At 46.9% G+C, this 121896-nt stretch overlaps 2 protein-coding genes across 2 annotated transcripts; both read left to right on the forward strand.

Annotated features, from left to right (window-relative positions):
* The first annotated feature begins 10232 nt into the window (after window positions 1–10232).
* On the forward strand, window positions 10233–116099 carry Cnksr3 (CNKSR family member 3). Its single transcript, XM_045158518.1, has 13 exons — window positions 10233–10658; window positions 65291–65454; window positions 74019–74221; window positions 75480–75567; window positions 84566–84607; window positions 87627–87746; window positions 90636–90695; window positions 95745–95813; window positions 96988–97134; window positions 105438–105562; window positions 109160–109368; window positions 109840–109929; window positions 115148–116099. Exons 1-13 carry the CDS (start codon window positions 10607–10609, stop codon window positions 115435–115437), a joined length of 1659 nt encoding a protein of 552 aa, XP_045014453.1. The 5' UTR covers window positions 10233–10606; the 3' UTR covers window positions 115438–116099.
* Window positions 113909–114295, forward strand: LOC101600099 (60S ribosomal protein L36a-like). Its single transcript, XM_004651113.3, has one exon. The coding sequence runs from the start codon at window positions 113934–113936 to the stop codon at window positions 114252–114254; it is 321 nt and encodes a 106-aa protein (XP_004651170.2). The 5' UTR covers window positions 113909–113933; the 3' UTR covers window positions 114255–114295.
* Window positions 116100–121896: the final 5797 nt, after the last annotated feature.

The following is a 121896-nucleotide window of genomic DNA, read 5'->3' on the forward strand; positions in this document are numbered from 1 at the left end:
TGAGCCATCTCCTCGGCCCCTATTATCTATCTTCTATCATCTATCGATCTAATCTACCATCTTCTGCCATTTATCTCTATCTTCTATCTCCGTCACCTATCATCTATCTGCTTACCGACTGTCTTCGCTCATGTGTAATGTGCGAGCAAAATCTATGCAAGGTGTTGACTTCAGACACCAGAGAATGGCAGCGTTTGTGAGGCAAGGGGGCTTATGAGGCTACACATCATGTTCTTTTCTTTTTCTCTTTTTAAAATTTCTTTAAATTACTTATTTATTTGCAAGCAGTCAGCAAAGAGAGAGAGAGAAAGAGCGAGGGAGAGAGAGAGAGACAGGGAGAGAATGGGTGTGCCAAGGCCTCTAGCTGCTGAAAACGAACTTCAGATGCATGTACCACTTTGTGCATCTGGCTTTACGTTGGTCCTGTGTCATCGAACCCAGGTCCTTAAGCTTTGCAGGTAAGCATCTTAACCACTAAGCAATCTTTCCAGCCCCCATTTTCTCTTTAAAATGAATTTTTTTCCTACCAATAATACGATTATTTGAGTACCATCTGTACCTAGCACATGATTTTCAAAATTGCTAACCAAGGCCGAAATGTGGTTGTTATTACAGAAATCCCATCACACCAACTACACACCTCTTCCCTGCTGCCATCTTTTCCAAACTTGAGATGGTCAAACAGCTCTGAACTCTTAACTGCCCTAGATGGCAATAATTCATAAAGAACTTAGGTCATTTCAAAAGTGGTACCCACAAGTAGTATTGCATTACTTTTTAAATTTTTTTTATTTTTTATTTATTTATTTGAGAGCGACAGACACAGAGAGAAAGACAGGTAGAGGGAGAGAGAGAGAATGGGCGCGCCAGGGCTTCCAGCCTCTGCAAACGAACTCCAGACACATGCGCCCCCTTGTGCATCTGGCTAACGTGGGACCTGGGGAACCGAGCCTCGAACCGGGGTCCTTAGGCTTCACAGGCGAGCACTTAACCACTAAGCCATCTCTCCAGCCATAGTATTGCATTATTTTTATTTATATTATGTATTTTACATTTCATTTTTTAGTAGTTTCCTTAAAAACATGTCAGCCAATCTGGTTTTATTCAACCAAACCATACAAGACATGGCATTACCTTTTTTTTTTTTTCCTTCAAAAGGGTTTACCAGTTCGGATTTCCCTGAACTTCCACAGCTCGCATCTCTGAGACGCCATCCAGCCCAGAAACCACATGGGCATTCCTCCAGCCGCTTAGTGTGAGACTAAGGTGAGGGCCTTGTTTACAAAGCCACATTTAAAAAAAATATTTAATTTAAGCCGGGCGTGGTGGCGCACGCCTTTAATCCCAGCACTTGGGAGGCAGAGGTAGGAGGATCGCCGTGAGTTCGAGGCCACCCTGGGACTACATAGTGAATTCCAGGTCAGCCTGAGCCAAAGTGAGACCCTACCTTGAAAAACCAAAAAAAAAAAAAAAAAAAAATTTAATTTAGAAATGATCTGATTTTTCAAAACATAATTTCATTGACACCCTTTGAATGGTAGGAGCTGCTCGTAGCATCCAGTTTTTTTTTTTTTTTTTTTGGGTGGGTAAGCACAGGCTTTTAAAAGTTGCTTTAAACCTGAGTGATAAAACACACCGGCTATTTACTGTTTCTTTGGTGAGTGAAAATAAGGGTGGGGGGGAAGACACAACGTCAGACACAGAGGAAATTATGTTACTTGAATAAAGAATCATTTAGCCGAGGATTCAGTCAAACATGGTGGGAGATAATTAAATTCATTAGATGGGTCTTTAGATAGATGCCCATCAGAGGCTGCTGAGACAAAAGGGGCACACTGTTCAGCCTGCTGCGGCGACACAGGAAGGAACAGCTTCGGGAGCCCAGGAGGCGCAGCGTGCGGGTATCCTGACCCCTCCGAGACTCACAGCTCGGCGCTCATCAAGCTGAGTTCTCCCCGCATTAGCCGACGTCAATAGAGTTATTGTGTCGAGGGGTCTTTTAGTCAGTTTTCCCACAGTCTTTGTGGGTCTGAGGTGTCATGGGATCGTGTGTGTGTGTGTGTGTGTGTGTGTGTGTGTGTGTGTGTGTGTGTGTGTTTGGTCATTGTTGTGGTTTTTGTCTTTCCACAGCACTTTCTGTTTTCATCCTTGGTAATGGGCTAATACAGTAAACTGAAATTAGAGAATTTTATCTTCACGTGGGCCTTTGCAAACCCTTGTCACTGGATAGATTTTAGATACTGTAACAAAGTTATCATACATTGGAGAAGTTATATATATATATAACTTATATATATATATATATATATTTTTTTTTTCTTTTCTTTTTGGAAGCAGGGTCTCACTCTAACTCAGGCTGACCTGGAATTCACTATGGAGTCTCAGGGTGGCCTTGAACTCACAGCGATCCTCCTACCTCTGCCTCCTGAGTGCTGGGATTAAAAACATGCACCACCAGGCCTGGCAGGTTATTCCATTTTTACAATAAGTATTTTTACCATTTAGCCTCTTTGCTTTAGTTTACTACTGATAAAATATTAATCAGAAAGATTTATCTGATACTGTTGTCTTTTATGAATTTTTTAAATATTTTGTTTATTTTTACTTATTTATTTGAGAGTGATAGAGAGATGGGGGGGGAGAGAAAGAGAGAGAGGGAGAGAGAGAGAGAGAGAGGGAGAAAGAGAATGGGCGTGCCAGGGCCTCCAGCCACTGCAAACAAACTCCAGATGCATGCACTACCTTGTGCATCTGGCTAACATGGGTCCTGGGGGATCGAGCCTCAAACCAGGGTCTTTAGGCTTCACAGGCAAGCACTTAACTGCTAAGCCATCTCTCCAGCCCTTTTATGAATTTTTTAAATCATTCATTTATTTGTGAGCAGAGAGCGGTAAGAGAGAGAGACAGAGAGAGGAAGTGGGGAAGGAATGGGCATGCCATTGCAAATGAACTCCAGATGCATTATTAAGTCACATTTATATAAAATGTGACTTATTTTCTGGAATTACATGATCTAGGGGTAAAAATTCCCTCATACTTTGACTTGGCTTATTCCACAATGTAAACATGTTGATTCTCGTAAATTTTTACTTGTCAAATTAATAATAATAAAAACAAAACACTGTGGTTCCCCAGCAAGTGGATTTTGGTGGTATACCTTGTTGTCCGTGGAACCCCATGGAGGTTTTGGCGTTTCCCTGGAGAGACAAGAATAAACTAATACTCACCCCAGATAGGATAGAGTTAACTGACCAAAGTACTGATGATTCCACTGAAGTGTGGCTTAGTGAACCCATGAGTGAGTTGGGACTGCTACAGGAGGCCACCTGCTGACCTGCACCAGGGAATCTCCTCTTCCCAGCCACTGTTACTGCTTCTATAACCTGGGCTGGGGTGGGCGGAGGGGGAGGGTGAGCTTGGGGCTTGTGAATCTTGTAACACTCTGAGCTTCTGTTGTTAAGTTTCATGAGCTTCCTGAACCTTGCCAGCTGCCTTAGCTTCCTGAGTCTTTCCAAGTCTCTCTCCCCTCCCCCCTATCTTGGGAGGGATGTTTCTATTTGTAGGACAGGGTTATACACAAACCCACTTAAGGTGATTGCCTCCTCATGAACACTGCCAAATGGACCAAAAATGTAAAATTGTGGTCTGCTGCACTTTATCTCAGAAATCTGACAGGTTATGATGCATGGTTCTTCACAGGATAGAAATAAGATATAAAAATGTGGGTAAATGAGTAATTCTTGGGCTACCTGGCTGTCATATGTGCCCATTTGACTGGGACAGATGAGACACTCAGCTTTGGTGACCCACATGTGTTGACGGTGACAGGATTTCTGCCCTAGCGAATGGCATGGTAAGCTTGGAGTTTGTCAGGCTCAGCCTGTCTCCACGACTGGTTTTCCCCTTGGGCAGCCGTCCATGGAAGGCATTAGGGAGTCTTTGAAAGTATGGCAGCTGGACTGGAGATTGATGAGAACTTAGCCTCTGGACCTTTGAAAATAATGGGTTCTTCTCAACGACACAAGGCTCTCTTTTCCCAGAAGGGAATGCTTTTAAGCTTCCTGGTGGATTAATTAGTAATTGAAGATAACATCACTTCTTGAATTAGTCCCATTTTTTTTTTTTACAACAAATAACTGCAGATTCAAATGATATAAGTAGAAATGACAACAAAAGTAAAGATAATCAGAGAAATTTTGGATCCTGTCATGTGGAGGTCACAACCTTTCTAGTAGATCCTGCCTTCAATAGAAGAGTCCATTGATGGTGTCACATGCTAAAGAGAAGAGGAGTTTCAATCGCTGTTGTGGGGAGTTCAGTGTCTTGGATATTTGAGACAATTTGAGTTATGAAGTGACAACTTGACTGAAGGGAATGGATGGTCTCTCAGAGTGACATAATTTTTATGTGCAGGACGAAAGAAAATAAAGTGTGCAATGTCTGCTGAATGTAATACACATACACAGGGTTTCTTTTGCATAGAAGGAGGCAAACCTTAGATGTATTTATGTTGATTTTTACACTTGATCTTAGCCAAAAGGCCAAGAAGCGATATATTTATTTTTAAATAGTGGTAAGCAGTGTTGAAACTTAGATTTATGATGTGGAGCTGGAGCTAGGACAAGACTCCATTGATGGTCTGGTTCTGACTTCAAGAGATGAAATGATTTGACGTGTCATATCTTGGTAATGGGATATGAGCAGAACTACCATTTATTCTGCGAGCTGGTTATGGATTTTAACCACCATATTGCTGACTTCTTGGCAGCAAGTGTGCACTCTCCTGTCCAATGACACCCTTGGGGATCCTCTCAGAATCCCGTGGAATCATTTGACTCTTGCAGGAAAACACTGATATTAATTTTCATCTTTTCTCATTTAAAGCCGACTGAATCACTTCCTGCCTTTCTGACATGTGCTTTTGCTTTCTACCTCTCCCCTGCCCAAAACGATTATAAATATTTCCAAATGCAAGGGGTTAATTTGGGAAGCTGAGGGATAGGTCTGCCTACAGGCACATATGTCTGAGGTCCTAGGTGGAAATCTCAGTGTGCCTCGAGTGGAATCTACATGTGTTGATCAGAAGTGGCTGCAGAATTTAAATACTCAGTAGGTTGAATCTAGAAGAAAACTTCCTACTATGAAATTTTAGCTAAGTAATGGAAGAATAAACAACTTTTTAAAAAGTTTTTATTTATTTATTAGATAGAGAGGGAGAGAAAGAGAAGGGGAAAGAGAATGGGTGCACCAGGGCCTCTAACCATTGCAAACAAACTCCAGATATTTGTGCCACCATGTGCATCTGGCTTACATGGGACCTGGAGAATCAAACCTGGGTTCTTGGGCTTCCAAGGCAAGTGCCTTAACCTTTAAGCCATCTCTCTAGCCCATAAACAATTTTTAAACTAAGCTTATTTCATTAAAGCTGCTTCATTATAGATTTTAAACATATGTTATTACTATTTGATTTGAAATGGCATAATAACATAGCTGTTATTCCAAACTCAAATAATAAAAATATAAAATAGTATACAAATAGTTATTTTTATGCCTTTCCTGTTAACACTGTCAAGGATTTAAAAAAAAAAATCATCTCAGGGCTAGAGAGATGGCTTAGCGGTTAAGGCATTTGCCTATGAAGCCTAAGGACCTAGGTTCTATTCCCCAGAATCCATGTAAGCTAGATTTGCATGGTGGCATGTGCGTCTGGAGTTCATTTGCAGTGGTTGGAGGCCCATTCTCTCTCTCTCTCTCTAAACAAATAAATAAATAGAAATAAAAATTTAAAAAGTAAAAGAAAAAGTCCACCAATTTTATTTAAAATCATCTTAGTGTGTTTATGACATTCAAATTGGTGTTTTTTTCTCATGCTGAATGTGGACTTGGAGACTGCATGAACAACCGGTGGGAAAGGCATTCTGTTCTTTTTAGATACTCTGCAACTTGATAGCTGCAACAATAAAGCACATCAATCCGCGGGGGCAGGGTGGGGGGACACAGGGCTGATTGTTCTCTTTGTGTATGCATGTGTTCTATGGCTGGCTGATCCAGCACTGAGGGTGAGAAAGCCCAACTTTACACGGGCATTACTCCATATAACAACTCTTCCAACCAACAGCTAACAATCCTTGAGAATAGGTCTAACCAGTGCCAGTGTTTCTTTACTAGAAAAGTGGAATATACTTTTGCATGTGTGAGTCAGGAAAAAAGTAGAGGCCAGGGGATACAGTTTAGTAGCAGAGCATTTGTCTGGTGTGGGCCAGGCCCTGGGTTCAATCCTTAGCATTGAGAACTAAATAAATAGAAGTAGGTTCTACTGGTGCATGCAGGTAATCAATCCCTCTTACTCCGGAGCCCGAGACAGGAGGATCATAACTGCAAGATTTGGCTGGGCTACAAGTTGAGTTCAAGGCCAGGCTGGGCAACTTCATAAGACCTTATCTCAAAATTTAAAAAGTAAAAACATGGGAGGCAGAGGTAGGAGTATCGAAGCCAGCCTGAGACTCCACAGTGAATTCCAGGTCAGCCTGAGCTAGAGTGAGACCCTACCTCAAAACAATACAAAACACAATAAAAAAGTACAAAGCAGGGCTGGGGATATGGCTCAGTGGCAAAGCATTTGCTTAGCATCTAGGAGAATAGCAAAAATAAATAAACATAAAATAGTAAAAAATAATAAAGCAGATAAGGCAATTGAAGCTTTATGCAGCTGACATGGGTCTTTGGTTTACCGATAAGAACCAGTAAAAGAAAGTCAATTAGCAGTATGGGCTTTCCTAATTTCTGGAGAATGACTTCATTAAGATTTCTGATGATCAAAAGAATTCAAATAAGTAAGGCCACGTTTATTCAACAAAAACAAAATGTTTGAGAACCTCACTACCTTGGTTATCTGATGGGAAACTTGTGTATTCAGGGAGATAACTTCATTACTACAGTGTGAAGAATCCAGAGTAGAACTGAGTGGAAGGCAAGCTCATGGGGCAGTCTGGGTAATTAAATTAACTGATGGCTTTGCAGTGACGTAATGCCATAGATAAGAACGCTTGGCTCTAACCACAGGACGTTTCCCAGGGTGCCATTCACAGAATCTTTTGGTATCTCTCAAAATGAAAAGACATAAATAACATGACACAGTTCTTATGTGAAAAAAATTAAGTAATTCTAAATATTCTGAAAATAATAAAAAAAAATCACCAAGAGAAGGCCCCTAGATTATGTGAAAAAGTTGAATCGAATATTTAGGGCTTTCTTCTCATTACTTTTCTTTTATTCTGGAAAGTGTTGTTTTGAACTGAGGAAGGGAGTCTAGGCTTTCCAGGTCTACTGTGTCTACTCAATAGATATACTAATAACGATCATCCCAAACCATTCCATCCCTACTTCTCAAAACTGCCTGGTTTAGGTTTCCCAGGGTCCTTTCTTCTTATTGAAGATTACAGAAAGTCACAGGATGCCCTTGATTTACAGAAGTCCCTAGCTGCAGGTTTCCGAATCCTCCTCATCATAGTTAGCATAAGTCCTCACTACATAAAAAACAACAACAACAACAAACAAACAAAAACCCCAAAACATCTTTTTAAATTTATTTGCAGAGAGGGTGAGGAGGGACTGGGCTCACCAGGGCCTGTGGCCATTTCAAATGAGCTCTAGAGGCATGTGCCACTTTGTGCATCTGGCTTCAAGTGGGTGAGGAACCCAGGTCCTCAGACTTTGAAGGCAAGCGCCTTAACCTCTGAGTCATCTTTCCAGCCCCCCCGCCCCACCTCACTGTATTTTTATGGACTGAACAATTGACTTAAACGTGCAAGGGGACTCAAAGAGAAAAGCAAGATAGAAACTAGCAGAATAGGTTCCAGTATCAGTTCTTGTCCCGCTCCTTGGTGTGTGGGAGGAGATGTAGTTAAATATCAGGGTGGGAAGGAGGCAGAGTGTTGCTCCTACAGATGTGTCTTGATGATGTGTGCACGCAGTAGACAACATTGTAACTACAGACGCTAGCTGCCAGAGAAGAAAAGACGACCAATTTACGAATGTGCATTTTTTTTGTGTGTGTGTGTTTGTCACATCAAGCTCCAGCACTATGTATCTCAAATCCTATTTGTATTTTATGCCGGCAGTGATTCTCGAAATAAAGTTTGCTTTTCAGACAGGAAGCCCTTCCCTGAAACTTTCACAGGCTGAGAGCTGTAATTAAGGCAGAAGGTCTTATTTAAATAGTAATTAGCCTTCAGGACTTGAAGGGCGAAGGAAACGCTAATTCATTTAGATGGTTAATTGGTCATCCAGGTTGGAGATTTTAGCATGGCCCTCCTCTTTTGTCATTCTGTATTATGTGCATTGATTTGGTGTGATGAAATTCTACAAACTCTTGTTTGACTCCTTAATATTAGCTTTTAACACTGCGCCCAACCCCCAAAAAAGCCGAGAGAGAACAAAAGAGGAAGGCACAGAAATTTGAAAACATGGTGGGAAAAAAAGCAAGTAAAATTCTATAGCCAAATCATTAACATTGACTTGACTTCATTGTTGCAGGGATTATACGGCCTGGCTTATGCTACCCAAGTGTCATAATTGGCTTACCCCCTTTGTCTGCAGCAACGTTTTCGAGATAAATGATGTGCCACCCTAATCATAATCACAGATGACGGGACGTGTAGTGACTGCTGAAACCAACATTGGTTGCAGTTGCCAATCAACAAATGCCAAAGTCCTTCTCCACGCTTCTCCCCATCAAGGCGGTTAATAATACATGCTTCAACGGTCATTTTCCACAAAGAGAATAACTTCACTTCAAGAGGGGATTTCCTCATTGTCTTTGCCAAGTTTCTGGGTTGGTCATTACTTTTCGTCAAAAGCAAACATCACTATCTCTGATAGCGCCACATGTTTGCTGCTGTATGTCCTACGTTGTAATTGCGTGACAGGGTCTGACGGTTTGCTGTCTAGAATAATCTCTTCTGTTTGATTATCCTATCCCATGGACATTTCGGTTCTAACCTTGGTCCTCACATATACCCAAACGGTACCTATCCTAACACGACGGTTATCGAATGAAAACTCTGGCTGGCTCAGAGGAAGAACTCACCGACATTGACTGAATGAATAAGCACCACCAATCACTGCCTTGTGTTAGATGCCAGGAGCTGGTTGGTAGGAAGTGGGCGAGGAGAGATAGATCTGTCATATAATGCCAAGCAGCTTCTGCCATGGATAGGGTTAATGGCCGCCAAGGGGGAAGACGAAATTAATAATTACAACTGTAAAGTAAGTCTCATGGGCTTAGATAGATATAGCCCAGTGGTAGAGCACTCGTCTTGCAAGCTCAGGTCTTATGTTCAAACCCCCCCCCCCCACCCGTACTGAGAAAAAAAAGAACAAAAATAAGACTAAGGGCAAAAGAGCTTCCATGGCTGTGTGGGAGGCAGTATAGGAGGGCTGGAAAGAGACATCAACCCTGGATAGTAGGCTTTTCCTGGGTTCAAGGCTCTGGGCACTGTGAGAGCCTCCCTTCCCTTGTCAGTGTATGAAATGCACATGATTTATTTTTTTCCATTTTTTGGCTGACTTCCACATTTTCCCTCAGGGTTAATGACTAATCCAAACGAGCATTAGTTCACTTTGCAAATATGAATATTACAATATGGCAAAGGAAAATAAAAAAAACTGGAAGAACTGCCATTCTATTATGATTAAGTGGAGGAGCCTGAACATCGCAGTAGCATTAAGAGAGCTGACTTACCCAGGACCTGCAAGATTTTGGTGACACAAAAGCTTTTAAAACAGGTAAACCCTGCAGGTCTTTTTTAGAGGAAATTTTCACTGTATGGTTGCTCACAGGGCGGGAGGTGGGGGGCGGGCAGACTGTTCTGCTCCCGATAGGACGGGGGACTCTCTCTTGCCAACCGGCTCTCCAGGATGCCCGCTCCGCCCCATGAAAAGGAAAGTAGGGCCCGGGACGCCGGCCCAGAGGGAAAGTCACTTGAAACCCGAGCCCGCTGCAGCGCAGGCCACGCCCCTCCGCTCAGACCACGCCCCTCCGCGCAGGCCACGCCCCCCGCCTGGAGTCGCTCCCGGGCTCGGCCCCGCCCCCGCTCTTATTCGGGCCGCGGCGACCGGAGCAGCAAGTTTGCAGCCCGAGCGCGCGCGCTCCGCGCTTCTCCCCGCCAGGCCGGCCCGAGACGGTGGCGCAGGACGTGGGACCCGAGGCGGGAAGGCTCCGGGAGCGCCGGCGCACGGGGAGCGGGGTCCCGGGGACAGCACCGCAGCCGCGAGGAAGAGGAGGAGGTGGAAGAGGAGCAGGGAGCGAGCCGAGGAACGGGCGCTTGGGCCTGGAGAGTCCCGTGCGCGGCTGAGCTCCGGGGGTGTGGGGTCGCCGCGGTTTTGTCCCGTCCGAGCAGCGGCTGTGCGCCTGGGGAAGGAAGAGGTGCCCCGCAGCCGTCCAGCCGTCCCGGGTGCCGCTGTCCGCCTCCCCCGCGATGACCCGCTGACCGCGGCCATGCAGCCGTGACCGGGCGCTCGGGCGCGCAGGGGGACCAGCGGCGGGCGCAGGCGGCAGCACTTTACCGCCGACTCCCCGGCTCAGCGGGGAGCGAGGCCACCTACCATGGAACCTGTGACCAAATGGAGCCCCAAGCAAGTGGTGGACTGGACTAGAGGTGAGTGGCCCTTGGACGGGGGGACCCCTGCGTCCTCCAGCCCCGGGGATGGAGCGGCTCCGAAGCTGGGGCAGGCGTGCGTGCTCGGCCACCGGTGCGCAGAGGGGCGACCCAGCAAACTTCTGCCGAGTGGTCCCGTGCGCCCCTCTCCTAGGCTCTGAACTGTTCCTTTAAGGGGATGCTGCTTGGGACTGGATGAAGGGGGCCACCTGTTTGTAGTCAGACACTCGGGGAGACCTTACGGTGGAGGATGGACGGGTTTGGGGGGGGGCGTTGCCAGACTTCAGGACTTGACGCCGGGGTACCCTCCGTGCCCGGGGGACCGTGCCCGCGACCTGGTTGCCTGTGGCACTAGGCGTCTTTGTGTGGGTGAGTCTCTCCGTTGGACCTCGTAAATGCATCGTGCCCGGAGCGGTCGGCGGGCGTGACGGGGCGGTCGGGCAGGTACGGGGAGACGCTGGCGGCCCGCAGAGCCTGTCTGTTTGGGTTGGAAGCGGACGAGGTGGTGGCCGGCGCCGGAGCCAGCCCCGTGGCTCGTGGGAATCCCATCGCCCGGACTCGTGCCTACCGGGGCGCAGCGCTTTTTCAAGGCTACATTTAAGTCCCGGGAGGGAGCAGCGTGCTTTGGAACCCATGTCCTGAACTGTGCAGTGTTGGGGAGCAGGAAACGTAGTGGGGCGAGCGGGTGGGTGCTTGTGAAGATTAGCTGTCTCCCTTACTTTGCAGCGCTTCTAAGACGGCCAGGGTCAGTTGCTAGAGGCAGCCTAGCTTTCTGTACTCTTTCCAAAGAACACAGTCCGCCGAGAACAACCTGTGGATCCTCAGGGCCGCCCCCTCCCCACTTCAACATCTCTGTCTCAAGTTATTGGTCCCCCTCCCCTTTTCTAAGTCAGCTCTTTAAGGTGAGGAGTGGCGCCCCATTCCCAGCAATAGTAACTAGAATGTAGAGCCTCACCGTTTGCTAAACTAAGCCCAGCCTCTGTTGGTGCCCCTGGTCATTCCAGTAGAGCTGAGAGGTGGACAGTGATGGTAAGCCCAGGTCATCGTTCAAACGGTCCCATGCATGCCTGTGGCTCAGTGGAAGTCCATCATTTCAGTTCTCACTCCATACCTTTCTGTGCCCCCCCACCCCCTTATCCAGGTAAGGTCTCTCACTCTAGCTATCCTCCTACCTCTGCCTCCAGTGTGCTGGGATTAAAGGAGCCCTGTTACACACCTTTCTTAGTCGGCTGCCAGGGGATGTTCCAGGTGTGTGGAAGTGTTCAGGGGATACCTCCGAATCTCTGACCTTTGTGTGGGAAGGAAGGAATACACTTCCTTGAGAAGGGGGTTTGTCCAGTGGCCACAATTTCCTGGACTCATGTCAAGGGAAGATGAGAATAACAAATGTGTGGGTGTTGGGAACTCAGCCTGCGTGAACAGCAAATCCCATTGCGTAGATAGGCCTAGTGTGCAGCAAAGCTAGTGAAAGCTCATTCCCTTGTAAATTTTGCGTGCGTGCGCATGTGCGTGCGTGCATGCGTGTGTATGTGTATGGGGCACATCAGAGTCTCTGGCCACTGCACATGAACACTAGAAACCTGAGCCACTTTTTGCATGTGGTTTACTTGGATGGCTGGGGAGTTGAACCCGGGGCTGGCAGACTTTGCAAGCAGTGACTTTAACTGCTGAGCCGTCTTCCCAGCCCTTCACACCCTTGTTTGACCCGAGACTGAGCTGGTGATCACCTTCCCCTTACGTCCATCTCAGAGGCGTGTTCAGTACCTGTTGACCTGTAGCGCTTTCCTGTCCCGTACTGGAGGTGGTAGCCACGTTGGATCTTGAATCTTGCACATGGTAGTCAGAATTGCCATGGGTGCCAAGCGTGAAATACCAGTGGCATTTGAAGATATGGAGTAATAATGAATAAAATATTAATTTTTCGTATATATATATAAATATATATGTATTATGTACATATTTGAGGCAAGCCAAGAAGACTGGCCTTTTTTTATGCTAAAGAGAAAGAGAGAGAATTGGCATTTCAGGCCCTCCAGCCATGCCACTGAACTCCAGCTGTGTGTGCCACCTTGTGTGCATGTGCGACCTTGTGTGCCTGCATCACCTTGTGCGTCCGGCTTACCTGGGACCTGGAGAGTTCAGCATGGGGTCCTTAGGCTTCGCCGACAAGTGCTTAACCGCTAAGCCATCTCTCCAGCTCTAAAAATATTTATTTATTTGTTTGAGAGAGAGAGAGAGAGATAAAGAGGCAGTGTGAGAGACAGAATAGGCATGCCAGGACCTCTAGCCACTGCAAACAAACTCCAGAGGCATACTCCATCTTGGGCATCTGGCTTACGTGGATACTGGGGAACTGAACCTGGGTCCTTAGGCTTTGCAAACAAGCACCTTAACTGCTGAGCCACCTCTCCAGTCCCTACTTTTACCTTCTTTTTTTTTTTTAAATTTTTATTTATTTATTTGAGAGTGACAGACACAGAGAGAAGGACAGATAGAGGGAGAGAGAGAATGGGCGCGCCAGGGCTTCCAGCCTCTGCAAACGAACTCCAGACGCGTGCGCCCCCTTGTGCATCTGGCTAACGTGGGACCTGGGGAACCGAGCCTCGAACCGGGGTCCTTAGGCTTCACAGGCAAGCGCTTAACCGCTAAGCCACCTCTCCAGTCCCTACTTTTACCTTCTTGATGATGGCCTCTAAGCTCTTGTGGTGGTATGCAGCTCACCCCTGTGGCCTGTGTCCTCTTACTGTTGGTCAGTACTGCTCCAGCATCAGGAATGGTTCACAGCTTATCACTGGCTTTTCTGACCTTGGTACAGTCTGTTGACTAATGTACAACCAGAGGCATGTGTGAGGATGAGGGAGCAAGTTCTTCACACCCTCAAGATTTCTGTTGTTGTTGTTGTTGTTATTATTATTATTATTATTGGCCTCTTTTGGGGATTGGGCCAAGGTGTCAGTTCATATCTCATTATATTTGCTGAGCATTTTAAAAGGAAGAGCAGATTAAGATGTTTTGGAGCGTCCAGTTACCTTGATGTTATGACCCAGTTGAGATTGCTTTCATCTAGGAAACGTTTCCTATTGACCCGAGTGAGTAGTTAGAGGTGGCTCAATACCTTTGACACTTACTAAGTTGCATACCTGTGGCTGGCATTTGGCAGCCTCCCACAAGTGCTTGTGCCCTTTTGGACCCTTAAGTACAGCCTCATAGCAAGACCTGAATACTTTCTATGTTCTAATCTAAAAAACAAAAAGGAGGAGGAAATGCTTGCCTAACTCATAGATAGCAAGAGGCCACCTTCTTCCAGATCACATGAACTACTACCTGAATATTCCTTGAAATATTGATGTATAAGTATTGACTTTAAAAAAAATTATTTACTTATGAGAGAGAGAAAGAATGGGCACATCAGAGCCTTTGGCCCCTGCAAACAAACTCCAGATGCATGCGCCCCCTTGTGTATCTGCTTACGTGGGTCCTGGAGAATTGAACCAGTGTCCTTTGGCTTTGTAGGCAAACGCCTTAACTGCTAAGCCATCTCTCCAGCCCCAGGTATTGACTCTTTAATAAACAATTGACCTATGGGAACTTCTTTCCTTATAGGCCTATTTGTCTTTGCTCATTTTATAACCACACCCCTATGATAAATGGTTCTACATGAAGACATTGCCACTGTTGGTATGGCATGAATATGAGAATGGTGATTATGAGCGTGGTAGAAAGTGCTGTCGGAACCCGCTCATGTCTCCAGCTCAAGCTCATGTCAGTATCCCATAAAGATACACACTCACATTCGAAAAGAATTTGCTGGGGCTGGAGAGATGGCTTAGCGGTTATGGTGCTTGCCTGCAAAGTCCAAGGACCGAGGTTTGATTCCCCAGTACTCACGTAAGCCAGATGCACAAGGTAGCACATGCATCTGGCATTTGTTTGCAGTGGCTAGAGGCCCTGGCATGCCCATTCTCTCTTTCTCAAATAAATAAATAAAATATTTACATAAAAAAGAAAAGAATATCTTTTATTAAAAAATACTGTATGTTGAAGAACTAATTTATATGACTTTTTAAAAGCTTTTATTTTTGTTTATTTATTAGAGAGAGAAGGAGAGAGAGAGAGCAAGAGAGAGTGAGTGAGAATGGGCATACCAGGGCCTGTGGCCATTGCAGATGAACTCCAGATGCATGTGCCACCATGTGCATCTGGCTTATTTGGGACCTGGAGAATCGAACCAGTGTCCTTAGGCTTTACAGGCAAGTGCCTTAACCGCTAAGCCATCTCTCCATGCTTCATCTGGCTTTTACTATGAACTTTTGTCTACATTGTCACTAGGTTTACCATGATATTAATAGTTACTGGTTCAACTGTCAACTCATCTAATATGCATAACTACTCTGAGGTAGGAACTGTGTTTCGCTTTGTAGTTGAGGAAACTGAGGCACAGAGAATTTAAACACCTGGACCTGTGTCACCCAGCTGGGGCATAGCAGCACAGCATCTGATCCCCACATGGTTAGACTCACATCATTCTTTCTTGTCAGGATTTTCTTCCCAAGGTCAAGCCTAGACCACGCTGAAAATCTTCAGCACATTTATGCACAGGCCTTCAGGATTCTCATGATGTAAGTGATTAAAGTCATATGTTGGTGGAGGAGAACCGCATAGCATTACATATGTCTTAGTTTGTCTCTTTGTGTCAGAAAGTTATGTGTGAATCAGATTAATTCCTAGTTCGTGGCACCATTCCAGCTGAGCAACTGTTTTAAAGGGTTTTGCAAATTTTACATGTAACAGAAACCCTGCGCATTAACCAAGTGCAAGCTTCATTTTTTTTCTCTTGTATAAGAATCTGAAGATGAGTGTCCAGGGTTGAATGGGGCCTCTGTCATCCTGGTCTGTAGCTGGTGTATACACGGCAGAGCATGTGGTGTCGATTCTCACACTTGATGCCTCTGCATGATGGCTGCTCTGCCCCAGGTTCCGTTCCTGGGCTAGGCAGGAGAAAAGAGATCTGTAGAAAATCATCACCAGTGACAGCCAAACTCTATCAAATCTCCATCTTAGTTGCTAAGTCCTGTCACATGGCCGTCTCATGCCACAAGGGATGCTGCCCAGAACAGATTTTTGTTTTTTCTTAACTAGGTACATTGTAGTCTTGGAAAAAAAAATGTTGGGTGTCACCAGGCATGGTGGCGCACACCTTTAATGCCAGCACTTGGGAGGCAGAGGTAGGAGGATTGCCATGAGTTTGAGGCCACCCTGAAATGACGTAGTGAATTCCAGGTCAGCCTGAGCTACAGCAAGACCCTACCTTGAAAAACAAAAAAACCCCAAATAGACAAAAAAAAAAAAAAAAAAAAAAAAAAGTTGTGTGTAGTCAGTAAGGGAGATGGAAAGTATATTGATGGACAGCAGGGGTGTCTCCCACACATTACCTGATGTTAATGAACGTGGACTGACTGTCATAGATCTGTTCTAACAAGATGTACCATAAGTATAAATACAGTCCACGGGCCAGCTCTGTCTTAGAAACAGTTAGGTCTTCATTCTTTCTGAGTTTTCTCATATTAGAGCCTCAACATATATGAGGTCTTTTTGTTTTTAACAAGTGATTTTTAAAATAATTTTTTGTTTATTTTTATTTATTTGAGAGTGACAGACAGAGAGAGAAAGAGGGAGAGAGGGAGAGAGAGCGAGAGAGAGAATGGGCATGCAGGGCTCCTAGCCACTGCAAACGAACTCCAGATGCATGTGTCCTGTTGTGCATCTGGCTTATGTGGGTCCTAAGGAACTGAGCTTCGAACCGGGGTCCTTAGGCTTCACAGGCAAGTGCTTAACCGCTAAGCCATCTCTCCAGCCGAGGTCGTCGTCTTCTTTTTTTTTTTTCTTGTCTCTAAGCTTGGTTCAAATGTTGATTTTCAAATAAGCAGCTGCCTCAAGTAGTCTTCCAGTTTCCCACCGCCCGGTAGTGTGTTCGACAGGGAGCGAGACCTGAACCAGCGGCTGTCAGTCCGTGTGATGCTGGACAAGTCCGTTTGGACAACCTCCTCCTGACCAGCCACCAGGGGCCTTTCTAGCCTTGGTCGCTCTGCATCTCCAGCAGAGAAAGCAAAGGGATCTTTCCCCTTCAAAGGCGGAGCAGGTGGTATTCAAGGAAGTTTTCCTTCCTTTCATCGGTCTAGGGGCTGTGCTTTTGCCTGTAATGCTGGTGGACGTAGGTCACGTCTTAAAGTGCCTCACTGTGTGCCTCAGGAGGAGCTGTTGGATTTCCATGTTAGCCGAAGGGACCTGGTCCATTGCAGGTCAATGACAGGGTGCTACTGAGTGCTGTTGGCCCTTCCTGCCAGCGTTCATGGACAGCCCGGGTCTTTCGTGCCGTCCTAATTCCAGCTTGCTGTGTGTGCCTTTCCTTACAGCCTCTGTGGTCACTGGAAAAGGGGAGTCCTTCTAGCGGCGATGGGACCACTTTTCACCAGTTCAGAAAACTTTCTTCTACTCGTAGTGCCCTCTTTCCATCTTACTTGGTTTGCTGGACCTAGACAATAGTTTCCTTTCCTTTCTTTCCTCTCCTCTCCTCTCCTCTCCTCTCCTCTCCTCTCCTCTCCTCTCCTCTCCTCTCCTCTCCTCTCCTCTCCTCTCCTCTCCTCTCCTCTCCCCTCCCCTCCCCTCCCCTCCCCTCCCCTCCCCTCCCCTCCCCTCCCCTCCCCTCCCCTCCCCTCCCCTCCCCTCCCCTCCCCTCCCCTCCCCTCCCCTCCCCTCCCCTCCCCTCCCCTCCCCTCCCCTCCCCTCCCCTCCCCTCCCCTTTTTCTTTTCTCCTTCCCCTCCCTCCCTCCCTTCCTCCTCCTTGCTCGTGTGAAATGTGGCGTGTTTTGTGTCTGTGGTATTTTGTGTCACCGTGTGTACTCACTCACCTGTGGCAGGGGCTGGGTGTGCTCACCTACGGTGGCCAGAGTGGAACATTTGGGTGTCTGGCTCCATTGCTTTTCCATTTCTGCCCGGTCTTTTTATGAGCCAGAGTCTCTTTACTGATTCTGGAGTTTGCAGCACTTTTGACAGTTTCCTGTTTTTTCCCTCCCCTTTGCAGGACTGGGGTCCCGGGTGTGCTTGGAGATCCAAACTCTGGTGGTCTAAGGCCCCTTCACGCCCTCATGCTTGTACAAGGAGCTCACTAACCCCCGAGCCATCTCTCTAGCTCAGTAAAGTTTTCTTCTTCATGATACTGGAAAAAACATGAATTGGAACAAGTATGATGTGGTAGATGCTGTTCTGAGCGCCCGGTTTCAACTCTCTCTTTCATCCTCCCCAGGGAGATGTACTTACATTGTTAGGGATGTGCAGGAAGCAGAGGGCAGGAGGGAGGGTCATGGATTTACGAGCAGTGTGTGCTTTGAAGCCCTCCGCCATCGTTTCATCTCCACAGAGCCTCGCGCCAGGCAGCAGAGCTGGGTGGCTGGTAGCGTGGGCACCCGAGTCAGGTTGGGTTGGCATCCCAGTCCGCCCCTGACTGTGATCTTATGTAAGTGCTCCACAAATTGCTACTCTGTTTTTATTACTTCCTCTCCTTTACCCTATAGCTTCAGGTCACGAGCTGTTGTCTGAAGGATCAACTCTGTCCTAAGTGGGTTCTGACCAGCAAGGACACCGATCTCTGCTGAAGAGACATCTCTGTTAGTTGCCAAACCTGTCAGAGGATCAGGCAATGCCTTCAGCTGGTCAGGAAGGGTCTAGGTCGGCAGTTGATGAAAACCAGGATGAGCCTTCTTTGGGTCAGTCTTTTCAAACCATGCTTTTTCAACTCTCTCTCTCTCTCTCTCTCTCTCTTTTTTTTTGTCATGTGCACGTGCAGCGTTATGGGTGGTATAGTGTGTGATGTGATGTGTGTAGATGTGCACACCCAGTGCTCACGTGTGCCGAGGCCACTTCCTCGAGAAGGGAGTGTTTGAGCTGCTGGCGTGTTTGCTGCGGCTTCGGTCAGCAAATCCCGGCAATTCTCTGTTCCCTGCCCCCGCCCTCCACCCGAAGAACCGGGACTATATTCATTGGTGGCTATGTCCTGCTATTTACAGTGAGGATGGGAAATCTCACTCTGGTAGCTGCAGGCCCTCATGCTTGCATAGCAGGCACTCCTAACTACTGACCCATCTCTCCAGCCCCATTTTATTTGTAAAAAAAGTAAATTTATTTATTAGAAAGATGCAGATATATGTGTGTGTTTATGTATATGTATACACACACACATATATGTGTATATGTACATACATACATATCTATCTATCTATCTATCTATCTATCTATCTGTCTATCTATGAATGAATGAATGAGAGAGAGAAAAGAGAGAGAATGTACATGCCTGGACCTCTAGCCACTGTAGATGAACTTAGATGCATGTACTACCTTGTGCATCAGGCTTATGTGGGCCCTGGGGAATTGAACCTGCATCCTTAGGCTTTGCAGGCAAGTGCCTTTACTGCTAAGCCATCTCTCTAGCCTAGTCTCTCTCTCTCTCTCTCTTTTTGAGGTAGGGTTTCACTCTAGTCCAGGCTGACCTGGAATTCACTATTGTAGTCTCAAGGTGGCCTAGAACTCCCAGTGACCCTCCTACCTCTGCCTCCTGAGTGCTGGGATTAAAGGCGTGCACCACCAGGCCCGGCCCAGTCCCATTTAAATTTTTTTTTTTTATTTTATTTACTTGATGGAAAAAGAGGGAGAGAGAGAGAATGGGCTCAGCAGGGCCTCCAGCCACTGCGAATGAACTCCAGACGTGTGCACCCCCTTGTGCATCTGGCCAGTGTGGGTCATGGGAACTCGAACCTGGGTCCTTTGGCTTTGTAGGCAAATGCCTTACTGGCTAAGCCATCCCTCCAGCCCCCAGTCCCATTTAAACAAATAAACAAACAAACAAACAAACAAACAAACAAACAGTAAGTCAACTTCTAGTGAGCATAACATTAAGATGGCCCTTCTTAGTGCCATCTATTCCCGTGCGGCACCTGGTCCAAATGATGCTCGGTCTGGTCTGCTACATCAGAAGTGGCATTTGAACCAGATCCCCTGGGCGGGTTGCAGATGGAGAAGGAGTGTCGCAGTGCGCACTAGCAAACACACTTGCAGGCTTTGCAGGCGGGTCCTGCCTCCGCCTGATCGGACTCTTGTATTTCACATGCGCTCAGTGCTTAGGTTTGGAGTACTGACCCTTGGTTTGATGCTGCTTGACTTGGCCACTCACTAAAACAGAAAAACAGCCAGAGAGCATACGCAAGGATTTATAAACGACCTGGCAACGTCGCCAGGTAACTGTTGGTGAGGTAATTGAGGCATTTCCCCTGCGAGGCCTTACCCACCTATCCCTTGGGACTTGCAGAGTGCCCAAGCCACTGTCTGTTTTATTTATCATATTTTATTCCTGAAGGTAAGCATTGTGTGTATGTGGGGGGTGTGAGCGGACTGTGACCGCTGTGACTGGCGCGAACTTCCAGTTCCTCACTGGTACTTGGGGGACAAGAAGGGCCTTTGGCCAGTTGTGTCCTATAGGCTGGGATTGCATGGGTTTACCACATACAGCTGATTTTGGTGTGTGTGTGTGTGTGTGTGTGTGTGTCATTGTTGATGGGAAGTGACACTGGATATCATTTCTGGAAAAAGTATCCAATGCAGTTCTCAAAATTTATGGGAAGTGACACTGGATATCATTTCTGGAAAAAGTATCCAAGGCAGTTTTCAAAATTTATGGGGAATTTATGTTGTGCCAAGCTCTGCTGTGAGCCGGGCGTGGTGGCGCACACCTTTAATCCCAGCACTCGGGAGGCAGAGGTAGGAGGATCGCCGTGAGTTCAAGGCCTCCCCGAGACTACAGAGTGAATTCCAGGCCAGCCTGGGCTAGAGTGAGACCCTGCCTCAAAAAACAAAACAAAACAAAGCAACACACACAAAAAACAAAAAACAAAGCAAAAAACAACAAAAAAAAACCCCCAAACAACAAAATCCAAACCAAAACAAAAATAAAACCTCCAGACTCTGCTGTGGCTGACTCTGTATCCATCGTCACAGAGACGGGTCTCTTCCTGTCCAGCTGCCACCATCAGACTTGCTTGTTGGGCTCATGTCATTGGGTGCAGCTGTCACCCTCCACCTTCACCTCTCTGTGCCTGTTTTCCTGCCTCTCTATAGTTAGCGTTTGTGATCCTGCTTTATTTTATTCTCTCTCTCTCTCCTTTCCTCCCTCCTCTCATTCCTGTTCTCTCTGGAGTTCTACCCTGGATTTGGCCATGTTCTGGCTTTGCGCTATCTAGGTGGAGATCTAGTGATGCGAGTTCTGTAGAGCGTTTCCAGACTCCTTCCTTCTTGACTCCTTTTTTCCCAGCCGGAGCTGCCGAGAGCAGACACATCTCCATCACCAGTGCTTTGGAAGTTTGTTGATATGTCCCAGGTCCAGAGGGAAGGAGCTGGTTCCTTTGCCCCACCCAGTCCCTGGTTCCCCTAGACCACGTGGGTCTGAACTTCTGGTTCCTTCCTTCCTAGTGTGCGTGGGAATGAACTTGCAGCTTCCAGGGGTCCCTTTTCCCTTCCTCGTCACTCCATTAGGATTTGCAGTTCTGGAACACATTGCTTTTCTGGTTTGCAGTACGCAGATTAAGCAAAATCTTAGGTCTTATGAACTTACCCTTTTCGCAGTTGGGTCATTAACTACCTACCACTTATTGCAGTAAAGTTTGTCTGTTGTGTTTTTTTTGAAGGAAGCTTGACAATGAAATAGTTTTTCTTTTGACTTGTCTAGTCACATGTGTGTGTATCTACATATACATTAGATGCATGTATAGATATAAATAAATACAAATGTCTTTCCCCTAGCTTAATTTTATTTAATTTTTGTTTTTTTGAGGTAGGGTTTCACTCTAGCCCAGGCTGTCCTGGAATTCACTATGTAGTCTCAGGGTGGCCTTGAACTCACGGTGATCCTCCTACCTCTGCCTCCCTAGTGCTGGGATTAAAGGCGTGCACCACCACGCCCAGCAATTTTTATTTTTGAGTGTCACTTTGGAAGTTTTTGTCTGTGGGATCTAATTGGCACTTCTGTTTGGTAGAATCATGTACACATGCATTTCACATCCTTAAACAACACCTGACCATTTGCTGTTTGTCTCAATCCCCCCAATGTGTTCACTTAGCTGCTTTGGGGGAGAAAGCTGGGGACCCCAGTGACTTCATGGGCTTTGGGATACAACAGAACTGGACTGAAATCCTGTTAGACATCCGGGGGTATAAAAGCTTTGATAAGCCACTTTGCCGTTCCTGTCTTTACAGTTTTCTCATTTGAAGAAAGAGTGTTCTAGTCAGAATTAAAAGAGGTAACAGGGAAAATGCTTTGTGCAATGTATTGCATATAAAGTCACACACTCACTATTAAGGATTAATTTATAACCCCTCTAAGTGACAAAAATCATTGGCCGACATATACTCAGTAGAGACGAAAAAAAAATTTTTTTTTCTTATGTTTTCCATGTGTGGTTGGTTGAATCTGCCAAAGGGAATTTTGTGGCTATGGAGGATGGACAGGGATTTCTGAATTCTAGATACTGTAGGTTCAGGGATCCAGCTGGATGCTAGGATTAGCTTTCTTTTCCCAATGTGTGTATGTAGTTACCATATATGACAAAGAGAAGAGAAGGAATGGGCACTCCAGGGCTTCCTGCCTCAGCCACCTCTAGCTGCGTGTACTACTTTATATGTCTGGTTTTGCGTGGGCACTGGGGAATCAAACCTGGGCCATCAGGCTTCACAAGCGAGCACGTTTAACCGCCGAGCCATCCCTCCAGCCCATTCTAGGCAAAGATTTCCAGTCGCCTTAGCTTGGTGGATGTGGTGGCTGAGGAGCATTGTGGGAGAGAGGAGTGTGGTGGAGACATGCAGAGCAAGAGCGATGGGTGGTGGTAGGTGGAGAAGGAGATGGAGGTGTGAAGGAGAAAGAGGCCAGGTCTGGTGTCACGGACAGACATTGGTGTTTTTCTGCTTGTGACAGAAAGCAGGCTAACAATAACGCCATCAGATCTCGCCCCCCCTCCTTTTTCTTGTACATGTGGTGCGCATGTGTTTGTGTGCATGTGTGTGGGCCGGTATATATGCACATGTATACAAATGTGTATAGAGGTCCAGAAATCAACACTGGGTAGCTTCCTTAGCTGCTTGTCACCTTATTGTTGGAGAGAGGGTCTGTCCCTGAACCTGGAGCTCCCTGCTTTAGCTAGACTAGCTAATCAGCTTTTCCCAGACCCCTCTTGTCTCTGCGTGCCGGCGCTGGGATTACAGTCTTGCGGTGCCACGCTTGGAACCTCTATGGGAGTCTTGGGGATCTGAAGCCAGGTTCTTATGTTTGCACAGCAAGCAGTTTACCCACTGATCCATCTCTCCCCCAGCCTGACATGTCTTTGAAAAGATCGCTCTGGCTTCCTGGGGCTGTACTGAATCTTGAGTCCTGTGGCTGGACATCCTGACGGTGTTCTGTCGATGGAGTTGTCTTGGACTAAGGTATTGGATGTGCTAGCCTCTGAGGATCCAACCTCCATTCTGTTGGTTCATTATCAATCGCTTTAAATCTCAGTGCTTTGACTTTCTAAGTGAACTTGGGATGTCTGTCCATGTCCTTTCCTCCCTTGTCCTGATGGCCTTGTTTCATTGCTCAAGCCAGAGAGCTCCCTTTCCGTTGCCTTCACGTGCTCTGGTCACATCGCTGTTCTTTTCCGGCACATTTTGTTGGACTAACAGTGTCTGAAGGTGCCTAGTCATCTATGAATAGAGTTTCTGTGAAAGTAGACAGCCTAGTTTGTTTTCTTTGATATCAGATGGCAAATTGAACAGTTTTTAACCTGGGACAGAAGGGCCAATGTGATTGTGTTTATCAGAACAGACCAACCCTTTAGGTTACAGATCAGTAGCTGATCGAGGTGAGAATATTTTGTGTATGAATACTTTTAAAGTATTTCAGTACAGGACCTGACAGATCTGACTTAAAATATTTCGCTCTACTGATGGACTGTTCTAATTTTTGCTCATAGAAAAGAGAGCCATTTTGGTTGAATAGATGATATTTTGGGAAATTCTCAGCAAGTAAGAATTGGGCACATTTTTTTTTTTTTTTTAACAACTAATGTATCACTTCTCCATAGGGAGGGGCTTGTGGGGAAGGAATTGAAGGTGAATAATCTTGAAGTTTTTAATCTCACTACAGACCCACCTTCCAGGTCACTTTCAAGGAGATTCAGCCCTATTGGAGGAAACCCCTACGTGTTATCTCTCAGCAAAGGCAGCATGGAGTCATCTGAGTCATGCTTTCCTGAGGAAAATCTTGTAGTGAAAGGAAACATTCTATTTCCTATTTTAGAAGATTTGCAGAGAGGGGAACTTTAGTGCTTTGGGTTCGGGAAGTGTTTGTGTGTGTGCGCGTGCACACACACACACGAACACACACACACACACACACACACACACACACACACACACACACGGTTCCAACTTAAATATGTTACTGAATAGTCTTGCAAGCTCCTAGAGTGATTTCATATCAATGTCTTCAGCAGGGTCGAGTCAGCGAGCAGTAAGTAGCCTAGGCTGCTGTGAGGACCCACTTCTAATCACACCTCTTTGGAGCTGTTGGTGCCCCCTTCACACGGACCCTCACTGGGCTCTGAACTACCCGTGAACAGATGACCCGCTGTGAGCAGCTCTTGTGAAAGTCACCCTGCCTGCTCCACGGCTTAGAATGGTGAACGAGGACCATCACTGACACACACATTCTCTCCTAGTGAGCTGGTGTCCTGGTGGGCATGGGGTGGATGCAGCTTATGAGACTCTTTCCTGGAGTGCCAGGCTCTTGGTACCGTTTTGCAAGATGCGTCTCCCTCAGGCCAGAGGACCGCGTGGTTTAGCAGGCGGTCGGGTATGTGTCTTTATGCGGACCTTGTGTGACCCGCGGAAGAAGTCTGTTCTTGGTTAACTGGATTATGAGAAAGTTCGGGAGGTGGTGTTGTGCTGCAGAACGGGACCCAAGGAAGCCTGGGAGGGGAGGTGTGCGTGGGGGCCAGAGATCAGCTGCAAGGCTGCTGGGGAGCTCTCTCCCTGAGCGTTGCCTCGGTGGGGTCTGGATGTGGGAACTTTGAAGCCAGGGCTCTGTGACCCCGTGTGGCTACAGTGTTTTAGGGAAGTCATCGAAGGCTGTCCCATCTGGGGCAGTGGGCATTTGGATACCGAGTCTGGGTTAATGGGGGTGTGGATACAAGAGGCGGAGGGTGGTGGCCATCGGTGTGTACAGGGCACTTGAGGCTACAGGATGTCTTTAAGTGAGTGAGGGGAGGGAGAGGGGAGGAGGGGCAGGGAAGAAGAGGCTAGGGAAGGCGGGGAATGTGCTGGACAGGACCGTGGGTGGCTTTACGGACTTCTAGTAGTAGTCTGGGAGCTGAGCAAACAGCCCACATTGCTGTGAAGTTTCTCCCCGTAGGTGGGAGGAAAACTAAAGAGCCAGCGGTGTCCTAAAGGCCTGTGAAGAAAAGGGTCCCCCGAAGGAGGCCGTGAGCAGAGGCCCAAATACTGCTATCAGGACAGGAAGAAGATGGAGGATTTCTTAAAATTAAATTTTATTTTTATTGACAACTTCCATAATTGCAAACAATATCCCATGGTAATTCCCTCCTTCCCCCCACTGTTCCCTTTGAAACTCCACTCTCCATCATATCCCCTGCCCCTCTCAATCAGTCTCTCTTTTATTTTGATGTCACGGTCTTTTCCTCCTTTTATGATGGTCTTGTGTAGGTAGCGTCAGGCACTGTGAGGTCATGGATATCCAGGCCATTTCGTGTCTGGAGGAGCACATTGTAAAGAGTCCTGCCCTTCCTTTGGCTTCTTATATTCTTTCCACCACCTCATCCGCAATGGACCCTGAGCCTTGGAGGGTGTGATAGAGATATTTCAGTGCCGAGCACTCCTCTGTCACGTCTTTTCAGCACCATAGCGCCTTCTGAATCATCCCAAGGTCACTGCCAGAAGATGGAGAATTTAATTGTCCTTGGACATGGGAGTGGTAAACTTGATCAGTGGAGGGAAATAGCTGATTACATTCAAGGACAAATAGATGTGGATGGAAGCGGGGTGGGGGGGGGGGCTTGTAACCCCAGGACTCAGGAGGCTCAGGCGGGAGGATTGTGAGCTGCTGGCCATCCAGGGTTCTGCAGTGTGACTGACTCTCATGAAACCAAAGTGTCTTCCTGAGAAAGCACAGGTCTGCTGGATTCTTAGGGTGACCCAAGCGCTGAAGGCATTTTTAAAGAAATTAATTAATTATTTTCGAGGTAGGGTTTCACTTTAGTCCAGGCTGACCTGGAATTCACTCTGTAGTCTCAGGGTGGCCTAGAACTCATGGTGATCCTCCTACCTCTGCCTCTCGAGTGCTGGGATTAAAGAAAGGCGTGCTCCACCACACCCGGCTGGCATTTTTGTTTTGAAACCTATTTCTGTCCTTCTCTTTTCCTCTCTCCCTTCCTTCTTTTCATTCTCCCCCCTCTCTCTCTTTCTTTCTTTTATTTTGGCTTTTCGAGGTAGGGTCTCACTCTAGCCCAGGCTGACCTGGAATTCACTATGGAGTCTCAGGCTGGCCTCGAACTCACGGCGATCCTCCTACCTCTGCCTCCCGAGTGCTGGGATTAAAGGCGTGCGCCACCACTCCCGGCTGGCATTTTTGTTTTGAAACCTATTTCTGTCCTTCTCTTTTCCTGTCTCCCTCCCTTCTTTTCATTTTTCCCCTTCTCTCTCTTTCTTTCTTTTATTTTGGCTTTTCGAGGTAGGGTCTCGCTCTGGCTCAGGCTGACCTGGAATTCACTATGGAGTCTCAGGGTGGCCTCGAACTCATGGCAATCCTCCTACCTCTGCCTCCTGAGTGCTGGGATTAAAGGCGTGCGCCATCACGCCCGGCTTCCCCCCTCTTTCTTTCTCTCTCTCTATTTCTTCCTTCTGTGTGTGTGCGTGCGTGCGTGCGTGTGTGTATGTGTGTGTAGGGTTTATACACATGTGCAAATGCTGTCATAGGCACGTGGAGGCAGGAGGAAGACGTTTGGTGCCCTCGCCCATCACTCATCCTTGCATTTCCTTGAAACCAGGTCTCTCTGAACATGGAGCTCTGGTTTTTGCTGGCCCCACCGATTCTCCAGTCTCAGCTCCGTGGCCAGAGCCCAGCTGTTTGCGTGGGTGCTGGGAATCAAACTGAGATGTCTTGACCCTCTCCGACCCTCAAGCTTGTGTCAGACATTCTTACCCACTGAGCCATCCTGCCAGCCCTCAAACCGGTTTCTTTAAAACCTGTAATCAGCTTTGGTAGTAGATAACTACTGGACCTCTAGATAGTTGATAAACCGGGCCATGTCCCTCCCTGAAGGGTAACGAGTAGTGTGCTGGATAGAGTCTCTTAACTGTAACAAAGCCGTTCATTTAGTTAACGGCTCTTCCCCGCAGCTGACAGAGAGTTACTCAGCAGAAACCATCTTCCTCTCTCCCTCCCTCCCCCCCTTGCCTTAGAAATGAACATTTGGAAGTGAGATGCAAGTAGCCCTTTGCTCAGGATCTGTGTCAATCTACAGCTTGCCTAATTAGGTAGAGAAAACTTGTTACGGTCAGATCCAAACCCTTGGAAGGGTTCCTTGTTGTGGATTGTATGATTTCTGGGGAACACCCAGAATGCTATAAAAGCGCATATAAATAATGTCTGCTATAGTCCATGGGTAGAAACCATTTGGTAGCAGAAACTGAATGCAACTAAAATGACGATTGGGTGTTGTTCATCACCTGTGCATTGAGCACCTGTCCTTGGTAAGCCTGTCCAGGTGCAGTGCCCAGGAAAGGGTCCCCGTTTCTTTGACGCCTTTGACGAGTGAGGTGGAGTGCAGACACGCCAGCTGAGGGCCCTGGGCACCCCGGAAGCACGGAGGAGGGTTGTCCAACTTCGCTTTGAGGGGCCTTCCTGCAGGAAAGACACCCAGATTGAGACCCTCCGGGGAGCCAGAGGTAGCTAGACCTACAGTAGTAGGAGAAGGAATGTTCTTGGCGGCAAACCAGGGAGCAAGAAACAGCACGACATTCCCTAGCGCCTGAGAGAACTCACTTGGGCTGGGTCTATGCTGGGGTGGAGAGTGAAAAGCGGGGAGCATGGAGAGAAGGCGTTAGATCCCCAGGACCCTTTCTGGGTCTCTGAGGTGCTGGAAGCCAGGAAACAACCTTGTATCTAGTGATCTTTCTTGTGGAGGACTCTGTGTGTGTGTGTGTGTGTGTATACAGTGCATATATAGTGTATGTGAATTTATTATGTACTCAAACACATACATGTAAACGTGCATAAATGCACTTATTTCTAGGCCTCTGAAGGTTTTTTGATTCAGAATTCTAACCCGTGAGGTTTGTCACTTATGGAGCATATGACATGTTGGGATTTTAGACCTCAAGAGGACTAGTCACACTTTTGTAGGGGAAACCCTGAATTTTGGGAAAATACCACTTTAAGGGCACTGTGAAAGAGGAACTTGACTTTATAGGTGTTTATTTCCTTTGGTCGGACTGATCTGACCTTAAGCATAAAGAAAAAAAAAAGTCTTTGTTTTACGAAAAGAAGATCTATTGAGTACTGGCTGACGTGAGCTGAGAAGGAGCTAGGCATTTGGGCTGATGGAGGATGGAGGTGAAAATGAAGCCTCTGGGGAGCGGAGGGGGAAGGGAGATGGGCTGGGGGGTGGTTGGAGGGAAGCAGGGAACCCCAGACTAAGTCAGTACTGTGGGGTGTGCTTTGCAGGTCACACCTTTAGCTCAGGGTTCTGTGTGTGTTGTCCTCTGTGATTGGCGGCCTGTGCTGATTAATGATTAATAATGGTTTGGAGCTCAGTAGAATGACATCTTTGTGTGCTTGAGAGCTCACCAAAGCCAGAGCATGGCGTTTGCTTAGGATTTTTGCTCTGCAAGTGGTCAGGAATACGTGCAGGGCTAAGAAAGAACCCCCCCCCCCCCCCCCCCCCCCTCCGCTTCCTCCCTGAGGCTGGGGTGCTCAGGCATACGGGATGAAGAGAAGAGCCCAGTATTTCCAGCTCTACCTTCCTGGCTACCGTGACTGTCGTGACTGTCGTAGACCCGGGCTCTGCTGAATCAGCTCCTGGCTCGTCCCAGTCCACGTGGGTGTCAACCACTTTGGAATTCCCACATCTGCAGAAGCACACAGTTTATACTTAAAACTTGACGGGCCACACACGCCTTTAGTCCCAGCACTCTGGAGGGAGGTAGAGGTAGGAGGATCGCCGAGAGTTTGAGGCCACCCTAAGACGACATAGTGAATTCCAGGTCAGTTTGGGCTAGAGTGAGACCCTACCTCAAAAACCATAAAAAAAGAAAAACAAAAAACAACCAATGGATTCCAGGATTATGGCTGAATTAAAAGGCAGTGTGAGAGCCCCCTCTAAGGTCTTCCTCCGCATTGTTTTTTAGCTTGTGTGCAACTTGATAGCGTCTCCTCATCTTTCTCACGGTTAAGCCTATACTCGATTCCGGGAAGCCTTCCATTCTCAACAGGCCAGAGTTATAATTCAGTGAAATGTGGTTTTAAATACGTTACGGAATAACTTTTTAATAGTTACTGTGTAAAAAAAAAAAACACAAAAAAAGCCCCAATTTTTCTGCTTTTACTCTCTCTTTCCTCTTAATCCCAACATAAGTTTTGACTACATGGTCCCTTGGGGGACGTACGTGGCTTCTATTTTAAATTTCAGTGTAACATCTTTTAGCAGTTTGAAACTTTGTTTTGTAAATTCTTTTTGTATCAGTGGGCTCGCACATGTTCTGAGGGAGTTTTTGTTTCTCCTCCTGTGTCTTAAAAAGTGCCTACAGTGAGCTGGAGGGATTGCTTAGCGGTTAAGGCACTTGTCTGCACAGCCAAAGGACCCAGGTTCAAATCCCTAGGACCCATGTAAGCCAGATGCACAAGGTGGTACATGCGTCTGGGGTTCGTTTACAGTGGCTGAAAGCTCTGGCACACCCATTCTCTCTCTCTCTCTCTCTCTCTCTCTCTCTCTACCTGCCTCTTTCTCTCTCTCAAATAAATAAATGAAAAATAAAATTATACAAAAATAACTTTAGGGCTGGAGAGATGGCTTAGTGGTTAAGGTGCTTGCCTGAGAAGACTAAGGACCCAGATTTGATTCCCCAGGTCTGACATAACCAGATGCGCATATGTCTGGTGTTTGTTTATAGTAGCTGAAGGCCCTGGTATGCCCATTCTCTCTCTCTCAAATAAGTAAATAAAATAGATAAATAAAATGTTAAAAAAGTAACTTTAAAATATGCCACATTATGGCCAAAATATTTTAATTTTAATTTAATTTTTAATGAAAAAACCCAGATACAATTTCTAACTCACACACACAACATGTAGATTAGCACTTTTCCACATTTTCCTGTTTCATTTTATTTGTTTCTTTTTTCAAGGTAGGGTCTCACTCTAACCCAGACTAACCTGAAACTCACTCTGTAATCCCAGGGTAGCCTTGAATTCCCAGAGATTCTCCTCCCTCAGCCTCCTGAGTAACTGGGACCAAAATACTGGCTGCCATTTTTAAATTAACTTGAGATGCTATATAATCTTTCCTCTGCTGTAAAAAAATAAAATAAAATAAAATAAAAATCCTATCTTCTAAAATTATGCTCTCTTGAATCCAGAAGAGGAATATTTTTCTCCAAAGAATAATAACAAAGGAATGAAAAATAAAGGCCTGTACACAACCTTAGGAATTTAGGGAGAAAAATCTGAAAATCTGCCCAGTTAAGAGCAATTGTGGCAGACTTCCTGGAAGTGGTGAATGAGGTGGGATCAGGACTTCATAATGACTTAATTGTCATCAAAAGCTCTCCAAACAATTTTTGTGGTTGAAGGGAGATAATTATCATTCTTGGTGGTAACTGTGTAACTGGTGGTGTTTAAGCACAACCATACTCTTAGTTTTCCTATAAAACCAGGCTGCATAGTATAGGGCTTTTGTTGATTTTGTTTGTTATTTTTTTGTTTATTTTTATTTATTTATTTGAGAGCGGCAGACAGAGAGAGTGAAAGAGGCAGATAGAGAGAGAATGGCTGCACCAGGGCCTCCAGCCACTGCAGATGAACTCCAGACGTGTGCTTCCCCTTGTGCATCTGGCTAACGTGGGTCCTGGGGAATAGAGCCTTGAACCGGGGTCCTTAGGCTTCACAGGCAAGCGCTTAACCAACCACTGAGCTGTCTCTCTAGCCCTTGGTTTTCTTTAGACGTGGAGATCGTGACTTACGGTTGCCACAGGACATCGGGGATAGGATTTTCGTTTTACTTCTTGTTCCGTGTAGTTCACTCCATTTTCCCTTTGAGCAGAAATCACTTTCGTCCAGAATCCAAATGGTAGACAGCATTGCCTTGGGTTCTTGGAGGGTCTAGGCTTAGTTTATCAGACCTTGCAGGGAAGGTCTTTGGTAAACCATGAGAGTCTGTCTGACAAAGTTGGTTTCAAGCTTCTAAAAATAATGGTTGTCCTGGAATTGGGTATGTTTGGGCCCAAGGTAGGAGCAGATGTCTAGTTAATTGCCTAAAATAAAGGAATATTTATGTTACTTTTACAGATTTTGCCTGGAGAGAAAAATGCATTAATGTATTCATTCATTGTCTGTCTTGTCTCCTTCCCTTTCCTTTTTTTTTTTCTCACCATCTCCTCTTCCTCGTCCCGTTCTCCCTCCCTCCTCTTCCCTTCTTTCTCTCCAAGCTTCCTCCCCCATGGTGGCCACTGTGGTATTGCCTAGTGGTCAGCAGCCACGTGCCAGCCCTGTGCAGTTTGAGTTCTTTACTCTCCCATGCACGAAGAAGGGCAGGCTGTACCCGCTGCTCGGGCCTCTAGTCTTGCTGTTATTGAACTGCCCGGGCTCCAGCTGAGAAGGTTGAATGGGTGCCCACTGCATGGGGGTGCTTGATGGAGTGCGCCTCCATGTCTGTTACAAGGACTGCAGGAATCCCCTAGCAGAAAGTCACCTCTCCCAGCAGGACAGCTTCCGTTTCACATCAAACAAGCACACTCCGCCCTGCAGATAGTAAATGACACCTCACTGGGTGCAGAGGAAGAGAGAAAACCGGATCTTATATTGTTTGTGGACGGTGTTGAGGTGGAAGGACATTGGGAAGAGAAGTCAGCTCACTTCATATCCTTCCCCATGTGGTAGGGAATGGACAGTGACTTCTTAAGTGTCCCCCCCAGTTCTGCTGGTGTGAACCCCTCAAGTTGCAGAGGGGATACCCTGCCCACAGCCCTCCGAGGCCATATTTCTCGTTTGATCACAGTCAGTGCCCGAGACTTACTATATCCCTGCCTCACGTTGGCATTTGATAACTGGTGGGTGTGACAGTAGCTTGCGGGTGTGTCCACGGCAGTGTGGTGTGCACATCACTGAGTAATCGCCCTGGCAGAACAGCCCCTCGCAGAAGGCGCTGCGTCTCGCCAAGCCCAATTAAGGAAACCAGCCCAGTTTCTTCTTGGGAGCCAAGAAGTGATTTCGTAAGGTCGGCTCCTCTAAGCACTGTGGGAAGAGCTGTCAGAACGGTGATTACCCCTGCTCCTTAGTCACCCAGTCCCTTCCCTGCGTTTCCAAATCACAGAACAACTTCTCAGGGGACTCCGGGACTTGGGTGGGGAGTGCCAGGGGGAGGTGGACGTTCTTGCGAGTGGCTCCTGCTGTGTCAGAGGCTCCGGTGCCAGGATCCCTGGGGGAGAGGAAGTCGCTGGACCAGGAGAGCATTGAGCATGACCCGTGTACAATTGTCTGTCAGTCAGCGCGCAAGACTCAGGCCTGTGGTTTGTTTTGTGAGGCATGGGGCTAAGTGAACAGCCTAAGTGTTGACCTGATTTTACGTTATCAGTAGCTGCGGTAGACTTTGTGCAAGGCATCTTTGAGTCAAGGGTTCTTAGCTTTTAGCAAGGCCATGGCTTATGGAATAGGACCCCAGAGTGTAGAAAGTTGGCTTAAAACTGGAAAAGTCTGTAAGAGTCAAAGAAGGTCCCTTGCAGCCCTTGAGAAAGTTGGCAGGTAACCTTTTCTAGTCCGGAAAGTCTTATGAAGAAATTATGGTGGGGGGGGAAGAGGCTGGAGAGATGGCTTAGTGGTTAAGGCGTTTGACTGCAAAGCCAAAAGATCCCAGTTCGATTCTCCAGGATCCATGTAAGCCAGATGCACAAGGGGGAGCATGCCTCTGGAATTGTGGCTAAGGCCCTGGCATGTCCATTCTCTCTCTCTCTCTCTCTCTTTCTTTCTCTCTCAAATAAATAAATATGAAAATATTATGGGGCCAGTGGTCTATCCACCGGCAGTAGTTAGCCCATCATGGTTTGTCTCCTGTTGAGTAGTGCACTTTGGCTGGCTACCTGGGATGTACCAGGTTCAGGGCTGGGTTTGGGGCATGCAGTGCTCCTCCATTGTGCTGGGGCATCAGCACTGGTCATGCAGTGGGTGTGTGCTCGGGGCAGGAGCACGACATGAAATGTGCGTGTGTGTGGGCATGCGCACGGCACTTGTGTGTATGTGGCTCAGCAGACAGTTGCTTTTGAGGATGGGTTCAAAGGATTAAAGGACGTTTGCTAGCCAGCTGGCTGGGAACAGGGCATAGGGCTTCCTAGGAAAAGAGTCTTGGAACCCTAAAAACCTCAGCCAGTCTGAGATAGAGCATAAGGCTCAGAAATCAGTCAGACCAACCAAACAGCTGCCCACCCACCAACCAAACCAACAAGCAGTGCTGGGTGAAGTGGGTAGTTGGTGCAGTTACCCAACCAAAAGCAGCGATGGGAGAAGAGTTTATTTGGCTTACAGGCTCCAGGGGAAGCTTCATGATGGCAGGGGAAGACTTGGCGTGAGCAGAGGCTGGGCATCGACCTCTGCCACAGCAAGCAGCAGCAGAGTGAGCTAAGCTAACCCTGGCAAGTTTGGGCTTATAAACAAAAGATGATGACATCAAAATAAAAGAGAGGGCTGGAGAGATGGCTTAGCGGTTAAGCGCTTGCTTGTGAAGCCTAAGGACCCTGGTTCGAGGCTCAATTCCCCAGGACCCGCGTAAGCCAGATGCACAAGGGGGTGCATGCATCTGGAGTTTGTTTGCAGTGGCTGGAGGACCTGGTGGGCCCATTTTCTCTCTCTCTCTCTCTCTGTCTGTCTCTCTTTCTGCCTCTTTCTGTCTCTGTCTGTCGCTCTGAAATAAATAAAAATAAACAAAATTAAAAAAAGAGAGACTGAGAAGGGGAGGGGGAATGATGGAGGGTAGATTTGCAAAGGGCAAAGTGGGGGAGGGTGGGAATTATCATGGTTTATTGTCTGTAACTATGGATGTTGTCAATAAAGAACAAAACCCATCAAGGTGCGCCCATAGCGACACACCTCCCCCAGCAAAGCTCTCCCTCCCAAGCTGCCAACAGCCGGGGACCAGGCATCAGAGCACACGAGTTGATGGGGAGACATCTGCTTCGAACCACCGCAGTGTGTCTCACGGCAGGGCACGGGCGTCATTAGTCACGTTCACCTTCTCTAGACACTGCAGAACAGAAGGCGGTGTCCAAGTTCGCAGCGAGCCTGTAACTGCAGAGTGTTCCGCCGAAGACTTTAGTCCTTTGGCGTGGTGCCTGGTGGTCACCTAGGCCCAGGGTCACGTGCCGGAGCCTCAGTGGCCCAGGTGGAAGGTCGGCACGCTTTGCCTTAGACCCGGAACCCAACGGCAGCGTCCATCCGAGACGTCCAGCCCTTGGTCAGCGATGCCTACGTGGGGGAGGAGAAGACAGCTTTGTTTTGCGTGTCAGCCTCTGGAAGCAGACAGAAACTACCTTTCAGGTTCCAGGGCCGGGGAGGAAGTCGAGGATGAATGATAGGAAACAGCTGCCCATGGCAGGCCGAAGGGCGCTGCACGGAGCAGTTTAGTGATCACAGGGGTATTAGCGGAAACTCCTCTGATTAAACATTTGGGAGCGGTGGAATGTGATTTGTTTTCAGACTCCCCGTTGTGTTTCTGTTGTCTGCGGGTTTTGTTTTTACTTGTAAATAATACGGCAGTGCTTTTTTTTTTTTCTTAAAAAAGAAACTTTTAAAAACTTTATTGACAACTTCCATAATTGTAAACCATATACCGTGATCATAATCACCTCCACCACCCTTCTGTTTCCTCCTCCGAAATCTCCTTATTTCCAACTAGTCTCCAGAAGAGCTTTTTTTTTTTTTTTTTGTTTTTCAAGGTAGGGTCTCACTCTAGCCCAGGCTGACCTGGAATTCACTATGGAGTCTCAGGGTGGCCTCGAACTCATGGCGATCCTCCTGCCTCTGCCTCCCGAGTACTGGGATTAAAGGCGTCCGTCACCACGCCTGGCTCAGAAGAGCTTTTTTTTTTTTTTTTTGTTAGTTTGTTTTGTTTTTCAAGGCAGGGGTTTCACTCTAGTCCAGGCTGACCTGGAATTCACTATGTAATTTGCAATCTCATGGTGCCCTTGAATTTACAGTGATCCTCCTACCTCTGCTTCCTGAGTGCTGGGATTCAGGGTGTACACCACCATGCTTGGTATCAGAAGTCCACCCTGAGACTCCATAGTGAATTTCAGGTCAGCCTGGACTAGAGTGAGACCCTGCCTCGAAAAACAAAACCAAACAAACAAACAAAATTAAACAACATAGCTCCAGCTAGGTTGGCAAAGACAGTCTCCCTCTTCCCTCTGTGCTAAACCATTTCTCAAAGTTAAGTGCCGGCACATTCTAGAACCTTCCCTTAACATTCCTGTACATGTTTATACATACTCATGCTTAATTACTTTCTATTGTATAAATAGACTTGCACATTGTTTCAATCTGACCCATGTTGAACACTGTCATATAGCTCTTTTCATGTTACTATATTTAAAGCATTTTAAAAGTAATTTTTAGGGGCTGGAAAGATGACTTATCAGGTAAGGCATATGCCTACGAAGCTTAAGGACCCAGGTTTGATTCTCCAGGTGTCCCAGCCAAGCCAGATGCACATGGTGGCGCATGCGTCTGGAGTTTGTTTGCAGTGACTAGAGATCCTGGCATGCTTGCTCACTTGCACCTACCTTCCTTCCTTCCTTCCTTCCTTCCTTCCTTCCTTCCTTCCTTCCTTCCTTCTTTTTCTTTCCCTCTCTCTCCCTCTAATAAATAAATAAATAAAAATAAATTTAAAAAGTGTAATTTTTATGTCATCAACTCTTTATCATGTAGGACAGGATCTGTGGCAGTCTGGGTGCCTCTTTAGGAGCTGGTAGGTCCCACAACAGCCACCTATGTTGGTCGGGACAGCAGATCCAGGATGTTTTGTGTCTGGCACTTGGCAAAATGTCTTGGGTCAGCTTGACAGGGGAGAACACATCTGCTCCAAGAGGGCATTACCGTGCCACCCTTTCTGCTTGAAACCAGCAGCAAATCATTTTTTTATGCCAGGTTTATATTGAAAGGTGACTTGGTACTCCAGGATCCTTGAGACCTCTGACAACGAGGCGAAGGAAGAATGTGGGACTTGAGGATTTCTCCGAAGCTCACGATCATTTTGCAAAGCCTTCTGAAGACAGGTGGTTCAGGTTTTGACCTACGGGTCAAGGTAGCGTTCTTCACATCGTAGGGCTGAGATGTGGGACCCAGGCAGGATTGGAAGGGGGAAATAGGACGGGACTTTGTTTCATGACAGTCATGGGTTGGAGACACCATGGGAAACTATCAAGTACACTTGAGTTCTCCAGCAGACCTGGACTTGACGTTCTCGGCCACTCGCTGAAGGATGGCAGCTGTTGCCCTGGGAGCGTCCGTCGCTGTTGGAATGCTGTCTCTGTGACCTCAGTATGTGTGGTTGACACCGAAAGGCAAGATACCGTCTTGGTGTCTCAAGTCACTTGCTGCCATTCTTTCTTCCGGCGTCTGAAGGTGGTCAGCACCTGGTGCTCAGTGTCTTTAACAACAGTGAGACACACACACGCATACATTCATGCTGTGTCGCAGTCAGCTTCACGTTGCAGGGATGAACGTCCAGACCAGGCACAGGCTGTGGGAGGAAGGGATATTTATTGAAGCTCACAGATCCAGGGGAAGCTCCACAATGGTGGAAGAAGCTGCCCCCTTTCACAGGTCCACGCAGAGAGAAGCACCACCAGCAATACCACACACAAGCACGCTACAGGAACCCCAGGCAGAGCTCAGGCAGGTGGAATTCAGATCTGCCCCCCACTACAACGTTGGGGCTAGACCCCAGCATCCATCCACAGGGACACCTGCTCCAGTCAGGGCTGGAGATCTAAACTCTTGAATCTATTGGGGAACATCCATTCAAACTACCACTCAGTGTAAATGGTATAATTATGTAGTAGACAGGCAACATGTGCCTACTATCCTAACCTTCTGTACTCCGCAGCATAGGACTCATATGTTCTATGTCGCTTGGTTCTGCAAAGAGGGACGTTCTTCCAGGGAAGTGACTTGGGATCAATTACTTAGATGTTTTGCAGAACTATCCAATAAGTGTTAAGTGTTGGAAAACCTTCCAAGTTCCTGAAGATGTGGCTTTATAAAGAAACCCTAATCATGACATATCGTGTCACATACGCTGTGAATTATTTCTGTCTTGCTTTCAGGGAAACTAGGGTTCGTGGGAAAGGGGTTAAGAACATGGGAGGGTGGTCTGCCATGTGTGAAATTGCTATTCGCAGTTCACTAGTGTGGACCCGGGCTGTGCCCCACAGTGGCCAGTACAGTTTCTTCAGATACTAAATTTAAATCTGCATTCACTTACTAAGCATTGGCCAGTTTGATTCCATGAAGAACAAGCAAGCAAGATAGCTCCACCCTGCCCCCCAACCTGGGGTCTCTCCTTATGCAGATACAGGAAAGGTCCCAGTCTTTCCTCGGGATGTCCACGCTCCAGGACAGTCTCCTGGACTTGGTGAGTTGTCAGCTTTCCATCGCTTTACCAAAACACTTGAGATCATCAAATTAAAAGGAAGGAAAGGGCTGGAGAGATTGCCTAGTGGTTAGGGTGTTCGGCCAAGCCTAAGGCCCCAGGTTCAGCTCCTTAGGACGCTCGTAAAGCACAAGGTGGTGCATGCATCTGGAGTTTGTTTTCAGTGGCTAAAGGTACTGGTGTGCCCATTCTCTCCACCTGCCCCTCTCTCTCTCTCAAACAAAGAAAATACTTTTTTTTTTTTTAAAAGAAAGAAAAGTCAATTTTCCTTCTATGATATATCTAGCCTATATTTTGGTTGGCCATTGTCCTGGGGCCTGTGTCTGGGCAGGGCCTTGTAGCAGCAGGGTGTCGTGGAGGTAGTCACTGTGGAGGTGGCAACCTTAGGCAGAACTACTCAACTCATGGTTGAGGAGCGAAGGAGCTGGAGCCCCACTGTTTCCTTCAAGGCCACCCCTCCTCCCCCAGTGACCTACATAATTCCTGCTAGGCTCCCCTCCTTAAAAGATCCACCATTTCCCAGTAGTGCCAGGCTGGAGACCGAGCGTTCTGAACGCATGGGCTGTAGGGAACGTGCGCCCTCCAAACTACGGCACCTGGCGTAGGGAGAGGGCAGACAGAGCAGGAAACACTGAGTTGCAGCCTGCTCCTAGCACTTGCTGGGAACAAGGACTGAGCACCCAGAACTCAGAGGACTCTGCTTTCACACCTGCAAAATGGGTACACAAAATGGTATGTGTGGAAATCAGTTCCCCAGGAGAAAGAGTGAGCTTACCACTTAAAATAGAAGATACTTTGTAGGTTGCACTCAACTTTTTTTTTTTTTTTTGTTCATAAACATTTATGAGTGAGAGAGCGAGAAAAGGAGGGACACACACACACACACACACACACACACAGTCACACACGCAGACAGTATGGGTGCATCAGGGCCTCTTGCCACTGCAAATAAACTCCAGACACGTGCACCACTTTGTGCATCTGGCTTTACTGGGTACTGGGGAATCAAACCCAAGTAGTCAAGCTTTGCAAGCCAAGTGCCTTTAACTGCTGGGCCATCTCTCCAGCCCATTGTACTCAACTTTTTTGTTTCTTTCCCAACTTTTCTTTCATTTCCTTTGTTCTGCAGTAAATGGCCCAGCATTGAGACCCCTGGTTCCTGGTCCTCAGCACTGTCCCCAAGGATCACTCTCTGCTGCTCCTAGCCAACAAAGACAAAGTCTGCTTCCCTCAGATGACCCTCTGGGAATTGTGGCTATTCTGTAATTTATCCCCCCACCTGCCCCGCAAGCACCACAGTACAGAGTGTGTCCCAGGGCCCCAGTTAATCCCCACCAAGCTGTGAAGGCTTCTGGGGTGGGGGAAACTGACAAGGCACGGTCACAGTAAGGTAAGTTACAAGAACAGAGTCTCAAGTTACTTTGGCACAAGTTTTTTTTTTTTCCCAGGTGCTTCCTTCGGAGCTCGGGCAGTGAAAAAGTAAAAAATTAAAATCCCATGCAACAGGACATTTTATTTTTCAAAGACACCATTTTGAAATTGGTTAAACACAAACATTTTTCTGGCTGGGATGTCCATCGATGAGTTAGTTCTGTGGCGGCGTGTTCTTGTCATTAATTGGAGTGTGTGTGTGTGTGTGGGGGGGGAATCTTCATTTGAGTGGTAATTTTTGTGAGCCCCTAGGGTGACTCACGCATTCCTGGCTGTCCCAGCGAGGCCTGCGTTTGGGTGGAATATGGCAACCATGCCCGTCGCCCCTCCCCTTTCTTGTTTGAGTTAGGGTGCAGCAGCTGAACGCTCTGCTTTGTTAGTTTTAAGGGTTTCTCACTTTTGGAGCTGGTGCTCGAGAAGGGACAGCTGGCCGCAGGGCTCAGGCCGCCCCCCCCAGAGGTCTGCATAAAAGCACTGTAACCTCCCTCTGAACGGAACCCAGCGCCTCCCCCGGAAACAGGAGGCTCTTGCTCTGCAGCCCTTTGCCCAACACCAATGTGGGAGCTGGGGTAATGGTAAAGGAATCTTAAACGGAGGGAAGATTTACTCTTGCGTCTTTTATTGGAGGGGGGCCGCACATGTCTCCTGTTTTCTTTCTCCCTTCCTCCAATTGCCCATCTGTTTGGGAGAATCAGGGGGCTGGCAAAGGGGCAGGGTTGTTAAAGTCTACAGAGAGAGAAAAAGCAAGCAAAAAAAAAAAAAAAAAAGTATACCTTCCCCCCTTTGGCCAATGTATCCTCTTCTTGGAAAAGAAAAGAAAGCATGATCCTGCAGGATTCATGAGATGTGCTTGGAAAAGTGACCACAGGCTATAGAGGGGAGGACAGGCCGCTGCCCCAGCGTCCACTCATGGCTCAGCAAGCCCCCTGTGACTGTTTTCTTTCTTTCTTCAGCGTCTTGGCTGATAGAGTCTCTTCTGGCCACTCCATGTGCCATGGTGCACGGCTGCATGTCAGGATCGCTTACAGGGGAAGAGAACCCCGAAGGACTTTGAAAAACATTCAACTTGCAGCATGCTGGTTTTTTTTTTTCTTCTTCCTATAAAAGCATAAAAGAGTGTTCATGAGTATGGGCTTTCTTCACAGGCAGGTTTTTTTTTTTTGTTTTGTTTTTTTAAGTGCAGGCTGGCTTTGGAGGAGGAGACGAGACGGCATCTCATGCATTCATAGCTGAGCCCCTCTAGCTGTAGCCGTCCTGAAGCACTCAGGGCTGCAGATGCAGGAGTGCATCGTGGCTCTTTTTGGTGAAGGAGTCAGGCACGTGAGGGCCAGGGCGGCAGGCGGGGGCGGGAAGGGGGGGAGGAAGGAAGGATGAGCCTGCTGGGGAGGAGGTGGGATGTTGGGGTGTGCAGAGGGGGCTTTGTTGAGGAGGGGAAGCCTCAAGGAGGCTGGGAGGTTTTTCTGCAGGGCAGATAGGAGGAGGCAGCTGGGCAGTGCGGGTGGATGGCAGCAGGGAGCTGCAGGAGAAGGAATCCGACCTCAGGGAGGCCGAGAGGAGAGGAGGGAGCCTGGCTCTGCAGGGGGCCGGCTTCTCCTCGTCTCTGGCTTGCTTGTTCCATCCTGGCATTTGGATGCGAGCCCCACGAGAGAAGGGCCGACCTTAGGTGACGACTCCACCAGTGTGTGGTGTTGAGTGATGTTAAGGAGTTTGAGTTTTATTCTTGGGGCAGCTGGGGAGCCACTGAGAGGAAACGGGGGGGCGGGAGTCATACCAGGTTCTTGGGGTGTTGGGAAGAGTGACAGGGAAGCTGATGGCTGGTCGTTCATGGGAATGGAGGCCAGCTCCACGGTGCATGCTGAGCGGCAGGCCACCATGTTAGTATTTCTGCACTCTGGGCTGCTGTGGACGGGCCTGAGCTTATTGACATGGTGAGTTATAGCTAATAGCAGAGGCAGGGTTAGGTACAACTAAGGATGTATATCGACCAAGAATAGAGCAAGGGCCTGGAGAGATGGCTTAGCACTTGCCTGCGAAGCCTAAGGACCCTGGTTCAGCTCCCCAGTAGCCACGTAAGCCAGATGCACAAGGTGGCACATGTGTCTGGAGTTTGTTTGCAGTGGCTGGAGGCCCTGGTGCGCTCATTTTAGAAAGAAAAGAAAAGAAAAAGAATAGAATGAAAACCTTCGATATTAGTTACTAACAAAACTCCACCTCTTTTTGAGACAAGCTCTGTCACTGGCCTGGAGCTCACTGATTAGACTGCATTCGTGGACCAGTGAGTGGGTCTCCCTGTTTTCAGCACCGCAGTGCTGGGATTATGGGCATATGCCACCTTGCCCAGTCAGTTACACCGGTCCTGGGGATTGAACTCAGGTCCTCATACTTGCAACGAAAGCTCTTCACTGTCTTGGCTAGCTCCCCAGCCCCTTGCATGGAAATCTTACTTAAAAATGTTTCCTTTTTAAACCCCCTGTATTCACAGGGCACATTCAGAGTGTTCATGGGATAATAATTTCTTCATTCCATTCCTCATTTGTGAAAGAATGAACTAGTTTCGGTTACTGGACTGTGTAATTCTGCAGCGATAGGGCCTGTTCATACTTGTATGACTGTTTTGCCAAGTGACCACAGGAGGCCATGTTGGTCTTTGGGTGGCAGATGCTCCCATCCCCGCCTCTCTTACCCAACTTGTCCTTCTGGAAGGCTGGAAACAGAAGAACATACTAGTTTCTCAAACACAAGGGAGCAGGCTTTGGGGCCAGGGTCTCTAAGTCACATCTGTGTGGTTTGCTGCGAGTGTAGAAGGAAGACTCACTTCATATTGCTCAGATTTTTCTGACAACGGACTATCCGTATCTGGAAAACGAAAGGATTTCAATCTCATTGCTTCCCTTGGCAGCGCTGTGGGCTTGGCAGAGGGTAAAAAAAGAATTGCCAAGCTCTCATTCTGCGTGCCAGGAGGCTTCTTGGCTCACATGGTGGTTCCAAGGTGGATGAGGTTGAGAGTGCTGGAAGCATGTCCGTTCTGAAGGGATTTTCATCATCTTTGACAACAATGATTATTTATTGGCTATCTATCCTGTGTAAGCTACAGTGAACATCTCATATGATCAGGTAGCTTCTTTCTAAAAAGCTGGCTGGCTAGATGGCTCAGTGGTTAAGGCACTTGCCTGCAAAGCTTAAGGACCCAGGTTTGATTCCCCAGAACTCATGCTAAGTCATTCATCTGGAGTTCGTTTGCACTGGCTAGAGGCCCTGATGCGCCCATTCTCTCTCTCTGTCTCTGTCTTTCTCTTTGTCACTCTCTCTTAAATAAGCAAACAAATAAAATATTTTATGAAAAAGTTGAGTTCTAGTTTGTCTCTCTCTCTGCCTCTTTGCCACACTCTCTTAAATAAATAAATCAATATTTCATGACAAAGTTTAATTCTAGTTTGGAGGGGAAGGTAGTGGACAAGCTAGCCTACAGACTTGAAAATGGGGGGAGTGGCTCAGAGCAGTTCAGCATCTAGACCTCCGTGGCTGAACAAGTGTCCTCCACGATTTCGGATGGACATTTGTTAAGGGTACAGCTTCCAGGGTGACATGCATGGCGCAGAGGAAGGCAGAGGGCCCCCAAAGGTTTCCCCAGCAGGTTTAGTGTCATCTGTTAGTTGGTAGAATGACCTGGGGTGGCCAGATCCCACCCCTGCTTCACAAGTCAGTAGAGTGGGCACAGCAAAGGGCCATGGAGCTGGGGAAAGGGACCTTGGAAACTTCCTGTATGGGAGGAGTTATCACTGACTCTCGTCCGCTGAGGACCACTTCCGGGGTAGAGGTGTTGGGCAGGACTGCCGGGACTGGATGGGATCCAGTGATGTGACTCTGACGTACTCGCTGCCCAGGACAGTGTGTCCCTTCCTGGCTGTTCTGTGTGAGCCTCCCAGGGGAGCCAGTGGCTTCTGCAGTTGGATGGACCTGACCTTGCAGACCAGTTCTGCCACTTCTGATTGTGTCATCTTTAGCACTCTCCTTCTTAGGCCCTCTGCTTCTGTTTCCTCGTGAGTAAAAGGGAGATGGGCTGATCCCAAGGTCTTTTCAGAACAATGGGGGACACTTCTGCTCAGCCTGCTCCTTTGTAGTTGCGTGCGCTCACTCCGCGATGACTTCCTTGGGCCGGTCCCTCCTGGTCCTCACAGGGCTCACCGGTTCCGCCTCTTCTCTGACTCACCTGCCGCTGTCCCCCCCCCCCCCCAGCAGGTACGGGGCCAGGGGAACCTCACTGTCTTCCTATGCTTGTCTCTCTCTTTCTTTCTGTCTGCTTAGGGTTTGAACTTGGCCCAAGCCCTGGGCATCGTGTTCCGTCAACTTTCACTTTCCGTTGATGGTTCTGGCTCAGCGGTCAGCCCATCGCCGTCTCTCACGATGCTGTGTCTGGGCTGGGCTCAGATGTGGGCCACTAAGCAGTGGTTCCGAGGGCATCTCTGTCTTGTACTGCAGCCTGTCACCTTGATCAGTCTTCGGCTGTGGCTGACCTCTGTGTCCCCCATAGTCTTCCGCTTCTGGCTTAACCTTGTCTTCCATTGTTTCAAGCATAGCACTCATAGATAGTTGGGTTTGCTTGTTTATTGATTTATGCCAGGAATGTTCGGAGGAGTTGGTGTTAGCCATTTTGTGGGTAACAGCCCCAGGAGGTAGAGGTAATACCATTACTGCTGTTGTGTAGTGGAAACTCAGGCCCAGGGACAGTTTAGGGTTACACAGCTTGTCAGTGCCTGAACCCAGGCGAAGTGTCCACACACCAACACTGAAGACTGGCCCTGTCCTCACCACCGTGTGAATGCACACGTGCAGAAGACACCCAGTGTGTGCTCATGGATGGCAGGTGGGGGAGGGGTAGGTGCTCTTTGAATGAGAGCGTGGAGCTTGGAGTTCCGTGTTAGTTACTTTTCTCATCTCAGTGTCCAAACCCCAGCCGGAAACAACTGAAGAGAGAAAGGATTAATTCTGGCTCCTGGCTTAAGGGGATTCAGCCCCAGGCAGCTCCGTGGTAGAAGAAGGGTGTGGCCAAGCTTTTTTTTTTTGCCTCCTCACCTCTCTGCAGAGCACAAATTAAGAGAGACCCGGGCCAGAAGTGGGGCTGGGCTGTAAGACTCAAGGCCTGTCCTCCGGTGACCCACATCCTCTCCCTAGGCCCCACCTCCTCAAAAGGTCTTGCAGCCTTCCAAAACAGTGCCACCAGCTGGGTTTGAACAGGATGTTCAAACATGCGCAGGGCATTTCACATTCAAACCAGAACACATGCCAGTCTCAGGCACCTACCAGCTGTCCACTAACTACCTTGTCCAGGTCACGTCTCCTGCGCCCCAGCCTTACCCTGTGCAGCGATGATGGTAGAAGTGACCAGTTAGGCCAGGTGCCTCGGCCCTGTGTAGAGAACTTGGTCAATAAGCATTGGTTCTTTCTAAGTAAGTTTACTGGGAGATCTCCCTGGTGTGTTCAACTTGCCCACTCCTTTAGGTCTGTTTTCTCTCTTGAAGTGCCCTCTGATACTCGGCTGTCTTCAGCCCACCCGGGACTTATTTGTTGATTATGCACTAGCTGTGTGGCTTGGGGTAAGTACTGAGTTTTACAAGCCCAGGCTGACCTGGAACTCACTCTAGTCCCATTCTGGTCTTGAACTCACAGCAATCCCCCTGCCCCTGCCTCCTGAATGCTGGGAGTGAAGGTGTGCGCCACCACGCCTAGCTTGTGGTTCTTTGTGGATTAAGGAAAGACCATGTGGACTATGGTAAGTGCGCTGTGAAGCTTAGTGTTCTTGCCTTCTTTCCCTCGCCGCCATCTGCTCCGCTGGCTGTCAGGCTCTCCATGAAAGCTTAAAGACTCTAGCACCTCACGTAGTGTGTCCGGAAGTTGCCCTGGAGCAAAGCGGGGTTTCCGTTGCACGGACCACACGTGGTTGCAGTCGGCTGTCAGGGACCTCTAGGAAGTCATGCAGTCTTGTTCTGATGCCTGGAAATGTGCTTCGTTGTAGTTCTTAATGTGGCCAAGCCTCATGCTGGCTCTTTGAGTCTCTTTTACTGTTGAGGCCTACTCAAGTCTGGTAACTTATACAGAAAAAAAAAAAAATTGAGCTCATGGTGCTGGAGGCTGGAAAGCCATAGTTGGGTAGTCACACCTGGTTCAAATCTTGAGGTTGCTGGATCATATCATGATGAAAAAAATAATGTAGGGCCACTAGGCCTATGAGGCAGACAAAATACAAGGAGTGTCCTCTTTTGGTAACCAATCCAGTCCCATGAGAACTGCATTAAATTCCTCTTAACAATCTGATCACCTCTTAAGGGCCCCACCTGCCCACCACTACAATGGTGGCCATATCGCACCATGACTTTTGGGAAAAAAAAGTCTATTCAACCCATAGCACTAGCTGGGCCTTAGACAATTCCTGATGAAAGCCTGACATCCTAGGAACTCACTTGCTTCACAAATAATTCTTGAACACCTACCCTGTGTCAATGGTGGTAAAACTAAACGACCTGATTTTTTAGCTGGAGAGATGGCTTAGTGGTTAACGTGCTTGCCTGTGAAGCCTAAGGACCCATGCTTGACTCCAGATCCCACATAAGCCAGACGCACAATGGTGAGACAAACGCAAGGTCCCACATGCCCACTAGGTGGCGCAAGCATCTGGAGTTCGATTGCAGTGGCTGGGGCCCTGATGTGCCACTTTTCTCTCTCTCTCTCTCTTGCTGTCTCTGAAAAAATTAAAAAGAAATTATTGAAGAGAGAGAGAGAATGGCCACACCAGGACCTCTAGCCACTGCATATGAACTCCAGACACATACGCCACCCTGTGCGTCTGGCTTATGTGGGCACAGGAGATTCAAACCTGGGTCCTTAGGCTTCATAGGTATGCACCTTAACCGCTAAGCCATTTCTTCAGCCTGACAACCCCGATTTTTGTCTTCATGGAGCCTGCTGTGTTGGTGAGCTGCATCCAGAGTGAGGTGTATAATGAAGGCAGAGGGGCCCTGGGACTCGCCGGAAGTGAGTTTCAGCATCGAGGGTCAGGGGAATCGTCCCAGTGGAAGGGAGCGGGCTGAGATCTGACGGCTGACTCGGAGCAGGCAGGCAAAGAGGCAGTGGAAACCTTCCCACTTAATAACAGCTCTTTCTCTTTTCATGTAACATGCTGTTTACTATTTTATTGAGCTTGGCTGGTGACAGATGCTAATTAGGTTTCAAATCTTGATGTGCCCAACTGTGCTTGTCCCTGGCTTTGTTTTTTATCTACGTTGTGTGTAAGTAGCATGCACGCCGGGCTGGGTTGAGGGCGGCTGAATTCATTCAAGCACAGCCAACAATGCGTTGTGTCTTCTCTTTAAAATTACACTCGGGGCCAGTTCTGTCAGACAGGCCCATCCAGGCACTTTGTCACCTTATGGATAGCGCTGCCCGGGCTTGCCTGCCAGAGGCAGGTGCTCTTGATTTTCATTCATATTACGTATATTTGCTCTTAAAGTTGTTTCTGTTGAAACTTGAAGAGCCAGGTGCTTGCAGCTGGTCCTTTGGGCAGATGTATTGGAAATTTCCTGAACGAAGTTGGTTAACCCAGACTTGGGGATACCTCTCAACCAAGGGCTACCGGAGCAGGAGGGTGATTTTAGTGTCATCTGGTAAATCTCCAATGGGATGGCCGCTGTAGAACCTATGGGCTCGCCTCTTTCAGGAATCACGCTTCCTTAACGCCAGGGTGGGGCTTTCTCAGGTGAGGAGCTGTGACAGTGTGAGAGGTGATGCTGAAGGGACGGGCAGATGGCTGGACATCACTCCTCACTTAATGATATTGCCTCCTGTCTGTCCAGGCCCACGCGGTCCAGGGAAGACCGGGTTTGTTGCTACCTTTTCTTCACTTGCAAATTTAACACAGAAGCAGGCTTTGTGAGACAGGGACGTTCAGTTACTTTTGCTTTGTTCTACAAGTTTTTTTTTTTTTTTGTATTTTTACTTATTTGTTTTAAAAACATTTGTATATATTTGCAAGTAGGGGAAGAGAGAGGGGGTGGAAGGTAAGCATGGGCACATTAGGGACTCTTCTCTGTGGAAACGTCAGATGCATGTGCACTAGGGACTTGATCCCACCAGGCTTTGCAAACAAGCCCCTTTAACCACTGAGCCATCTCTCTGGCCCTCCAATGTTTATATATGTGATACTGTATATTCATGGCAAATGGTACCAGTTTATAGTAGTGATTTAAAGCTGTTTTAAAGGGCCTGAATGGGCTGGAGAGATGGCTTACTAGTTAAAGCACTTGCCTATAAAGCCAAAGGACCCAGGTTCTGTTCCCCAGGACCCATGGAAGCCAGATGCACAAGGGGGTGCAGGTGTCTGGAGTTTATTCGTAGCAGCTGGAGGCCCTAGCATGCCCATTCTCTCTCTCTCTGTCCCCTGCCTCCTTATCGCTCTCAAATAAATCAAAGTAAAAATAAATAAAATTTAAGCAACCTGGAAAGATGGCTCAGTGGGGAAGAGTGTTTCCTGCACAAGCGTAAGAACCTTGTTTGATCCCTTATGTATCATAAGATTTCCCCTTTTAACACATATTTTATTTATTTGAGAGAGAGAGAGGGGGGTGGGCACAGAGAGGAAGAGAGAGGATGGGGGCACCAGGGCCTCTAGTCACTGCAAATGAGCTCCAGGCACATGTGCCACCTTGTGCATTTGTCTTATGTGGGTCGTGGGGAATCAAACTTAGGCCCTTGGGCTTCTCAGGCAAGCTCTTTAACCGCTAAGCCATCTCCCTGGCCCAAGATTTGCCCCCCTAACGTGCACAGTTCAGTGGTTATTAGCATAGTCACAAACCTGTATCGCCATCGTCCCTCTCCAGTTTGGGAACATTTACCCATTACTAGTCAGTCCTTGCTGACAATCCCTAATATACCTTCCATCTCTGTGGATTTGCCTGTTCTGAACTTTCATACATGAATTAGACACTTTAGACCAGTAAGTGTTATGATAAGTGAATTATATTTTAATGAGAAATATTCGCTAACAAGAGAATATGGTCATAGGAGGATTTTTTTTTTTAAATTTTTTTTAAAATTTATTTGAGAGCGACAGACACAGAGAGAAAGACAGATAGAGGGAGAGCGAGAGAATGGGCGCGCCAGGGCTTCCGGCCTCTGTAAACGAACTCCAGACGCGTGTGCCCCCTTGTGCATCTGGCTAACGTGGGACTTGGGGAACTGAGCCTCGAACCGGGGTCCTTAGGCTTCACAGGCAAGCGCTCAACCGCTAAGCCATCTCTCCAGCCCCATAGGAGGATTTTTTTTAAAAATATTTTATTCATTTGTTTGCAAGGAGAGAGAGAGGGAGGGAGGAAGGGAGAGGATGGGCACACCAAGGCCTCTAGCCTCTGAAAACGAACTCCAGATGCATGTGCCTTGTGCATCTGGCTTCATGTGGGTACTGGGGAATCAACCTGGCTCGTTAGGCTTTGCAGGCAAGCGCCCTTAACTGCTGAGCCATCTCTCCAGCCCATAGGCTGCTCTTTTGGGAGGCCTTGTGTGTCATTGCCCATGGGCTGGGGCTGGTGTCACCGTCTGTCTGTGAGGATAATAATCTCTCGACATGTGCCCGTGGGACACCTTGACCTTAAGAGATGCAACCTTACTACACGCAGACTTACGGAGGTTCTCACCTGTTTTGCAAAGCACAGCCTTGTCTTACCAGTATCACTGAGAGAGCTGAGGGCTATTTGTGTATTGTTATTTATATATAGTAAGTTGGGGGGAGATCTCAGGAAGTTGGGTGATGTGTAGATAGGGACTTGAACCCAGATCTTTACATGGTACTGTTATTTGCAAACAAATTATCACTCAGGTTGCTGGCCAGATGCAAAACAGGTTGATCATGAGACAGCTTATTCTTTTTTTTTTCCAAAGAATTTATTTATTTTATTTATTGGGGGGGGGGGGAGAAGCAGGTAGAGAGAGAATGGGCCTTTAGCCACTGCAAACAAATTCCAGCTACATGAGGCACCCTGTGCATCTATCTGACTTACACGGGTCTTGGGGAATCGAACCTGGGTCCTTTGGATCTCCAGTCAAGTGCCTTAACCTGTAAGCCATCTCTACAGCCCAAGAGAGCTGACTGTTGCTGATGACATACTTGTCTAAGGATTTATTCTGATGAGCCTTTTAAAATATATTTTTAAAAAATTTATTTATTTGACAGAGAAAGAGGGGAAGAGATAGAGAGAGAATGGGTGTGCCAGGGCCTCTAGCCACTGCAAACAAACTCCAGATGTATGCGCCCCCTTGTGCATCTGGCTAACATGGGTCCTGGGGAATCAAACCTGGGTTTGATTCCTGTGGCTTTGCTGGCAATTGCCTTAGCCGCTAAGCCATCCCTCCAGCGCTGATGAACTTTAAAAATTTTTATTTATTATTATTATTTATTTGAGAGAGAGAATGAGGCAGAGAAAGAGAGAGAGAGAGAGAGAGAGAGAGAGAGAGAGAGAGAGAGAGAGAAAGAGAAAGAGAATGGGCACGGCAGGGCCTCCAGTCACTGCGAACAAACTCCAGATGCATGCCCCACCTTGTGCATCTGGCTTACGTGAGTCCTGGGGAATCAAACTGAGGTCCTTTGGTTTTGCAGGCAAGCACCTTAACCACTAAGCCATCTCTCCAACCCGATGAACTTTTTTATTGGTACCACAGTAACGGGTGACTTCAGTAGCAATAATGGAGTATTTTATAGCCTCACAAACACAGCTCTTCACACTGCTTTAGTTTAAACCAGAGGGCAAGGAACACAGGGACGAACTTGAGAGACACAAAGGAAACAAAGATGTTGCACTGGCTCTCCTGCACCCCGCCTGACTCTGCCCACCCTGTTTTTCCTCCGACACCCCGATGGCTTGATGGGAGTGGACCGCTCCATGTCCCCACCTCAGTTGTCACAGACCAAGAACCTCCTGTGAGCGCACACGTGCTCTAGCAGCTGGTGGAGGTGACCCGATAACAAGAGCAGATCTCTGCTCTGCGTCGCTGCTGCCCAAGTGGCTTCAGTGGGAGCAGACCGACAGCCATTATCCTAACACATGGAGCATTTGTGAATGGTGATGGGTGCACAAGAAAAAAATAATTAAAAGCTGGTGTGATAGAAGTGACTTTGATATATAGATGGACCTTTACAGATGAGATGGTCAGTGATTTCCTCTGTGGATTCTTCTATGGTATATGTATATATACTTGTCATTAAATAGAAGATGTACATACTTATATAGTCTATGTAAACAAATAATTTATCATAAAAGTCAAATACAACTTTTTTTATAGTCAACTTTCATTCAAGATGTGTAACTTTCTTTCTTTATTTTATTTTATTTCACTTATTTATTTTCAAGCAGAGAGAGATAGAAGAGAGACAGACAGAGAGAATGGGTGCGCCAGGGCCTCCAGCCTCTACAGACAGACTCCAGATGCATGTGCCGCTTTGCACATCTGGCCTTACGTGGGTACTGGGGAACTGAACTCAGATCGTTACACTCCGAAGGCAAGTGTCTTTACCGCTGAGCCTCCTGTCTAGCTCAGGATGTGTAATTTTCGAAGGCGGAAATCACTTTGAGGGGTAGCCCCTTGGGAAAACCACCCGTGGTATTTGGTTCAGGTGACTTCAAACAGTTACTGTGGTGAGCAGGGAAAGCGCTACTGACATCTTCAGGCCCATCTGCGACCAGGTGTGTTTCTTGAGCATCCCGGTGGTCCCCACGCACTCGGCACAGACTAACCCTGGGCTGTGCGCGGGTGTCTAGTTGAAGCCACATTAACTGGGAATCGACTCTGTGCGGAGGAAAATGTCCTTCTTCCCCGGCCCCTCAGCAGAAAGTGCTTGTTTTGTTGGAAGGGCCCAGACGTCGTGTCCCAAACAGGGAAGAATGGAGGTGACTGATGTCACATATCTGCGAATCCCGGGGGAGTGGAGGGCAAAAGGGAGGTTCACGAAGAGGGTTTCCCTAACTGCTGTTTCCTATAAGGTCTGGGCTTGGGAATGCTTGTCAAGGTTATGGGAAGCCCGCTCTCTGCTGCCTCCCACATCCCTGCCCTGTATGTTCTTAGGGGCAGGAGCTCAGTGTGTCCTCCCCTGCCCCCAGGCCTGCCCCTGAGCCCCAGACCTAGGTGGAGGAGGAGATGGCTGCATGGGCCCGCAGCTCCCCCAGCATGGCGATGCTCCGCCTGCTTTTGTGGGTCCGATGCTGCCTTTGTTTTCGTCTGCGTAGGAGACGCAAGTCTGGACGTGAGCCGGTGAACTGGGAGCCAGCTGGGGAACCCCACACACCAGTATCTGCCTTCTGCGCCCGAGGCTGTGTGATCTGGGCTGACAGCTGCTTGTCAAGTCCTCGTGCTCGTAAGAGTCTCTCTCCCTGCCTCGCCTTCACCAGCACTGCTGACGGCACACGGCCTGACATGTCACGTTCCATTTCGGCCCCCTGAGAGGCTGACGTGAGCCTTTTTATAAGCTGGGCATCTCTGATACGTGTGTGAGTATAGGGATAGAGTTGGGAATTTCACACGTATTTAACCCACAGGCCATCTGGTGTGGGGTGTCTCTCCTCCCTCGGGTCTCCACTGGCCTGCAGGTCCACTCTCCAGAACCATATTCGAAAGTGGAAGGGGCTAGGAAGGAATTCTACCCTGAGTTCCTGGAAACTTTGAGAGAGTCACTGAGAAACTTGGAATGTCCACTCCACAAGCAGAGAGAGAGATAGAGAGAGAGAAGAGAGACAGAGAGAATGGGCACACCAGGGCCTCCAGCCACTGCATACGAACTCCAGATGCATGCTTCTCCTTGAGCATGTGTCTTTGAGCATCTGGTTTTACATGGGTACTGGGGAACTGATCCCAGGGAATTAGGCTTTGTAGGCAAGTGCCTTAACTGCTGAGCCATCCCTCCAGCCCCAGACTGGTTTTTACCTTATTTATTCATTTACTTTTTTTTTTTTTTTTATGAGAGAGTGAAGGAGAAAGAGGAGAAAGAGAGAGAGGAAACTCGGGCACTGTGGCCGCCAGCCATGGCAGTCGAACTCCAGATGTGTGCATGTATGACCTTGCCCATGCGTCACCTTGCATATCTGGCTTACATGGAATCTGGGGAGTTGAACACGGGTCCTTAGGCTTTGCCGGCAAGCGTCCTAACCACTAAGCCATTTCTCCAGCCCCAGACTTGTTTCTGATAACCTTTCCACTGAAAGGATGCTGTTATCTGACTTGTCACTACTTATATGGCCACTAAAATGCCCAGTGGCAGTCCCAGGCAGTAAGTGAGGTCTACTTAAATGACACGTGTTATTTCCTATGCCTGGAACTGCCTTTTCCTTAGCATCACAGGGACACCTGTGATTCTGTGCTGCGGGTCGGAGAGTGACATCTGGCCCAGAGGCATCACCCCCCTCCCCCCCCCCCCCCCGCCTGTGCAAGTCACCCTGCGGGTGCCTCAGCTGGACATCTCCCAAGGGGGATGATTATCATGGACAGTCCTGGGTCCCCAGGGCTGTGGGGAAGATACAAGAAGCTCAGTCAGAAATACAGGGCCGGAGGCGATTTGGGGGCCGTGTCTGCTTTACAGTGCCCTTTAGTTTGGTGAAGTTGCCACATGGCCTCCTCCAGGGCCCTTAGCTAGTCAGAGCTGCAGGCCTGGTCCTTTTCTTGCAAGCATAAAGGTGACAGTGTAAGGAGAGAGGCCACTTGAGATGAACATCACTCAGGTACCAGAGCAGTGGACGTCCGTGGCCCGCAGTGAGGCACAAACTGGAGTTTCCCGACAATGAGAAGGTTTCAGTTATGTCATCCTGGTCAAGGGGATGGACGGAGAGGATTCAGAGTGTTTTTGAGGGGAGGAAAATATTAAAATGCCCTCAAATTATGGTTTTGGTTGCCCAGTTCTGAGCATATTAAAACCTATTGAATCTTGGCACTTTATTACTTGTATTTATTTATGGGGGGGGGGCAGAAGCAGATAGAGAGAATGGGCGTGTCAGGGCCCCCAGCTGCTGCAAACAAACTCCAAGATGCATGCACCCCTTCGTACATCTGGCTTACGTGGTCCTGGGGAATCGAACCTAGGTCCTTTGGCTTTGCCAGCAAGTGCCTTACCCAATGAGCCAACCCAGCAGCCTGAGTCTTGCACTTTTAAAGTAGGAGAGTTGTGTGGTATGGGAGTTACCTCAGGAAAGCAGTTATTAAAAGTTGGGACCTCAGTGCTACCTATGGCGTGTGCTTTGCTGTCTGAGAGAGACAGCTGTCCCCAGTGAGGCAGCTGTTTTGTTCCTCCCCCTCCCCCAGCCCAGCACCCCCTTCTCCCCCAGTACCCGCAGCAGCTGTCAAGAGCATCCATCACCTTCTTGCCGTCAACCCCCCACACGTCCCTGGCCTGCGCTAGCTTTGAGCTGCCCTCCCGTCATCCCAGGTGATGGCTTTAATTTTTTTAAAAAGAAATTTGTTTGTTTATATTTATTTATTTGAGAGTGATAGACACAGAGAGAGAAAGAGACAGATAGAGAGAGAGAATGGGCCCGCCAGGGCCTCCAGCCACTGCAAACGAACTCCAGACTCATGCACCGCCTTGTGCATCTGGCTAACGTGGGTCCTGGGGAATTGAGCCTTGAACTGGTGTCCTTAGGCTTCACAGGCAAGTGCTTAACCGCTAAGCCATCTCTCCAGCTCAGCTTTAAATCTTGGCCTTTCCATGTGACTTGAGGCAAGCTTCTCTACCTTTGCTTCTTCTATTAAAAGCTTTTTTTTTTTTTTTAAAGAAAAACATTATTTATTTATTTGAGAGAGATAAAAAGAGGCAGAAAGAGAGAATGGGCACACCAGGGCCTCTAGCCACTGCAGATGAACTTCAGACACATGCGCCATGTTGTGCTTCTGGCTTACGTGGATCCTGGGTCCTTTGGCTTTGCAGGCAAGCGCCTTAACTGCTAAGCCATCTCTCCAGCCCACCTACTTCTTTTCTTTTTCAAGGTTTGTAAATTTTCACGAACATTTAAGTTATATATAGACTGTGTAGGTGGCACTATTTGTAAGTGACTTGAGAGTATCAACACCCATGCATTGTAACGCGTTTCATCACGCAACTGACCGCGGGAACCTTGGTGCTCTCCCCATGTTGCAGAAGAGAAAAGGTTCGGAGAGGTGAAGTCGCTCACGGAGGGAGGGTCACGACGTTGAATCCAGGCCGGCTGGCCCCAGAGGTCCACGGTCTTTTGTGGCCAGTAAGATAGGTTTAATCGCTCCTTTTCACTTGGTTGTTCGTTGTTTAATTTTCAGTTACTTGACAAGTGCCCTCTGCGTGATGACTCACACCCCAAGTTCACTGAGTCCCTCAGGCCCTGTGTACCCGAGGGAGGCTGCCTTTCTGTCATAGCTTTGCCTTTGAACCGGTGCTCCTCATCAGTGACCCGGGGTAATCACGACCTGCCCAACATCCCCCTGCCCAGGACCACCTCAGGAACCAAGGAGGTGTCACACACACGGTGCCCTGTAAGCCCGCGGGCCCCCCGTCAACACGGGGTTCTAGCTGAACCTGGCCGTTCAGACCTTGAAGCTTGACTTGACCATAGCGGTGGTGAACGTTGTCCCAGGACAGTTTCCCCGTGGCGTTCTGTTGGCGGGTGGTGAATGTGTCACCTGCACAGCGTCTCACCGGGCACGAGGTTCAGGTTCTAGGCTTGCTGCTGTGCCCGCTGGGCTGCTTCTGCGCCCTGGGCTGGTTTTCTGTCCCCAGCGCTGTGAGTGCCAACGTGCTGAGTGTATTGGGGAGAAGGCCAGTATTTCCCCTGATTGTGGCATCAGCAGCCAGCAGCTGTTGTTGGAGCTGATGTTGGGGCTGTAGGATGTAATTTCCAGTGGAGGCGGAATGAGGGGGCAAAGTTCATGCTTTTGGTCTGTTTCACATGTCGCTTGTCTTGCCCTCACCGCCCCCCCCTTTTGTGGTCCAAGGATTACAAAGTTGAATGCAATGGTTTGGTTACAGACTTGCAACAAACAACCATGAAAGGACATATTTCTTTTACCAGAGTTCTGTGGTATGCTTCGAGCTATCTCCACAATTCTGTGCCTGTTGTTGGAAGCTCAAACTCACCTTTTTTTTTTAAAATCTACTACTTAAACTGGGTGTGGTGGCACATGCCTTTAATCCCAGCAGAGGTAGGAGGATCGCTGTGAGTTCAAGGCCACCCTGAGGCTACATAGTGAATTCCAGGTCAGCCTAGGCTAGAGTGAGACCCTACCTCGAAAAATCAAAAACAAACAAACAAACAAAAACCAAAAAAATTCTACTACTGTGAAACATGTTTGTATAGTTACCCCCCTCCACACGTATGCACACGCCTACAGGCCTACTAGTGAATGTTGTGTGTGTTTTTTTCTCCCCTGCCCTCAGCATTCTATTTCAAGTTCATTCTACGTATTTTGGTGGGGAGGTAAGGGGAGAGGGCTCACAGTGGGATACTGCAGACTTCTAGAAGGAGGCTGAATTCTGATCAACTCTGGACCGGTGGAGCTTAGTGGACTAGGAACTGCATGTCAGTTGTGTGTGTGTGTGTGTGGGGGGAAACATGCATGTGCCACGGTACATGTGGAGGTCTGAGACAAGCTCCACGGCTCTGTCCTCCCCTCTCCTCCCACCGTGCCTGAGACAGGGTCGGTCTTGTTAAAGTTTTAACTTTTGGTCCTTTGCTCAGGAACTTGCTAGATTCTCCTGGCTCTGCCTTCCATTGCCAGAAGCCCATTGTGATTACAGACACATGCACTCCTGTGTCTGCCTTCGTGTGGCTTCTGGGGATTCGAACTCTGGTCCTCAGGCTTGCAGAGCAAGCGCTTTTAACCACTGAGTGATCTCCCCAGCACCTCTAGTTTTTCTTTTTTCATATTTTTATTTATTTATTTGAGAGGGGGCCCACATAGAGAGGATGGGCACACCAGGGCCTCTAGCCACGCATTCCAAATGCATGTGCCATGTTGTGCATCTGGCTTACATGGTAGTAGGGAATCGAACCTGGATCCTTAAGCTTTGCAGGCAAGCAACTTAACCACTAAGCCCATCTCTCTAGCCCTTTTTTAAATTTCATTTTATTTTATTTTTTTGTTTTTTGAGGTAGGATCTCATCCTAGCTCAGGCTTATTTGAGCTGTGTAGTCTCAGGGTGGCCTCAAACTCACAGTGATCCACCTACCTCTGCATCCCGAGTTCTGGGTTTAAAGGCGTACGACACCATGCCTGGATGCATGTGTGTATATGCATTTGTGTGTGTGTGTGTGTGTGTGTGTGTGTGTGTATGTATAATTATTTATATTTTTGTTTTTCGAGGTAGGGTCTCACTCTAGCCCAGGCTCTCCTGGAATTCACTATGGAGTCTCAGGGTGGCCTCGAACTCACAGCGATCCTCCTACCTCTGCCTCCTGAGTGCTGGGATTAAAGCCGTGCGCCACCACGCCCGTAATTGTCTCCATCCCCTTCTCACCTCCAGAAGATTTCAGACAATGTCAGCTTCAGTCTTTCCACCGTACCCCACTTTGGGCCGTCTCCTACACCACTGGGCTTTGTCAACACAGGGGGTGCTGAGAGGGGGAGAATGTTAGGTGACAGACAGGGCTGAGGCGTGGCACAGGGTGCTGGCCGTTTGTAGGGGGTCCTCTGGGGGTGGGGCAGGCCGGGCCTGGGAGGCTGCAGCCTTGCGGGCAGCATGCTGGGGCAAAGCATTCAGCTGGGATACATTACTTTTACCAGTCAAGAAACCTCAGCGGAGGGCAGTCCTTGTAACTGTGTTCTGGATGACTGGAATCCTGCGCTAAGACTTTCCTTCTGGTTTTCCTTAAATTATCATGGCGTGAATACTTTTTGCTACTTCCAAGTGTTCTTCATGAGATGCGTCTTCTCACGTAGTGGACCCCAAAATGGGGTTGCTTCTTGGGTGTATCGTCTGATGTATTCAGAGTGACATCAGTCTTAGAGGTCAGGGCTTACCACAGGAAAGCTGACTTTGGGGACACGCAGGTAGCTTGCCTTGCTTTTCATAAGAAATCCAGACTGTAGATTGTTTGCTTTAGTGATGTAACAACCAGCACCAATGTGTCCCAAATGGCTGTCACTCTGAATGTTTGCCTTTTTTTAATTTTTAAATTAAAAAATTTTTTTTGTTTATCTTTATTTATTTATTTGAGAGCAACAGACAGAGAGAGAGAGGAACGTGGGCACGCCAGGGCTTCCAGCCACTGCAAAGGAACTCCAGACGCATGCGCCCCCTTGTCCATCTGGCTAACGTGGGTCCTGGGGAATCGAGCCTTGAACCAGGGTCCTTAGGCTTCACAAGGAAGCGCTTAACCGCTAAGCCATCTCTCCAGACCTGAATGTTTGCCTTTAACACGGCAGGGTTATTTTTTCTTTTTTAAATTTGGCACATTAAAAAGAAGTGTGTTTCTCCACTTCAAAATGTAGTTGCCATCCTGGGCTTGGGTCATCTTGCTTCATACAATTGTTTTTTCTTTTTTTTTCCCAGTTTCATCCATTTTCCTGCAAATTTTATAAGTACATTTTTCTTCACAGCTAAGTAAAACTCCCTGGTGTCAGTACCAGCACATTTCCATCATCCAGCATTAGTTGAGGGACATCTGGTTTACCTCTGCTTCCAAGCTATTCGTCCTTTCTTGTATGTGGACCCTAGCTTCTCATATTCGCCTGTGTAGAAGTAAGAGGATGTGAGATTGCGTACGGGCTGCCGTTCTAGATAGGAGACCCTAGGAAGGGTGACAGGCAGCGGGGGAAAGGACAAAGGAAACATGCAGGTGACAGCAGAGGGGAGGCTAGGTTGGGGAGAGGTCACCAGGAAGGAGGGGAAGGGGAAAGATTGAGGAAGGGAACCGATTATTTGGAAGGCGCGATGGTGTGCGCCTGCAATCCCAGCATTCTGGAGGCAGAGGAAGGAGCATAGTTGTGAGTTGGAGACTGGCCTCGGGCTACAGGGTGAGTTCCAGATCAACTTGGGCTAGAGGGAGGCCCTTGGAAAACAAACAAACAAACAAACAACAAAACAGGAAAAAAAAACCCCACCCAACAGCTTAAATATGAAAACACTAAAAATAAAAAAATATCAGTTGTCCATCCCATAAACAAAAAGAAAGAGGAGGCTTCACTGAGCTTCTAAGACACACGTTGGCTGGGTCTCCAGGATGCGCTTGGCACTGGAGCCGCCTCTCCCCTGGCCTCCCGTCTCCACGCAGCTTGGCCAGGTGCAGAGCCCAGCAGGAATGTGCAACCTTTGACACTGTGACTTGGTGGTGTCATCTACACAGTCCACGCTCAGAGAATCAGGTTAAGCAAGTGACCCCTCCCTCAGAAAAGAGTTAAACCTATAATGTTTTAGGTGAGCTTACGATTTTGTGTTGGGCTTTATTCATAGCCATCCTGGGCCACACATAGCCCATGGGCCATGTGTTTGACACACTTAGTGGAGAGTTTGAATGTGCTTTTTTTTTTTTCTTTCTCAAGACCAAGGGAGTGCATTCATTTGCTGATTATCTTACTGGTTCTGAGGATATTTGGAATTTGGGCTTTTGAGTAGTTTCTTTCTTTTTTTCTTATTTATTTATTTTTCTTGTAGAGGTGGAGTCTCTTTTTAGCTCAGGCTGACCTGGAATTCACTTTGTAGTCTTAGGGTGACCTTGAACTCATGGCGATCCTCCCTACCTCTGCCTCCCCAGTGCTGGGGTTAAAGGCGTGCGCCACGACGCCTGGCTTTAGTTTTCTTTCTTCATGGGATAATATAAGTAAAGGTAAGATACGGAGTTAGAAGCATAGATGCTTATATCTGAAAGAAACCCAGGCGATTTTCAACCCAGTTTCCAGACGTGACGTTTGGTTTCTTCACAGTAAATTGACCAGCAGCGGGGCAGGAGGTCAAGTAGAAGCAGAGCTGTGACTGGGGCTGTGTGAGGGTGTCCATTCCCATGGCGGCAAGCTAAGCCACAGGCGGGGTGCCAGATGCCAGAGTTCACTATCACCTAGGTAACAGTGGATTTCAGCCAGGGTAATAAACCAAGTTCACTGTGATAGGAAGTAAGAAATAAAAAAGAAAAAGGTGAGTTTTATTGGGTGACATAAGTGCCTGCATCATGGGCTGGGAAGATGGATCAAATGCTTCCTGCGCAAGCCTGAGTTTCCTGATGCCTGGAACTCACACGCTGCTTCGGGGGGCGGGGGGGGGGGTTGCTGATCCCTGCACACCTGTGGTGAGAAAGGAGGAGACAGAAGAATCTGCTAGAAGTTTACTGGCCAGCTAGCCAGGCAAGTGGAGTGGTGAATGAGAGACCCTGCCTCCGATGAGGTGGAAGGTGGGGACCAGCACCCCAAGTTACCCTCTGACCTTCGAACATGCTCCGTGATATGCTCATGCCCACGCTCTTGCACATGGGCACACACATGCATCATACACACACCAAAAAAAAAAAAAAAAATGCCATCGTATTTGTAGTGTGCATACACAACTGGTTAAAACTCACTGAACTATAAAACATTGAATATTAGAACTCCATTGTGTATAAATAATTCCTTAACAGAGCTGACTAAAAGAAAATATTCAGTTAGATAAAAAGTTACTAGGGATCGGGCTGGAGAGATGGCTTAGCGGTTAAGCGCTTGCCTGTGAAGCCTAAGGACCCCGGTTCGAGGCTCGGTTCCCCAGGACCCACGTTAGCCAGATGCACAAGGGGGCGCACGCGTCTGGAGTTCGTTTGCAGCGGCTGGAGGCCCTGGCGCGCCCATTCTCTCTCTCTGCCTGCCTCTTTCTCTGTCGCTGTCAACTAACTAAATAAAAATGAACAAAAAAAAATTTTTTTTTTAAAGTTACTAGGTATCTCCCAGAACACATTCCAGTCTTTTATTGGAGAAGTGGGTGATAACAGTTTCTCTGCTTTTAAATTGAGTGTGATTATAGAAAATGATTTCGTTCAGATCTATAAAATGACATGAAAAAGATATTAGGCTCAGCTAATTCCAGACTAGGCTGGTCTGGGCTGTTTTTCTGGCTGGCGGATTTGTCATCACTGTGTGTGTGTGTCAGTGCTAGGAGCTCCGTGGTGGCTTGGTGGTTCTGTAGACCGGTCCTGCCAAGGGCCAGGTGTTGAGAATTTCAGGCTTTGTGGGCTGGGTGGTCCCTGACACACCTCCTCAGGACTGCCGACGACAGACGTGTCAATGGACTTGTCCTGTGTGCTGTACTTGCCCAGCTGTGGGCGACAGCTTTGGCATTGTGGGGGAACGCATCAAAATGGGCATTTGCCCAGCCTCACCAGTAGGGCAGGATAGGAAGTTTGGACTGCAGAGAAGTTTGCAAGAGGGCGAGGGATGCCCTGCTCACCTGAGGGAAGTGAGTCCGTGAAGGACGGGACGGGTTTGCCCGGGCGGAGTTACACGGGAGCCGTTCAGAGGGTGAGGGGCTAACATGACCACCAGTGTCCAGATTATTGTAGAAACCTGGACAAGGAGTGAGCTCGAACTGTGACTATTCGGATGGAGGGGAGGGGCGGTGATGAGAAGGTGTAAGCTTTGTTATGATAACAAAATATCTGCGATAATCAGCTTTCAAAGAGGAAAGGTTTATTTATTTATTTTTTTAAAGTTTATTTATTTATTTCAGAGAGAGGGAAAGAAATAGGCAAGGGGGAAGAGAGAGGGAGAGAGAGAGAAAGAGAGAGAGAGAGAGAGAACCTAGTATCTCCTTCAAGGGCAGCGCCCAAGTGACCTAACTTTCTCCCACTAGATTCGCACTTGGTAGATCTCCCGCCTAGACCTGTAGACAAAGGCCCGTGAAGAACCTCGTCTAAGCCAAAGGAGTCCTGAGGCCTCAGCGTGTGGGGTTCCTTTTGTCTTGTGCTGTGCCCCCTGCCCCACCCCCAGAAATCCTGCTGGGAGTTTTGGCTTCATTGGCAAAGGTCTGTCAATCAGGGCAATTCCTCTAGGTGTTCAAATTATACAGCCCAAAGTCAGCCCACCGGCCAGGGCCAGACACAAATGGATCCTTTGTAGTTGGTTAAAGTGAAGATCCCACAGAGACTGCCTCCCCCAAAAGGGAGCTCTCAGAGCAGTGGGGGCAGGGGAGAGGGAACTTAAGAGGAAAACCCAATGGGACTCCAAGCAACTTGTCATGTGTTCTTCGTGTATTAAAAGTTTCCAACTTAAAAAAAAAACAACAACAACAAAAAACGAAGGCAAAAACAAAAACAAAAACCTTTGTAAACATGAAGAAAGCTGGAGTGACATAAGCAAGTCATTCCAAAGTGATAGCCTTGGGTGACCCTGTCATCTGAGAGGGCACTTGAAGGTCCCACCCATGTGCCACACTTGAGTTTTGGAATGTTCTGGAATCAGCTCTGTTTCCTGCATACTGTCCTCTCGTGAAGCCACACCGTATTGAGGTTCAACTTGCAGCCCGACTTTTTGCTCTTGAAAGGTGTTCCTGTTTGGGAAAAGTTGTCTTCTTGGCCTTGCTAAACATCCCGTTCCTTGAAGAAAGAAATGGCCATAAGTAGATTTGAGAAATAGGCAAACCAGTGGTTAATTGTAAATTCTAAAACTCTTAGATCAGTTTACTAAAAACGGAGGTCTCCCTTCTCTGTGCTCTGTGCAGTAGTTGACGTTAGCCGTTCATGAATGGCTAATTGTATTCTAGACAATAGGGGAGTTGAACAATAAATAGGTCATGGTGTGTTGGGATAACACAACTTGGTGATGCTATTTCTGACTCCTTATATTCAAGATCTGCTTGCCTTGGGGGCAGCTGTAAGCCAGGGTAGATTCTGTATGTAGGCTATGATATGATGTCTCCACTTGATAGTTCTCCAAATTAGGCAACTTCTAGTCAGTTGAGATCACACTGCTTATATTTCCCCTGGAATCCTCAAGGATGTTCTTGCCTGCCCTGTGTCCTTCCACTTTCAACTTCTCATTATTCCAGCTTGTACTCTAGAGCTTTTCCATACTCCATCTCAGCCTTTGCTCCTGTGTTTAGACACTTTCTTCAGACACCAGCGCTACTTCTGCAATCCTGGTTTCTTAGTGATTTTATGTTTGCAAGCTAAAGCGAACTCTGGCCTCACCCTCTTATCTTTCAGGGGTGATGTTTACTGACCATCCAACAGTACAGAGTTGCTTCGTTGTAATTTATTCAGGGCATGCAGACTAACCTGAGCCGGCCACCTTCATGCTTGTATTCTGAGCCCTATGCTTACGTAGCTTGGTAAGCATTCATTTCAGTTCTGTTGGTCCACAGTCCTGGCTTATTTTGTTTGGAAAAACATAGTTTATCACACGTGCCTGAATATGCAATTAAACATCGCTAGGTTTGTATTTATTTGCTAAGGGGATGTCTGACCGAGGTCTCTGAATGGATGGTTTCTTCTGAGGCCTCCTTGGCTTATAGATGATCCTTATTTCCCTGTGTCCTCACATAGTCTGTGTGTCTTCAGCTCCTCTCCCTATAAGGACACTAGTCATATGGGTTGAGACAGTGCTAATGATGATGGCATTTTAACTTGATTACTGCTTTGCAGATTCTCTAACGATATTCTGAGGTCCTGGGGGTTAGGATGCCAGGACATGAATTTTGGATGGATATGGCCTTGGTCATGACAGGATTTAAATGCTTAACATAATTGTCCCAAACTTTTATGACCAGTTAAAACACAAGTCCTCTTTAAAGCTTAGAAGTAGTCTAAGAGAAGACAGCATCTGGAATGGGAGGAGGCTGTAGGGTCTGGAAGATGCCCAGATAAGAATTTCCACAATCCCATGTTACAGCCATGTTCATCAGGTAGAGCGCAGAAGAGCACGGCTTGTGGTCAGCAGACCCAGTGTGAATTTGAATTCTTCTGTGGTCAGTGGAAGGAAAGAACTGAAAACCCTTCTCCTAGTGTCTCGGCACCATGTGGCTGTGGGCTGCTTAGTTACCTGTATTCTAGAAGTCCTAGTTTATTTAACTATGAAACCAAGACCAGGATAGTTAGGAGGCTGTCCTCCCGCCTTGTCCCTTGTCACTGTTTCTCGCTGCAGGCAGATCCTGCCCGTCTGCACAGAGAATTGACCTTGGGTGGCCTGCTGCTGGAATGGCCTTGGGCTGTCAGGTGGGACATTCATCTCAAGACTTGCGATGCTCTGCATGCTCTCGGTCTCCACCCAACCAAAGGCAGCTGATGGGAGGAAAGTTTGTATTTTGGCTTACAGACTTGAGGCGTCACGATGGCAGGGGCAAGCATGGCATGAGCAGAGGCTGGGCACCACCCCTGCCACAGCAGGTGGACAACAGCAGCAGGAGAGCGAGCTGATCTCCAGCAAGGGGGGGGGGGGGCGGGAGGGTGAGGCCTCTAGCGACACAAGTCTTCCAGCAAGGCTCAGCCTCCCAAACTGCCACCAGCTGGGGATGAAGCTTTCAGAATGTTTGACTTTTGGGGAAATCTGATTCAATCCCCCACACCAGCCCGGAGGAATACCCACTCAAGCAACATAGATTTTGCGAGCGTTAAATGAGTTTATTTGTGTGTGCCGAAAGCCTGTGCATCCACCTTTCTCTCTGTCGAATGGAGTGGGGCCGCAGTGTGCTTTCCACATACTTTGATCCTCTTAAATTTGGCATTTCATCCTTCATGCTGAGATTGAGGTTAGATAAATTTAATCTTTGGAAAAACTAAAATGACTTAACTAAGGTCAAATACATAGGCTGATTCAGAGTTTATTCCATTAAAACCATTATAAGAAGTTATCAGAGAGTTTTCTGTATATATAGGAACAAGGATTGGCAAGTTCTGTTTTTCTTTGCCTACTTTAGTCATTATATAAGTGCACTAAAATTTACGACACTGTTGGTGGCCATGGTATTTGGCTGGTAAAATTCACACAGATCAACACAATGTTGTTTTCTTCAGGTACTGGTGGCTGGTATCATCTCTTTTGTTTATTTCTATTTATTTGAGAGCAAGAGAGAGAGAGAGAGAGGGGGGGGGGGAGAGGGAGGGAGGGAGGGAGGGGGAGAGAGAGAGAGAGAGAGAGAGAGAGAGAGAATATGAATGGGTGTGCCAGGCCCTCCAGCCACTTCAGACGAGCTCCAGACGTGTGCACCTCTTTGTGCATCTGGCTAACGTGGGTCCTGGGGAATTAAGCCTCAAACCGGGGTCTTTAGGCTTCACAGGCAAGCTCTTAACCACTAAGCCATCTCTCAAGCCCAGGTGCCATCTCTTTTAAATTCTGTATTCATAAGAACATTACAGTTGCAAAGCTCAACATAAACAAGCTTAAGTTCAATAGAAAATTTGTTTCAATTTAAGTGGGAAATGCTTGGGGTACAAGTATCTCTTACAAGTTGGTCTGGGGCATCTTATCAGAATGTTTTGCTTCTCCTTCAAATGGATTTTTTGTTTTTTTGTTTGTTTTGAGGTAGGGTCTCACTCTAGTCCAGGCTAACCTGGAATTCACTATGTAGTCTCAGGGTGGCCCTGAACTCACAGTGATCCTCTTACCTCTGCCTTCTGAGTGCTGGGGTTAAAAGGCGTGCACCACCACGCTTGGCTCAAATGGATTTGTTCTCAGAAAAGTGACAAGAAAAATGTTTGTGAACATTGCCAGGCTTAGGGCCTTAAGCCTTCTGGTTGGGAAGGAAGAAAGAGTTTTTCCTTCTTGTGTCTGCATGTCAGATATCAAGAAGGTTCTGACTGGTGCTGCTTAAGTCACTTGGCTATCCCTGGCTAATGCCTCAAGTGTGATGGCCAGACTGGTCATGTATCAACCACTGTGACAATCCTCTTGATTGAAAAACCCCACTGGGAGAGAGATGGTATCCCAAAGGAAGGGTTGCTTAGGAAACAGATAACATACATCTGGTACAGATAGCTGGCATTGCAAATTCTCCAGGGATCAATGTTTTTCCTTCTAGTTTACGGGGAATGGGATGGTGCCCATCACAAAATTGTGCTGGGTTCATTTGAGAATTGTGCATTGGGCATGTCCAGCCTGCTTGGGTGGAGAAGATTCCATCAGGGATACCTTATAGGGGTGATCAGGGAGTAGCGGCATTATTTGGTGATGGCTGAGATTGAGTTAAATGTGGAAACATTTGTGGGTAAAGGGACACCATGACAATAATGGACATTTCATGTTTTTTGGTAGGGTTGGATGACTGCCTGCAGCCGTATGTCCACAAGTTTGAGCGGGAGAAGATTGACGGGGAGCAGCTGCTGAGGATCTCCCATCAGGATCTCGAGGAGCTGGGGGTGACACGGATCGGACACCAGGAGCTGGTATTGGAGGCTGTCGACCTTCTCTGTGCCCTGGTTAGTTGAGGACATGGTTCTGTGAAAGACTTTCTTTAGCATTGTGACCTTCTGAATTCTTACTGTGATTCAGCACATCGTCATTTTCTCTTTCTTTCTTTCTCTCTCTTTTTTTAAAAACTATTTATTGATTTGAGAGAGAGGGGGAGGGAGAGACAGAGGGAAGGAGGGAGGGACAGAGAGAGGGAGACAGAAAGGGAAAGGGAGGGAGGGAGGGAGAGAGGAAGAAAGAAAGAGAGAGACAGGGAAGGAGAAGGAGAGAGAGAGAGAATAGGAGAATGGGCATACCAGGGATTCCATCCACTGCAAATGAACTCCAGACGCATGTGCCACCCTGTGCCTCTGGTTTATGTGTATTATGTGGAGTTGAAACCGAGTCCTTAGGCTTTGCAGGCAAGTGCTTTAACGGTTCCAGCCCTGCATCATTTTCTTAATGATCCATTGGAAAAATAAGAAAGCAATAAAAAACAAACAAACAAACAAACCCCCCATGAAGATAGTGTAAGAAGGGAGAAGGGCTGGGGGTGACTCAGGTGTTAAAGTGCTTGCTCTGTAAACTGGGGGAACTGAATTCGATCCCCAGAACCCACATCAGTGCTGCAAGTGGCGGCACATGCCTGTCATCCCAGTCTTGGGGTGGGGGTGGAGACAGGGAGCCCCTGGGTTCATTGGCTGCCTCAAAGGACAAGGTGGAGAGTGACAGAAGAAGACCTCTGGCCTCCACATGCGTGCTCACGCACTGAAGACACACGTGTGCCTCTACACATATAAAGACAAACACATTTATACATGCCGAGAATACACACCTGCAAAGAAAAGGGGGGAGGAGAGGAGAACGAGGTGTTTACTAGAGGAAATGTTGGCAAATGATAATGTTAAAAATGGCCCATGGGCTGGAGAGATGGCTTAGCGGTTAAATGCTTGCCTGTGAAGCCTAAGGACCCCGGTTCGAGGCTCAGTTCCCCAGGTCCCACGTTAGCCAGATGCACAAGGGGGCGCACGCGTCTGGAGTTCGTTTGCAGAGGCTGGAAGCCCTGGCGCGCCCATTCTCTCTCTCTCCCTCTATCTGTCTTTCTCTCTGTGTCTGTCGCTCTCAAATAAATAAATAAAAATTTAAAAAAATGGCCCATTACCTTTTTAAAATAAAGTTCTATTAGCACACAGTATGCATTGTGCTTTAAGGACAGAGTTGAGTTGCAACTGGGACTATGTAGCCCTCCAAAGCCTGAAATATTTACTACCTTGTCCTGCACAAAACAACAGTTGACCTTTAAAAATTATCTGTATTGGCTCTACTGTTTTCTTTCTTTATTTATTTGGGGGTGGGAAGACAGAGAGATAGAGAGAGAGAAAGGAGAGAGAGAGAGAGAGAGAGAGAGAGAGAGAGAGGGAGAGAGAACGGGTGCAAATGAACTCCAGACACATGCACCACTATGTGGTTTATGTGGAAATTGGGGAACTGGACTGGGGCGAGCAGACTTTGCAAGCGTGCACCTTTAACCACTGAGCCATCTAAGATGGAGACAGTGTTGAATGCAAACACCTTCTAACTGGATGAGAAATGCTTAAATATCTTTGTTACTCTAAAAGCATGTGAGTCTCACAGATATTCATACTGTTGAAATAACTGTCTTTGCTTGAAATGATCACCCAGAAGAAATGGCAGGTGGTTGGGAAGAACTGTTCAGGGCCCAGTCCTTGCTTGACACCTGTGGTTTTGGGAGCAGCTTCTTAGACGGGTGCCGAAACACCTGGAAGGGTGTTTGTTTACAAACTGCTCGGCAGTGGGTGGAGTCAGGCACCGGGCTAAGAATGCATTTTAGAATTTGAACACCCGCTTCACATTCAGGCTGGGTTAGTAATGCTCTGAGCCCGAGCCAGGGGTATATACAATGACATCACCCAGAATGCCGGGAACGAAGGCTCTCGGTGATGTCGCCGCGGCTGCTCTATGTTCCGGTGATGACATAACACTCGCCGCTGCCCCTGTTCTTCTTCTTAAAATGGACAGAGCCTTGTCTCCGGGGCAGAGATGCAGTCTTGTTTAGGAAAGGAACGGGGGAAATTATTTGTGGTGGATACATGAGCTGCCACCGGGGAGACGCTGTGGCCAAGTGGCCTGAGGGTTGGCCTGAGAGGCAGGATTCTTGCGTTGCAGCCCTGGCCCCGCGCCACGCTACTTGTCCGTCCCGTGAGCCCTGGGGAAATGGGGCGTCTGTTTTCTCCATCTGTACAGTAACTCTCACCTTCGATGTGGCCGGGCCCCGCACCCCGTGGGCTGTGGCTGGCTCAGGATGGGCCCGAGCGTCCTGTCGATTCTGAAAACCGTCTGCTGTTCTCTTTTCTGGGAAACGTGGCTTTGCGGTCCTTGCTGCTAGATGTTCCGTCTCCTCTGTCCCTTGCAGCCGCACACGGAGGACGAGGGAATTAACTGCGAAGGGCAGAGGACGGAGGCGGAGGGGCCGGGCGGCACGGGCACATCGTGTACGTAGGGGTAAACAGCCGTCATCTCTGCTCATTCGATTTGCTGTTTCCTCTTCCCTACCTCTTAAAATATCAGACCAAAATGAACAAAGCTGGGCAGATGCCAGGACCTCAAGCTGTATTTTATCTCCTACAATTTCCTTCTAATTTCCTCTGCAGACTGATGTCTGACCTCAGACTAGGCAGCAGCATGCTCCCCCACCCCCGACACGGCTCCTGGGGGCCGGGAGCTCTCCTTTGAGGGTTTTGCAAAGTGAGTGTCTTTTCTGGGGGGAGGAGGGAGGGGTTTAAACACAGTTTTTCTAAAATACCTCACCTTCATAAAGCTTTTAAATACTCTTACTGTAATGCATGTTCTGATTATACTAGTCATTTAATCTGATATCATACAGATCTTTGGGGAGGTGTGTATGTGTGTGTGTGTGTGTGTGTGTGTGTGTGTGAGAGAGAGAGAGAGAGAGAGAGAGAGAGAGAGGAGTTGTGGCTTTAAAGAGTTCATTTCCTAGGCACTTCATGTAGGAAGTGTAGTTGTCCCTTGTATCATAAAAATGGTTTCCTCAGTTACCCAAGCTTAGTGATGTGGACTTCAGGGTAGATAGGAAGTGGGGGTAGAGCTAGGAGCAAGGAAGGAAGGAGGGAAAACTGAGCCCCCTGGGAAGGTGTGGAGCAAAGATAAGGGCAGATAGACTAGACAGGGGCCCGAAGGAGAGAGTGGTTGCTGACCGCTGTGCCACAGCTGGTGAGCAATGGCTACACAGAGTTCCAGGAGAGGAAACCATCCCAAGTCCAACTTTCCTTTTTTCTCTGGGACACAGGGTACTTGGCACAGACTCCAGAGTGTTCATTTCCATATGGGATAGTTGACGCCACACATGGCTGCTTCAAGGAGGAGGAGTCGGGATGAAGTAAAAACCTGTTTTCAGTGGTGCCAGCCCCATGGCACGTGCTTGATAGCTGCAGGTGGCTTTCCTGTTGGATTAGGGAGGTCTGTCACACGGCCCTGTTTGGAAGTGTGCGGTGGACAGCAGGAAAGTGTGTGGTTACCTGGGCTTTTTGCAAGTCAGCGAAGCCCTGGTTTCCTGACAGCAGAGGCTTAAGCACAGCTGATTTTTTAAAAAATTTATTTATTTGAGAGAGAGAGAGAAAGAAAGAGGCAGACACACACACACAGAGAATTGGTGAGCCAGGGTCTCTAGCCAGTGCAAACAAGCTCCAGATGTGTGTGCTACCTTGTGCATCTGGCTTTATTGGGTCCTGGGGAATCGAACCTGGGTTCTTTTTATAAGTGTGCCCACATTCACTTACATCTCCCTGTCCTTCCAGTTTCGTGATTGTTTTTTGGCGGGGGAAGGCGATCAGAGTAAATCCAGTATAACATGGAGAGAAACACTTCTAAGATACTACCTTCCCTAATTTTAAAAGTAGTGGGTTTGTTGAGGGAGGTTTAATGTCTTTTGCGACAATAAAAAACATTTAATCCTCCTTGAGATCAAGAAGTACATGCCACGCAGGAACTCAAAGTTCCAAGTAATCTGTGGCGCCGTCGGCTGTAGAAAGCCAGTTCTCTGCTTTTAGTCAATTCTCTTGATGTAAGTTGGCAGGTGGGTTAATTGACTGAGTGAGGGGACCTTTCCCGCTAATGAGAGTCTCAAGCTTTCAAACCAAGCTTCTTGCCCACTCAGTTGTGAGTCCTTGAATCTCAAAAGGCCATGATAAAAATCCATCTTTGACTTTTTGTCTTCTCTGTGGAGAAGAGGGTATTCTATGTTAGCCTTTGGAAAATAATAATGAAAGGGAGAAAAAATGAAATGAGTGAACATAAGATTTAAGTAGGTCATTGATGTGATTACAAGACACATTTATGCTTTGAAGTTTGTATCTTTCAACGTTTGTTTTTAAAAAACAACCTTTTCAGATAATCTGTACTTAACTCCTTTCAGAATGTCTATCTAAAATATATTTTAAAAATTTTTTGGTTTATTTTTATTTATTTATTTGAGAGTGACAAAGAGAGAAAGAGGCAGATAGATAGAGAATGGGTGCATCTGGGCCTCCAGCCACTGCAAACAAACTCCAGACGTGTGCGCCCCCTTGTGCATCTGGCTTACGTGGGTTCTGGGGAATTGATCCTCGAACTGGGGTCCTTAGGCTTCATAGGCAAGTTCTTAACCATGAAGCCATCTCTCCAGTCCCCTCTATTTCACATATTTTAATTGTATGTGTGTGCAGGTGCAGGTGGGCATCCATGTGAAGGCCAGTGGTCAACCTCGGGTGTCATCCTTGGGAATGCCAACCTTCTTTGAGACAGGGTCTCTTGTTGGTCTGGAGCTGACCAGTTAGGCAAGACTGGCTGGCCACTGAGCCCCAGGGGGTCCTCTTGTCTCTGCTTCTCCAGTACTGCTATTATAGGCCTGTGCCACCACGCCTGGCAATTTCATGTATGTACTGTGGGTCAAATTGAGGTCCTCATGCTTGTGAGGCAAGTACATTGTGACTAAGCTATCTTCTAGTCCGTCCATCCAAAGACATTTAAAGATGTTCTTAAAACATCTTTAAAAATGTCTTAAACTTAAATTTACACTTCCAGTAAAATTTGTTTGTTGGAGTGCATTTACTTTTTATTTGTTTATTTATTTATTTGAGAGAGGAGGGCAGGTATGAGCACACCAGGGCTAGCCACTGCAAACAAATTCGAGATGCATGTGCCACCATGTGCATCTGACTTACGTGGGTCCCAGGGAATCGAACCTGGGTCCTTAGGCTTGGCAGGCAAGTGCCTTAACAACGAAGCCATTTCTCCAGCCATAAAATGCTTTGACTAAAGCCGAAGTCTTTTTAGTTTTTGCTTGTGTGTGTTGCGGGCAGGGTATGTACTCGTGTGGGCCATGACACCACCCCATGCACTCGCCTGCTGTGGCCAGGGCAGCACACTGCGTGTTCCACGCTTCCCAGTCTTTCTCCCGCTCTCCATTTGAACCGGAATCTCTTGCTGACCCCAGAGGCTGCTGTTCTTCCTCGAGCGTGAGTGCTTCCCACGTGGTTCCTGCGCCCCCCTCCTGTGGCACCGGGTTACGCATATGGCCGCGTCCATCTGTTTACATGGGACCTGGACATTTGAACTCGGGCCTCCTTCATGTCCTCATGCTTGTGCAGGAAGTGCACTTGACTGCTGAGCCGCCTCTAGCCCAGTCATTGGTTGTTATTAACTGTCACTGTTGGGAACAAGTTTCTGCAAACCTCTGAGAAACTATTGATGCTTTCAGTGTATGGGTGATGCACGTCCTAACCCCTTTCTGTCCCTGAAGACTATGGGGCTGGAGTCAGCTAAGAGGCTCCTAATATATTAGAGGGGTGAACATGCCAGGATAGCATTTTTTACGAATTAAACACCTTCGTTAGTTCATGCTAGATCTGGGGTATCTAGCCACTTTTTCTTATTATTTGTCTATGTATTTATTTATTATTTTGGTTTGTTGGGAGATCCACTCTGTCGTCCAGCTCCTGCCTCAGCCTTCTAACAGTTGGGATAACAGTAATGCACCCCCACGCCTGGCCAACTTTCCTTATCCTCATCTAGTCTCCGTCTTATTTTTTTTTTTAATTTTTATTAACATTTTCCATGATTATAAAATATATCCCATGGTAATTCCCTCCCTCCCCACCCCCACACTTTCCCATTTTCCATCTTATTTTTTAAAAAAATTTTATTTATTTGTTTGAGAGTGACAGACGGAGAGAGAAAGAGGCAGAGAGAGAGAGAGAGAGAGAGAGAGAGAGAGAGAGAGAGGGAGGGAGGGAGAGAGAGAAAGAGAGGGAGAGAAAATGGGCACATCAATGCTTCCAGCCACTGCAAACAAACCCAGACACATGCGCCCCCTTGTGCATCTGGCTAACGTGGGTCCTGTGGACTGAGCCACTAGCCAGGGTCCTCAGGCTTCACAGGCAAGTACTTAACAGCTAAGCCATCTCTCCAGCCCCTCCGTTATTTTTGATGTTGTCTCTTGTCCTTTTCTTGGGCATGGTGTGTGGAGGAGGGGATGTACAGCATACACATGAAAAGCTGGGTGAAGATCCCCCGATTAGAACCCTGGTGCTACTACGAATTAGCTGCCTAGTTTGGTCAGTATTCTTTTTCTGTGTCACCATTTCTTCACCTGTAAACTAGAAATGCAGGTTGAGTGTTCGTAATCTGACAATCTGAAATCTGAAATGCCTCCAAATGTGAAGCATTCTGAGTGTCAACATGAGGTCAGAAGTGAAGAAATCCCCACCTGCCCCTTGGGCGGGTCATCGATAAGATATATATAGCCACTCTAAAACAGGTATACAGTTTCCTTCAGGCTGTATGTATAAGGTGCACAGGCAAGGAAAATGAGTGTCATTTTCATATGTGGGTCCCATCTTCAAGATAGTCATGTATAGGCAAATATCCCCAAATCCAAAATCATCTAGCATCCAAAAAACTTCTGGTCCCAAGCATTTCAGATGAGGGGTACCCAACTTGTGATAACACCTTTCCCTCCACCGTTCTTTTCCTTGAGAAGATAAATGTCAAAACATTTGGCCCCGTTCTTGGCATACAACAAGTGTCTAGTATATTGTGCTCAGTTTTTTTTAAAGATTTTATTTTTATTTATTTATTAGAGATAGAAGGAGGTGGGGAGAGAATGGGTGCACCAGGGCCTCTAGCCACTGCAAACGAACTCCAGATGCATGCGCCACCATGTGCATCTGGTTTACATGGGACCTGGAGAATTGAACTGGGGTCATTAGGCTTCACAGGCATGTGCCTTAGCCTCTAAGCCATCTCTCCAGCTCTGTGCCCAGTTTTTAAGTGGTACCAGATTCATGCTTTGGAATGCCATTGTGACAGTATCACGTAAGCCCAGAGCATTCTCCTTTTTGTTATGGATTGAGGATGCATGTATATCACAGAACACAAAACCCTTACCCCATCTCCACAGCCACTTCAGGCTTACGTGTTGAAATTTATGGGTATGTTTTGAGGTGCTGGGGTTAGAACACAGGACCTTGTTCATTTTAGGCAAGCGCTGTATCACTGGGTGACATCCTCATCCTGAGGTTGGATGTTTTATATTTATTTGTTTGAGAGAGAGAGAGAGGCAGATAGATAAATAGACACAGAGAGAGGGGTAGATAGAGAATGTATATTAGGCCCTCCAGCCAGTGCAGATGAACTCCAGACCGCATGTACCACCTTGTGTGTCTGGCTTCACGTGGGTACTGAGGAATTGAACCTGGGTCCTTTGGCTTCGCAGGCAAGCCTCTTAACCACTAAGCCATCTCTCCAGCCCAAAATTGATAGATGTTTTTACAGTACCCGTTGCTCACAAAGCACACAGGGTAGTAGGTCTAGAGAGGAACGTTCTTTTCGGCAGGGGAGCCAGCGGAGCTGAACTTACTCTCTCTTCGTCACCCTCTGTGGTGGCAGAAGTGGGGAGGGGCCCACCGAGAGCCACGGTCCCGCCGGGGTCGAAGTTGGCAGCGTGTTGGAGAGAGAGCCTCTGGAGGACGCACACTCGCTGCCAGGGAAAGCATGGCGGCAATGAGCGTAGGAGACATTCTTGGTTGCCACGTGTGGGGAGTGAGTTCTTGGTATCTAATGGGTAGAAGTTGGGGTGTGCCATGGTGCACACTATCCCCGCCCCATAATGGTCACTCTGTGCTGTGCAGCAGTGCACTGAGCTTGGAGAAGCCCGGCTCTGGATTGAGTGGCCAGGAATCCTCATACAGAACAGACCATGTGGCCAGGCCCTGGTGATCAGAATGGGCTGTCCATGCCAAGGTCGGTGGGAAAGCCATTGCAGGAAGAGAGACCAGTAGGAACAGATTCCTCAAGGCAGGAGGAAGCTGTTGGAGGGACCGAGAGAAGGCAAACACACAAACTTAGATGGGGTGGACTGTAAGCCCCCCCCACACACAGGATTTCATGTGTGTGTGGGTTGTATGAGGCATTCCAGCATATTCCTGTTATTCAAAGCCTCCTGAACCCAGTATGAGAGCTCTGGACATTGCTGATGGTTTTGAATTTTTTCCTTCTCGTTTGATTTCCCACTTAGAATTATGGCCTTGAAACGGATAACATGAAGAACTTGGTCCTGAAACTGCGGGCCTCCGCCCACAACCTGCAGAACTACGTCAGCAGCCGGCGGAAGAGCCCCGCTTACGATGGGAACGCGTCCCGCAAGCCCCCCAACGAGTTCCTGACGTCCGTGGTGGAGCTCATTGGCGCGGCCAAGGCCTTGCTGGCTTGGCTGGACCGGTAAGACGCTGTGTGCCCATGCGCCTGACACGCTGGGACGCCTGTACGCTTTCTCAGGAAGATAAACCACTGTCCCTTGTGTGTCCTTCCTGTGTCTCAAAAGTCCAGCATCAGAGAGAGATTCTAGGCTTCCTTTGGAAGTTTTTTTTTTTTGTCTTCCAAGGTAGAGTCTAGCTCTACTCCAGGCTGACCTGGAATTACACTGTGTAGTCTCAGGGTGGCCTTGAACTCATGGCAGTCATCTTCTGCCTTCCAAGTGCTGGGATTAAAGACTTACGCCACCACGCCTTGCTCTGGAAGTTATCTTTTTTTTTTTTTTTAACTTTATATTTATTTGCAAGCAGAGAGAGAGAGAGAATGAGAACGAGCCAGTCTCCTGCCTCTGCAAATGAACTCTAGATCCATGGGCCACTCTGTGCATCTGGCTTTATGTGGGTACTGGGGAATCAACACAAGCCATCCGTCTTTGCAAGCAAACACCTTTAACCACTGAACAATCTTCCCCAGTCCTCCTGGAAGTAATCTAAAAGGTCAGCAGTAGGAACACATTAACCCCAGCTCAGAGAAGGAAAAACTGCTAAAGGTTGTGTTTTATCAGATTAAACATTAATGCTTGAGGATGGGGCTGCTCTGAGGCAGTTAATGGACTTCACTTGGTTCATTTTTGAATGCAATTTTGGTCTAGTTGTTTCTCTTTCTTTTTTTTTTTGTTTAAAATTTATTTTTATTTATTTGAGAGAGAGAGAGGGGGAGAGAGAGAATGGGCACACTAGGGCCTCTAGCCACCGCAAATGGAACTCCAGATGCATGTGCTACCTTGTGCGTCTGGTTTAGATTTGTCCTGGGGAATCAAACCTGGGTTCTTTGGCTTTGCAGGAAAGTGCCTTAACTTCTAAGCCATCTCTCCAGCCCATCAATCTTTTTTTTTTTGTCTTGTTTTTGAAATTCAAATTTCTGTTTGATGTGTCATGTGAGAGGAAATCATTATGTAAAAAATAAACTTAAGCTGGGCATGGTGGCGCATGCCTGGGAGGTAGAGGATTGCAGTGAGTTTGAGGCCACCCTGAGACTCCATAGTGAATTCCAGGCCAGCCTGGGCTAGAGTGAGACCCTATCTTGAAAAACAAACAAAACAAAACAAAATAAGCTTAAGCCAACCTGTTACGGAGCTGCGCTTGCCACCATACCTTGCGGGGCAGGTGGATTTGCCATGCCTTCGGCACACCTTCCTTTTACTCACATTTCTGTTACTTTTCAGGGCTCCATTCTCAGGGGTCACCGACTTCTCAGTCATGAAGAACAAAATCATTCAGCTCTGCTTGGACCTGACGACCACAGTGCAGAAGGTCAGGAGCTCACTGTTATCACTTCCTCATGTGGCCTCTCCCCTTTCCCCTTTCTGCTTTGAAGGGTTTTCATACAGGTATGAAGGTCCCTCTTCTCTTCTCCCATCAGAATTTAGGAGAGAGAAAAGGTTTTATACTCGTATCCCCAGTGGGGTTCTAGCAAAACTGGCCAGTGGCTTTGGAATCAGGAATTACTTTTTAGAATAGCTGAGCCAATACACTTTATACCTCCTCTAAAAATCTGGAGTGGTTTTTAAAACAAAAAAATAGAAATGGTCGAGCCAGGCGTGGTGGCACACGTCTTTAATCCCAGCACTCGGGGCAGAGGTAGGAGGAGCGCTGTGAGTTCAAGGCTGCCCTGAGACTACATAGTAAATTCCAGGTCAGCTTGAGCTAGAGTGAGACCCTACCCTGCAAAACAAAAAACAAACAAAAAAAATTGTTGAGGCTGGAGAAATGGCTTAGTGGTTAAGGTGTTTGCCTGCGAAGCCTAAGGACCCAGGTTCAATTCCCCTGTACCCATGTAAGCCAGATATACAAGGTGGCACATATGTCTGGAGTTCCACTGAAGTGGCTGGAGGCCCTGGAAGGTCATCCATGCTCTCTCCCCTTCTCCATCTCTAATAAATATATCATTCTTTTTGTTTTGTTTTTTCGAGGTAGGGTTTCACACTGGCCCAGGCTGACCTGGAATTCACTCTGTAGTCTCAGGATGACCTGGAACTCACGGCGATCCTCCTCCCTCTGCCTCCTGAGTTCTGGGATTAAAGGCATGCGCCACAATGCCTGGCAAATAAAATATTTTAAAGAATAGAAGTCCTGAAATAAGCAGAAACAATGGAAGGGATCATGGGCACTCACTGTCATTGTGGATTCTGAGAACTTGGCTCCACTGCTGATTCCGGCTTTGGGCAGTGAGGAGGGGTAGGCCCCAAGGCATGGCACCCGCTCCTCCTTTCTTTGTACCCAAAGCGCTCCGCCTGGGCATCAGCTCTGATTCTGCTCCCTTCCGGGTCGTGGGCTTGCAGAGTGACCAGTCTCTCGTCTGGGTTGTCCCCTGGCAGAGAGACCAAGAGCCGTGCAGGCTTCCACGTTCTGCTTTAGGGGAGCCTGTCGATCTCCCTCATGCTCAGCAGTCAGACCTGAGTATTTCAGCAGGAGCTCGTGAAGCCTTCCTGTGAATTATGTATTTTTCAACTTTTTAATATGAAAACTTTCAAATCTATATAAAATTTTCACAATTAGGAAAATAAGTGCTCATCTCTAATTCATCACTTGCTAATACCTTTCACAGTGGAATGCTCTCTCTGTATATAAAGATATATACACATATACATCCTATTCATGTACATAAATATATATACATATATATACACATATATATGTATATATATATATACATATATATATGTATATGTATATATGTATATATACACATGAAGTATTTTTTTAGTCACTATGTAATTTATGTATCTTCTGTAACCTTAACTTCAAACAGATTATGAGCACTTAAGACTACCTACTTTTATATCAGTTGGCATATAACAGTTTTGTATTTTTATTTATTTATTTGAATATATATGCTGTAGGGATGTGCCAGGGCCTGTTGCCACTGCAAATGAATGCCAGATACTTACAACACTTTTGTTAATTTATTTATTTATTGACAACTTTCATAAATGCAAACAGTATCCCTTGGTAATTCCCTCCCTTTCCCCTTTGCAACTCCACTCTCCATCATAACCCCTGCCCCTCTCAGCCAGTCTCTTTTATTTTGACGTCATCATCTTTTCCTCCTATTATGATGGTCTTGTGTAATAGTGTCAGGCACTGTGAGATCATGGATATCATAGTGTCAGGCCATTTTGTGTCTGGGGGAGCCCGTACTTACAACACTTTTACATCCAGCTTAAAATGTGGGTGTTATGGGAGTTGAACCTGGGCGTGGCAGTTTCTTCAAGCAAGTGCCTTTAACCTCTGAGTCATCTCCTCAGGCCCCAGAGTGCAGATTCTTATAAATGATTATTTATTTATTTATGAGAGAGATATGGAAATAGGCAGAGAAATAGAAAGAGAGAGAGAGAGAGAGAGAGAGAATGGGTATGCCAGGACCTACAGCCACTGCAAATGAACTCCAGATGTGTGCACTCCCTCGTGCATCTGGCTTACATGGGTCCTGGGGAATCAAACTTGGATCCTTTGGCTTTGCAGACAAGCGCTTTAACTGCTAAGCCATCTCTCCAGCCCATAAATGACTTTTTAAAAAATTAATTAACTTATTTATTTGAAGGGGGAGGGAGTTGAATTTAGTTTCTAAGTGTGAGACAGAGCTTTCCCCCACCTTCACAGCCACTTAGGATTTAAAGTTCTCTGATGTGAATTGATATTTGTTTCCATGGCTCATCTTGCGGAAGTAAAGAATGTTTGCCCCTCCCTCAGTCCTGACCATGCTGTGACAGATGCCCATCTCAGAAGTGGTGCGCTGTCTGTGTGGGGAGCACCAAGTGTGGGGTGTGGCTGGTGTTTGGGAGCCAGTCCCGTGAGGCCGCAGCGCTTAAGGCCCATGGGCTTCAGAAGCAGTGAGCTGGGAAAGGTACTCTGAGGGTTTGCTCATTTTTATGACATGTGAGGTAATTTTGACCCGAGGAGTATGACAGCCACCATCACCCACAAGTCATACAGGGTCAGAGGCCTGGCATTAGATGGTGTTTCCCTGACACCTACCTTCAGCACTTTTTTTTTCTTACTATTTCCTTCTTTCCACAGTACTCTGTCTCCTATTTTGATGTGTGTGTGTGTGTGAATGCCATGGTGCAGGTGTGTGGAGGTCAAAGGGCAAACCTGGATAGTAATCCTAACTTTCTACCTTGTTTGAGGCAGGTTTTTCCCTCCAGTATTTTTAGTTATCTATTTGAGAGAGAGAGAGAGGGGCACGTGCAAAGAGTAAGTACATGTGTACCAGGGTCTCCTGCTGCAAAAGAACTCCAGATGCACACATCATTTTATGCATCTGGCTTTACATAGGAACTCGGGAATTGAACCCCGGGCCACCAGGCTTTGCAAGTAAATATGTTTAACCACTGAGCAATCTCCTCAGCCCCATGAGGCAGATTTCTTGTTTTTCTTTGCTCTGTTTTTCTTTTTCTTTTGTTGTTTTTTGAGGTAAGGTCTCACTCTAGCCCAGGCTAACCTGGAATTCATGATGTAGTCTCAGGATGACATTGAACTCAAGGTGATCCTCCTACCTCTGTCTCCCGAGTGCTGGGATTAAAGGTGTGCACCACCACGCCCGGACAGATTCCTTTCTTGTTTGTGGCTGTAACCTCTGGGCTACCTGGCCAGTGAGTGTTCAAGTCGCTCCTGACTCTGCCGGCCATCTTGCTGTAGGTACTGGGATTACAGACACCTGAGCAACTGCGCCTGGATTATAGAGAGACAGTCATAGGCTCAAATCCTGCCTCTACCAGAGCTGTGGACAAGTCCCTTAGGATTTATAACGCTTCTCCGATTCCTCATCTAGAAAATGGGGATACTAATATATTTACCTTACCAGATGACTTGGTGGGATTCTTGTAAGTTCTTAAGTTTAAAATAAAATTTCTTTATTTGGAGGAAAGAGAGAACAGAAGGAAGGGTAGAGGGGTGGAAAGGGAATCTGGGTGCACCAAGGCCTCTGGCTGTTGTAAACCATTCCAGATGCATGTGTCACTTTGTGCATCTGGCTTTACATGGGTACTGTGAATTGAACACAGGCCAGCAGGCTTTGCTGTGTGTGTTGTTCATGTTTGCTCATATGTGATTCTTTGTGTGTTGTTCATGCATGTTCATATATGATTCTCTGTGTGTTCATGCTTGCTCATATGTGATTCTCTGTGTGTGTGGTTCATGCATGCTCATATGTGATTCTCTGTGTGTGTGGTTCATGCATGCTCATATGTGATTCTCTGTGTGTGTGGTTCATGCATGCTCATATGTGATTCTCTGTGTGTGTGTGGTTCATGCATGCTCATATGTGATTCTCTACGTGTGTGGTTCATGCATGCTCATATGTGATTCTCTGCGTGTGTGGTTCACGCTTGCTCATATGTGATTCTCTGCGTGTGTGGTTCATGCATGCTCATATGTGATTCTCTGTGTGTGTGGTTCATGCATGCTCATATGTGATTCTCTGCGTGTGTGGTTCATGCATGCTCATATGTGATTCTCTGCATGTGTGGTTCACGCTTGCTCATATGTGATTCTCTGCATGTGTGGTTCACGCTTGCTCATATGTGATTCTCTGCGTGTGTGGTTCACGCTTGCTCATATGTGATTCTCTGCGTGTGTTGTTCACGCTTGCTCATATGTGATTCTCTGTGTGTGTGGTTCACGCTTGCTCATATGTGATTCTCTGCGTGTGTTGTTCACGCTTGCTCATCTGTGAGGGGGGTGAGGGCCAGAGGTATGCTTGGAGGGTCATCTCCTTTTGTCACTTCACACCTTCTTTTTAGAGATGGGGTCTGTCTCTGAACCCCGAGCTCACAGTTTGGCTCGTCTAGCTAGCCAGCTTACCCTGGGGATCCACCTGTGTCTGCCTCCCACCCTGGGATTCTAGGCATGCACCGTCACCCTCAGCATTTATGTAGGTCCTGGGGATCCGGACTCAGGTCATCAGGCCTGAGTGGCACTTTGTCGACAAAGCCATCTCCCCAGCTCTTGTTTAATGTGGCTTTCATCATCATGGTTTCTGTGGTGACTGAAGAGCGGAGTGTTAACGGTGTGCGTGGGCGTGTACACACACGTACCAGCTCGAGATGACCAGCGTGAGGAATCAGCTGAATGTCACTTCCGGGGTGCACTGCACTGGCAGCTGCAAAGCCTGTTGCCCTGGGGAGCTGCGCCCTCCCTTATTCCATCCGATCAGGTCTTCTGATCTGTTAATGTTGGCAGGAAAGCTGCTCTTTCATTCATTCCTTTGAATCGGGGAATTGCAAGATAAAAGTTGTACCCCTTTCTTTCCAATGACAAAGAACATATTTTCCTAGTTTTTAAAAAGTTATTTATTTATTTGAGAGAGTGAGAAAGAGAAAGAGGGAGGGAGAGAGAGAGAGAGAGAGAGAAAGAGAAAGGGATGGGTGCGCCAGGGCCTCTAGTCACTGTAAACGAGTTCCAGATGCATGCACCCCCTGTGTATCTGGCTTATGTGGGTCCTGAGAAATCAAACCAGGGTCCTTTGGCTTTGCAGGCAAATGCCTTAACCACTAAGCATCCTTCCAGCCTGTTCCTAGGTTTTGATCTTTATATTCCTGTTTGAAGAGAGACACTGGTGTGTCTTCTTGTTCCTCATTTCTTTTGTGCATACTCTTCACCGTCAGCACCACGTTCTCACTATCCCGTCTTCCAGGAGAGATGAAGGGTACATGTTGTGCTTTTCTCCCCACGCATAGTCCGAGGTCAGTCTCCATCAGGTTTGGAGGCTGTGCTATGAGATAAAGGGGACAGGTGGGGCAGTTCCGTATTTCTCATCTGACCCACTCATGTATTGACATGAAAACGGAAAGGGAGCATTCTGAGAGAATGAAGCGGGGAGAGGGCGCGGCGGGGTACCGGGGCTGTGTCCCTGTGTGGAAGAAACGAAGCAAGCAGTGTGTGAGCCCAAGGAAGAGAGAATGATGGTTGTGGAAGCAGAAGAGGAAAACAACATTTTTAAATTTCATTTTATTTTTGTTGATTTTAAGAAGGGGCAGAAGGGCTGGAGAGATGGCTTAGCGGTTAAGCGCTTGCCTGTGAAGCCTAAGGACCTCGGTTCGAGGCTCGGTTCCCCAGGTCCCACGTTAGCCAGATGCACAAGGGGGCGCACGCGTCTGGAGTTCGTTTGCAGAGGCTGGAGGCCCTGGCGCGTCCATTCTCTCTCCCTCTATCTGTCTTTCTCTCTGTGTCTGTCGCTCTCAAATAAATAATTAATTAAATAAGAAAAAAAAGAAGGGGCAGAAAAGGGAGATATACAATTCTTTTTTTTTTTTAAGATTTTTATTTATTTATTTATTTGCAAGCAGAGAGAGATAGAAGAGAGGCAGACACAGAGAGAATGGGTATTCCAGGGCCTAAAGCCACTGCAAATGAACTCCAGATGCATGTGCCCCTTGTGTATCTGGCTTACTTGGGTCGTGGAGACCCGAACCTGGATCCTTTGGCTTCTCAGGTAAATGCCTTAACCGCTAGACCACCCTTCCAGCCCCCAGATACTATTCTTGACAGGGGAATGTCATCCGAGGGGTGTCCTCAGGCTTGGTGCTGGTGGTCATTTTGGATCTTAAGTGTTTTGAGGATGTTGGCTGTGTGAGCATCGGGTTTTACAGAAAAGGAACAGAGGCAGGCACAGAGAGATCAAACAGGTTGTGCAAGGTGACTTCGTTCCCAAGTAGGTAGACTAAGGAGAGGAGGCGAGAGGGGCGAGCGGGCCGAGGGAGCCGATGCTGCTGGTTATCCTCCATGGCCATGACTACTGGTCCAGGTGACAGAAGGTTGTCATGGAATTCCACCTCCGTGTCTGACTCACGCAGGGGCTGACTTGTCCTGGGAGGTACCTCTTTCTCCATCTCATTGCCTCCATGCTCAACATTATGAAGTCATGCCTGCAGCTGCTTCCTCCAGAGGAGTGAGGTGTGGGAAGCCGAGTTCCTCTTTGTGAGCCAGCCCTGCCACCCTCCTGCTGTGAACAGTTTGGGGTGCAAATGTTTACCTTCCAGCTCAGTCTTCAGAGCAGGGAGTCTGCTTTCCTCAGTGGCTTCTTGGATCCAGCGTAGAATCTGCTTATCAGGAACCATGAGGTAAACACCTCTGCCCTGACCCTGGTGTCTTGCTGTGTCGGACACTGTATTGTTTCTGACTTTTCCGACTCCTGAGTGACAGTGTCCAAGGAGCACGTGCCCATCTGTCATTTCTGTAAAGGTCATAGACACAAATTCGTAGTTACAGTTCTATCATAAGACCACATGACTACACAGCTTGTAGAGTTGATATCTGTGTAGCAGCTCTCAGCCAGACGGTAATAGTGGATGAACGATCACGGGGTTTTATGGTTTAGTCTCTGTCCATGAGGTTGAGATAGAAAAGCACATCTTTGAGCTGTGATTATTCACATTTTTTAAACTGCTCTTGTAGTTTGCATTTGTAACAGAGTCACGTGTATGAAAATGAATATCTAATTTTGTTAAAAAAAATTTTCTCCCTTGTCTCCTTTTTTTTCTTAAGAGCACAGATTTAGAAGCAGTGAAGTAACCATGATTGTGGCCTGCATTTATGTCTCATTAGAGAAAAGGCAAATAGTTTTAAAAAATATTGTGTTTATATATTTGCAAGCAGAGAGAGAGAGTGAATGAATGAATGAATGAATGAATGAATGAATGAATGTGTGAGTGGGTGTGCCAAGGCCTCCAGTCGCTACAAATGAACTCCATATGCATGCATCACTTTGTGCATCTGGCTTTCCATGAGCACTGGGGAATCAAACCTGGATTGTTAGGCTTTGAAGACAAGCACCTTAACCACTGAGCCATCTCTCCAGCCCCCAAATAGTTTTTAAGAAAACAACATTTGGTTATTAAATAATACAGCATAGAAATTGGCAGCTATATTTTCTACTAGCAGTAGGAAAGAAAAGATAACTTTAAGTGAAAGTTTTTACTTGACCATGCACAGACTTGATTAATATTTTTCATGTACCTAAAGTTATTAACATTATTATTGTTGTTGTTGTTGTTTCTTGAGGTAAGGTCTCACTCTAGCCCAGGCTGACCTGGAACTCATGGCAATCCTCCTAACTCTCCCTCCTGAGTGCTGGGATTAAAGGTGTACACCATCACACCTGGCTAATGAACGTTATTTTTTTTTAAAATTTTTTTTTTGTTCATTTTTTTATTTATTTATTTGAGAGCAACAGACATAGAGAGAAAGACAGATGGAGAGAGAGAGAGAGAATGGGCGCGCCAGGGCTTTCAGCCACTGCAAACGAACTCCAGACACGTGCGCCCCCTTGTGCATCTGGCTAACGTGGGACCTGGGGAACCGAGCCTCGAACCAGGGTCCTTAGGCTTCACAGGCAAGCGCTTAACCACTAAGCTATCTCTCCAGCCCTAATGAACGTTATTTTTAAGATGATTTCAGTTTTGGGGTTGTACTTTAATGGTGTGAGCTCAACTCTAAAGGTATCAACTCATCTTGGTTTCCTTTTTCATGCACCCAATCTAGTCATCTAGATTGGAATCCCTGCTGTAGATAGTTCTAGAAGGTTACCTGTGAAAGTTTTGCGTTGGCAGTTTCACTTTGGTGGCTTCTGAACAGGACAATGGTGACTCCTATAATCAGCTAACCCTACTGGCACCATGTTCCAAGTCTTTTGTTCTTTAGTCCAGTAAATAATGCTTTGAATTCCTGCCCTTTATTTAATGTCATCAATAGCATACCTCAGGACCACTTTTTTGGCAGTGTGTTAATGAATGTTTTGTTAAACTTTTTTCATCGACCAGGGACTGAAGTATGTGATTTAATCTCACTGGTGCTTAAAATAAACTTTTGTGGCTGAGTTTACTCAAGGCTTTATTTGAAAGCTATTCTTACAGGCGGGCCTTCAAGCTAAGGACTGCTGGCTTGTTGGCCCAGTGCTAGCTGAGCTTGGGGTCACCTTGGAGCCACAGGCAGGATCCCTAGGCAAGGGCTTTACCACTGAGCTATATTCCCCCAGCTCCAGTTCAGTCTTCTTTTTTTTTTTTTTTTTTGGTGGGTTTTTAAGTTAGAGAGTCACTTGGATTCACTGGGCGATAAGCTCTGTGTGTGGATCTTGATGAGCGAAGCCTTGGGAGTGTCAGGCCCTGCCTGCCCTCCATCCGGGTGTGGGCAGGATTGCTGGGCAGGGAGGCATGTCAGGGACCTTGTGAGATCTCATGTCTAGAAGGTTAAGTCAAATTTTTAAAAGGTTTTTATTCTTACACTTTGTTTTCATCTTCTTTCCTTTCTTTAGGATTGCCTTGTAGCAGAAATGGAGGATAAAGTGTTAAACGTAGTAAGTATATTTTCTAAACGTCATTGTAAAATTCCCTCACAAAGGTAGTGGGAATCACATTATGAACTGTAGCCAATTACCCAAAGATGTACTTTGAAATACTGCCTTTGGAACTTTGAGTCTGTTAATTTATATGAAGGGAAAAAGTAAAGGTTGTTTAATGAGACCAATGATTATGAAAATCCCTGTGTTTAATTGGCTATATTGGGGGTCTCTGTTTCATTTGTATTTTTTTCTTTAAGACCATTGATAAGACCGGTCATCAGGATACCCTTATACACATATTGTTCTCTTAGCCTGCTAATCAGGGTTAAATGTATGCAAATTTCACTTTAGAACTATTCTGATTAAAGAAAATCTTGGCAAAAACTTGATGATGGGGTGGGGGAGTGGACTATGACTGTTTAAAAAGTATTTTGAAACCATTCCTGCATCACTTCCTCCTTTGACACGAGCTGGCCCATGCTCTTTTGATAAGACCTTCCCCCTAGGTAGTTGAGGAATTCTACAAACATATATTCCATAAACAGAGAGGCTGTGCAAATTAGAGGAATGTTAAGAGTGTCACTCCTTGGAAAGAAAAGTCAGTCTTTGGGATTTCCCGCTGCTATTGGTCATTTGGTTTGGACAGGACAGATGATCTAACGGCGGAACTGCCGTGCATCACCGCTGTCCTGTGGCTCCTACATAGAAATGTCTTCACGTGTCTGTCTAGGGCTTTACCTTGTCAGGGTTCAGCCTTCAGAGAAGGTGGGGGAATCACTGAGAGATCATAGGTCTAAACGTGCACAGTGTAAAACTATAACACTTCTAGGCTGTTTGTGGTTAACATCTAGTGGCTGAGATAAAAACACCCGATCACAGGCCAGCCTGGGGAAGGAGAGGGCTTCATTTCACCCCACACTTTGGAGGGGATGCTTTATGATGGTGGCCAAAGCATAATTCGAGCAGACAGCTGGCTCACGTCATCACGTATCGACAAGAGAGATTGAGCTGGCTGGTGGACACCAGGCTAGACTCACGAACCTCAAGGTCCGCCCCCAGTGACACACCTCCCCTAGCAAGGCCCCGCCTCCCAAGTTGACACCAGCTGGGGATTGAGTATTCAGAACTCATGATCCCACGGGGGAAATTTCATTCAAACTATCACATAAGGCTGTATCATGGGGAAATGTAATTGACCTTGGGTTTGGGGATGTGTTTTCAGATAAAGAATCCAATGCAGAACCCATAAGAAGAAAAGTGATAGCAGACATGCCATTAAAATCCAGAGCTCCTGTGAAAGAAACTGTCAGATCAGCTATTAGATTGCAGGCCAGAGAAAGTGTTTTTAAACACATGTCAGGCCAGGCGTGGTGGTGCACACTTTTAATCCCAGCCCTCGGGGGAGGCAGAGGTAGGAGGATCACCCTGAGATTCTATAGTGAATTCCAGGTCATCCTGAGCTAGAGTGAGTTCCTACCTCGAAAAACATAACAAAATAAAAGAAAAACAAACAAACCCACATATCAGATAAAGGACTTGGAGCCAAAATACACAAACAACTCTTTAAGTGGACAATAAAGCCAGACAACAGATATGAATAAAAAGACACTTTACCAAAGAACCCCCCCCCTGAGATGGCAGATAAGCATATCATATGTGTCCAACATCATTTCTAATTAGGGCACTGCAAATTTAAACAACCCAGTACCATAGCACACTTGTTAGAGGGACTAAAATTCAATACTGACAAAACCAAATGCTGCTGAGGCTGTGGCAGCAGCCTCACTTATGGGTGTGGGGAATCGCAGGATTGTGCCACCAGATTAGAGGTCAATTTGGCATTTAGGCACGAAACTAAGCACATTCTAACCAAATCATTTATCTATTTGTTTATTTATTTATTTTGAGATAGGATCTCACTTTACCCTAGGCTGACCTGGAACTCACTCTGTAGCCCAGGCTGGCCTCAAACTCACGAGATCCTCCTACCTCAGTCTCCTGACTGCTGGGATTAGAGATGTGCGCCTCCATGCATGGCATATGTCATACAACTCTAGAGAAAACAAAGCTGTACAGAGAAATCCAGTGCTTTCTAGGGTCTAGGGTGAGCTGGGGGATGAGGGATAGATTATTAGGTAAAGCACAGGAAATATTGAAGAGGATGAAATTCCTCTGTGTGATACTAATGATAAGGTGCGTATAACATTACACATTTGTCAAAACTTACAGTGTACCACAGAAAGTGACTACTAACTTAAATCCTGGACGTAATATGGCTCATAGGTTGTAACTAACGTTTCCTTCATGTAAGATGTTAATGAAGAAGTGTGTGAAAACTCAGTGCACTTATTTGATATATTTTTCCCCCCTGTAAAACTACATACTAAAAAACTGGTTTGGCCCCTCCAAATTTTATCCCCTTGTCAGTATTTGGTTTTCAGAGAATGCAAGTGATCACTCACTCAAAAGCCATTCACATGGCTGGGGGTCAGTGTGTGCCCACTGCTTACGGGGAATTTCTTCTTGCCTTGTGCTTTTCAGTGGTTGCTAAGGAGTGAATACAAAAGCCATGCTTTATTTTATTTTATTTTATTTTTTATTTGAGAGAGAAGGGGCGAGAGAGAGAGAGAGACAGACAGACAGACAGACAGACAGAGAGAACAGAACACACCAGGGCCTCCAGCTACTGCAAATGAATTCCAGATACATGTGCCATCTTGTGTATCTAGCTTACATGGGTCCTGGGGATTTGAACTGAGGTCCTTTGGCTTTGCAGACAAGTGTTTTATCCACTAAGCCTTGTTCTCAGCCCCAAAAGCCATGTGTTTTAAACCATGCTGGAACAATGGCACTTTCATAGGCTGCAAATACAGAGTCCAAATGCCAGGTGTTTATTGGGTAGGACTATCAAAACAATGGCTCACCAGAGCTAAAGAGTATGGGTGAAGCACAGTTTTTTCCCCCTTACAAATCGGCTTGAGATAAACTTGGTTAATGATTGAACTCCCCTGACTATTTGTCTCTCCAATTCCAGGTCAAGGTTTTAAATGGCATTTGTGACAAAACAATCCGCTCAACCACAGATCCTGTTATGAGCCAGTGTGCGTGCCTGGAGGAAGTGCATTTGCCAGATGTTAAACCTGGAGAAGGCCTGGTAAGAATCTTAAACAGCACTTTCTTTACTTTTAAATATCACTATTGACTAAACTTAAAAAAAAATTCCCAGAGCTGGAGAGATTGCTTAGTGGTTAAGGCATTTGCCTGAGAAGCCTAAAGATCCAGGTTTGATTCTCCAGGTCCCACATAAGCCAGATGCACATGGTGGCGCATGCATCTGGAGTTTGTTTGCAGTGGCTAGAGGCCCAGGTGTGCCCATTCTTTTTCTCTTTCTCTCTCTCTAATAAATAAAAATAAATATTAAGGACTGGAGAGATGGCTTAGCGGTTAAGGCATTTGCCTGTAAAGCCAAAGGATCCCGGTTTGATTCTCCAGGACCCACATAAACCAGATGCACAAGGGGGCACATGTGTCTGGAGTTCGTTTGCAGTGGCTGGAGGCCCTGGTGCGCCCATTCTCTCTCTCTCTTTTTCTCTCTTTCTCTTCCTCTCTGCCAAATAAATAAGAAAAATATTTAAAAAAATATTAAAAAAATCTCATTTCTCTCAGCATAATTCGGAATAGTAGGATTAAATTAGCCTGTTATTCATTATATAGCTAGGAATTTGCTACCATAAGTTGTTGATATTTTTTTAACTTTCCAAGTATAAAAATAAATACAATTTGAACACTCATGTACACTCATGTCTTAACAGTTTAATTTTTAAAAAACTTAAATATTTTATTTATTTTGGGAGAGAGAGAAAGATACAAAAATAGGCAGGTAGAGAGAGAGAGAGAATGGGTGTACCAGGGCCTCCAGCCATTGCAAATGAACTCCAGATGCATGCACCCCCTTGTGCACCTGGCTTTCGTGGGTCCTGGGGAATTGAACCTGGGTCCAATTTGCAGGCAAGCATTAACCACTAAGCCATCTCTCCAGCCCAGCAGCTTAATCTTTAGATCATAGCCGTGCAGGGGAAGATAAAACATTGACACAGAGGGGACCTGATCTCTAAGAACAAAAGCAACATCTGTTCTGAAAGTCTCTGTTAGCACTCAGGATGGCTGCGAGAAGAGGCTGGTGGGAGGAAAGGATTCTTCAGAAAACCTCAGAAGCATTTCACAAGTCCCTGATGAGGCATGCCACACCCTTAGAATGCACGGGTTACGCCTCGTAAGTAGCACATGAATCCCAGGGGATGAATTTGCTGAAATTTAAGTGAAGAAACCCGTGAGGCTCATTGAGGAGCGTAGAGGTGTTGAGTTAGAGATTTCAAGTCAGAGTCTTCATAGGGCTGTTGAAAGGATTCAATTAGATGATGACGCTCAGTGCCCAGTGCCGAGAGCAGAGCGTTTGCGCATGGCGATGGCTACCCTTACCGGTGGAGGAGGAAGAGGAAGAGGAAGGAGAAAGCACGCATGTACTTCCGTGTGCGGGGGGGTATACTAAGGTAGTAGTCTGCTCTTAGATGGGATAACAAAAATTATGTCTGCAAGCCCAAATCCTCAGTGCACCAGTCTTTGGTACTTGGCTTCAAGGTAAATGATAGACAGATTAAGTGGAAACAGGGAGGAATTCCTGGAGGTGACTTGATAGTCAAGAACTAAGTCAGATCCGTGCCCGGAGTGCGCAGAAATGGAACTGTTCTTAACGGATGGCGCACTGGGGCTGGAGAGATGGCTCAGTGGTTAAGGCATTTGCCTCTATATAAAGGCTAAGGATCAGGGCTCAATTCCCCAGGACCCACATGCAGCCAGCTGCCCAGAGTGGCACATGCATCTGGAGTTCGTCTGCAGAAGTTGGAAGCCCTGGCGGGCCCTTTCTTTCTGTCTCTCATCTCTCTTTCTCTGCTTGCAAATAAATTTAAAAAAAAATTGTTTTTAAAGATTGTATACTTCTCCTGGGAAGGGATGTATCTCATTATGTGGGAAAGAAGCCCGCTGGGTCTAAGGCGAAAGCCCCAGAACTTGAGAGGAATGACAGGGCCTTGAGGGCCTTGCTGAGGTTCCCTTCAGGGAATGGTGCAGGGTGCTGGGCAGGGCAAGCTCAAGGCCAAAATCACTTCTACCTTCACAATATACCTGTGAGGGTGAGAACCGCTTCTAGCTAAATGGTTCAATTAAAAAATTCTTCATAGGTCTGGGGATGCAGCTCAGTAGACTGCTTGCCTAACCTCCCAAAGGCTCTGGGTTCGATGCCCCGCACTGCAGAAACTGGGCATGGTGGTGCCGCCTGTGGTACCAGCACTCGGGGTGGAGCCGGGAGGGTCAGGTCAAGGTCATCCTCGGCTGTATCACAAGTTTGAGGCCAGGTCGGGCTTCCTGAGACCCTGCCCTAGATTAAGGAAAGCAGCAACAGAAATGCTGTACTTGGGTTGTCGGGGTACGGATGAGTTGGTTTGCCTACAGGTCTCTTTGGGAGAGACCTGCTCATCCACCCCGCGTGTCCCCGTAAAACAGAGCAGCAGCTGTTACTGTTTGTGTTACATTGTTTGACCAGCTTTGTCTGCACACGGTGGTCCAAATAAGCCACCCTGAGTACCACGTTGAACGGACTGTATCATGTCCCTGGGAAAAAGAGATAGCTAGGAAAGAGAGTCCTTGTTTTCAAATGCCTGGCTCATGGAGCAGGTCTGAGAAAATTCCTACATCCTAAAGAGTTGTGTCAAAATTCTGTGTGCCAGGTACACAGATTATATCATCAAAGAGATCCCTTGTGTGATTTCTTTCACTACTATTTCCATTTGTTTTCATTCTCTTTCAACTGCCCTTTGGATCTAGTTTCAGGAGGCTAAAAAAAAAAAAAAAACACACACACACACACACACCCACGAGCCTTATTCTGAAGGGACTGTTTTAATGTTTTATAAGTTCGAGTCTCACTCACTTGTGGCTCCCTCTAACTGTTGGAATATTGAATTAATATATTTGTGACTTTCTCTAGGGCATGTACATCAAATCAACCTATGATGGATTGCATGTGATCACTGGGACCACAGAAAATGTAAGTGTGTCCGTTAAATGTAAAAGCTATTGTGTGTTTAAGTAAATTGGACAGAGCTATGAAGGTTTCATTTAAGAGTGTTTGTGTGTGTGTTTGCATTGTTATCTGTACCCCCAGAGCTGGCTGCGGGGCTTGTTTTTATTTCTGGCGATGGGTTAAATACCCTGAACCACCAGTTGTTGTCAGTTTAGTGTTTAAGTTGTCCTTTACTGCTGTAGTTCACATAACCATGCATACTTTTTTTTTTTCTTTAAGGTAGGGTCTCACTCTGGCCCAGGCTGCTCTGGAATTCACTATGTAGTCTCAGGGTGGCCTCGAACTAATGGCAATCCTCTTACCGCTGCCTCCCAAGTGCTGGGATTAAAGGTGTGCGCCACCACGCCCGGCTTAACCATGCCTACTTTTTTACCTCCGCCCTTGTTTTAATTATTCCTGCTGCTCCGTGGATGTGTTAAGACATAAATGCGGAAAATAATGATCTCGTTGTTGCTGTGAATCACTCTACTAAGAGCTGTGAGTGCTGGCCATATGTGAAAAATACATTCTTTTTGTTTAATAGAATTTTTATGTGTCTCCAAAGTAGCTATTTTGGGATTTCTGCACGACACAGAGTCTTTTCATAGCGTTATGTTTCATAATATTTGGCATGATAATTGCAATTTAGCATTCCACCCCAGTCCCGGGAAGAGAAAGAACAGGTCTGTTTCTACTTGGAGACACTTTTGTGCACCGTTTCCTTCCTTCTGGGAATTCTGATAGATGTAGGATTAGCTGTTATCCCCTGAAACATGGTGAATTTGTAAAAAGTAGGACTGGCCGACTGTATTTTTTTTTTCCTACAGCGTGCGGTATGGCTTGCTTTTGCATGGCACTGACACGAAGCTAGAAATGTTTGGAGAGCTTCCCTGAGCCCGTGTAAAAGAAGCACGTATTTGAGGGATGAAGCTGTTCTATCAATTAAGGGAAAAACTAATTCTAACATGTAGGAAAAGTTTGGCAGCTCTTTTTCTACTGTGGTGAAAATGTGTGTCTGATTTTACGTTTTGATGAAGTGTGGCACGCTAGTTGTTTTTTTTTTTTTTCCTGTGTGTGTGTGTGTGTGTGTGTGTATGGGAGGGTGAGCGTGCACGCGTGTGTGTCTGCGTGTGGAGGCTAGAAGATAAGCTTGGGTGTCACCCTCGGGACTGCGGTCCACCTTTTTAGAAGCAGAATCTCTCACTGCCTTGGAGTTAGCCAGTGAACCTGGGGGAGCCTCTTGTCTCCGTGTTCCTAGTGCTGGAATTCCCCGTGTGGGCCACCACGGCCAGCATTTTTATGTCAGTTCTGGGAATCAAACTCATGTCTTCATGCTTCTGAAGCAAGCACTTTACTGATTGCCATGTGGCATAATCTTTGGTGCATGTTTGTTGTAATCACCTTAATTTTGCAGCAAGAAAATGACATTGCTTAAGGTAATCAGTGAATTATAAATCACTTATATGCTTCCTCTAGACGAGTGGAAGATTGTCATATCTCTAAGTATTCCCTAGTGGGGGAAAAGAAACCAGAATCAATAGCAATTTTTTTTAATTTTTTTTAAATTTATTTGTTTGAGAGTGACAGACACAGAGAGAAAGACAGATAGAGGTGGAGAGAGAGAATGGGCGCTCCAGGGCTTCCAGCTGCTGCTAACGAACTCCAGACGCGTGCGCCCCCTTGTGCATCTGGCTAACGTGGGACCTGGGGAACCAAGCCTTGAACAGGGGCCCTTAGGCTTCACAGGCAAGCGCTTAACCGCTAAGCCATCTCTCCAGCCCTCAATAGCAATTTTTTAAGAAAAAATTTATTTATTTATTTGAGAGCAACAGACAGAGAGAGAAAGAGGCAGATAGAGAGAGAATGGGAGTGCCAGGGCCTCCAGCCACTGCAGATGAATTCCAGACACATGCGCCACCTTGTGCATCTGGCTTACCTGGGTCCTGGGGAATAGAGCCTCGAACTGAGGTCCTTAGGCTTCATAGGCAAGTGCTTAACCTCTAAGCCATCTCTCCAGCACCTCGATAGCAATTTTTAAAATTTATTTTTAAATTACTTTTTTGAGTAATTTTAATGCATTTTAAAATAGTTTTGAGGCTGGAGGGATGGCTTAGTGGTTAAGGTATTTGCCTGCAAAGCCAAGGGACGCAGGTTTGTTTCCCCAGGACCCAGGTTAGCCAGATGCACAAGGGGGTGCACACATCTGGTGTTCTCTCTTTCTCTGTTAAATAAGTAAATAAATAAGTAAAAATAGTTTTGTTTATTTACAAGGAAGGGGGGCAGAGAATAGACAATCCTGGGCTTCTAGCTTCTCTGCAAATGAACTCCAGATGCGTGCGCCACTTTGTGCATCTGGCTTTATGTGGGTACTGGGGAATTGAACCCAGGTTGTTAGGCTTTGCAGGCAAGTTACTGCTGACTCATTTCTCCAGCCCACCAACTTTTTTTTAAAACAGACTCAGCTGATTGGTAATGGTAGCACAGAAGGTTTGGGCTAGGGAGCTGGCTCAGTGGTTAAACGTGGGAAGTAGCCTAGAACTCTTGTCCCAAGGGCTTAATCTGAGTGTTTTACTCTGACCTGGGGACATTTTATACTTGGATGCCAGCAGAAAATGCTAGCTCTAGCTGTCACTGATGGGAACTATAATTCAGCCAGATTGTTTTTATGGGAGCCCATAGGGTGAGTGGTCTTGCAGAAACCACCCACTGTTTTGCTAACTGAATCACATTCACTCTGGATGCCAGGCTAATGCAAGGCCAGCAGGCCATTCTTATGGAGCCACCCGAGAGGGCAGGGGTTGTTCTGTGGTGATTCTCCATCTGACTTCTTCTTTGAGGTTCAGTGAGATCTGATTCAAGAGTCTTAACAACTCTTTCCATTCCCATCCTCCACGCCGAGGTCCCCTGACAACGAATGGGGCCTTTGTTCTTCAGATTGCTACCTGTCCTTGGAGCAAGCATCATTTTTCTGTAGTCCGATGCATGGTGAAGATAGGCAAGAACTCCTGACCTGGGGGACATTTTGGTATTAGGCTCTCTCCTTACCATTGTTCTGCCAAACGCAGTCTGGAATCACTGGGTTGGACATTGAGAAATGAGTATGTGAGGATGCTTCAGAAAGGATGTCACTTGGGGACACCAGCTCCTGAGTTTGCAGATTGTATGTCTATAAACAGGGACTTCCTGGCCTTGAGGGCCACCTCTTACAAAGTGAAGCTTGCTGCCCATGAATCCTCTGCCCAATAAGATTAAGTAGACAGGGTCAGAATTGCCAAAGAAAATCTGACATATGGGTGCAAAAAGGACTATAGATAAATTCTTATTGGGGAAAAAAAAGGGAAAGAGGCTTAAAAGGCATCTCCCTGTGGTACACCGGTTGCTAGGCTCAAGTAAGGCACCCCTGGTTGTTATGAGGATAGGCAAGATTTTTTTTTTTCTTGAGGTAGGGTCTCACTCTGGCCCAGGTTGACCTGGAATTCACTATGTCGTCTCAGGGTGGCCTGGAACTCACTCCGATCCTCCTACCTCTGTCTCCCGAATGCTGGGATTAAAGGCCTGCGCCATCACGACCAGCCCAGGCAAGATGTTTTTGATCATAACTGGCACCATTACTTGAGCTGCAATAAATACCAGGGAGATGTTTCTATGGCTTAATGCTGCCTCTGCCTACTAATTTTTTTGTTGTTTTTGTTGAACCTATCACAGCAGTTAAGTGAGAAAATTCAGCAAGTGTGTCTTGAATTTTATTGCTACTCCTCCCCATGTTCAAAGGTGCTACTTTGTCTTAGGATAGCTGTAAATTATTTGAAGATTCAGCCAGTTAAATAAGTTAGAAAATTAAATGCACTGACCTAGATAATACTAAATTAGAAATCAGCAGCTTATTTTTTTCCCCCACTTTGTCACTTGAGGGATCTTAAACATAAAGAGTCGAGTTCACTTATGTGAACAAGAATATCCCTGGTACCACATTTGAAAAATGAATTATATCCTGTTATGTATTTTTTTTTGTTCATTTTTTATTTATTTATTTGAAAGTGACAGAGAGAGAGGGAGAGAAAGAGACAGATAGAGAGGGAATGGGCGCGCCAGGGCGTCCAGCCACTGCAAACGAACTCCAGACGCATGCGCCCCCTTGTGCATCTGGCTAACATGGGTCCTGTGGAAATGAGCCTCGAACCGGGGTCCTTAGGCTTCACAGGCAAGTGCTTAACCGCTAAGCCATCTCTCCAGCCCCTGTTATGTATTTTTGTTGCTTTACAAAGTAGTGGTAGTGTTTCATTTGGAGAAACAATACAATTTTTTTTTTCTTGATGCCAAGGACTTAGTCATTTTGAATTTAACCTGAAAATTTAAAAAAAATTCCTTAAAGAAATAAATTAAAGTTTCCATTAACTTTCTGCCTTAATAACATTGTGATAATGTGTGAAAACAAAACTTTGGGAAAAATCAGATTTTAGTGGAATGAGGAAAATGGATAAAAGAGTTGCAGAGATGGTCATTACATGTTAAACAGCTCTTCTGCTTTTGCAAGGTGAATTTTCATGTGTACAGCAATATTTTTTTTTCTTTTCGAGGTGGGGTCTCACTCTAGCCCAGGCTGACCTGGAATTCACTATGGAGTCTCAGGGTGGCCTCGAACTCACGGCGATCCTCCTACCTCTGCCTCCCGAGTGCTGGGATTAAAGGCGTGCGCCACCACGCCCGGCTCAATTTTTTTTTTTTTTCAGACGCACTCAGGGCTCTTAGCAGCTCCTCATGTCAATGGTGTGACCACAGTTTTCATGGGTTGCATGAACCCAGCTGTGCCAATGGACAGGTCATCAGTTGTTGACATCAGCCCTATACATAGAAGCATTGTTTTCTTATATCAGGTTCTACTTAATATCAGGAGACTATGTTGTTTTTATTTTATTTTTTTCTTGAGAACGTTTAATTTCTGGTACCAGTTGTCTACAGAAGAAAGAAAGAAGAAGTAGAGGCAGGAAGAGGAGGTTTGACAAGTAAGCTGGGTTTCTTTGTTTCTGTGTACAGTCTCCTGCGGACAGATCTCAGAAGATTCACGCTGGTGACGAGGTCATTCAAGTCAATCGACAGACTGTGGTGAGTTTGTTTCTTGAGATCTAAATTTCCCATTTGGGACATTGTTACCTCGAAATTGTCATTTTTTAAAATGAATTACTTAATTTGTTTTCTAATTTTTAAAAATTTTTTTGAGAACTTAAATAATTGTGGACAATAACCCATGGTAATTCCCTTCCTCCCCCATACTTTCCCCTTTGCAACACCACTCTCTAGCATATCCCCTCCCCATCTCAGTCAGTCTCTCTTTTATTTTGATGTCATGATTTTTTTCCTCCTATTATGATGCTCTTGTAGGTAGTGTCAGACACTGCGAGGTCATGGATATCCAGGTCGCTTTGTGTCTGGTCGAAATTGTCACTTTTAAAAATTGTTTATTTATTTGCAAACAGAGAGAGAGAGAGAGAGAGAGAGAGAGAGAGAGGGCGAATACGGGCACATCAGGGCTTCTTGCTGTTGCATGTGAACTCTAGATGCATGTGCCCCTTCGTGCTTCTAGTTTTTTATGGGTACTGGGGAATCAAACCCAGGCTAACAGGCTTTGCAAGCAAACCCACTGAGCCATCTCACCAGCCCCAAACCATTTCCTTCTTTGTTTTTTTGAGGTAGGGTCTCATTCTTATCCCAGGCTGACCTGGAATTCACTATGTAGTTTCAGAGTGGTCTCAAATTCACAGCAACCTTGGCCTCCCAGATGCTGGAATCAAAGGTGTGCACCATGGGGCCAGAGAGATGGCTTAGCGGTTAAGCGCTTGCCTGTGAAGCCTAAGGACCCTAGTTCGAGGCTCCATTCCCCAGGACCCTCTTAAGCCAGATGCACAAGGGGGTGTAAGCATCTGGAGTTTGTTTGCAGTGGCTGGAGGCCCTGGAGTGCCCATTCTCTCTCTCTCTCTCTCTGCCTCTTTCTCTCTCTGTCACTCTCAAATAAATAAATAAAAATACACAAAAAATTATTTAAGAAGGTGTGCATCACCAATCCCAGCCTCATATGTGTGTGTGTGTGTATACATATATATGTGTATACACATATATAATTTTAATTTACAGTTTCTGCTTCATTTTCTACCATGTTAAGAAGTGCTAAGAGGAGCGTATTTCTATCTACTTATTTGTTCACATTGCCTTGAGATCTAGAGTCACAGGTTGGTTCGCCGTTGCTCATGAGCTGGTCCTTTCTCTCCCTCCTGCTTTGCAGGTGGGGTGGCAGCTAAAAAACCTGGTGAGAAAGTTGAGAGAGAATCCCACCGGCGTTGTGTTACTCCTGAAGAAGCGGCCCACGGGCTCCTTCAGCTTCACCCCTGCGCCCCTGAAGAACCTGCGGTGGAAGCCACCTCTCGTGCAGGTAGCTGCGACCCCCGTCTCGTACCTTGAGCCATGTCTTGGGGGTCTGCTTTGTCTCCCCTCAGTAAAGAGAAACACTTAGGATAGGTTTGGGGAGTTGATTTTCCTGTGATTGTTCAGTAATCCTGCTTGTATGAAAAGATACACCCAGCCAGGGAGGTGACTCTGTGGTTAAAAGTGCTTGTGAAGCCTGACAGCCTGGGTTCGAAGCCCCAGTACACACGTCAAGACAGATGCACAAAGTGGCCCGTGCTTCTCGAACTTCTTTGCAGTGGCAAGAGCCCTTGGCATCTCCATTCTCTCTCTGTCTCGCACTGCTTGCAAGTAAATAAATAAGTACGTAGGTAGATCAATATTTTTAGAAAGAAAACGAGGGCTGGAGAGATGGCTTAGCGGTTAAGCGCTTGCCTGTGAAGCCTGAGGACCCCGGTGCGAGGCTCGGTTCCCCAGGCCCCACGTTAGCCAGATGCACAAGGGGGCGCACGCGTCTGGAGTTCGTCTGCAGTGGCTGGAGGCCTTGGCGCGCCCATTCTCTCTCTCTCTCTGTCAAATAAATAAATAAAATAAACAAAAATTAAAAGAAAAGAAAACGAATAGCCACTAGCCATATGTAGCTGCCTAAACAATGAAAAGGTCACTTCCTTCCGTCTCTCCGGCCCCCTCCCAGCTGCTGAGCCCTCACATACATTGGCCACCACACGTGTGGACGTCCCTGCGCCGGAGCTCCGCTCCAGGTCGGCTCCATGTCACTGTGAGGCTTTTCCCAGGAAGCTGTGAACATAACTTGTACTCACCCCAGATCGGGTAGCGAGCACAGACCTAGGGAACACGTTCACCCGAGTCTAGCTTAGCGAGCCGGTGAGTTTCCTGGAATTGACTACTTACAGGAGCAGGTGTGACTCGTAGACAGCTGCCTCGCCGAAAAGCCGACCGATCCCCGGGAGAGCCGCTGCATGACTTAATTGCTATTGCAGGCAGCTCAGCTGTTGGAGGGTCTCCCTTCTTCGGCGTTTATTACTGTCACTATAACCTTGGGGAGGGGCCCTGTGAATCTCATAGCGTCCAAGAGCTTCTTGAGCCTTCTAAGTTTCACTGGCCTCCAGGAAGGACATAGCTGTGGAACACATGTACACCGGGCACAACTTGAACTCTGATGATGGAGAGCCCGCAGGGTTGGGTCCTTAGAAGTGCTTTACCAAGGCTGGGGTGATGGCACAGGATGGAACGTACCCAGTCAATAACACACCACACCCCCCTTTATAAAAAAAAAAAAGGCATTATTCAGCATTGCCAGTATGTGGTGAGAAATAAAAAGACAAAGCAACTTTAAGTGAGTTTTATTGAAATTCTCTTCAGACACTGCCTGCCTCCATTATCTCCTCAGAGCCTAAGGGGCTTAATGACGCCTCCTCATCCTGTCCCTCTCAAGGATGCCTCCTCACCCCAACATTTACCCCCATTACTTGTTGATCCTAGTGTTTAGTAAGCCAAGAACATAAAGCAATGATATTTTAAGGCTTCTGTTTTTTTAAACAGAAGAATCTGGAGAAGGGGTCTCAGTGGTTGTTTGCTTGAAAAGCTTAATGACCTGGGTTTGATTCCCCAGTACCCAGGTAAAGCTAGATACACAGTGGTGCCTGGATCTAGACTTTGTTTGCAGTGGTTAGAGGCCCTGGCATGCCCATTCTCCATTCCCCCTTTCTTTCTCCTTGCAAATAAATAATAATAATAATAATAAATAGAGTCCTTAAATATTGAGATAACATTTTATTTCTAATTTCCTGTGGTCTTATCATACATGGTCACGTGATAGGCACAGTGGTTAGCTTCAAGCCACCAGCTTGGGCACTTTGCGATAGGTAGCATTTTAAATATGGCTGCAGGTGTACCTCAAAATGAAGGGCACAAAGTTGAAGGTCGAGAGGAGGGCCATACAGTTGAAGTTACTTACAATAGCATTTCTGAAATCAAAATTTTAATTGACACAAATGATATCTACATAGAGTGTACAACGTAACTTTTTGAAATACATGTTTAGTTTGGAAGGTCTTAATCAACCGCATTCATGCACATATGACCTCACACACTTAACCATTTGCTTTGTGGTGCCAACATTTAAGTGTACCCTTCTGGCAGTTTTCGAGTGTGTGATTTCACCGTTGTTAGCCATATTTAGCTTATTGCACCCTAGGGCTCTTGAACACATACCTCCTGGTCAATTATGTTGTGTCCTTTAACCATTTCCCCAATCCTTCTTCCTGCCTGGTAGCCACCTGTCTAGTTCAATCTTTTTTTTTTTTTTAGATCCCAATATTGTTCAGAAGTCAGTATTTGTCTTTCTGGTTTACTTTCTTTACTTCATAGAATTTCACCCACATTCATCCAGAATTTACTTTGTTTCTGAGGCTTAAATACTATTTAATGGCGTACACACACACACATATATAAAATATGGTATGCACACACACTCTATAGTTTCTTTATCTGTTTACCATTGGTGGACTCTGAGATTGCCCTTGGCCATTGTGAATACACACATGTGGGAGTGTAAATATTCTTATGACACGTTCATTTAATTTCCTTTGGATAGATACACAGCAGTAGGGTTGCTGACTCATACGCCAACTCTAGGTTCAGGTTTTGAGGACCCTTCATACTTCTGGCACGGTGGCTACAGTAATGCACATTCCCGCCACTGGTGCGCCCCTGCTCCCCTCCCCCGCTCCTGGCCATCACCCGTCGGCTTCCATCCCCTTGGACGCACTTATTCCACAGGTACGAGGTGACAGCTCCTTGTGGTTTTAGTTTGTGTTTTCTTGATGATGAGTGACGTTGTGTCTTTTCTTTTTTTCTCTTTCGTCTATCAGTTGGCTATTCATACCTCTTCTTTTGAGAAATGTCCTCTCAGATCCTTTGCCCATTTTTGTTTGAGTTGGATTGATTTCCTGCTGTCGAGCTGCATGAGGTGCTTGCGTAGTTTGGATCTTGAGTTCATATGAGACGTGCAGTTGGCAGGCACTCTCTCCCGTCACGTAGGGCATCTCTTCACTCTGTAGATTGTCTTTGTGTGAGCCTAAGTTTTCTGGGTTATTTATTTATTTATTTTGGTTTTTCAAGGTAGGGTCTCACTCTGGTCCAGGCTGACCTGGAATTTACTATGTAGTCTCAGGGTGGCCTTGAACTCACGGCGATCCTCCTACCTCTGCCTCCCGAGTGCTGGGATTAAAGGTATGCGCCACCGTGCCCTGGCAAGGTTTCTGGTTTTAATGTAATCCAGTGCACCTCATTTTTGCTTGTCTTGTGCTTTGAGGGCCAATATCTAAAGAATATCCCATGTAACTAAGTTTGTCCATTGTATTCCAGATGCTTTTTATTTCATTGCTCGGTATAGAAGTTTAAATGCTTAATTAATTTTCATTTCTTTAATTCTCAGAATGTGCTATTTTGGTCTTTGGAGGTGCTTCATTTATCATAGTTGATGGGGTGCCTGCCAAGTACTAGTTATTTCAGATAATCAATGGGCATATAATGTTGGGTTCTCAAGGAGAGAGGGGGTGTGGACTATGTGGGTTGTGGCACCCTTTCCTGAGGTGTAAGTGTGAGGTCACCTCTTACCCACGAGGTGGGATGTTTGGAGCTTGGAGGTAGGTGAGATGTATCTCAGCGGGTGGGGATGTTTCATGGAGGAGAAAAATGGTGTTCTTAAACCATTCACCCACACAGCCTGGATTCGTGGCCATCAGGGAAGGGGCAGTGTCTGAGTTAAAGTTTCCTAGGAGCAGGGCTTTCTGTGAGAGCAATTTCTGAGGGCGTGTGCTCCAGGTAAACTCATGAGGGAGCAGGAGGGGGAATAAGGAAGGAGATGTGCCAGGGGTGGGGCCACCTCAGGTCAAGATCAACCATGGTCAGCTGCCTAACCAGACAGCTACAGGCTTTGGTGGCCCCCCTTGGGAAATTCAGCTTTGTGTGTGGATGGGCCGTTCTCTGGAGAAGGGGTGCTTCTTGCCTTCTGGCAGGGTGGGGTCCTGGGTTGGCAACAGGCTCATAGCTTCTGGCTCAGGGAGCGAGCTGAGACTTCCTGGAGCCAGGGATGGGAGGCAGAATCAGACTGGCCTGCCGGGACGGTGTGGTAGCCAGGGAGGGAGTGCCAGGGGCATCGGTGTGGACTTTTACCCTCTGGTAGCAGGTTGACACCTTCATTTACATTCATATCTGTGATACCTTGCTCGGGTTGCCATAACACGGTACCACAGATTGCGGTCATGGAGGGCCAAAGTCAAGTCCTGGGAAGGCTGCTTTTCTTCTGAGGTCTTTGCTTTGGCTTGTGTCCGCGTTCACACGCTCCTCTCCGAAGGATGCCAGTCACGCTGGAATGTGCTGACGTCCTCTTTCAGTGAGCCTCTTTAAAGACCTAATATCCAAGCAAAGGCACATTTTTGAGGTGCCAGCGGTCAGGACTTCAACATAGGGATTTTGAGGGGACACAGTTCAGCCCACGATAATAGCTGAACACAGGGAACGCCAGGCAAGATGCCACCGTGTCTGTTTAGAGATGGGGGGATGTGGTTCTCAAGGCTGGTGACACACAGGTCAGATGAGCGATTTGCTACTCAAGAGACCAGGTGGAGGGAGTCCTGCCCTGGCGCGTGGACAGCGCGGCATGGTGCCAATGAAGGGGCTCCAAACGGAACCCCAGCTCCCCGTGTCTCAGCTGTGGGCCTTAGATGAGGCATTGCGTCTCCCCCGAGCCTCAGCCTCCCAGATATTCTTGTTGTCTCAGGAGAAGGCATTAGGATAAGCAGTGAGTCAGGCCAGCTAGGCAAGGGAAGAAGCAGGTGTCAGATGTGATGAGAAACCTGGGAGGTGACAAAATATTAAAAGCAGCCATTTGGAAGAGAGTGACAGGTGGGACCAGTGTCACTGCAGTTGAAGCCTCCGGGGAACATTGACTTGGATGTGTTTAGAACTTAAGGCAAGGTTATGCTTAAGTAATGGGTTAGTTCACCCCTTAACCCTTATGCAGGTTCAGTTTAGAAGGGGAACCCTTTGGTTTTCTTCAGTCCTGCCTTACTTTCCTGCTAGACTCCCCCCCAACTCCCCACTATGCAGTTTGAGGAGAGACAGAGGCACCCAGTTTTGCCTCTGACCCAGGGAAATCACCACCACACAGTTCAGCTATTCCTCTGATCCGCCCAGGCTGTGTGCAGAATATAAACCCTGGTAGACCGAGCTCAGCTGCCGGCCCTAGTGACTTCTGCCTCGGTGTTCAGCCGATTAGATCTGGGTGTCCTGCACGCGCTGGAGAGAAGCTCTTTAATTCTTCTCAGCACCTTGTTGTGGCAGAGATTCCATTCTTCTGTTTCTAGGCCTCATCCTGGAAGAGGAGAGTTGTTAATTCGTTTTGGAATATGAGGGAGAATCAATTGTGGGAGTGCTCCAATATACTGTTAGATTTTAAAATATTTATTTTGGTCGGGCATGGTGGCGCACGCCTTTAATCCCAGCACTTGGGAGGCAGAGGTAGGAGAATCGCCATGAGTTCAAGGCTACCCTGAGACTACATAGTGAATTCCAGGTCAGCCTGAGTTAGAGTAAGACCCTACCTCGAGGGGGGAAAATTATTTATTTATTTATTTGAGAGAGAGAAAGACAGATAGATAGTGGATGGGGGAGAGAGACAGAGGGGGAGGAAGAGGGGGAGAGTGGGTATTCCAGGGTCTCTAACCACTGTCAACAGACTCCAGACTTGTGCATCTGGCTTACATGGGTACTGGGGAATTGAACCTGGGTCCTTAACCTTTGCAAGGCAAGTGCCTTAGCCAGTAAGCCATTTTTCTAGCCCTTACTTTTAAATTTTATTTGCATATCTATGCGTGCGTGCGTGCGTGCGTACACACATGTGTGGAGGCCAGAGGTCAATGTCAGAGGTCTTCCTCAGTCACCCTCGACTTTATTCTTTTAGACAAAGTCACTGAACCTGGAGCTCACCAGTTCTGCTAGACTAGCTAGCAAGTAATCTCAGGGATTCCTTGTCTGTGCCCCACTACCCCTGGGATAGATCCCAGGAGCGAGTGTGTCACCACGCTCGGCATTGTACACGTGTTCTGAGGATCCAGGCTCACGCCTGTGCAGCAACACTGAGTCATCTTCCCCGTCTCCAGCAGCACCTTTGCTTCTGATGTTGCGAGGGCCTGGAGCCTGCTGCTCACGGATACGGAGCCAGGCTGCTACACTGAGCTGTTAGGGAATCAGCGTCCAGATAGGGGGTTGTGCTCTGGGAGACTCAAGACAGAGGGAGGCCCTGCCTCTGTGCCTTGTGTCTTTCCTGGGAGTTAACTGTCGCTCTGAATCTCGTCGTGGCCGCTCCTAGCTCTGCCCGTACTGGCGGTTGAAGCCTTCCAGCCTTTAGAACGCCGCAGTGAGAGTTTCTGCCACAACCCGGATGAGATGGGGTTGAAAAGATGGCTTTCCCTGTCCTTGAACTTTCTCAGGGTTCCACTGGCCCTCAGCCCTGCCTCCTTCCCCTTGACCCAGAGTTCCTGGACACCCTTTTTCCAGCCAGACAATTGGACAGTGTTGTCTTTTTTCAAACCATAGAAGGTCCTGCTTGAGATGTTAAAATGAAGGTCCTTTAAGATCCATAGCATAATTAAAATAAGGTATGGATTTAAAAACATTTTATTTTTAAAAATATTTTATTTATTTATTTATTTATTGGACAGAGAAAGAGGGAGAGAGATTAAGAGAATGGGCGCGCAGCAGGGCCTGTAGCCACTGCAAATGAACTCCAGACGCGTGCGCCCCCTAGTGCATCTGGCTAACGTGGGTCCTGGGGAGTCGAACCTGAGCCCTTTGGCTTTGTAGGCAAAACTGCTAAGCCATCCCTCCAGTCCTAACAACATTTTATTTGTTTATTTATTTATTTATTTATGAGAGAGAGAGGGAAGGAGAGGGAGAGAGAGTGAAAGAGGCGGGGGGGGGGAATGGTACCAGGACCTGTAGGTGCTACAAAGTCCAGATGCATCCACTACCTTGTGCATCTGGCTTACATGGGTTCCGTGGAATCAAACCTGGGTCCTCTGGCTTTGCAAGCAAAGCCATGTTAACCGCCAAGCCATGTTACCATCCCTTAAGATCATTTAAAATTAATTTGTAGGGCTGGAGAGATGGCTTAGCAGTTAAGCGCTTGCTTGTGAAGCCTAAGGACCCCGGTTCGAGGCTTGGTTCCCCAGGTCCCATGTTAGCCAGATGCACAAGGGGGCGCACGCGTCTGGAGTTTGTTTGCAGAGGCTGGAAGCCCTGGCACGCCCATTCTCTCTCTCTATCTCTCCCTCTATCTGTCTTTCTCTCTGTGTCTGTTGCTCTCAAATAAATAAATAAATAAATAATTTTTTAAAGAAAAAGAAAAAAAATTAATTTGTATGTGTGCACATCACTATATTAAAAATGTATCATTTATTACGTTTCAAGCAAATCCTAATCCATTCATCTGTATTATCTCAATTTCCATAGCTACCTAGTAGAGTACTGATTCTATTCCATTGATTTCCATTTTATAGATTAAGCACAGAGAAGTTGAGTGACTGGCTTAGTAATATACCACTGATCAGCCTAGCCAGAGTCACACCCACATGGAGGCTCAGGGCCCCATATATGTATGTATATGTAGTATGTCAAGTGAGTTTCTTTTTAAAAAAATATTTAGAGAGAGAGATAGATGTATGTATATGTGCATGGATAAATAGATGATAGATAGATAGATAGATAGATAGATAGATAGATAGATAGATAGATAGATAGATATAGGTAGATAGATAGATAGATAGATATAGGTAGGTAGATAGAGCGAGAATGTGTACGCACTAGGGCTTCCTGCCACTGCAAGCAAACTGCAGATGTTTGTACTGCTTTGTGCATCCGGCCTTACTTGGGAACTGGGGAATCAAACCCAGAATGTTATTCTTTGCAGAAAACACCCCCTTACACCACGGAGCCGTCTTTCCAGCCCACAAAGTGATTTTCTTGCACTCACCCAGCTAGCTGTTACTGCCACACCACTGGTAGCGTCACAGTTGTACAGAGGAGCAGAGGCACGCTGATGACATTCCCAGAGCTAGAGCTGTGACCCTGACACTTGTGATTGCCTTGGGGTGTGTGTGGGGGGGCATTCTGAGGGTCTCGCGGAAGCCGAAACATTGACTGTTAGTAGCTGTGACCATGTGGGTGAGCTTGGTTTTGACGAAGGGGAGAAGTATGCTAATAATAACCTCTGCTCTTTTGCACCCTGGGCGGCTCTGATTGTAGACCTCACCCCTGCCCACCAAGACGCAGTCCCCAGAGAGCACTATGGACGCCTCGCTGAAGAAGGAGAAACCCGCCATCTTGGATCTGTACATCCCCCCTCCGCCTGCCGTGCCCTACTCTCCCCGGTAAGTCAGCCTTTGGGTGCTTGTCACCACAAGCTGCCTCTTACAAGGTGCTGTGAAGAGCTCTGGGGTCTCCAGGGACACGAGTGTGGTCTGACTCTCTGTATGGGAAGTGTAGGGGTGAGGCTCACTTCCTGAGGCTTAAGCCTATTTAGTTCGGTGGTAGGGGACCCTTGTTTTATATATAGATATATATTGTTTATTTATTTGAGAGTGACACAGAGAGAAAGGCATTGAGGCATTGAGAGAGAGGAGAGATAATGGGCACGCCAGGGCCTCCAGCCAGTGCAAATGAACTCCAGACACGTGCGCCCCCTTGTGCATCTGGCTAAAGTGGGGAATCGAGCCTCAAACTGGGCTCCTTAGGCTTCACGGGCAAGCGCTTAACCGCTAAGCCATCTCTCCAGCCCACAGGGGACTCTTTGAGAAAAGAACACTTAAACGTCTTACTTGGGGAAGATTTATAGAAGTCCTCGTGTGGCCTTGCAAGGGCTGTTTGGGGGTCCCTGAACCTAAGTTCCTTTAACTCTCTGATTTGTGTGAGTCATTAAAGTTACAGTCCGATTTTACTGAGAAAGATAGGTGTGGACTCTGTTGCAGTCTGTAAAATGACGTGACACAGTGTGGACTTGAGATGCTTGGGTGCCCAGCGTGCGTACGTGTGTGTTACAGATGGCTGCAAATAGTTGCTTTCTGCCTTAAGTGTAGGGTGGTGCCGGGAAGATGGGCTCAGAGGGGATGGGGAGTGATTTGAGTGTGCCCCAGGCTTGCTCGTGGGGGCTCATGGGCTTGAATGTGTCATATACACACACCACATGACACAAATCAGACTCAGTTCTGACCCCAGACACCCTCCAATGTCTCATTCACCTGTTAGGGCACAAATTGAGAACAAAACCCTCTTATATTTTGTAAGAGAAAAATTTATGCCACATTTGTTTTAGTGACAAGTTTTTTAGGCCATTTATATATTTATTTATTTCATATTATTTTATTATTATTTCTTTATTAAGTTTTCTAGGTTTTTTTTTTTTTTCCAAGGTAGGGGCTCACTCTGGTCCAGGCTGACCTGGAATTTACTATGTAGTCTCAGGGTGGCCTTGAACTCATGGTGATCCCCTTCCCTTTTGCCTTCCAAGTGCTGGGATGAAAGGCATGCACCACCACGCCCGATTTTTTTTTTATATGTCTGTGGCTTTTATTAACTCATGCACAGTTATTTGTCTTCTGGTTTGTTGAAGCTATAAGTCAGCCAACACTTGCCACAGTCATTGTCTGTCGAAGTGGCTGGCCATCAGAACTCCAGCCCAGCCCCACACTTACCAGAAGGGCACCATTGATGAAGGCAACCCATTTTACCATTTTTATCCACCTTATAATATTATAATATTTCAGGACAGCCAATTTAACCTTCTTCCTCTCACGCTTATTTTTCTTGGGAGTAGTACAAGACTGCTTTATTTATTTATTTTTTTTTTTGAGGTAAGGTCTCATTCTAGCTCAGGCTGACCTGGAATTCACTATGTAGTCTCAGGGTGGCCTCGAACTCACGGCGATCCTCCTACCTCTGCCTCCCCAGTGCTGGGATTAAAGGCGTGCGCCACCACGCCCGGCTCGACTTCTTCATTTTTCATTTTAGCATCACTGTGAAGTCTTAGCTTAAGACAAAGGGCAGGCTCCTTTTGAGTGTTGTAGTCAAAAGTTCATCCATCTTTCCGTGTCTTACCAGCAAAGTCAACCTTTGCTGGTCATGAGGAATTTCTTCCTTATCCTGGATCTCTTGGCTTTTTACATTTTTTGTAGTGTTCGAGGGTTCAGCCTCCAGCGTCATGGTCTTCCCCGGAAGGGTTTTCATGAAAATCTCCTTCTTGGAGGTGGCTCCACTGCAGATGGCGCATTGGAAAAGTGCCGTTTATTTTTTTATTTATCTGAGTTATTTATTTCCTTTCTGGGGACAGAGAAGATGTCCTGTGGTTTTTGTTTTTTTTTTTTCCTTGGTGGACCTCGAATAAATGATAGCATATGCACAATTTAACTCAGGTGATCAAGAACAACGTGGGAATACAGATCTCATTCCTGATTTACAGGCTAGGGTGGAGCTGCCGCGAGATAGTATGTGGGGCTAAAGCTGTGAGCAGCGTCGCCTCTACATACACAGAGAACACAGTCTCTCAGACTAAGCTGTGGATCGTGTCAGAAACTGCAGGGGGCTTCACCACCCTGACCCTGGGCATGCTCTGGGTCTCACTGAGGGGGAGTCGTGGCACAGGAGAGCAGTATACATAGCAAAGCAGGAGGTGGGTGGGGGGAGTTGGGACTTTTAATCTACTCAGGGGACATGCTTACATGCATGCACACACACAGAGACTGTTCATGAAAGCTGTGTTCTAAGGAATAGAAAGATGCCAGCAGGTTCAGAGAATTAAGTTGTGAGTCACAAAAGCTTTGTGAGTGCAGGGTTGCAGGGCTGGTTAGAGGTGCAGGAAATTCCAGGGAAGGCGGAGGAAGTAGGGATCCAGCTTACATGGGAATGACCCCACCCAGGCAAGGACGACCATGCCGTAGCTTAGAGACTCACTTCGTTCTGTATTTTTCCTGGTTGTGTTTGTACAGGTTGCCTAATAAAATTTTCCGAATGTAATAATAATAATAAAAGACAAACACTTGGGCTCAGCTGAAAACCAAGTGCTGATGTTTAGGTAGCATTGGGATGGAATCAGTGATCCAACTTCTCCTAGTTTCTTTTTTTTTGTTGTTGTTGTTTTTTCTTTGAGGGAGGGTCTCGCTCCAGCCCAGGCTGACCTGGAATTCACTATGGGGTCTCAGGGTGGCCTTGAACTCACAGCGATCCTCCTGCCTTTGCCTCCTGAGGGCTGGGATTAAAGGTGTATGCCACCAAGCCCGGCAAGTTTCTTTCCCGAGTTAAGAAGCAGTTACTGCCCTGGTTGCTATGAAGAACGCTTTGTATTTTGAGTAGAATTTTCAAATCTGATAAGTTGAGTACACACCATAGGTCTTCTTTAGTGGATCTAGGCAAAGGATATTACTCTGTTTTTTTTTTTTTTTTTTTTTTTAATGAGAGATAGAGAGAGAGAGAGAGAGAAAGAGAGAGAGAGAGAGAATTGCCATCCCAGGGCCTCCGGCCATTGCGATCGAACTTCAGATGCGTGTACCACGTTGTGTGCATGTGCGACCTTATGTGCTTGGGTCACCTTGTATATCTGGCTTATGTGGGATCTGGAGAATCGAATGTGAGCCCTCAGGCTTCCCAGGCAAGTGCCTTAACCGCTAAGCCATCTCTCCAGCCCAGGATGGTACTTGTGACGTGAGAAAAATGGTTCAAAAGCTGACATCTTAACTTGGGACTTTTACTGTGAATCCAGGACAGCCTGTGGGAAATCTAGAGCCATATTTGTACCACGTAGACTTATATGAACAAAATCCTGCATCGTCTGCTCTGATTTAACACAGTGTCTGTCCTCATTTAATATTTTAGGGAGCAACTGGAGTTAGATGATGGAACGCTTTTGCTCTAGGGAGAAGCCGCGGAGTGGGGTGCGGCTGTCTGGGAACCGCCTAATGCTTTCACGTTACTTGCAGGGATGAGAATGGGAGTTTTGTTTGTGGAGGATTCAGGAAAGGCAAGCAGCCTGTGCCTGGGCGCAAGGGTTCCGAGTCCCCGAACTCCTTCTTGGACCAGGAGAGCCGAAGACGTAGGGTCACTATTGCTGATTCTGATCAGTTGCCTGGGTATTCTGTAGAAACCAGTATCCTGCCCACAAAAATGAGAGAGAGAACCCCATCATATGGTAAGTTTCTGAGCGCCTGTCTTCATCCACTGTTGCCTCTTTCTCCTCATCCCCACCCCCTTCCTTATTTGGAACATGCCGATGAACTTGGCAGACTCCAGAGGTAATCTGAGGAAAACATAAACCTCAATGAAATTCTAAGTATGAGACCTTTATTCATGTCTCTAAAGCGAAGCCTTGTTGACTCATTACAGTGCCTGGCATCAAAGCCCAGCTTGGTGAGCTCACATTACGGTTTTAACTTTCCCTGCATGGGGTTTAACTTTGGAGTTGGAGACTCTGAGACTCAAGTTTAGCATGCCTTGGTCTGAGCTGTCCGCTGTGGGAACACGGTGTGCTGTAACATACTTTTCTACTTCTTGTTACTGCCTCGTGTGAGTGTGTTAGTGTTAGGTCATCAATGAAAGGGAAAGATTGTCTGCAGCCCCTCACGCATGCTAACTTTGTCACCTTCCTTCTGGTTCCTCTAAGGCAAGCCCAGGCCTCTGTCCATGCCTGCAGACGCAAACTGGATGGGGATCGTGGACCCTTTTGCCCGACCGCGAGGTCACGGGAGGAAAGGTATGTACGCTGACCAGCGCGGCCACTGCAGGCAGAAGGCCGGGCCCACTCCTCAGCCCACTCATACTGTGTCACATCATTTTATACATCGCAATAGAGTCCACACCTGTCTAATGCATTATGATAACCAGAGACAGTGATAAGCTCAGCTGAGCCCAGCCTAACCGCTGTAACACCAGGCCTTGCAGAAAGTCACTAGGTCCCACTTATTTCTAGAATGGCAACATTGCATAATCCTAGTCAATGATTCTAAATCTTCTAATTAGCATTGTAGGTTTTCAAAAAAAGGCTGTAAACATGAATGGTGTACTTCTTAAGCACATGAGAAAAAGTGTTTATTAAATAATTTCATTTTAGATATCATTAGAATCCACTTGATTTCTTTTTTAAAATTAAATTTTTTTGTTTTTATTTATTTATTTATTTGAGAGTGACAGACAGACAGACAAAGAGGGAGAGAGAGAGAGAGAATGGGCATGCCAGGGCCTTCAGCCATTGCAAATGAACTCCAGATGCACACACCCCCTTGTGCATCTGGCTAACGTGGGTCCTGGGGAGTGGAGCCTCGAACCAGGGTCCTTAGGCTTTACAGGCAAGCGCTTAACCACTAAGCCCAGAATCCACTTGTTTTCTGATGAACAAACACACATTCCCCCAACCCCCAACTTCTTAGTTACTATGTGAAACACTTGGCTAATTTCCTCTGGACTCAGTTACTAGTTATTTTACTGAGAGAAATGTCTAAAAATATTTTATTTTTGGTCAGATTACATTTGATAACAACATTGGCAGGGTGTTTTAACATTGCTTTTGTGATGCTGATGCAAAGAACAGGTGAGGAGTTTAAAGTGAGCTAGGCTTTAGGGAGTAAAAAACAGAAGGAGAAAAATTCTGGAGGCCTGAGCGCTTCCAAGTAATCAACCCTGGACATCTGCTAGGTCCTTGGTAAAGATGTGTGCACCCTGGGTTATGCCACAGTGACAAAGGGACAAGTTGCCAGTCTAGGGCTCTAGGTGCCCTTGGCATGCATGTGAAATCTCTCTGCTGTCAGCAGGTGGCAGGGCTGGCTCTTGTTTAGACTGAGAAATGTGAACATCTCCATTGCCATGCTAGCCTAGCTTTCTATTTCTTTTACACTAAGAGATGGGTTAAAGGGGTGGAGTGTGATACGGAAAACAATGCTTTCCCCTTCTATTCCCGTTGCACGGTTGTTTCAGTACTGATACTTGTGCGCACACGGTCACTTTAAAAAAAATGGCAGTGATAGCGGGGTAGAACTCACAGAGTGTAAGGCTGTCTTTGAAAGTGCACACTTTGTGCTTTTTGGTCCATTCACAGTGTGCATTAGTCACCACAATCCAATTCCACAACATCTTCATCATCCCGAAAAGATTTCGTGCATGTTGAGTCATCACTTCCAATTCCTGCCTTTTGCAGCCTGGAGTCTGTAAAGTTGCTCATTTTAAGTGTGTGTGTGCGTGCACGCGCGCGCGTGTGTGTGTGTGTGTGTGTGTGTGTGAGTGTAGATGTTTTCTGTGTGTGCTGTATATGGTTTTTTTTGTGTGTGTGTTTGTGAGTGACGTGGTGCATCCATGCGTGTGGACCAAAGGATCCTGTCACACGCCTCCTCCCTCGGCCGTGCACGTGTTCCGTCTCTCACTGCGCCTGGGGTGGCTCACGTGCCTGGCCACGCCCAGCTGCTGAGTGTGCTGGGGAATTGAAGTCAGGGTGAACCAGGCTCTCTTGGGCCCTCTTGCTCGTGTAGCGGGCACTCTTACCTACCCCACCCCAATAATGAACATTTCAAAAGAATCTTTTAATATTTTATTTTTTTTTAAATTTATTTATTAGAGAGAAAGAGGGAGAGAGTGAGATAGAGAGTGGGTGCGCCAGGGCTTCTAGCCACTCACAGCAGCAGATGCATGCACCGCCATGTGCATCTGGTTGATGTGGGCCCTGGGCTATAGAATCTGGGTCCTTAGGCTTTGCAGGCAAAGTGCCTTAACTGCCAAGCCATCTCTCCAGCTCTATAAACACTTTTTTTTTTTTTAAAAAAAATGACCTTTCCTCTCTGATTATAAAAGCCAAATAGGCACAAGAAAATCAAACCCGGCTGCAGTCCCACTCCCCAGCAGAGAAACGGCCCCATTGTTTCTGCGCTGACGTACATGCACTTCAAGAAAACAGCGTAGAAATGGAGAGACTTGAGGGCCGGTAGCACCGTGGGAAGTCAGCCTTACCCAGAGTCTTCATCTCAAAACACTGAGGCACTAGCATCCCGTCTCATGACCAGAGCACACACCTACTATTTTTTATTCTTATTTATTTATTGTAAAGAGAAAGAGGGAGGAGGCGGAGAGAGAGAAGGGGGGGAAAGAGAATGGGTGTGCCAGGGCCTCCAAACTGCAAACGAACTCCAGATGTGTGTGCCCCCTTGTGCATCTGGCTAACATGGGTTCTGGGGAATCAAACCTGGGTCCTTTGGCTTTGCAGGAACACACCATAACCTCTAAGACATCCCTCCAGCTCATTGCTGCCTTTTTTTTTTATTGTTGGATATTTATTTCTATTTTCTTCATTTAGTGTGTGTACGGTGCACACGTGTGTGTATGGACGCAGGTTTGTGTGTGTTTGGGGACGTGTGTGTGGAACTCAGAGGTAGACGTGTCTTCCCCTTATCCTTTGAGACAGATTCTCTCGCTGAATCCAGAACTCCCTAATTTGGTTAGACCAGCTAGCCCAGTGAACCCAGGGGTTTCCTGTCTCTCCCTCCCCAGGGCTGGGATTGCAGGTGATTACCATTGCCATGGCATTGTGTGTGCGCTGAGGATTTGAACTCACCCTCACCCTCGTGTGATGAGCATTTTTCTCATTGAGCCATCTCCCCTGAGGGCCCCCCCAATAATTAATGTTTCACTAAGAATCACTAAGAGTCTTGGATTTTAGGGAGTCATGTTTCTAAGGACTGTTACTTGTTGCCAATGCCTCCCTCATTTCAGGAGGTCTTCTGGCGTTAAGAGGCCTCGCAGGGTGTTTATTTCCATCTTTGAGGTGAATCCCGGCTGTGTGACTGGCAGTGGCCGTTCTAAGCCTGGGTGCTGTTCTGTCTCAGACATTTCTCCTGCCAACTTAGTTCTTTGTTACTTAAAAATTTTTATTTATTTATTTATTTGCAAGGAGAGGGAGGGAGGAAAAGGGAAAGGGAGAGAGAGAGAGAGAGGGAGAGAGAATATGCACGGCGGGGCTTCCTGCTGCTGCTAACAAGCTCCATGCATCTGGCTGTACATGGGTACCGGGGAATCGAACCCAGGCTGTGTCAGGCTTTGTAAGCAAGCACCTTTGGCTGTTGTTGAACAATCCTCCCTGCCCTCCTTTGTTACTTTTGACTTCAACATTTCAGGACTCATGCAGAGCATCCGCAGATTCTTTGCCAAAGTGTGGTACCATATTTGCTGTAGTTTCTTATAGCCCGGCTCTGGGTACAGTCCTTTTTCTCGTCTGAACTCTCACCTCTGCATTCTGGCCTTTGGGTGCCCACTGCAATCGCCCACTAAGCTCTGCTTACAGCGTCCTAGGGCTTTGCTAGCCCAAATCTCCAGACTCCTCCGCGTTCTGCCCACAAACCAGTTCCAAGGGCCTAAGAACCTTTGGTCAAGCTGAGTCACAGAAACGACCCCATTTCTCTGGTACCAATTTTTCGTTGCTTTTGGGTCGCTGTGACCAAAATGCCTGGCTAAAACAACTGGAGGGAGACGGCACTTGCTTTGGCCCACTGTATGAGGGAACTTTGATCCCTCGTAGCCTGGCAGGTGAGATAGAGTGGCTCCAGTGTGGCCATGGGAGGATGAGGTACAGGCTGGTCATGTGGCTGTGAGCTGGGCTTGGACTAGGAAGCTGAGAGCTGTGGGCCCTAAGGGCAGCTTGAACCTTGGAAGGCTGACCCTGATGACCCAGTCGCGCTTCACCTCGTAGCGCTTTTCGGTGCTGATAGCACTCCTGCGAACATGGTGAACGTCCCTAAAACTCGCCGGACTTTCTGTAAGAAGTGCGGCAAGCACCAGCCCCACAAAGTGACCCAGTACAAGAAGGGAAAGGACTCTCTGTATGCCCAGGGAAAGCGGCGTTATGACAGAAAGCAGAGTGGCTACGGTGGGCAGACTAAGCCTATATTCCAGAAAAAGGCTAAAACTACAAAGAAGATTGTGCTGAGGCTTGAGTGTGTTGAGCCCAACTGCAGATCTAAGAGAATGCTGGCTATTAAGAGATGCAAGCATTTTGAACTGGGAGGAGATAAGAAGAGAAAGGGCCAAGTGATCCAGTTCTGAGCCAATTTTGCTATGAAGACAATAAAATGTGATTATGTTCACTTAAAAAAAAAAAAAGACGTCGTAGCCTTCCAGCGCAGTGAAAATACGAGGCTGACCGAGTGGGATTAGAGGTGTTCTTGCGTGTCAGATTCAAAACAAACATCAGGGGCTGGAGGGATGTCTTAGCAGTCAAGGTGCTGCTTGTGATGCCTAAGGACCCAGGTTCAATTCCCTAGGACCCACATAAGCCAGATGCACAAGGGGGGGTGCATGCGTCTGGAGTTGGTTTGCAGTGGCTGGAGACCCTGGTGTGCATGTTCTCCCACCCCAATAGATAAAGTTTATATATATATATACACACACACACACATACATACACATACACACATATGTATACACAATATGATTATATATATATATACACACACACATATATAGAGAGACACACACACAATATACATACATATATAAACACACACAATATATATATATATATATATATACACATACATACACACACATATATATACACAATATTGATTATATATATACATATATATAGACACACACACAATATACATACATATACATACACACAATATGATTATATATATATACACACACACAATAAACATGCATACATACATATGTATATATATGCGTGTGTGTATATATACACACACACACACACACACACATATATATACATATATACATACACATAAATGTCAATGATGACCTCCCATTTCTGCTTTTAAACACTCACGGGGTAGGTCCTGTGTGGGACCTTGCAGGAGGAGAACCTGGTATGCCCACCCTCAGGATGGTGTTAGATCAAGGGGGTCCTTGGGCTCTCTAGACGCCAGTGGCCCTGGGAGCTGGTGCTAACCGTGAGCTTTCTCCAAACACAGGGGACGACGCCCTGTGCCGGTACCTCAGCAACGAGCGGATTCCCCCCGTCATGGAAGAAGGGGTCTCCCCGGCCTACCGCTTCTCCAGACCCGCCACCGAGCGGCACCTGGTGCGGGGTGCAGACTACATCCGGGGTAGCCGGTGCTACCTCAACTCGGAGCTACACAGCAGCGCCACCATCCCCTTCCAGGAGGAGGCCACCCGGAAGAAATCGGCCCCCAAGGCGTCCTCCCCCGAGCCCTCGCTGCTGGTCAGCTGGCTGACGCGCCTCAAGCTGTTGACTCACTGAGCCCCGGTGGCCCCCGCCTGTCCCCGCTTCAAGTGCCTTCTTCCCGGTGGACAGCCTCTGCGGCCTCCGTCCACAGCCACCGGCCTCCATCCCGTTTCTTTGTCCTGTGGCACGTTGCATAGACGGAGTTTTGAGATCACTGGATGGCATCGAATCAGGGGCAACTTAGGAGGCAGAGGAGGGGCCCGCAGTCTGCTTTTCCTGCTTCCCTGGCGTTGGAACATGGGCACCAGACACCTTACCATTCGGAATTGGGGGGGGGTGTTGTTTTCTCAGGTGGGGGGACTGAAATGGATGGCTTTTTGTCGCACACACACACATGTTGGTGTGTGATCTCCACCCATACCCAAAAGAAGCCAGTAGAGACAACATTTTTGTGTCTGCTTTTAAAGCCATCTACCGTAACACCAGTGTGGCATGAGTTTCCAATGTAGCTCAGCTGTTACCATGGCTACTCCCCTTTTTCTAGAACATTCTCAGTCTCAGTGAATACGGAAGCACACTTTGATAGGGCTTATCACACACAGTGAAGTTTATGATTATTTGAGAGAAGCATTGCTCTTGTTATATATTGCCTGTAAAGGAAAAGAAGCTATGTACGGTTCGCTGAAAGCCAAAGAACATTTCGGAAAAGTAAAGCAACCTGGTTTAGGGCTCCGGGACTTGGTTTTTTTTTCTTCAGTTTGATTTTGATGTCCATCTATTGGAAAAGAACCTGCCTTCGTTTGGAGTTGCACCCAGTTTGCTAATTAGGACTATCTCGGAAAGTCTCACGGTCACCAGTTTTAAATTTAGCATCAGGTTATTTTGAAAACGTGTGTTCCGGATATCAACTCTTGTTCAAACTGAATGTATGATGTTTTGTTAGAACAGAAAAGTACTATCTTGTTAATTTAAGTGTTTTAAATAGAGCTGTATATTTTTCTTACGCCTAGTCACATGTAATTGAAATGTTTCTGTTTTACGTCATCCAGGAAACTCATGAACAAGAGCCTTCAGGGTGTTTTCAGATTTACAAGTGACCCACTGTGGCTGTGGCCCACGTGAGCACTAATATTAAAAAGCAAAATAAACCCTCCTAACCATTTTGAGGTTTTTATGAATTAGTGGTAGATGACACGCAAAGGCACGTGTCAGCGACATGATAGCAGAGGAATTTTCCACAGGACATTCTGAGGTACAGCTGGTGTCCCCTGACTCTACATACCCTCTCCTAGCACGGGAATGACTCACCAACCTGCCTGAGGTCCGGTTTGCAAGAGGGTCACTAGTGAGATAGTTCCCCCCCCCCCCGCCCCACAATCTTGAATGCCTCTGGTGGGACTGAGGAAATTAACAGCCACTTAGGTCAGCATGATTGAGTTCACTTGGGGGTTTTTCTGTCAGGATCTGGGGGAGTTAGTCAGGAAGATGGGGCATTGTGGGGGACGAGGGGATCACAGTGTGCTTTGGAAACAGATAGAGGCTTGGAGTGTGATGTTCAGCAAGTGCCTCGCAGGCATCGTAAGGGCGGAGTGTACCAAGCCTCTAATTACAGACACGGTGCGCAAGGAGCGCTGGCCTCTTCTCATTGCCTGGACGGAGGAGAGGGTTCTGGTGGTGTAGGTCCACTGCCTAATGGGCTGAAAAGCTTTGGAGGGTGTAGTTGCCAGGGCTGGTCCCTATTCTGTGGAGACCATGCCACCTCTGAATCAAATGACCACCCTAAGAATGGATTTTTAGATCTTAGACTTGACTTTCCACAGTGCTCGGCTCCTTCCCATGAAGCTCTGTGGGAAGCTGGAGAAGGTTCTGTCTTCCTCTGTAGCCTCCGGTGTGGTTTTTCTTGGTGTTTTTTTTAAAATCTGAATTGTGTTTGGAAACTATATGACTTCTAAAATGTTTTAAAAACCTCTACATCTGAAATAGACACCCAATAGTTAATATGAGTCTCTTCAAAATGCAAGAAAACTTCTAAACTCAACAGTAGTCCAGCTCTAATGGTGGACCTGGGTTAACTCAGGAAGATGCGGGATGACATAGTAATTTATAATTGTGGTCTTCTAGACCTCCCACATCTAACCCAATGCGGCACCTTTGTAATGTAAGATCACTTTAAAATCATCCACTCAAAATCACTGGTGATACAACATTCCCACCTAAGATCATTATGGCAGGTAACGTAACCGGCCTCTAAACATACACACCCATGTCGGTTCCTTTCTTGTTGCTGTGACAAGAAGCAACTTGAGGAGAGGAAGGGGCTATTTTGGTTTATAGTTGGATGGGATTCTGTCCATCTTGGGGAGGGTGCGTGACATGGAGCCGAGCTGGTCACATCGCATCTGCAGGGAAGTACAGGGATGAACGTGGAGCCTCCGCTTTCTTTCTCCTTTTCCCGTGGTCCTAAACCCCAGCCCGCCTCCAGGTAGGGGGAATCTTTCCATTTCATCCTAGAAACTGCCACACAGATATGCCCAGGGATTTGTTTCTGTGGTGATTATAAATCCCATCAAGCTGACAAGATTAACTATCACCCTATATGACATCCTGGTAATAGGCAAAGAAACATTTTATAATGAAATAATTATTTTTATATTAAATGCTCTAGTATGATTATATTTACAGGTTTCAATGAAATTACAAGTTGTAATGAAATAGTGCGACAGTACATGGCTTTTTGTGTGTATACATATATGTGAATTTATTTTATTATTTATTTGACAGAGAAGGGAGGGGGAGAAAGAGAGAGAATGGACCCGCCAGGGCCTCCTGTCACTGCAAATAAACTCCAGACGCATGCACCTGCTTGTGCATCTGGCTAACGTGGGTTCTGGGGAATTGAACCTGGGTCCTTTGGTTTTGCAGGCAAATGCCTTAACTGCTATGCCATCCCCCCAGCCCAAATTTATATTATGTGTATAATCACTATGAACCTGGTAGCTATATGGAGATCTGCCACATGGGCCAATCAATACTAGGAGTGATGTCATAATGTGATTTTCCAATATGTGGCCAGTTGCTGATACAATTCTAGACAAAACAGATGTTTATGATCCCTTCGCTTACGTAGAGAGCGAGCTTTCTGCGTGCCTGGCTCTGTTCCAAATAATGGACATTTTTTGGGCATCGAGAACTGTTGTCACTCCCATGTTGCATTTCAGGGAGTTGTCCCAAAGGTCTGCAGCAGCAGAGCTGGGCTCAGGGGTAGCCAGCCAGCGTGGTGGCAGCGTTCTTGTCCATCACACGTGCTTACACGTAACACTCCATCGCGTCCCTGAAAAACCACAGAGCGTATTAAAACTGAGCTCCTGGGCTGGAGAGATGGCTTAGCGGTTAAGTGCTTGCCTGTGAAGCCTAAGGACCCCTGTTCGAGGCTCGGTTCCCCAGGTCCCACGTTAGCCAGATGCACAAGGGGGCGCACGCGTCTGGAGTTCGTTTGCAGAGGCTGGAGGCCCTGGCGCGCCCATTCTCTCTCCCTCTATCTGTCTTTCTCTCTGTGTCTGTCACTCTCAAATAAATAAATAAAAAATTAAAAAAATACATATTTAAAAAAAACTGAGCTCCCAGTTCTCCATATCGACAGAAAATGAGGCTACGGACGCAGATAGTTGTAAACTAGATCACCAATGATACGGTGATCTCCAAGGTGATTGAAAGTTGCATTGATTCTTTGCATGTAGAGCTTCTGCAGCTCTGTCTCACCTGATAAATGCAGGTAGTAACTACCCACCAGTGCCCACTGGCATATCTACTTTGAAACTGGCTCTAGGGGATGGCACCTCTCCTTTCTGAACAAATGCCTAGAAAGGAGTCCTGTTGACGCGTCCGCCTCGACCAGCAAGGAAGACACAACCACCAGTTCTTCTTACAGCAGTTTATTCAGGCAGCTTCAAGCTTCATCTCCCTCAAGCCTCGGGCGGGGATTCCTTATAAGCGCACCCACCCGCGCACTCACTCCGCCCAATCACTCCAGGCCACGCAACCCCTCCAGACGAGCATCAGAAACCAATGAGCGGCAGAGATGGCAAACTCCTCCAAATATGGACTTGTTTGTCCCAAGCGCTGAACTTCCGTCAGGTGCCATCTTTAGGGCTTGGCCAGGGGTACTCTCCCCATAGGCCTTGGCGATGTGGGCCGAGGGGCTCCCCACATCCTGTGTCATCGTCTGGGTGGGTTTTGCTCTGTATCTGTCTATTTTCTTTCTTTCCTTTTTTTTTTTTTTTTTTTTTTTTTTGAGGTAGGGTCTTGCTCTAGCCCAGGCTGACCTGGAATTCACTATGTAGTCTCAGGGTGGCCTCGAACTCACAGCAGTCCTCTTACCTCTGCATCTCGAGTGCTGGGATGAAAGGCGTGCGCCCCCATACCTGGCTTTATTTGTCCATTTTCTTTTGCTACTCTTCTCTGAATAGTTCTTCACCCACACTGAAATTCTAAGATTTGTTTCATGGAGATTTTTGCTTTGTTTTTGTTTCACCCCTAAAAGCAAAACATTTCAGTTTGAAAATCCCAAGAGGTATTTACACATAAGTTTTCATCTCCCCCCAAGGAACTCCAGTGAGTAACTTTCTTTGTTTCATGTGTGACTGTCACCAGCAAAAGGAGAGCTTCTCACTAGTGGCCTTTGCCTCCTTGGGATGTTTTTACCTAGTGCATACATGTGATTCGTGTCCACAGTCCACGGGCTCACAGTTGCTCCTACCCTTGTTATAAACCCACTGCCTCTTTCCCAAGACACTTCTTGGAGAAGATGTGAGAGCAAACGTCCTAGGAGGGATTAACTTCCTCTGGGGGCAGCTTGGCCAATCAGCTTGATTTTATTCGCCTGTGGAGTTTCTGTTTCTTCAATCAGGCTGGGTAGCTACAATGTGGTGTCAGAGAATTGGGGACTTAAATGAAAGAAATTTGTCACAGTTCTGGAGGCTCAGAAATCCAAGTTCAAGACTATCTGGTTTGCAAAAACTCTCTTCACCTTCTAAACTCCACGTGGGACCAAGGTGGGGGAGGGGAAACCATGAGCCTTTTCAAAGGCTCTACCCTCCCCCAAAGTCCCACCTTCTAACACGTCATATTGGGGTTTTAGGGCTTTAGGATTTGAATTTGGACTGAGACAAATATTCAGGCATTTTTACTTGCATATTTCATGTTAATTATCCAGCAAGGAATGTTTCTAATCATTCCCTTGAAGACTGGCTTCAGGAACACCCCAGAGCGGACAGGTTCACTGTGTCTTCGAAGAATGAAAGAGACCTTAAGTGATGCCCCAAGCCTGTCTAGTAGGACCCCAGTACAGGTTTGGTGACCAACAGGGACTTAATAAGTTTTGTAACTTCGTAGGTTATAGAGATAGGCGGAAAAAAATCTTACTGTAAATTTTAACTTTATAATTATTTGGAAAATTCTCACTTTAGAAGTTATATTTTGAGAATTAGATTTTTATTTATTTATTTATTTTTAAGAGAGATAGAGAGGATGGGCATGCCAGGGCCTCTAGCCACTGCAAACACACTTCAGATGCATGGGCCATCTTGTGCATCTGGCTTACATGGGTACTGAGGAATTGAATCTGGGTCCTTAGATTTCCCAGGCAAACACCTTAACCACTAAGCAATGTCTCCAACCCTAGAAATTGTATTTTTTAGGTCTTAAAATTTATTACCATAAGTGTGTTGATTTAACAAAAGGAACTCTGAGCTTTAACCCTAAGTGTAGGAAAAAGTGATTATATCACATTCAGGCTTGTTGATGGGCCTTGTTTTTCTCTAATTTTAGGGGATGGGATCTGACTGGATCTGTCTGTCTCTAATCTGGTGTGACCATAACTCAGGAACACAGACTTATCCCACATTCCAGGTTCCAATGTGGTAACAGTCATGAAGTTTTCCTAGTAGCAGAACAAAGGAAATCATAAATCACGATACTTTTCAGATCTGTTGGTGGGATTCAGCAAGTAGGTGGGGAAATCCCTGCTTTTTATTGGCCTTAGACACTATCTGATGACAATCTTGGCTTTTGGGCTGGTGGAAGCTAGGGTTCTGTCTGTTGGAACATTCCAAAGGGCTTACCTAATAGTCAAGGATTTTAGGTCATGCAAGGATAGGTGACAGATAAATGGCTAGAGGACTAAAGGTAACTCAAGCTAAATTTCTGTTTATTATTGCTATTATTAACAACAACACATTTCATATGGATACATCATGTGTTGGTACCCTCTTTTCCCTTGTCCCTGCCCCCATTCCCTGGTGACACTCCTTAGTGGGGTTGTAGGTATTCCCCATGGGGTTGTGGTTTATGCGTTGCAACCGCAGTTATTTTTGGGTGGAGGGAATGCCTCTGGGCCTGATGTCTCAACCTGTGGCTCTGACAATCATCCCCCCACCCTCTTCTACAAACTTCCCCGAGCTGTGGTGGGTGAGTTGTAAGTCTACTTCAGTGTTGAGCTCTTAGGAGCCTCTGGATCTCTGCTTTGGTAGGTGTTGA

Source organism: Jaculus jaculus, chromosome 9 (assembly GCF_020740685.1).
Source record: "Jaculus jaculus isolate mJacJac1 chromosome 9, mJacJac1.mat.Y.cur, whole genome shotgun sequence".
NCBI classification, from domain to species: Eukaryota; Metazoa; Chordata; class Mammalia; order Rodentia; family Dipodidae; genus Jaculus; species Jaculus jaculus.

Excerpts from the sequence above, each read along its gene's own strand:
- Cnksr3 (XM_045158518.1), top strand. The coding sequence starts at position 10,607 with ATGGAACCTGTGACCAAATGGAGCCCCAAGCAAGTGGTGGACTGGACT. Across the intron at positions 10,659-65,290 it reads AGTGGTGGACTGGACTAGAG|GGTTGGATGACTGCCTGCAG; the intron begins GTGAGTGGCCCT and ends GTTTTTTGGTAG. Across the intron at positions 105,563-109,159 it reads GCCGTGCCCTACTCTCCCCG|GGATGAGAATGGGAGTTTTG; the intron begins GTAAGTCAGCCT and ends CGTTACTTGCAG.
- LOC101600099 (XM_004651113.3), top strand. The coding sequence starts at position 113,934 with ATGGTGAACGTCCCTAAAACTCGCCGGACTTTCTGTAAGAAGTGCGGC.